The sequence below is a fragment of the Erinaceus europaeus genome, chromosome 15 (genome assembly GCF_950295315.1).
Source record: "Erinaceus europaeus chromosome 15, mEriEur2.1, whole genome shotgun sequence".
Lineage (NCBI taxonomy): Eukaryota > Metazoa > Chordata > Mammalia > Eulipotyphla > Erinaceidae > Erinaceus > Erinaceus europaeus.
In genome coordinates, this window is record NC_080176.1 from 16595109 (window position 1) to 16739287 (window position 144179).

At 44.1% G+C, this 144179-nt stretch overlaps 1 long non-coding RNA gene and 1 pseudogene across 1 annotated transcript; both read left to right on the forward strand.

The window, feature by feature from the left end:
• The first annotated feature begins 6850 nt into the window (after positions 1–6850).
• LOC132532980 (uncharacterized) lies at positions 6851–120483 on the forward strand. Its single transcript, XR_009544877.1, has 3 exons — positions 6851–7172; positions 8542–8655; positions 119971–120483. It is a non-coding gene; the product is annotated as an uncharacterized LOC132532980 (long non-coding RNA).
• LOC132533230 (U6 spliceosomal RNA) lies at positions 62406–62505 on the forward strand (annotated as a pseudogene).
• Positions 120484–144179: the final 23696 nt, after the last annotated feature.

Consider the following 144179-nt stretch of genomic DNA (forward strand, 5'->3'; position numbering starts at 1 on the left):
GGGTGAAACTTAGACTATCTGTGGTCTACTGCAGCAAATCCAAGGTCTCTAAGGTTGGGGGTGGGTAGTGAGGAAATGGGGGACCCAGTGCACAGTGGTGGAGGAAGGCTTCAGTTGGTGGTGGATGTGGTGCATATACATCTATCACGGGGAGATAAGAAACTGCACTTATGTGATGACTGGCTTGTAAATCATAGTTTACCCTAATAAGTGATCTGGACAAAAGAGAGAGGGAGATGGAGACAGAAAAAGACCCTGCATCACTTCAACTGCTCCCAGTGCAGTAGGGGCTGGGTTCAAATCTGGGTTGTGTGCATGACAAAGCAGGTACTACTCAGGTGAGCTATTTCACTGACAGAGAACTTTGTTCTAGTCCAGTCCTCAAAATTTATAAGATTTCATTCACTTCCTTGTCCTCATTCTATATGTCAGAAATCACCTCCAGATTATGAGAGAGAAAGAGAGAGAGAGAGAAAGAGAGAGAGAGAGATGGGGGCTGGGTGGTGGCACACCTGGTTGAGCACACATGTACAAGGACCCAGCTTTGAGTCCCCGGTCCCACCTGCAGGGGGAAAGCTTCATGAGTGGTGAAGCTTTCTCTCTGTCTCTCTTCCTCTTTATCCTCCCCTTCCTCTTGATTTCTGGTGGTCTCTATCCAATAAATAAACAAAGATGAGAGAGAGAGAGAGAGAGAGAGAGAGAGAGAGAGAGAGAGAAAACTAAAAACCTTGAGTATTTGGGCTTTGCACATCAGAGATTACATGGGAATACTCCAGGAAGCCAGGATAGCCTATGTGTGAGGACCTGGGTTAGAGCCTCTGACTCCAGGTGGCAGCACCATGTACAGGGGAAGCTTTAGGAACAACAGAGCAGTTAGGTCATCCCTCCTCCAGCTTTCCCTCTTTTTACTCTTCTCTACCTCTCTCCTATCTGGAATTGAAAAAAAAAAGAATGGTGGAAATGCTTAGACTCATAGTCCCCAGTAAAGGCCATGGACAAACAAACAAACAAACAACCCAGCCATATTAGATTCAAAAGATGGTGAAAATATACCGTTTGGGGAGCACACTGAGTCTGTGGGGTGGAACCATTCACACTGTGTGGCTGGGGAAGGGGGTGCTTTTCTTTCTTCTTTTGTTACACCTTCCAATTAGAACATTTACCTGAATCATTTCGGTTCTTTCTTTCTGGATGAAATGAGTGCTATAGTACCAATAATGATCCTGGGTTTGTTTATCTTTGCGATGAGGAGTGACTCATTCTGGGCTGGAGACAGCCACCAACAAAGGCGACCGGTGTGGGGGAACATGGTTTGAATTGCCCCATAGCCTGTCTGATGACTGCTTCCCAGAAGCAGACTGATTAAATTCAGCAGAAATTTCTTGGTGAAATGCTTTTCTTAAAAAAAGAAAAAGAATTCCCAAACTCAGCCTGCTGATTTATCATCATTTGAAATCGTAGGGAAAATAGGAAGGTTCCCATCATTCCCTTAATTGAGTCAAGGAGACAGGCTTGGAAAGATCCCACTGAATGCTGAACAGACTCCAAGCTCCTAATTAGAGCACTTGCCTGCTGAGTTCCCATTGCAGAAGGGCTCTGAGCTCTGCTTCGCTCCCTACCAGTTTCTGCTCTATTTTTTATATGCTTCCCAGGTCAACACCTGAGCCAACCCAAGGTGTGCTTCTCTAACAGATGGAATACTTATGTGCACTCTTACTGCAGAGCGAGCGAGCGGTGCATCTTCTAAGAATCTTTCCGGCTTTTGGTAAATCTATTGTGATGTTTCCAAGGAGATGGGAGTCCAGTGGAAGGCCAGGGGTGGTGGTGGTGTTGGGAGGCTTGTTTACCGACCTGCTTCAGAGACTCATTTCTTTATTATTTCTCTTCGCTTCCGAGACCAGGTGATGCTTGACTCTAAGGAGGAATCATGTGTCTTTCACATGTCTAAACTCTCAGCTTCATGACCCTACAGGAAGCTATTTTAGCTCAATAAGGAGAAGCAGACTACATTCTGCAGACTCCCGAGTTCGGCAGGCTCACTGTAAGAAAGCCTGGCCTTTTTTTGGGGGGGCTCTCCCTCAAGATTTACTTATTTATTTTGGAGAAAGAGAGCATAAAAAGACAGACCACAGGCTAGTGAAACAGCTCACTTATAGTTGCTTTGTCATGTGTGAGGCCTAGGTTTGAGGCCAGCCCCCTCACATTGAAAGAAGCTTTGGCACTGTGATCTCTTCCCTCTTCCCTCTCCCTCTCCCTCTCTCTCTCTCTCTCTCTCCTTTTTAACTCTGTATTTCTAAAAGGAGAAGACAGGCGAAAGTACTAATGGACTCTAGCATATGGAGTGCTAGGGTGTAGACCCCAGGAACTCTGGAACCTCAGGCATGCAAGTCCTGTGCTCTAGTGATAAGCTATCTCCCCGGCCTAAAATCCTGGCCTCTTAAACCTGGGGTGAAGTTTTGAATCCTAAGCAGGGGGTGGCAGATACATTCAGGGGCTGCTTGGGTGAACTGGTAATGATAGCACAATGTTCTGAAGTGTGTTAACTGTATACCACACGTTGTGTTGGGGTGTGTGAGGGAGACAGCGACCGGCTTTACTTCCATTGTTGACAGAAGAAACACAATGTCAGGTCTCTCCATCTCTGGATTATCAAGAATTTGTGCAGTGGTCCAGGAGGTGGTGCAGAAGTAGAGCACAGGCTTTGTAAGCATGAGGTCTTGAGTTCAATCACCAGCACTGCATATGCCAGAGTGATGCTCTGGTGTTTTCTCTCATTTGTAACTAGACACACAATGTTGAAAAGAGAATCTGCTAAAAAACAGATCTTTTAGGTTTTGTGGGCATGTGGCTGAAGGGCCACTGACAATTCAACTCTGCACTTGTAGAACAGAAAACAGCCACAGAAAGAAACAAAGAGGTGCGACCATTTCAATGAGACTTTATTTACAAAAGGAGGCGGCGCCTCAGCCACAGCTGGTTGTTGACCTGGAAACAGCAGATAATGGGCACTTCATAAAGAGCAGCCTTATAGGTGTGTTCAACAGATTTGTCGGGAAAAAAAAACACAACAACTAAAGTTGGTCATTTAGAGGAAATTAAAGATTGTAAATTCAGGGGTGGGAGAGACCTCACAAAGTAGAGTGCACACTTTACCATGTACAAAGACTCTTGAGCCCTGGGCCACCACAGAGGAAGCTGCATGTGCAGTGGAGTTATCTTGTGATATCTCTCCTCCTTCCCCCGTCTCTCATCCTCTAGGGAAAAAAAAAGATTTAAAGTTTGGAACAGTCAATACATACGTTTGGTTGAGATTCTAGAATAAATAAAGAAGTACATTAAGAGGAGAGGGGGGAAAATCAATCTATGACCAGTTGCTTACAAGAAGCAACAGAATTTGGGACAAATAACTAGAGCTCTTAAACCAAGTCCCCATCCCAACTTTAGCTGAAATGTTCTTTTTTTTAAAAATTTATTTATAATTTTTAAAAAAACTCTTTATTTATTGGATAGAGACAGCAAGAAATCAAGAGGGAAGGGGGTGATTGAGAGGGAGAGAGACAGAGAGACACCTGCAGCACTGCTTCACCAGTCATGAAACTTACCCCCTGTAGGTGGGGTCCAGGGGCTCGAACCCAGGTCCTTGCACATTGTTAATAGGTGTGCTCAACTAGGTGCGCCACCACCCGGCCCCCAGTTGAAATGTTCTAACTTAGTTCATATAAAAATTAACTTAGGGGCTAGAAGATAGCTCACCAGATAGCACACCTGCCTTGTGTCTCAGGTTTAAAACCACATGGGAGATGCCATGGTGCCATGGGAAGCTCTGAGGGGGCCGTCCCCCAAAAAACCCCACCCCCATCCCTGCAATGAAAAGAAGGAAAAAGTTGTCTCTGAGTAATGATATTGTGGATCTGTGAGATCCTGGCTGTGCAGAATGAAAACATAACCCAAACTAATTTCTGTGTACTCTTTCTATTCCAGGCAGACACTTTTTAAAAACACTAATTGCAGGACAATTCCATACCAATGTCTTTGTTCATTGACTGATTTTACAAAGTCTAAAATCCTCTGCTGCTGGCTTGGCAATAGCATGATGGTTATACAGAAAGACGTTCATGCCTGAGGCACCAAGGTTCAAACCAGGTTCAATCCCCAGAACCATCATAATCAAGAGCTGAACAGTGCTCTGAGGAAAAGAACAGAACAGAACAGAAAATAAATCCAATACAGTATTTTCCCAGTGTCCTCAGATGGTGGAAGCATTTTCCTGGAAAGGTGATTTTAGCTGCAGTAAAATCAGAGCAGGTTGAGTGGCTGTCAGGAGACTGTCAGGGCTGCAGAAGGGACAGGAGAGGGTCCCCTGAGGGTCTGGGTGTGTGGGAAGTGCAGGAAGATTATTTTGAAGGGTCTGGCTGGCTCAGGAGTTTGACCTGCTTGCTTTCTGGCAGATGTCTTCAGCTCCTTCCCTCTACTCCCACAGCCTGCTGTTGCCCATGGCTGCACCCAGAAGCCAGCAACTACCCCCACAGCTGAAGCTTGACTTCTTGATCTTCCCTTCTGCATCCTCACTTTCTTTTGTGTTCTCTCTGGGTGCCCTGCAATTTGGCTGAGGGGTCTAGGCCTCCCATCCCTGTCTCTCCTCTTCTTTCCTCTGTCCAACAATGGTCAGTTCCTTTTCCTATTAGTTCCCAGGTTTCTCTGTTAAAAAAGAGACTTACCAGGGGCTGAGCAATAGCTCACTGGGTTGATTGTACATAATGCAAAGCACAGACAGGCACAACGATCCTGGTTCAGGCCCCTGGCTCACCACTGTGTGGGGGGGACACTTTGCAAACCGTGGAACAGGTCTGCAGGTGTCTATCTTTCTCTTCCCTTCTCTATCTTCCCCTCCCCTCTCAATTTCTCTCTGTCCTATCCAACAATAACAGCAACAACAATGGAAAAAGATGGCCGACAAGAGCAGTGGATTTGTAGTGCAGGCACTGAGCCCCAGCAATAACCCTGGAGGCAATAAATAAATAAGAAAGAGAGAGAGAGAGAGAGAGAGAGAGAGAGAGAGAGAGAGGTATTGATTCAACAGTGTCAGGTGCAGGCAGACTTCAGAGGAGGGGGTAGGCAGTGTGGCATTCAGTTAAGCACACACATTACAGTGCAGAATGACCCTGGTTTAAGCCCTCCCCCCCACCTGCAGGGAAGAAAGCTTTACAAGAGGTGAAGCAGTGCTGCAGCATCCCTTGCTCTCTCTCTCTTTAAAACTGTATTTTATTTATTTATTTATTTATTTATTTATTTATTTATTTATTTATTTATATCTGGTAGAACAGAGAAAAGTTGAGAGGGAGCAGGAGATAGATAGATAGATAGACAGACAGAGACAGACCTGCAGCACTGCTTCACCACTAGTGAAGCTTTCCCCCTGCAGGTGGGGGCTGGGGGCTTGAACCTGGGTCCTTGTGCATGGTAATACATGCACTTAACTAGGTGCACCACCACCCGGCCATTCTCTGTCTCTCTCTGTCTCTCTATCTGTCTCTCTCTCTGTCTCTCTCTCCCTATCTTCCCCCCTTCTCTCTTGACTTCTCTATCAAAATAAGTAACCAAAATCTAAAAAAAAAATTTCAAGGGAGTTGAGTTTCCAATTTTTTGAATTTGTTTTAGCATAGACAGATGACTCTACCACATTGACAGAAAAGGAGGAAATATAAGAAGCAGTGCTAAGAAAGTTCCAGGTTAGTAGTCAGTACGTGCTTTCTGCAAAGGGCTAGACAGATATTTTGGCTTTTTAGGAACTAATTATTATATTTTTCCCATTTGAATTTTTTTTTTTTGCATCAGTACTTGAAATTTGTGCAGTTTCACTTTTATTTCTTTAAATTTTTTTTCCCCCTTTTAAATTTTAGATGTGGGGGGAGAGGAGACACAAGAACAACACTGCTCCATTGCTCCTGAAGCTTCCCTTGGTGCCATGCTGGAGGCTTGTGCCCAGGTCCTTGAGCACAGTAAAGTGTGCACTCTACTGGATGAGTTATCTATCACTCAACCACAATTATTATTACTGTTATTATTATTATTACTACTAGGTGACAACAGCTTACAGGGCTGTATATTTTAGTGGGATGCCCATCCAACCTCTTCTCGAAGTATGTCACCCTACCACATCCACCACCAAAGCACCAATAATCCTTCTCCAAAACCTCTTAGGCCCTTTCCACACAAACCTCCCTTCTCTAGTTCAGGGCTTGTTTTGCAGGAACTGATTGTTCCACTCAGTGCAGCAGAGTGAAATCAACTACAGCTGGCAAGTAAACAAATGCATGTGCCTGAGTTCCAATACGACTTTATTTTTTGGATGCTGCAATCCAAATTTCTTTGTACATGTGTCATGAATACCTCATTAAAAAAAAAGACTACTATTGTCAGTCCCCCAACCCATCTGAAGACAACCCATTCTGGGTAGTTGTGCTCTGACAGCAGGCAAGTTTTATCTGCCCTCTGAGCACCGAGCCCCAGGGTTATTGCTGGGGCTTGGTGCCTGCACTACAAATCCACTGCTCCTGGAGACTATTTTTTCCTTTTGTTGCCCTTGCTTATTGTTGTTGTTATTGCTGTCGTTGTTGGATAGGACAGAGAGAAATGGAGAGAGGAGGGGAAGACAGCGAGGAGGAGAGAAAGACAGACACCTGCAGACCTTCTTCACCCCCTGTGAAGCCACGCCCCTGCAGGTGGGGAGCCGGGGGCTCGAACCGGGATCCTTGCAGACTCTCTGGATTCTTTGTTGTGCAGTTAACTCTTTTTGCCCTCTCACCCCCGGTTGAATCGCTTGGTACGGAAAGAAAACATTTGCCCGCAGGGCTCAGTTGGGTTTGCACCAGCTCCGCAGAGACCATGACTTCCGGGTGGCCGAGAAGGCCGCGACTTCCGGTAGACACGAGAGCTAGATTCCGCACGTGTCTGGCAACCTCTTCCGGCAGCTGGACCGCCACTTCCGGCCGATGAAAGATGCGGGGTCCACTGCGTCTGTAGCCGCAATCCTGTAGACTATGCAGCCTGCGGGAGTCCGGAATAACTCGCTGGCGTCTGTGCAGTGAGCTCTCAAGAGCCTCGTGGCGGCAGCGGAGGGCACAGGACTGACTGCTCGGCCTGCAGCAGCTCCATAGCCGATAGCCGCGCAGGTGACTTCCCGTGCCCGCGGGAACCGCCACGAGGCAGCCGGCGCTGCAGCCGGTGCTCTGCGGCGCAGTGCGCGGTGCTAGGTGCGAGATGTGCGGTGCGCGGTGTGAGATGTGCGGTGTGCGGTGCGAGATGTGCGGTGTGCGGTGCGAGATGTGCGGTGTGCGGTGCCAGATGTGCGGTGTGCGGTGTGCGGGGGCAGGTTCAGAGCAGCCCCGCCTGCAACTCCCAGCGAAGCCTTGAGCAGCACCCACAGCAGTTCATCACTGACGTCCCGTGCTGCAAGCTCCAGGGAGGGTGACTTAGTTTAGAAACAGGGTTGTTGCAGACAGAATCAGTGATGTCCGTGGCTGGGTGCCTGCCTCCCACCACCTTTCCAGAAAACCTTTTCGTTCCTTTATTCTATCTATCTATCTATCTATCTAATCTATCTTTGTTTGTGACACCACTCATATTGGACTAGGACCTACTCTAGTGACTTCAGCTTACCTAACTTCACCCCCCTCCAGGCTGACTTTTTCTTTAAACTTCTTTTTTAAAATCCTCTTTATTTATTCGATAGAGACAGTCAAAAATTGAGAGAGGGAAGGGGGTCATGGAGAGGAAGAGAGAGAGAGAGAGGGAGAGAGAGGAAGAGAGAGAGAGAGAGAGAGAGAGACCTGCAGCACTGCTTCACCATTAGCAAAGCTTTCCTCCCTGTAGGTAGGGAGTGGGGGGTTCGAACCTGGTATTTGTGCATTGTAAGAGGTGTGCTCAACCAAATTCGCCACCACTCAGCCCCAGGCTGACTATTTTCCAATAGCAAAAGGAAAAGACATCACAGCAGGGAAGCTTCTTCCTGTGTGGTAGGGACAGGGCTTGAACCTGGGTCGCATGCATGACAAAGTACCTACACTATCCAGATGAGCTGTCTAGTCAGCCCTAGCTGATTGTATTTATTTCCTTAGTCACTTGATGAAATCCCTGGGGTCATATCTGAAAGAGGATTCTTTTTTTTTTTTTTTTTTAACCTCCCGGGTTATTGTTGGGGCTTGGTGCCTTTACTATGAATCCACTGCTCTTGGAGGCTATTTTCTTTTCCTTTTTTGTTGCCCTTGTTGTTGGATAGGACAGAGAGAAATCAAGAGAGGAGGGGAAAACAGAGAGGGGGAGAGAAAGAGAGACAACTGCAGACCTGCTTCACTGCTTGTGAAGTGACTCGCCTGCACGTGGGAATAAGGAGGCTCAATAGGGATCCTTAAGCTGGTCCTTGCGCTTTGTGCCACCTGTTTTTAACATGCTACCGCCTGACCCCTGAAAGAGGATTCTTTATGGCTCATATCTAAAGTTCCATGTACACTGCTCGCTGATTTGATACCCTGTGTTGCTTAGGGCTTGTCATCCAGAGAGGAGGGGAAAGGAAGCAAATGGAGAAGTTCCAAGACTTTCCTGGCTATGTCTCCAGTGACCTGGCTGAGCAAATACCTGGAAACTCTGAGGAGTCAGGTAAGGGAATAGCTTTTTCATAAAAGTTCTCTTTTGGAGAACATTCTCTTCCACTCCCTTATTAAAGAAAAATACACGAGTTGTGAGTCAGGTGTCAATTTATTATTATTTTGCACATGACTGTCCAGTTGTCTCAGTGAAGGCTGTTCATTTTCCATTGAGCTATCTTTGTACCTTTAACAGAAATTAATTGACCATTTTGTGTGGGTTCTTTCTGAACTGTATTTTCTGCTTTGTTGATCAATGTGTCTCTTCCTTTGCTAATATGACACTGTTTGTGATTACTGTACTGTTACAGTAAGTCCAGAGATCAGGTAGTGTGACTTCTGAATTTTGTTTTTTTTCAGAATTATTTGAGCTATTATAATGCATTTTCTGTTGCTATACAAGATGTTAATAAGTTACCTACTTGTGTAAAAGAAAATTTTATTATCTTTATTTATTTATTGGATAGAGACAGCCAGAAGTCAAGAGGGAAGGGGGAAATAGTGAGGGAAAGTGACAGAGAGACACCTGCAGCCCTGCTTTACTACTTGAAAAGATTTCCCCCTGCAGGTGGGGACCGGGGGCTCGAACCTGAGTCCTTCTGCATTGTAACATGTGTGCTCAACCAGGTGGGCCACCACCCGACCCCCAAGTTATCTAATATTTAAAAATACTATTTATTTATTTTAGTTTAATGAGAGAGGTACAGAGAGAAAGACCAGGCCACTGCTCACCTCTGGTTTATGGTGGAGCTAGAGATTGAACCTGGGACCTTGGAGCTTCAGGGAAGAAAAGTCTTTTTGCATAACCATTATGCTGTCACCCCAGCCGTAAATTACTAATTTTTAAAAATACCCTGCTGGAATTTTGACTGGGATTGCATAGTTTATTGGCCAACTTGGGGAGTGTTGCTATCTTAAGAATTTTAAACCTCCCTATCTATGAACTAACAAATTAATAGATGAAAGATTTTTTAATAATTTTCTCATTAGTTTTTTTAATATTAATCATAAAAATATTGCACATATTTTGTTAAATTTACATTAAAGTATTTGCTGACTGATTATAAGTGGTACTGATTTTAGAATTGTAATTCCAATTTATTCATTGTTGCTGTATAGAAAAGTAAGTATCTTGATCTTATTCCCTTGACCGTACTAAATCCATTGATTTTTATTGGAGTTTTGGGTAGGTATTTTGGCATTGTCATTATAAATGAAAGTTTATAATGTCAATACAGTGGTCTGTTATTTCTTTTCCTTGAAATATTGCTTCAGCCAGGATCTTTAGTGTAACGTCAGCCAGAGTTTATGAGAGTGGATACCCTTGCTTTGTTCTTGTCCTAGGGGAAATGCGTTCAGATTGTCATCATGCAGTGTGTTAGAATATTACCTAGGGTCTATGGCCATATCTCCCTGAACACACAAGATCTCTCTGATCTAGAATATTACCTAGAAATCTTTTTTACTACTTATCTGTTAGTGTCCTTTATCAGGCTGAAGAAGTTACTTCAATTTCTACCTTGCTTAAATTTCTTATGAAGTATGACCACTGGATATTCTGTTTGTGAATTTGTTGACCAAGTGGCTTTCCTGCCTTGAGTTGTTGATAAGGTGAAGCACATTGATTGATCTTTTAATGTTGCATTGACTTTGCACTCCTAGGACAAGCCTGATTGGCTCATGATACAAATTATCAGCTCTCCTTTGCTATTTTTAAACTTTATTTATTTATTTTATTTGCTAGGAAATAAATTGAGAGGGAAAAAGGGGTAGAAAAGGAGAGAGTGAGAGAGACAGAGAGACACCTGCAGTACTGCTCTACAGCTCATGGAGGTTTTTGCTTGCAGGTGGGGAACAGGGACTTGAACTCAGGTCCTTGTGCATGGTAACATGTACACTTAAACAGGTGTGACACAGCTTGGTCCTCTCATATCTGCTATTTGAATTAGCATCTGTTCTCATTGAGGACATTGGTTCATTGCCAGTCTGCTGAATCTAGTTGCTCCTCGTATGTGTGTGACAGAAATGTAAGTCTACATACACTAAATTATCCTATAAATTATAAATTTATTTTTAGTTATATTTGATTTGTTATATATATATTCATTTTATTTATAATAAGGAAACACTGACAAAAAACAAAGGATAAGAGGGGTACAACTCCACACAATTCCCACCACCAGAATTCCGTATCCCATCCCCTCCCCTGATAGCTTTCTTATTTTATCCCTCTGAGAGTATGGACCCAGGGTCATTATGGGGTGCAGAAGGTGGAAAGTCTGGCTTCTGTAATTGCTTCCCCGCTGAACATGGGTGTTGACAGGTTGATCCATACTCCCAGCCTGTTTCTCTCTTTCCCTAGTGGGGCAGGGCTCTGGGGAAATGGGGCTCCAGGACACATTGGTGGGGTCATCTGTCCAGGGAAGTTCAGTTGGCATCATGTTAGCATCTGGAACCTGGTGGCTGAAAGAAGAGCTAACATATAAAGGCAAATTGTTGACTAATCATGAATCTAAATGCTGGAATAGTGCAGATGAATATTTGGGGGTCTCCATTTTGTAGATAGCTAGTAGGCCTATTTTAGTTATATTCCAAAGGGCTCATGACTAGTTTTTTTTTTTTTTTCTCCTAAGCCTGACATCTGTTATGCAGGTGGATCCAAGTTATTTATTGTCTAGGGAGATGATGTCATGGTTGGAAAAAGGACCAGAAAGCTGGATCAGGGAAGAGAGTAGCTCCCAAATATGGGAAAGGTATATAAATATTGTTGACTGTAAATCCCATTGATTTGATGTGATCTGGGGCCCATATTCAGTTTAGGAGCCTATGTGATCTCTGCATGCCTGTAGATCTGAGCTCACATTCTGTGGTCATGAGTAGAAACATTCCAAGCTGCCCCAATTTCAGGACCCATCTTCCTCAGGTGGAAGATAGAGTATGTTGTCCAGCCTCCACTCGGAGGATGAAACATTCTCTGCTGTTGTTGATCTATGTTGAGGGCAGGGTCCTATGGGGCCCACAAAGGGGTCTATTGTATTGTTCCTGATAGAGATGATTGGTAACAATGGAGAGAGGGATTTATTTGAGGTCTAGGCCCATTATGTTTGTTTGAGAATCTCTGGACTCCCCTACTAGGGTCCCAGGTGATGGGGTGGTCTGTTAGTGACTAAAGAGTCATCATGGGGGCCAGGTGGTAGTGCAGGGGGTTAAGCGCACATGGCATGAAGCTCAAGGATCCCGGTTCGAGTCCCCAGCTCCCCACCTGCGGGGGGGGGTCACTTCACGAGTGGCAAAACAGGTCTGCAGGTGTCTAGCTTTCTCTCGCCCTCTCTGTCTTCCCCTTCTCTCTCCATTTCTCTCTGTCCTATCCAACAACAATGACATCAATAACAACAATAATAATAACCGCAGCAATGAATGACAAAACAAGGGGAAAAAAAAAGAGTTATCATTAAAGTATGCCAGTCTCTAGCCCTTATTCAGCTTTTGCAGTCCTTACTTTGATAAGGTTAGCTTTGAAGTGACTGAGGGAAGTGTGATAGGAAGTAGATGAGGAGGGTATCTAAGTCTAAGTAGACACTATTTCATTAGGACCTTTATGGTGTCTTTTTAGGTCTTTCTACTTGCTTGCTGCATATACTGACTCACTGCTGACTGTTGTGCACTTTTGCTTTCAGGTATTATTTTGCCCTAATTTATGGATACATGTGAACATATGCCCTACTCATGGATCTCGTCTATATCTAGGTTTTGGGACTTTGTTAGGAAGTGAACCACCTGAAATGGAATTAGAGAATACTATGAGAAAGGAAAGGTTTCACCCAAGTAATGAGGCTGAAGGGTTGACATTCCACGCCTGACGTCTCTGGACACAGTCTGAAGTGAAGCATGCTGAGGTGACACGTGCTGCATTGGTTAGGTTGGGATCAGCAGATGCAGTATCAGTTGGTATGAATTGAGAGAAGCATGCAGGAATGTAAGCCCCACCTTAGAGGTTCCAGGACTGGGGGAAATATAGGCTCTATAGAGGAAGTGGGAGGTTCCTGCTGTTTTAGGGTTTAAGAAGACAATAGATAGTTATTGCTATAATCAGATTATTTGGCAATTGGGTTAACTTTGAAAATCCCATTGTTAGGATTTTCTGTATCATACACAACATCACCATAATTTATGTTCTTTGACATTATTTATATATAGCTGTGTCTTATAGAGTAAGCTGGTTGCTTCTGCTCTCCCCGGTCTTAAGATTTTAGGAGAGTCAACATTTCAAAGACTCAGCCTATGGTCTGTGCATTAAATAGTTTGAGACATTCAATCAATTTTCCCCTCTCATGTTAATTAAATAGTGATTTATATGACTACAAATTAATAGGAGTGTACATAAATACCATTCCCACCAACAAAAGGGTGTGTCCCATCCCATTTCCCCCCGTCCAATGAAGCTGAGCATCCACCCTCACCCTCCACCCAGAGATTTTTACTTTGGTGTCCTACTCCAACATTTGTTATATTTTAAGTGCTTCATAAGTAGCTAGTGGCTGCCGTATTGATTGGCTAGTACAGATATTTCAAGCGTAGCAGAAAATTCTAATGGGTAGTATAATCCTTAATTTTATTTACTTATTTATTTGTTTATGGATAGGACAGAGAGAAATTGAGAGGGAAGGGGGAGGTAGAGAGGGAGAGAGAGGAAATAGACACCTGCAGACCTGCTTTGCCACTTCTGAAGCGTCCCTTCTGCAGATGGTGGGGGGAGCTCAATCCTGGATCCTTGCGCAGGTCCTTGCATTTAGCACTATGCATGCTTCATGGGGTATGCCACCACCAGGCCCCTAATTCTTAATTTTTAAACCTCATTTTAATTTTACTTTTCACCAGGGCTTCACCTTTCTGGGATGGCTCTTTTTCATATAGAAAGAAGTAAAAAGAAGGAGAGAAGGAGTGGTCCGGGAGGTGGCGCAATGGTAAAGCTTTGGACTCTCAAGCATGAGGTCCTGAGTTTGATCCCCGGCAGCACATGTGCTAGAGTGATGTCTGGTTCTTTATCTCTTCTCCTATCTTTCTCATAAATAAATAAAATCTTTAAAAAAAAGAAGGAGAGAAGGAAAGATACCACAGTAGCAAATCTTCCCACAGTGTGTGGGGACCAGACCTGACCCCGGGTCATGTGTAGGACTGAGCAGGCACTTTCCCTGTGAGCTATCTTACTGGTATCTGAGTAGTGTGATTCTTTGTTTTCCTATTTGTATTTTCAGCAATTTCTTTGTCTGATTTGTTATTAGGAACTAAAGGATCATCAGAGAAGCAATTATAGAAGGCAGACCTCCCATCTTCTGTACTCCATAATGACCCTGGGGCCATACTCCCAGAGGGACAAAGAATAGGAAAGCTTTCAAGGGAGGTGGATTGGATATGGAGCTCTGGGGTGGGCAATGTGTGGAAATGTACCCCTCTTATCCTATGGTCTTGTCAATATTTCCATTTTATACATTTAAAAAAATGGAGTGAGTCGAGTCTAGAAGAGGGCTCACCCAGTAGAGCTCTTAAGACCCAGTTTGGAGCTCCTGGCCACACATGGGAGCCGTGGGGGGGGGGTGGGCTCTATGAATGGCAACAAAGTGCTGTGCTGTCTCCTGTTCACTCTTTGCCTCTGCAATTGTAAGGAAAAGACAGTCCACTGGTAGCAGTATAGTCATGCATGTGTGAGGCTCTGGAGCAGAGGGAAAAAAATGAATTGAAAAGCTTTTTTTGCCTATTTCCTGGAAGAGTCTTTGTAGACCTTCCGTAGAAGAACATTGTCTGTCTTGGGGAATGTTCAGTGTTCACTTAGGGGGGAAGATGCATATTTTGTTGTTGGGTGGAAGGCTTGATAATGTCAGCTATCCAGGTTGTTGATAGTATTGCTCAAGTTTTCTAATCACCCTCTTTGTTTTCTTCCTAATGGCAGATCAATTACTGGGGAAAGATGCTTCCCTCTCTACTCGTATCTGCGGATTTATCTGTTTCTCATTTCAGTTTCATTAAGTTCTCCTTTGTGTACATTGAAGCTCTCCTGCTGCTGCCTCATGTACACATTCAGGATTGCTGTGTGCTACCGCTCAGCAGATTCCTTTGTAGTTATGTAACTTGGCACACCCTCTCCAGGGCTTGAGAGTGTTTTTCTGTTTCCCTTTTCTCCTACTGCAGTGGTCTCCTCCTGAGCCCTGGTTTCTACCTGTGCCTTGTGGGAAACTTCCCTGCCCTGCTCTCAGTGTCTTGAAGGATTTATTTCTGTGGGGGAGAAGATCAGGTGAGTGTTTTTGCCTGGGCAGTTCCCCTGCAGCTCAGCAGGGCTGCACCACAGAGAGGCAGGTTCTTCCTAGCACCCAACCCCAGTCCCTTCTTCCTCCCAAACACCCCCAGAGGCCTCTGGAGAAGAACCCAAGAGTGTATGAAACCCTTGTTCCTGTCTTTGACTCTCAGCAGTTCTGTAATCTCCCAGAAGCCTCCACTCGAGCTTTTACAGTTTGTTTACCGGTTGGAGCTGGCTTCCTCTCCCCCACTAGCCTGGTCCTGGCATCTCTTTGTCCCATACACGGCCACAGGTGACCTTGCAAGAGCCTCTCTTCTTTTGCTGTTCATTCTGAGGGTTTCCTGTGACTTGAGCTTCGAGATGTGTTGAGGAAAGTTTCTGACTTTGAAGTTTATTCACCTTTTTCTTACTGTCAGAGTGGGAATCAAGTTCCCTTCAACTGTGTGCGACTAGGTGGAAAAGAAGCACTACATGATAGATACTTCAGTCGCTCCCTTCCCCATGACCCCAGAAGTGTTTTTTTTTTTTTTGCAAATTTCCTCTGTAGAAGAGATCACTTCAGCATTCTGTGAAAATGCTGAAAATACCTTAATTAAAAACAGAAAGGATTTTTAGTCTGGCAAATTCTAGAAAGGATTGATTAGTGCTCTTAAAGGATGCATAATTTAACAACAGCGTTTTGCAAAGCCAGGTTTTATCCCAGAGCAAATTTCTAGAGCTAACTTAATAAGCCACTGGAAAGCAGGTTGATTCAAAAAGTGCTGATATTTCTTTGCCTAGCATGGCACTTTAACAGCAGTTCTGCCGTAATCCCACAGCTCTAGCAAAAGGCATTATCCTGCTAGGTACTATCTGTCTGTCCTCTGCATTGGCAACTCCTCTGAGATCACTTTTTAACACAGCACACCCTTCTCAACGATTAATCCTCTGGTGCACGGTGCTGTAATTCTAAGGGCAGCAAGATCCACAGAATGAAATAATGTTCAGGGGTTTGAGAAGGGTGGGGACACAGGAGTTGCAGGGGATATCGCTTAATAAGGCGAAGACAGAAGCTTCTGTTTTATCCAGATTTGCTAGTTAAGGAGCAACTATGGCACAATGGCGCTTTTTCTAAAAAAGCATTTCTATTTCTGAGATTTCATGCCCACCCAGGTCTCTCTGTGATGGCAGCAATGGCAAGGATTAATGTTTCTGTACGTTAAAAATAAATCCCTTGAGGGTGGGGTTAGTTATTCAAAGAGACTCTCATGCCTGAGTCTCTGAAGTCCCAGGTTCAGTCCCCTGCATCACCAGCCAGAGTTGATCAGTGCTCTGGTTTAAAAAAAAAAAATCGCTGAAGGCATGTTGGCTGCAGGAAAGTATAGCAGGGCAGACAGGGAGAAGCTTTGGGCTACCTCTTGGACCTCAGGGACATTGAGAGTATGGGAGTGATGTTCCTCAGTTTAGAGAAGTCAAGTTTTTAATGGGAATTGCCCTCCCTCTCTCTCTCTCTCTCTTTCTCTTTCTCTCTTTCTTGCCACCAGGGCTTTTGCTGGGACTTGGTGCCAACACTACAAATCCAACAGTCCTGGTAACCATTTTTTTTCTTTCTATTTTATTTGATGGGACAGAGAAAAATTGAGATGAGAAGTGGAGATAGAGAGGGAGAGATAAAGAGAGACACCCGAAGACCTGCTTTATTGCTCTTGAAGCGCCCCCTGCAGGTGGAGACCGGGGGCTCGAATCCAGGTCCTTGCACATGGTAATGTGTGTGTTCACTCAGTGTGCCGTTGCCTGGCCCCCTACCAGTTGGTCTTCTGAGTGACCCAAGGTAAGTCACTACACCTCTCTGGTCCTCAGCTCACTCAACAGTGTTATTTAGTGGCTGAGGTGACCAGTCTTTTGTGCTTGACACCTAGTGAGTGCTGAGTCAGTGTCAGCTGACGTGTCCCTTCTTCCAGAGCTATGGCATGAAGGGGACATGGCGCTCATGAACCACATAAATTTTCCTTAGGATCTTGACTTTATGAAAACACAACATTTTCTGCTTGCCGTTTTAGGGCTCTACTTGTAGCTTTGCTTGGACTTGTTTTTGTACTGATGTGCCCTAAGGTGGGTGTGGTTTGAAATATCTTCAATCATTGTTTCTGTTTCACTTGAGGTCAGAGCTTTTCTTCTTCTGGCCCATTGGCTTGGTTGACTCCATCCCTTGTGAGGGTTATGTGTGACCTAAGTCAGAGCTGACCAAGAAATTGCTTTTTTCTTTCTTTCTTTCTTTCTTTCTTTCTTTCTTTCTTTCTTTCTTTCTTTCTTTCTTTCTTTTTTGTATAAATGGTTGATTGAATTAGTTCAGGTTGTCTGGGTCAGACTGACCTAAGTTTGAGTCATAGCTTTAGGAAGCCTTGGCTGTAGGATCCAATGCCATGTCCTTTCCTTAAGTCTCAGTTATCTTGGTGACAGCACAGGGGACACATTCAGTTGTTAGTTCATAGAGTTGAGCTATGTAATGACATCATTCATAGTATGAACAGTTGAGTATTTACCAGTGACTCGCTTCAGGCTCAGCTGATATATATGGATTATATTAACCTAGATTTGCAGCATGGGTGATATTATTCCCATTTTACAGGGGAGGAGGCTGAGTTCTGGAAAAAATCAACAGAGCTGGCAACGGGCTGAGATTCCAGGTCTATCACCCTGCCTTCTTCTATTTTCTTTGGTTTCTGCTTCTCCCCAAACCACTGTGGGATTCAGAAATAAGCTTTGGTATTTGGTGACATTGTGGTAGATTGATTGCCTGAGTTTTTCAGCTGCTGTCAGACTAACAAAAGCAGTGGAAGAGATTTCAAGCAATGGCCTTCCCTTAACTCCCTGGTGTGTGTGTGTGTGTGTGTGTGTGTGTGTGTGTGTGTGTGTGTGTGTGTGTGTGTGTGTGTGTCCGTAAGCTTGTAAGTTCTGCTCATGCAGGGGACAGACTCTGGGAGCTGAGCTGGCTGCTGTTGGATAGGGGCATCCTGCTTCCATGGACCAGAGATAAGATTGATTCTTCCAGAAGCAGAATGAAGTGTGACCTTCTTAAGAACATATCTGAAGTTCATTCTTTAGTTCAAGCTTGAGAAATTGAGGGGTGTGCCCTGGTTAGCAAATGATGTTTGCTGCCTCTCTGCACTTGGCATACAGAAGACCAAGAAGAGATGACTTTTATCCTCAGTTTTCTTGCCATATCCCACTGGGCCCTAATTAACATGCAGCTGGAGCCATGAAGTGCAAGGGACAAGTAAGCCTTCAGCCACCAAAGGAAACTATCCAAGAGAAGGTACCTTGGGCAGGCTTTTGTGCATGGGAATGAGGCCAGGAGTGTAATCTAGAAATATCTTTCACAGTCTCCACACTTCCCTCCAAATATAAGTTAGTGAACAAGAGTCTGATCTAGCTATTTACATCAACCTGTTGGACGGTGAAAGTAAGAGCATCTGACCCACAGTTAGAAAGAGCATTTCCCCAGGCAGGGTCACTTACAGTCTCTCTTGAGTACTGTTTTGACTTTTGTCACCCAAGCTACATAGCCAAAGTAGCGGTGTAGAGGCAACAGAGAGTTAATCTACCTATCATACCCTTCCTTATTAGAAAACTGAACTGGTGGATAAGGCCATAGCCATATCAAATAATTGATCCACCTTTGAAAGAGAGTTCTTCCAGAAGAAGACACAAGTAGAAACTGGACTGGAATTGGCATATTACATCAAAGTAAACGTACTTGGTGTGTGTGTGGGGGGAGAGTACAGGTCCAAAAGGATGACAGAGGACCTAGTGGGGGTTATATTATGTGGAAAACTGGGAAATATTATGCAGGTACAAACTATTGTATTTACTGTTGAATGTAAAATATTAATTCCCCAATAAAGAAATAAAAAAGAAATATTTAACTGGGACCAGGTGGTGGCGCATCTGGTTAAGCGCTCACATCACAGTGCGTGAGGACTGGGATTCAAGCCCCTGGTCCCCACCTGCAGGGGGAAAACTTCATGAGTGGTGAAGCAGGGCTGCAGGTGTTTATCTGTCTCTTTCTCTAACTTTCCCCTCCCTCCCCTCTCAATTTCTGTCTCTAGCCAACAATAAAAAAAAAAAATCTACCAGAGAACGTCCTCCCATACTGGAGCACTGGTGGCAGCTGTAGTGAGGCTTATATGCATATAGAGGTGTGAAGCTGTGCCCCTAGATTTACAGAGTGTTGTAAACCAATAACTAATCAATAAAATTGTATTTAGGGAGCCAGGCAGTAGTGCAGTGGGTTAGTGCAGTGGGGCAGGTGGCGCAAAGTGCAAGGACTGATATGAGGATCCTGGTTAGAGCCTCTGGCTCCCCACCTGCAGGGGAGTTGCTTCACAAGCGGTGAAGCAGGTCTGCAGATGTCTTTCTCTCCCCCTCTCTGTCTTCCCCCTCCTCTCTCCATTTCTCTCTGTCCTATCCAACAAGACGACATCAACAACAATAGTAACTACAACAACAATAAAGACAAGGGCAACAAAAAAGAAATAAGTTAATATTTTAAAAAATTGTATTAAAAAAAGGAATTGGATGGACCTCATGGAATAAAGGACTTACTGCTTTATTACATACTCTCCTGACTCTTTACAAATTGCTGGTGATAGATGAGCAGAATTTATAAGACCTTTCTACAGCTCTCTCAGATTTGTAGCTATAAATAAGTAACTGCTGTTTATTATTTATCTGTTTTGTAGACTTTGTCCACAAACTACATGCATCCTGTATATCCGCAACTCTGAAGATAGATTTTGCTCATTCCTTCATATAAATTAACAAGAGGAGATTCAGAATTAAATAAACTGTTAGATTTCAGGCACAGGGCTCCAGAGTTTGGGCTTATTTTGAATTGCTGCAGGGCTTCGCCCTCTCTTTACTCTGTAGCCACTAGAGGGGATCATAAAGGAAAAGATCCAGTTTCTTTCGGTGCTTTACACATTGGGAGGGACCTGAGACATAAACTATCATAATAGAAGGCCTCATTCACTAAAGACTTAGTGCTTCAGGGACTGTGCTACAGTCTGTGTAGGTTTATTGCTGTGTGCTCATTTAATTATAGCCCCCAGCCCCAAGGAGTACATAGTCAGCTATTCTGAGTTGAAGGGTAACTTCATATGATGGATCTGAACTGCAAACCCAGGCAGTCTGACTCCAGAATCTGCCCTTGTAACTACTGTTGCTTCCTAAGACTGCTGGTCTGGGACCAGACTGTCCAGAAGATATTTTAGAGGAAGTCAGGCTAAGTGTGGGGTCAGGCCAGGTGAACAGAATTGATTGCAGCAGCAGTTGGGGAGTTAAGGGCCAAAGCAATGGTGGGTGGTAAGCTGTGCAGAACGTTCAGAACCACGGACAGTTACCCAGAGAGGGTTTTGTTTGTTTTGCTTTTGGTTTGCCTAAGTCAAGTGTGAAGTAAAGCAGCTATCCTAAAAAAAAAAAAAAAAAAGTTAGCACTGTCTTTATTATTGACTGACTTCCACTGCTTTCCTACTTGTCTTAGTCCCCCCAGAATCTATGCAGTCGATGTCAGTACCCTCCAGAACTCTTGGTGTCTTCACTTCAGTGGACTTGAAGGTGCCTCAGCCATCAACAGGGTGGCCCAGGGGAGAGTGGTGGGAAGAGAGGCTGGCTGCAGAGAGAGGACAAGTCCTCTACCCTCTCGATCAGCTGGCTTGTCCCCTCACAACCTATTTCCCGCTCATGCAGGGTGAGGTTAAAAGCAGGGCCGGGACCCTGAGGATAAATGTGAGCAGTTGGAACAGTTCAGCTGAAGAATACAGGCAGTGTCACAGTGAAGCACATGATTCATTGCCAGATGGAAAGGACAGTCAGATGCCACTGGAGGATGAAATCACTGCTTGCTGGAGTGGTCTCAGAAGACAATTAAAGGGTGATTTTGGTTAAGTGGAGGAGAGGAGCAGAGGGCTGTTTCTCTCTCTCTCTCTCTTACACACACACACACACACACACACACACACACACACAGACACACACAGACACAAGTAAATGCTGCACAAGAGAACCATGGAGCAGAGAGCTGTAAAAATGTCTCACAGAGGGTGTCAGGTAGTAGCACAGTGGGTTAAGCGCACATGGTGCAAAGCACAAGGACCAGCAAAAGGATCCCGGTTCCAGCCCTTGGCTCCTCACCTGCAGGGAGGTCGCTTCACAGGAGGTGAAGCAGGTCTGCAGGTGTCTGTCTCTCTCTCCCCCTCTCTGTCTGTCCTCCTCTCTCAGTTTATCTCTGTCCTATCCAACAACAACAGCAATGACAATAACAATAACAACAACAACAAATGTAACAACAAGGGCAACAAAATGGGGAAAATGGCTTCCAGGAGCAGTGAATTCATAGTTCAGGCACTGAGCCCCAGCAATAACCCTGGAGGCAAAAAAAAAAAAGTCTCACAGAATAGACAGGCTGATTTTTAAAGTTTTTTTTTACTTATAAAAAGGAAACATTGACTAAACCATAGGATAAGGGGGTACAACTTCACACAGTTCCCACAACCAAAACTCTGTATCCCATCCCCTCCCCTGATAGCTTTCCTGTTCTTTATCCCTCTGGGAGTATGGACCCAAGATCATTGTGGGATGCAGAAGGTGGAAGGTCTGGCTTCTGTAATTGCTTCCCCACTGAACATGGGCATTGACAGGTCGATCCATACTCCCAGCCTGCCTCTCTCTTTCCTTAGTGGGGAAGGGCTTTGGGGAAGTGCACCTCCAGGACACATTGGTGGGTCCATGATGTCTGGTTGGCATTATGCTGACATCTGGGAACCTGGTGGTTGAAAAGAGAGTTAACATACAAAGCCAAACAAATGTGGCTATACTAGTTTTTTCTTTCTTTCTTTTTTTTTTTCCTGAGTCTGAAATCTGATATGCAGGTGGATCCTAATTATTGTCTGGGGAGATGATGTCATGGCTGGAAAAAGGACCAGAAAGTTGAATCAGGGAAGAGAGAAGCTCCCAAATATGGGAAAAGGGTATAAATATTGTTGACTGTAAACCCCATCGATTTGATGTGATCTGGGGCCCATATTCAGCTTAGAAGCCTATGTGACCTCTGCATCCCTGTAGATCTGAGCTCACATTCTGTGGTCATGAGTAGGAACGTTCCAAGCTGCCCCAATTTCAGGACCCATCTTTCTCAGGTGTAGCATAGTTATGTTGTCCATCCTCCCTTTGGATATTTTTTCCCTTCTATAGACCATGATGGTCCCATACTTGTGGTCCAATTTAATTATTTTTATGAGTGATTTAATAATTATTGACAAGATGGTGGGGTAAGAGGGGTACAATGCCATATAATTCCCACCACCAGACTTCTGTTTCCCATGCCCTCCATTCCCTATTCTTTATCCCTCTGGGAGTATGATCCAAAGATCTTTATGAGGTGATTCCTCTTTCTTTCTTTTTTCTTTTTTTATTCTTTTTTAAAAAAGATTTTTAAAAGTATTTATTCCATTTTGTTGCCCTTGTTTTATTGTTGTAATTATTATTGTGTTGTTATTGATGTCATTGTTGTTGAATAGGACAGAGAGAAATGGAGAGAGAAGGGGAAGACAGAGAGGGGGAGAGAAAGAGACACACCTGCAGACCTGCTTCACTGCTTGTGAAGTGACTCCCTTGCAGGTGGGGAGCCAGAGGCTCGTACCAGGATCCTTACACCAGTCCTTCTGCTTTGCACCATGTGCACTTAACCCACTGCGCTACTGCCTGACTCCCTGATTCTTATTTCTGTATATCATCACAATGAATATGTATCGGATCTACTTTGAAGCCATTGATTGGGGAAGCCAGACAACTCTATTAACTGTGCATTTCTGCTACAATTAGAAAACATTACTAGAGCCAAGCTGGATATTAACATTTCTCCCCCAAATCCTGGGGGTCCAAAGAAGTAGGATTGCAAACCTGCAGGAGACAAATGACAATCACTCCTGAGATGTAATGGGCAGAGAAAGTACACTCCTATTCTGAGGCTGTCATTGTCAAGATTTCCTATTGTTCCCAGCTCAGACAGAGGAGGGAGACAAGGCACCATGTTATCAGCAGGGCTGTGATTTCACCCAGAATGCGGGAAGATCAGAATTTAAATGGAAATGCTTTAGGGAAGAATGTTCTGATGTTTACCAGAAGGAAGATGGCATAACAACTAAAGCTCCACTTCTGTTGGACCTGGGGAACCTTAGTGATGTCATTTAGTGTCCACATCCTTTGAAGAGACCACGGCCACTACGGGCCGGGCCATGCAGCCAGCTCCCTCGTGCAATTCTGCCCTTCTTTGTAATGAGGGTAAAGAAAGCGTGTTTTACCTTGGCTTTCTTTTTTTAAAAAATTTTTTACATTTATTTATATCCCCTTTTATTGCCCTTGTTGTTTTTATTGTTGTTGTAGTTATTATTATTGTTGTTATTGGTGTCGTTGTTGTTGGATAGGACAGAGAGAAATGGAGAGAGGAGGGGAGACAGAGAGGGGGAGAGAAAGATAGACACCTGCAGACCTGCTTCACCATCTGTGAAGCAAGCCCCCCCCCACCCCCGCAGGTGGGAAGCCAGGGACTCCAACTGGGATCCTTACGCCAGTCCTTGTGCTTTGCTCTATGTGCACTTAACCCACTGCACTACCACCTGACTCCCTTACTTTGGCTTTCCATGCTGTGGTGGGATCTTGAGGGCTCTGTCCACTCAGCTCATGCCACTGTGAGCACAGGTGAGCCTATCTGGGCTTATGAATACACAGATTCTCTTAACTAAGACATTCACGCTTTACAAAGCTGTCATCTGGATTATAGCATCTCCTGCTCTGCAGAGCACCAGCATGGAATGTAGGGAAGGGCAGGAGCCCAGTGTTGGGGAGGTCTGGGCGCAAGTTCCAGCTGAATCACTTTCTCACAGTGTGGTTTTTGCATGCTCCTTGACCTCTTATGAGTCTGGGTTTTCTGATCTGTGCAGTTGAGATACTGTCTCAGCAAGGCACTTAGAACAGTGCCCAACATCTGTTCAGTGCTGAAGGCATGTCCACTGCGCATTCCTACACTGACTGAAAGTAATGATTTTATTAAGCTTCCTTTGGCGAGGTGGACACTTCTTGTTTTGGTCTTCCAGTGCCATTTTCCTCTTGAGCTGTTAATACCCCACCAAAGGGTTTTCCTTTGGGGAACCTCCCCCCACCCCCAAACACACACATACCATCTCCCTTCTCAGTGCATGTGCTTTGTGTGGAGGGCTTTCTCCATGGGGATGTGGACACAGCTCCACCATCATGGTGTCCCAGGTCTTCTGCCCACACCACGAGTTCAGCGAGGGGCATGTGGCTCGGGGTGAGCCAGTGAGACTCCATCCCAGCACTTTTGGGGAAGGATAAACTGGATTCTACAGGTGCTTGTTAATCTGTAGCAGATAGTTCCTCAAAAAGATGAACAGAATTAACACGTGACACTCTGCTTTCACTTGGATGCATAAAACTCAAATAACTGACCAGCTATTTTAACAGAACCCTGCACATGCTATGCTTATTCCTCACTCACTCTCTGTCGGCCATGCTGGTCTCCTGAGGCTCTTCTGCGAAGTCCTATTAATTAATTAATCAGTTAATTTCACACCAGGTAGATTCAGACGAGAGAGAAAGGGAAAGAGAGAGAAAGTAGAGATAGTGCCAAAATAGAACCTGGAGCCCCAGGCATGCAGGTTGTACACTCTGCCTGCTGAACCATCTCCCCAGGTGCTCCTGATGTTCTCCGAACAGAATATGCCACGAGGCAAAGACAGAAGAAGACGAGAGGGAGAGAATAAACCTCAGAATAAGATGCATTCCCTGAGGGCAGAGCTGAAGCTGCAGCTCAGTGAGCAGGTAGTGCTGTGGAGCGTGTCCGCCTAGATGATTGTCCCCGAGCCTCCAGAGGACAGAGGGCCTGCAGGATGAGCATCTGAGGAGATTGCTCCTGGGGTGCGTGTGCACATGTGCAGTTTTCTACAGATCCAAACAGGACTCAATTTGGGGAAGTTCTGATTTGGTCCCTTCATGAGCCCCAAGAAGGTGGGTGTGAGTGCTCACCCTAACCTCCAGTACATGGAGGGTGACATGACAGACAGCCCACACAGGACAAACCTTGCTTTCTTTTGTAATCCGTCTTCCTGCAGCACCATCCTCTAGGGGACAGGCTCAAACACATAAGCCCACTGTCCTCTAGAAACCATGTGTCTCCAGCCCTGGGGGTCAGTGTAGGTGGAGAACAGTGAGTCCAGCTCAGTGGGTCAAAGTGAGCATGTGCAGATGTGAGGACAGTATCTGCTAGTCTTTCTGAGCCTCTGGCTCAGGGAGGAGTTGAGTGACACGCACAGGCTTCCATGTCAGCACTCACAGCTGGGTTGGGCCAAGCATGGTGCTGATTGAAGCTCACAGCGTGGGGGAGGGGGGGTTTCAGGTATTTCTTTCCCTCTTTGTCACCTGTGGCACATTTGTGATTGCCCTTTCTCCTTGGTGGGTCTGGGCCTGTGGGACAGTTCCAGCTTCTGTCCTGGGCTTCCACATACCCCGCCTCCTCGGTCCCTTGTCTGGATTAGGAAGCTGAGTTATGCAAGTGTGGAGCAGGGCTTTGCTTTTGTTGAATATTTTGATATTTTCTTCAGCACACTCCCCCCCCCCCCCGTGTCAGTCTGGAATGCAGAAATAGCACCATGCTAAACTGTCCCATTTCACATCCTGGCCTCTCATTGCTTGCACAGCAGATTCCTTGCTTGAAAAGCCCATTGTTGGAAATGCTCAGATAGTTTTTCTTCCCTGTCTAGATGCCTCAGACAGAGCCCCAAACAGACGTGCTCACCTGTCTCTCTGAGGCACGGAGGATTCCTTTGACATAGGAGGGAAGGGGCCCCAAACCTTCTGCCACCTGGCCATCATCACCGAGCAAGGATGGGGTAGATAGAGCAGAAATACTTGTTGAACCAGGATCTTTGGGGGCAACAAAAACCTTGCTCTTCACCATTCAGCTCTGCAGTTTCATGAGACATAGCTTGAAAGGACTCAGCTCAGAACAGAAATCCCTTTTGATAAGGAGGAAACCTTTTGATGGTGGATGAGTCTCTTGAAAGGGTCTCTATCTGGGCTCTGTCAAACTTGAAATTGACATGCAGAGGATGTGACTGCATGGGGAGGTGGTATTGGGATGACGCCGGGCTGGCTCTTCTTCTTTCCTGAGCTGATTTGTCTCAGTAAATCCCCAGAAAATAGCACTTGTCTCATTTTCCTTCAATCCTTTTGTCTGAGTTGAGCCGAGAACATTTCCCCCCCTTGTAAATTCTCTTGATTTTGGTTATGTAACAATTGCCTTTGCTGAACAAAAGTCTGAAATGAATGGATATCAATGGTAATACCAGTAATTAACAGTTTCTCTCTGCAGTGCATGTCTGAAACTGCTTTTATTGATTTATTTTGACTCAGTTCCATATAGGACAAAATTTGAGCTCACACAAACATATGCTTATCTCCCTTTGGTTTCCACCATTCTGGGTTCTGTTTAGGGACTGGGCCTCCTCAGGACACCTCCAGCAGGGGAACAGATGGGGTAGGACTCAGGTACGACAGATGAATCGTACCCTAAAAGGACTATCAGTGAGTGTGAGGGAGCAGGGCCTTCCTACACTGGTGCATTGGGTCTCTGTGCTTCTGATTTGACTGAACGGGGAGGTGGAGTTACAGGAAACTGTATGTGGGGAGAGGAAGGCAGTGGTAGGAGAAGACCCATCCTGGCAGATACAGAGGAGCTAGCGAAGAGAAAAGCTGGGACCATGAGGGAGCTCAGCTGGTAGAGTAGCTACCTTGCCATGCATGAGCCCTGGGTTCAAGCCCCAATACCACACAGGAATGACAGGGATGCCACTGGGGGGTGCTCTGTGGATAATAGAGCGCTGCTGTGGCATCTCTCCTTTCACTGTGTCTGTCTCTCACTCTCTCTTTTCTCTGTAAAATAAGAATGAAAACATTGGCTTCAGGGAGGCAGCTCAGTATGCATGCCAGAGGCCTTGGCACAGCATTATAAACAGGAAAGTAGAAAGGGAAGCCAGTCACTAACTCTGCCAGCCTAGGAGCAATGCAAACCGTGCCATTTCCTTTCCCTCAGTCAAGGGAAAAACCACAGGGTCTGAAAGGGCAATGTTTTTGGATGGCTAGGTATGTCAGAGTTAGTATTTTCCCCTAGAATTGAGCCCTTTTGCTGAGTTTGAAGTAGGAAACTTAGTTGACACAGAAACAGAGGGAAGAAGTCAGGAAGGGCTTTAAATATTTCTGAATGTTTTGTGCTTGTACACACACAAGAATTCTCCTTATTCTTTTAATTTCTTTTATACACACGTTACATGCACATGCGCACACACATGTCATTTGAGACAACACTGAATCTACCTGCACTGAATATACTATCCTGTGGCCCTCCTCCGCTCCCTCATGCTTGAGAGTCCAGTGCTGTATTCACTTCACTACCTCCCGGACTGTGACCTGCCTTGCATATGTGATGTGTCACACCCCATTTGCATGTCTACATGGTAGCTACCTAACAGCATTTGTATAGCTGAGTTGTATTCCACTGGATGGTGCCCATAATGGATTTAGCCAACTGTCTGATGTTAACTATTTAATTGGTTATTTTCTCTCCTGGTCTTTTTACTTTCTTCCTCTTCCTCCTCTTCCTTCTCCCTCCCTCTTTCCCATATAACCATTGGAGTCAAATACCCTCCCCTCTTCTGTGCTTAGAACAGATTCTTGGGTGCAGACTGTCAGGTACTGGGTGTGCCCTGCTGCCCATGGGGGACACAACACAGTGGCCCCAGAAACACACCACCTGGGCAGGGCTTCTCTGGAGGCATGCTGTTTGCACTGAGGACCCTGGACTGGGAGGGTGTTAGCATGGCAGGGGTGGTGGTGTTGGCTCCTGGTGGAGGAACCCTCTCATATGAGGATCACTTGCTAAGAGGGGCTCAGTGGCCTTTGAAGAGGCAGACTGAGCATAAAGAATGGGTGTATTATTCAGGGCTCTCCAGAACAAACAGTATCTGTATGTTTCTAAATGTGTCTCGGTAGCAAGATTTCCTATCTGCTATATCCATCTGTACTGTGGTGCATGTTTCATTCTTTGTATCTGTATGATACCATACTTGTTATCTGTATCATCGTCTATTGCATTTATTGATAAATTTATTGACACATATATTTTCCCGCTCCCTTGAGGGGGTGGGGTACCCTTACCTTAATTCTTTCCAGATAGAAACTTCCACTTCCATCCTCATCTCGGGATCTGCTTCTGGGGCATCCGGTCTAAGATGCGATTCCCTCCCTCTCTTCCTGCTTCTGTGCCATTTTCCTCTAAGCACTCAGAACTTGGCAGGCACTCAGGGTCTGTGGTTGGAGGTGTTAGTGGAGACCATGAGGGGCTGGGAGATAGCTAACCCAGCAGAGCACACTGCTAACCATGAGCCCTGGGGCCACATAGGAGCACCATGGATGGTGCCAAAGGAACTCCCTGGATGGTGGAGCAGTGCTGTGGTTGGTGTCTCTCCTCCCTGCAGGTCCCAAATAAAAAGGAGGAGAAGATTGACCTGGAGGCAGTGGTATCCAACAGGCATGAGGTTCTGGTGCTGCATGATACTATCTAGATCTGGATCTAGATCAATGAGAATTAGGAAGCCCAGACTCTATAAACATTTGTGATTCTCTCCTACTCTTGATTACAAAGTCAAGGTCAGGGAAGGACCAAATGGATAGCATGCAGGAACCTTGCCTGGGGTGCATTTCTCCTGTCAGGCAGAGTGTATGACAAAGGGATCCTGCCAGGACGCCAAGCACAGTCTGGGACACCAGGTAGGGGTCTGCAGGGTTCATCGCCAGTCCCTGCCCTTCCCAGGTAAACCTGCCGGCCACCTTCTCACTTCTGGCATCTCGTTGATTCAGATGTGAGCCCCAGCACCAGGACTCAGGCTTGCCTCCCAGCAGCCAAGCAGACCTCGGCTTTTTATTCCTCTCTCCTGGGTCAGGACTGGTGCTCTGATTTTTCTGAACTGCAGGTGGCATCAGGAATAGAATGATCTCCAAGCCGGGCACTCACTGTCACTTCCCCAAGGATGGCAGTACCGGGGATGGGAATTAAAAGCTCCTAATTAGAAGGTGCCTTGCTGCCAGGATTCTTTAGGGAAAATTTCCTCCTTAGTCTCTGATATTCCCATGGAGACGAGGGTGGTGGGAGAGTTCATATCTGGCAGCAGGCAGAGGGATCTGAAATAATGGCTTGAGGCATCAGGAAAGTGTAATCAATATTTACCTGCTGAGAGGTCCCATGACGGGAAGGAAATTGACTCTTTCCCAACACAGAGTTCCCATCTCGCTGGCCTGCTTTCTTCTTTGTCACTTGGCAGAGGGGGAAATACATAATCTTGGCTTTTCAGGGGGAAAAAGACCCTCCGCCACAAAACCATCACATTGGCAGGCTCTACAAGAGAATCCATTCCAGTGTGACGTGGAGTTTAAATGGCCCGAGCTGGCCTCCTGCGTGTCTGCTTGCTTTCTGTTTATTTGTGTCTAAGTGACTGCAGCCTCGGATATAGTTTCCCTCTCTCCCCTCCACCCCTTGCCCGGAACAAAGGATAATTGATGACACTGGTCTCATGAACTGTGTCACCTCTCTGGAGAGGTGTCCTGGAAGGGGGAAAAAAAGATGTGGGTCGATAATGCTTCTCTGGACTGCTTTTTATTCTGGATCTAGGGGTGTGAGTATAGAGCTCTCCCCGACACCAACGCCTGTCACCTGCCTGATGATGCTTGCTTGATCCACCCAGCAGACATAGACCTGCCTCTGGTGGTGGGAAAACCACAGAATGGACGCTAGTGACGTGAAACACAGAGGGAGAGGGATCTGCCATTTGGAACATGAGTGACCAGGGCTTGGTCTCAAGTCCAGCCAGTCTGGGGCATCAGGGCTGGTGTGGTTGCCCATGGATACCTGATTTTCTTTCCAAAGCTGCCCTCAGAAGCATGCTGGCCTTCAGAGAGCTACCTTATAGCTCAGCTTTTTAAAAAGTTATGTTTATTTCACATGAGATCAGAGTGTCTTTTGAGAGAGAAGGAGAATCCTGGCCATCTCTCTGGCACATGCAGTGTCAGGAATTCAACAGTGGGCTTCAGATGTACACATCCTGTGCTCTGTCAGCTGAGAGCTATTTTCTCAACCACCTATTCGTTGATTTCAAGTCCTGATCAGCCACCTAGCTTCTAAAGACCAGGGACAGCCTCCTGCACCCTTCCTTCTGCCTCTGTAGGGGAAGTCTTTAAAGTTTTTTTTTTTTTTAAGGATTTTATTTATTTATTAATGAGAAAGATAGAAGGAGAGGGAGAAAGAACCAGACATCACTTTGTTACATGTACAGCTGGGGATTGAACTCAGGACCTCATGCTTGAGAGACCAGTGCTTTATGCACTGCGCCACCTCCCAGACCACAAGGGGAAGTCTTCATTTTCATCGAGGAAATGGGGCTTTATAAGACTGGTCTCTGGGGCACAATTGTGTGTCTTCCCAAGCTATGAGGTAGCACGCTCCGCTCACCCCCAGAGCACCATCTTCCTCCTCAGGGAGGCACTGGGGTCTCCTCCTCAGTTTCTTTGCCCCTTATTAACTAAGGTCTGCAGATAGAGAGTAAGGACTTACTTGTGTTTCACCTTGTATATTTGCTTTTTTTTTTTTTCTCTTCTCCCTCCTATATCCCATGCAAGAATGCAATCATCCAGCATTTGCTTTTCTCCTCCTGACTTGTCTCTCCTAGCATCACACTCTCTGGCTCCATCCACAGTGGGGCAAAAGGTGAGATCTCATCTTTGCCCGTGGCTGTGTGGTGCTCCGTTTCAGACACACTCCAGATCTTCTTCATCTACTGCTTTGTCCTTGGGCACTTGAGTTGTTTCCCAGTTTGGGCTTTGTAAATAATGCTACATTATCAAAGGAGTGTTTTGATGTTGTCTGGAGGGTGCTGGATTGTGTGGTATATCTATTTTTCCTTTTGGGGGGGCCAGTTTTTGGAGATACTCTGTTTTCCACAGGGGTTGGGCCATCTTACCTCTCACCAACAGTATGGAAGGGGTCTGTAGGGCAAATCTTTGCAAAGGCAGCCTATTCTGTTTTTCACACATTCTCCTCCCTACCATAGCTTTTGTCCCACCCACAAGATTATTTTCTCTTTTTTATTTATTAGTTTATTATTATTATTTTCTTCAGCAGAGCACTGCTCAGCTCTTGCTTATGGTGCTGTGGGTGGTTAAACCTGGAACCTCGGAGCATCAAGCCTGAGAGTTTGTTTGTATAACAACTATACTATATCTTCAGCTCTTAAAAATGTTTTATCTTGGAGTCGGGCAGTAGCGTAGCGGGTTAAGCGCAGGTGGCGCAAAGCGCAAGGACCAGCATAAGGATCCCGGTTCAAGCCTCTGGTTCCCCATCTTCAGGGGAGTCGCTTCACAAGTGGTGAGGCAGGTTTGCAGGTGTCTATCATTCTTTGCCCTTATCTGTCTTCCCCTCCTCTCTCCATTTCTTTCTGTCCTGTCCAACAATGACGACATCAATAACAACAACAGTAAAAACTACAACAATAAAACAACAAGGGCAACAAAAGGGAATAAATAAGTATTTAAAATATGTTTTATCTATAATGAGATAGAGGCACAGAGGAAAAAGTTGAGAGAGAGAGGGAGAGAGAGATGGAGGGAGGGATGGATCTGGAGAGAAAGAAGGAGAAAGAGAGATTCCAGAGCACTGTTTAGCTCTGGTTTATAGTGATTCTGGGATTGAACCTGGAACCTCAGAGCTTCAGACATGAGAGTCTTTTGTATAGCTATTATGCTTTCTCCTCAGCCCAAGTTCAGTATTCTTTAGCTTGATGATATTTGTAGGGCAGAAAGGCAGTCCTGATGCATGAGAAAGCCCTGGACAGGCTTGCGTGGAATTCTATAGGTAGACTAGCCTCTCTTGCCTTCACCAAGAGGGAGAAACTCTGCAGACCTCAGAGTTTGGCCTTCAATTGTACGTTGCACTGGAGATGACATTGACAGTCTCTCTGTGTGTGTTTTCTGCATCCTCCTTCTAGAATTCGGGTTTCACGAGAGTAGGGAAATGGGTCTCTCTTTGTTCATTGCTAAACCCAGAGTTTGCAAAATGATCCCCCAGTGCATGGTTGGTGCTTAAAATAAAATGACAAATGAGTTAATGAATTGGAAGGGATGGCTTGGATGCTGGGCCACTCCAAGGAATAAACACTCATCCCAAGACAATGTGCTCACCTCTTGCCAGACTAGCTTCACGGGCGGGAGAGAGAGACGACCAGGGACTCATGGCTGAGTGATACACAGTTCAGTCTTTATTCATGTGGAACGCAGCACAATCTAAGCTATCTCTAATCACAATCTTGTCCTTATATATCCTGAGGTGGAACTGTCAGGTCGGAAGAGGATGTACGTAGAATAGGGGGTGGGGAGAAGGAAAAAGTGCAAGAACCAGTGAGGATTAAAGCAATGCCCTGGAGGCAGGGTGGTGCTTAGTTAAAAGTGGTTATGTAAATAGAATACAGTGTTAAGCAGGGGGGATTAAACCAATGAGAAACAGAAGGGGTCTTAGAAGCAGAATTTAGATGCAACCTCTGATAGTGGATGTGATCATTCCAGCAAGATAGGTCATGTGAGGGCTGGGTGGTGGCTCACCTGGTGGAGTGCAGACATTACTATGCATAAGAACCTGGGTTCAAGCCCTGGTTTCTGCCTACAGGGGCAGTCTTCAGGATTGGCAGAGCAGTGCTGCAGATATCTCTTCTCTGTCTACTCCTCCCTTCCCCTGTCTTTGTCTCTCACCCTCTACAGACAGAAAACAATGCACTAACGCTGGTGGCAGACAAGTAGCCCACCTGGATACAGGCTAGTGTACCTGACTGAGGTGGAGCCGGTTCTCTGCTGCATGGAGGTGGGGAATATGGGTGCTGTGGTATCTTTTCCTCTGTCCTTTTTTTTTTTAATCTGAAAAGCCCCAGTTATGGTGCTCATTTATTATTTTTTATTTTGATGGAGATCATTTTAAGAAATCAGCTCCTTGTTTTGAGCAAGCCCAGACCGTCAGCACCTGCAGCGCCGCAGAGGGAAATTCTGCCTTGTGACAGTCTGTCCAAAGATTTCCTCCCATGCATAGTTGTCATTTTTAGCCACTACCTGCTGGTCTCTGTCTCGAAAGTGACCACGGTGGTCTTGGCAAGGATCCTGGGACATGGCAGAGTTTCAGGCAGTCTCATATTGTTCCACCTGGGGCAGAGAAGGAAGGGAGAGTGTGGTCCTCTGCTAAAGCCTTGGGAGAAATGGGGTATCACTGAAAGGACATTCACCCTCTCAGGGTACCTTCCCCATCCTGACCCCAGCCTGGGGGCCAGTGCTGAGTGCCGGCTATGTATCACACTCTCTTCTGAAGTCTCTGCATGCTCCGATCATTCAGTCTTGTAGACATCACACTGGAAACTGGGGCGTATGAGGTTGATGGGAACTCCTCCAAGAAGACTCCGCCTTTCACGGAGAGGCACCTGGCTGCAGCACCTAGCCTGCTCAGTCTCTTCAGTGACGTGAGCAAAGTGCCCCCCCAGCCCCTCCCCCCCCGACTTGTTCTGAAGATGTTGCGTGGATAGAGATTAGGCCCAGTGCACTCTCTGGGTTTGATATACAAATCTAAAGTGTACAGAAGGGCCAGTTTGAGAAGATTCTGAACTGCCACTGAGTGCCTTCTAAAGAGATTCCCCCCACCCCTGCCCTTGCCCCTGCATTTATACTTGGATTTGGAATAAGGGAGGCTCTTGAGTTTCAGACCTGCTCCTGTCGCTTCTTTGCCACACAGGAAGCTCAGTGTATGTTGGCTCTTCCTGTCCTTCACATGTGGACTTCTGGGAGATACAGTCCCTCTTCTCTGTGGTTTTAGATTCTGTTTCCATGTATCCATGGTCCGCCTCAGTCTGGAAATAATACATTCAGTAAGATATTTTGAGGGAGAGAGAATGCATTCGCATGGCCTTCAGGGCAGTATATTGTTATAACTATCCTGTTTGTTATTGGTTGTTTTGAATCTCTTACTGTATCCAACTTAAAAATTAATCCTTAGCAAAGGTATGCACGGTTGGGATAAACACAACACATAGAGGACTTGGTACTGTCTGTGGTTCCAAGTACCCCAGGACATAAGGGAAACTGTTAGACAACTTTTTGTTTTTTCCTTAACTCGTGCCTGCACAACTCTGCTACTTCCAGCAGATGCTTTTTGTTCTGTTTTGCTTTGTTTTTCAAGACAGATGGTAAGAGGCAGGGAGAGACCAAGGGAGAAGGAAAGAGAGACACCATGGCACTGCTTCACTTCTAGTGACGCTCCCTCTGTCCAGTTATCTGTGCCCAAGGTGGTGGGGAGGGGTTTGAGTGCATGGCGACTTGTATGCGCCTCTGAGCAAGCTCTTGCCCCCACACGGCATTTTTTTCATGTTGTTAATAGACCAGTGACTTTCTAGTCACTTCACCCAAATGAATGTTAAGTGCTTTTAATTCTGGGACCAGGGATTTACTAGGTGATTATGGGAAATGAAGGATTAACAGACAAGATGCCAGGTTAGTATGTCTTAGGTGACATTTTTGGACACTTGTACCACACAGATGACTCACTGTCCACCTGAAACTTAAGTTTACTTAAGCCCCCTTATTCTAATCTGAGCTAAATCTTACAACCCCCTCCCCCACACCCTAGAACAGAACAGCAGCATTGCTTTGTCTCTGTTTATTCCTGACCTTATAGAAGTAGCCACTTTCTCTCCCTCTCCCCAGTCCTGCTGAAATGTAAAATCAGAAGTCATAAAAGCCCTGACAGAATGACAGGAATTTTAATGGCCTGAGGCATTAATTCATCTTTGACAGGAGACAGAGAGCCAGTCTATTTAGGTTCAGTGATTCGAAACGGCAGCATTTCCCCGTTCCCCATGCTCCCGCCATTCCCCGCCGAGAACAGGGCCAGACAGAGAAGTAATTATATCCATTCTTGGGTGTTCAAGGGAAATTCCTTCTTATGCAGTAGGTGGGGATTTAAGGCAGATGTCGAGGCCCTTTGGGCAGGTGTTAATGTCACCCACCTTGTCCTCTGGTGCGCATTTCTCTAATAGTCAGAAGCATACAGGTGCAGCCAGTGGGGCTGAGGAGAGACACATGTCCAGTCTGGGTGATGCTTTCTCATTTCCACACTGAATTTGAGATCATCTTGATTTTCATTTCTGCTAATCATCAACTAGCAGCGGTACCAAACATTTTAGTGTTTAAAAACCTCTGCTCCGGGTCCCTCCTCCATTTCCCAGACTCTCTCAAGCAATTTGTGGTTTGCAGATATGCACTTGATCATCCAAAAGGCAGCCTCTGTTAGAAGAACCCGGAGGTGAATTCTTACACACAAGGGAGTATTTCTTTTGTAATGCACATGCCCCGTCTTCCCTATTTCACTGGCTTTGTTCACTAATCTTAAAGAAATGGGATGTTCTTTTTCATTGCAGTGAAGTGACTTTCGGGCAGTACTTTAGGTGTACAACATTATAATCCAATATTTGTATATATTGTACAATGATTCCTTCAGCGAGTCTGGATTACAAGAGGACTATTTTATCTATCAGCAGTGTTTATTTTTATGAGCGACAGATAGAGCGAGGTTCTGCCCTACTGTTCATGATATTTTATTTGTGTTTGTCTTTCTTGTTTTCACCCCCTTTTAAAATGTGGCACCAGGGAGTGAACTCGGGTCTTCATGCATGCAAGGCATGTGTCCTACAACGGAGCCATCTTCTCAGTCCCGCTCACTGGTGTCTTGACCTCAGTTCCTCTTTTTCCCTTTCTTCCTCCCCATCCCTTTCTGTGTTAAGTCCAAATGTAGCATTACAAAGCACTGCAGCAAACTTCCACTTACTATTCAACTTATCATCCTCACTTTGCTTAGCACGATCCCCTCCAGCTCCAGGCATGTTAGGACACAGCAAGCTTTCCTGTCGAGGATATCTACCACAACGTCTGAATCCCCACTTGCATGCTGTTTTTGAGTTCTTGGCCTGTTTCCACATCCTGGAATTTTGTAAACAGTGATGCAATAAACGTAGGTGTCCCTATGTCTCCTTGGGTCAGTGTTTTTGTGTTCTTTGGAAAGGTACCTAGGAGTGCAGTTTTGGGACTATCTAGTTGTATTTTTAACGTTTTGAGAACCCTCCATCCTGTTTTCTCTAGGGACTGGACCAATTTACATCCCCACCAGTAGTGCATGGGGCTTCCTTTTTCTCTATTCTCTTACTAGTGCTTGTTTCTGGATTTATTTATGTTTTTACTTGGGTATGAGGTGATGTCTACTTGTTGTGATTCACATCTCCTTATCTCCTTGGTAATAAGAGATGAGGAATATTTTTTATGTGCCTGTTGGGGCTGAGGCTCAAACTTGAGACCTCATCTATGTAAATCTAAGCTCTATCACTAAACTAGTTCATCAGCGCAGTAAATGAGCTTTAAGAGATTACCCCAGATTCAGTTGGATACAGTCAGTTGAAATGAAGCCGTGTATGGGGGTACCCAGAGATGAGAGGTGACGGAAATATAAAGTATCCTTTGGCTTTAGTGTCTCTAGTTCTGCTTATCACTGATAGATCTGATCTTTGATATAAAGTCCATACGGGCCTATGATCCAATATCCTTTTCCTTGATTTCTCCCAAAGTCTTGTGCGTTAGAGTTGGCATATACTTATCTGTCCATACTTTAAGTGTTCTTTTTTTTTTTTTTTTGCCTCCAGGGTTATTGTTGGGGCTCAGTGCCTGCATCATGAATCCATTGCTTCTGGAGGCCATCTCCCCCTTTTGTTGCCCTTGTTTTTCTAGCCTTGTTGTGGTTATTATTGTCGTTGTTGATGTTGATGTCGTTCATTGTTGGATAGGACAGAGAGAAATGGAGAGAGGAGGGGAAGACAGAGAGGAGGAAAGAAAGACACCTGCAGACTTGCTTCACTGCCTGTGAAGCGACTCCCCTGCAGGTGTGGAGCCGGGAGCTCAAACTGGGATCCTTACGCCGGTCCTTGTGCTTTGTGCCATGTGCACTTAACCTGCTGTGCTACTGCCCGACCCTCTTGAGTGTGTTCTTTGATGAGTGAACATTATACTTAACTGTGAAGTCACCACAGTCAAGATGGTGAACATATATATCCAGCACACTCCAAAGTCTCTTGAAGACTTAGACTTCATGTAAGTGGAATTATACAATTTATACTTCTTTTTTTTTTGGGGGGGGGTGTCTGGTTTACTACTTTTAATTTTTTTCATGTTGTAGCATGTAGCAACAGTTCATTCCTTCTCACTGAATATATCAGTGCATATCCATGTTCCTACTGGCAGATGTATTTAATTTTTAGTCTTAACTGTTGGTATGCTTCTAATTCTGCTTCTAAAAACCCCTTCTATATCATTTGGTTTAATCCCCCTGCTTAACACTGTATTTTATTTACATAACCACTGTTAACTAAGAACCACCCTCCCTCCAGGGCATTGTTGGTTCAGTGGTAGAATTCTCGCCTGCTCCGCCCCCCTCCTTGTCACACCCTGATTTTCACCAGTCACTTTTCTCTCCACCCTCTCTACATCACATCCTGTTTACACCCTACTTGGCAAGTATATATAAGGACAGAATTGTGAGTTTTAGTTTAGTTTAGTTTAGCTTAGCTTGGCTTAGATTGCGCTGCGTTCTGCACGAATAGAGAGATACTGTGCACAGCTCAGCCATGAGTCCCTGGTTGTCTGTCTCTGCCCCCGAAGTTAGTCTGGCACTTAACTAGTCATGAATGGTTGTGATATGGATATTTGAGCATAAATCTTGGTGTGTGTGTGGGGGGGAGTATTTTTATTTCTCATGAAAGACACTTAGAAGGGAAAGACCAAGTTGTCTGTGAGCTTGTGAAAGAGCCGCCGGTCACCTCCTTGCATTCGGAAGTGGCGTCACCACTTGAGAGGGTTCCTGGAGTTCCCCATCTCACCATCACCTGTGATTGCCATGCTTCCCATCCCCTCCTTCTGCCCGAGCTTATCTTTCAGTTGAGTGGCTAGGACTTGAAGTTCAACAAAGCAAAGCATGAGAGGAGAGACCTCTGTCAGATCTGTGAAGTTGGATATTGGAAGATATTTACTGAGAACAAAATAACATCTAGCAGAATTGACCCCCCACCAAAATTTAAAACACACACAGCATGACTTAATTGCCTGAGTTCAAGCCTGTGCATGGCTGAGTGATATAGATGCCTCAGACTGGGACAAAATCCAGCCAATCTGTGGTAATAGTTATTGTCCTGATGACTTGACTATTATTTTAGCCACAAATGGAGCCCAGAGACTAGGACAGAGTAATTGTTGATGTTGGTTTAAGCAATAAAATAAAAAAAAATCCCATAAGGAGTTAATAGAAATTTAAGACGATGCTAACAATCATGGCCAGTGTGTCTGTGAGAGGAAGAAATATTCTGTTGATGACACATATTTGAATTGAGGGGTAAAGAAGGTGGAAGTGGTGGCCATGCCAAAATGTGTCCAGGGTTTGTCGAGGGCCCGTTCACACCATGATTGGAGAGCAGATGAGTGCCTAGAAATTTTGGGCCATGGATCCCACTTGCTCTGTGCCTCAGTTTCCCCATCTGTCCACCAGTGACACAGAACATGTCAACTTTCTGAGAATGTAGTGAAGATAGAAATGACTTATTGCAGACCAGGTTCTTACAACGTGGCACTCAGTTATACACAGTGGGTGCTGTTAACTGCACTGTCATGGACATGGATGTTCATTTGCACTGCCTCAGTAGATGTTATCACTGTCAGTATTGTTATTCTGCTGATAACAGACAGGGTTTTTCTCCCTCTACATTCCCGGGGAAGCAAGGTGATTTTTTTTAACTGATTTTTAAAAAAATTTTTTATTTATAAAAAAGAAACACTGACAAAACTATAGAACAAGAGGGGTACAACTCCACACAATTTCCACCACCAGAACTCCATATCCCAGCCCCTCCCCTGATATCTTTCCTATTCTTTTTTTTTTTTATTATTATTTCTTTATTGGGGAATTGATGTTTTACATTCGACAGTAAATACAATGGTTTGTACATGCGTAACATTTCCCAGTTTTAGACATAACAATACAACGCCCACTAGGTCCTCTGTCATCTTTTTTTGACCTGTATTCTTCCCCCCCACTCACCCCAGAGTCTTTTACTTTTGTGAAATACGGCAACTCCAGTTCAGGTTCTACTTGTGTTTGCTCTTCTGATCTTGTTTTTCCAACTTCTTCCTGAGAGTGAGATCATCCCATATTCATCCTTCTGTTTCTGACTTATTTCAATTAACATGATTTCTTCAAGTTCCATCCAAGATGGGCTGAAAACAGTGAAGTCACTGTTTTTAATAGTTGAGTAGTATTCCATTGTATATACATTGTATATATACCACAACTTGCTCAGCCACTCATCTGTTGTTGGACACCTGGGTTGCTTCCAGGTTTTGGCTATTACAAATTGTGCTGCTAAGAACATATGTGTACACAGATCTTTTTGGATAGGTGTGCTGGGTTCAGGATATATTCCCAGGAGAGGAATTGCAGGATCATAGGGTAGGTGCATATCTAGCCTTCAGAGAGTTCTCCAGACTGTTGACCACAGAAGTTGGACCAACTTACATTTCCACCATTAGTGTAGGAGGGTTTCTTTGACCCCACAACCTCTCCAGCATTTGCTGCTGTTACCTTTTCTGATGTATGACATTCTCACAGGAGTGAAGTATCTTATTGTTGTCTTTATTTGCATTTCTATGGCAAAGACTTGGAGCATTTTTTCATGTGTTTCTCGGCCTTTTGGATCTCTTCTGTGGTGAATATTCTGTCCATGTCCTCTCCCCATTTTTGGATGGGGTTATTTGTTTTCTTTTTGTTGAGTTTGGCAAGCTCTTTATATATTTTGGCTATTAGCCTCTTGTCTGATGTATGGCATGTAAATATCTCCTTACCCCATTTAATAATCTGGGCACCTTTATCAAAGATTAGATGTCCATAGGTGTGGGGGCTTACTTCCAGGCTCTCAGTTCTAGTCCACTGCTCAGTGTGTCTATTCATGTTCCGGTACCAAGCAGTTTTGATGACAACGGCCCTATAATACAATTTGAGATCTGAGAGTGTGTTTTGGCAATTCTAGGTCCTTTCTGGTTCCAGATAAACATTTGTAGCATTTGTTCTATTCTCCTAAAAAATGTGGTTGGTATCTTGATGGGGATAGCATTAAATTTGTATATGGCTCTGGGTAGTATATTCATTTTGATGATGTTAATTCTTCCAGTCCATGAACATGGAATATCTCTCTACTTCTTTGTGTCTTTTTCAATTTCCTTGAGTAGTGACGCATAATTTTCAGTATACAAGTCTTTCACTTCTTTGGTTAGGTTTATGCCTAGATATTTTATTGTTTTTGTTGCTATAGTAAAAGGAATTGATTTCTGGATTTCAACTTCTTGTAACTTAGTGTTTGCATAGAGGAATGCCACTGACTTTTGTATGTTAATTTTGTAGCCTGACACCTTACTGTATTACCTGATGATTTCCAAAAGCTTCTTGCTGGATTCCATAGATTTTTCTATGTATACTGTCATGTCATCTGCAAATAGGGAGAGTTTGACTTCTTCTCTTCCAATCTGTATGCCTTTAATTCCTTGCTCCTACCTGATTGCTATGGCAAGAACTTCCAACACTATATTGAATAGTAGTGGTGATAGTGGGCAGCCCTGCAGTACCTGATCTGAGGGGAAATGCTTCCAGTTTTTCACCATTGAGTATGATGTTGGCTGTAGGTTTGCTATATATAGACTCCATTATATTGAGGAATTTTCCATCTATTCCCATTTTTGTACTGCTTTGATCATAAAGGGATGTTGTATTTTGTCAAAGGCTTTCTCTGCATCTATTGATATGACCATGTGTTTTTGGTCTTGCTTTTATTGATGTGGTGGATCACATTTATTGATATATGTATATTAATCCAACCTTGCATCCCTGGGATAAACCCCACTTGGTCATGATGAACAATCTTTTTAATATACTGCTGTATCCGGTTGGCTAGAATTTTGTTCAATATTTTCGCATCTATGTTCATCAGAGATATTGGTCTGTAGATTTCTTTGTTGGTTGTGTCCCTGTCTGCTTTTGGTATCAGAGTGATGTTGGCTTCATAGAAGCTGGAAGGGAGTGTTTCAGTGTCTTCAGTCTTCTGGAAGACTTTTAAAAGTAGAGGTATTAGTTCTTCTTTGAAGGTTTTATAGAATTAATTTGTAAAACCCATCTGGTCCAGGACTTTTGTTTTTGGGAAAGTTTTTGATAACTGTTCTAATTTCATTAGCTGTGATGGGCCTGTTCATGTTATCTAGTTCCTCTTTATTTAATTTTGGAAGTTGGTAGGTATCTAGGAAATCATCCATTTCTTCCAGGTTCTCTGGCTTGGTGGCATATATTTGTTCACAGAAGCCTCGCATGATATGTTGAATTTCTGCGGTGTTTATTGTGATACCTCCTCTTTCATTTAGTATCTGATTTATTTGGGTCTTCTCCCTTTTTTGTTTTGTGAGTCTAGCTAAAGGTTTGTTGATTTTGTTCACTCTTTCGAAGAACCAACATTTACTTTCGTTGATCTTTTGTATGGTTTTCTTATTTTCAATGTTACTGATTTCTGCCCGAACTTTAGTGATTTCTGTCCTTCTGTTTGCTTTAGGGTTCCTTTGTTCTTCTTCTTCTAGGTCTTTAAGATGTGCAATCAGGTTGTTTATTTGTGTTTTTTCTTGTTTCCTAATGTGTGCTTGTATAGCTATGAACTTCCCTCTTAGGACTGCTTTAGTTGTGTCCCAAATATTTTGATAGCTTCATTTTCATTGAACTCTCAAAACATTTTGATTTCTTCCCTTATTTCCTCTTTGACCCAGTGGTTGTTAATAAGTGTACTGTTGAGCTTCCTCATTTGGGACTATTACTAATCTTTTGTTGATTGTTAAATGTTAGTTTAATTCCAGTGTGGTCTGAGAAGATGCCTGGGATGATTTCAATGCTCTTGAATTTGCTGATGCTGTCTTTGTGGCCTAACATATGATCTCTCTTTGAGAATGACCCATGTGGACTTGAGTAAATGTGTATTCCAGTTTCTTGGGGTTAATGAAAATGTCTGAAAATGTCTTAATAGTTCTAGTTCATCTGTCTCCTCACTTAGCTCCCTCATGTCTTTATTAATTTTCTGCCTGGAAGATCTGTCGAGTTGAGAGAGTGGGGTGTTGAAGTCCCCTACTATGATTGTGTTGCTGTTAATATATTGCTGTAGCTCTTTCAGTAGACATTTGATGTATTTAGATGGCTTCTCATTGGGGGCATAAGTGTTAATAATTGTTAAGTCCTCTTGATTGAGTGATCCATTGAGCATTAAGTAGTGGCCCTCCCTATCTTTTTAAATTTTATTTATTTTAAAGTCTGTGTTGTCAGATATGAGAATAGTTGTTCCTGCCCTTTTTTGTGGGCCATTGGCTTGTGTGATAGTTTTCCATCCTTTCACTTTGAGTCTGTGATTGTCTTGTTGACTTAGGTGGGCTTCCTGTAGACAGCATATTGTTGGGTTGTGTTTTTTGATCCATCTTCCTACTCTGTGCCTTTTAATAGGTGAGTTCAGGCCAAGATTGAAGATATTTATATCTCATTCTTGTAGATTTTTAGAGTGTTCTGACATATGGCCTATTTATGGTGGTCTGACTGTTTAATCAGAGACCTTTCAGAACTTATTTCAGAGCAGTCTTGGTGATAGTTGATTCTTTCAAATGTTGCTTTTTTGAAAAGGTTTTTATGCCTCCATCTAGTCTGAATGACAGTCTAGCAGGATACAGTAGTCTTGGTTGAAAGCCTTTCTCATTGAGCACTTAATAGATCTTACCATTCTCTTTTAGCCTGTAGTGTTTGTGTGGAGAAGTCTGCTGCTAATCTTATGGGTTTCCCTCTGTAGATGACTCTTTGTTTTTCTCATGCAGCCTTCAGGATCCTTTCTTTATCCTTATTCCTTTACATTTTAAATATGATGTGTCTTGGTGTCTTTCAGTCTGGGTTAATTCTGTTTGGGACCCTCTGGGCTTCTTGAACCTTTATGTCTTTGATGTTGTCTAGACTAGAGAAGTTCTCAGCTATTATGTCCTGAAGAATGCTTTATTCCCCTTCTTCTCTTTCTTCCTCTGGTAATCCAATAATGCAGATATTATTTCTTTTTAAGTCATCCCATAGGTCTTTGTTGTTGTTTTAAGTATCTCTTAGTCTCTTTTTGAGATCTCTTATTTCTTTTTTAGTTGTCTCTAATTCGTCTTTGTTCTTGCTAATTTTGTCTTCAGCCTCATTGATTCTATTCTCTCTTCCCTCTACTATTCATCTATTTTGTTACCCTTTTCTTATACTGTTTTAGCTTTTCAGCTAGTTGTGTTCTTAGCTCAGCTATTTCAGCTTCCAGCTCTCTATAACCTTGAGATAATTAGTGTTTTCTTCCAGAGTCTCATTTGCTGTTTCTGCATTTCTGATGACAGTTCTTTCAAACTCTTTATTCACTCTTGTTATTATTTTCTTAACTAATGTTTGGATGTTGACCTCATTATTTTGTGCTTCAATCTTTGGGGGACTTTTAGCTGGACTTTTGACCTGGTACATTTCTTCAATATTTCTTCTTGTTGGTTTAACCATTTTATATAATATGTTATGAGGTCCCTGTCTGAGTACTTTTCAAATTTCTGATCACTCTTGCCTGGATTTACTTGTGTCTAAGTAGGTTACCTAAAGGGTTCACAGTTGTGGAAATTGACAGTTGTTTCAATATTATTTTAATCCCCGAGTTGGAGCACAGTGGTTTAAAGCCTCTTTTGTTCTTTTTCTTCCCTGTAGGCTATGAGAGCCTCAGGGCTCTTTAACTATAAGTAGGCTTCTTAGCTTAATCCCTCACTTTGGTGATTTGGTGGGTTCCTGAAGTCATTCTAGTCTTGCCTTCTTGTGGTCCCAGATGATCTCCTTTGGTATTCCTACTTGACCCGGGAGAGGAGAGGAGAGAAACACAGCTGCTGCTGTTCTGTAGCCCCGCCTCTGGAAGTCTCCAGCTTTCCTATTCTTTATCTCTCTGGGAGCAGGAATCCAAGGACATTCTGGGGTGCAGAAGGTGGAAGGTTTGGCTTCTGTAATTGCTTCCCCACTAAACATGGGCATTGACAGTTCAATCCATACTCCCAGTCTGTCTCTCTCTTTCCCTAGTGAGGCAGGACTCTGGGGAAGCAGGGCTCCAGGACACATTAATGGGGTTGTCTGCTCAGGGAGGTCCAGTTGGCATCATGATAGGATCTGGAACCTGATGGTTGAAAGAAGAGTTAACATATAAAGCCAAACAAATTGTTGACTAATTATGAACATGGAGGCTGGAATAGTGCAGATGAAGATTTGGGGTCTCCATTTTGAAGATAGCTAGTAGGCCTATTTTATTTATATTCCAAAAGGCCCACGACTATACTAGTTTTTTCCTGAATAAGAGCAAGAGACTAGCATACTTTAATGATGACTTTTTAGTCACTATTAGGCCATCCCATCATCTGAGGCCCTAGTCGGGGAGTCCTGAGATTCCCACACAGACATGATGGGCCTAGACCTCGAATAGATCCCTCTCTCCATTGTCATTCGTCATCTCCATCAGGAACAACACAATGGCCCCTTTGTGGGACCCTTCCCTCAACATGGATCAACAGCGGTAGAGAGTGTTCCATCCTCCGAAGGGAGGATGAACAACATACTCTATCTTCCACCTGAAGAAGATGAGTCCTGAAATTGGGGCAGCTTGGAATGTTCCTACTCATGACCACAGAATGTGAGCTCAGACTTACAGGTATGCAGTGGTTACATAGGCTCCTAAGCTGAATATGAGCCCTTGATCAGATCAAGTTGATGGGGTTTACAGTCAACAATATTTATACACTTTTCCCATATTTGGGAGCTACTCTCTTGCCTGATCCAGCTTTCTAGTCCCCTTTTCAGCCATGACATCATCTACCAGACAATAACTTGGGTCCATCTGCATATCAGATGTCAGGCTCAGGGAAAAACTAGCAAGGTGATCTTAAGCTCTCATACCTAGCTGCCCCAGGCATTCTCCAAACTTTAACCAGCACAGGCCTCCCCATGAACTCCCAAGGGGTCCCACCAGCTAGAAGGTGGCAGAAGGACTGAAAACATTTTTGGAGCTTTTGGCAGATGCAGCACTGAGTATGGATGGGGCTAGCGTCCCTACTATGAACCCTACCAGGAATTCCTGGGGGCCTTCCCTTACTGTTGTATTTATATTTATTTTCTTTGTGTGTGGTGCAGAGGAATGAATCCAGGGCTCCTTCCAAGGCTGATACTGCTGACTTGCCTCTCAGAATCAATTCATTTTCTATATGTTTGTAGAAGGGAGAAAAAAGAGTCTATGGAGAGAGACAGACAACAAGGGGAGATCCCTCAGCATTGCTCCACCACCCCTGGAGTGCTCCAGCCCTTGTGCTGTCCACAGTGCTTGAGTGTGGTGCTTTGCACATGCCTCAGGATGCGTGTGCTTCACATGCTGAGCCATATTTAGGCCTCCAGACTGATGACCTGGAGAGCTGCCTTCTCTCTTAGACAGTGGCCCTGTCGTTCAGTGGGCAAAGGCATATTTTTCAGCCAGACACTTTGATTCAGTGAAGACAGACACACCAGCAGGAGAAAAGACACTTAGCAATCCCATCTGCATCAAGATAAAGGATGAGCTCTTTGGGGATGCAGGGAGAGAAGTTAAAAGAACAAAGCCAATGAGGAGGGGCAGAAACCCAAATGGAATAAGAAGAAAGACTGCTTTGTTAACAAGGACCAGAGCACATGCCACAAGGACAAAGGCGTGGGGGAAATAGTGTGTCTTTGCAGAGGACCCTGGGTGAGGCTTCTGATGGGGCAGGTTACAGAGATGCAGTAAGGAGAAGCACAGATAAGACCCCAAAGCATCTCACAGCGAGGCTGATGGCTGACTGGAACGGACAGCTGAGGAGGGCTTGGTGGGGGAAGCCCAGGCACAGGGCAGACAAATCCAGAGAGAAGGACAGCATCTCGGCTGCCATGGCTGCCAGCCAGCTTTAACAGAGGAGGTGCAGGTGGACAAAGGAGCTGAGGCTGATGGACAAATCCCTCAGCTCTGTGTCACAACAAGTTAGCAGGATTTGCTTTGTAGTCTGTGACCATGACCACTTGGGGACACACTCAGGAAGCATATTCAGAAGGGAGACTCTGCTTCTTTTGCTGTTTGGGATTAACTCTGAGATGGAAAGTGCTGGGAAGCAGCTGTAAGCTCTCCCCAAACATACTGAATTCACAACCCACAGTCTCCAGAGCGAGAACCATCCACCCAAACACAGAAGCCTATGATGGTTTTCCTTCAAGGCTGTCCCTTGGGCTTTTATCTTTTTATGTGGTATTGAACCTAGGACTTCAGACACACGTGACACCACTGCTGAGTGACCCCCCCCCCGCCCAACTTTAAGTTTTTTACTTGATGGTGAGGGGTGTGAGGGATTTTTAAAAATTTTTATTTATAAAAAAGGAAACACTGACAAAAACCATAGGTTAAGAGGGGTACAGCCGTACACAATTCCCACCACCAGAACTCCATATCCCATCCCCTCCTCTGATAGCTTCCCAGTTCTTTATCCCTTTGGGAGTATGGACCCAGGGTCATTATGGAGGGATATTTAAACAAAAACAGAAAGAAGAGAAGCCCCACAGCATGACAGGCTCTGCTGTTCATGGCGCTTTCCCTGTGAGTCCACACATGCTGCTCCCATTTGGGTCCAGGGCTTCTTTATGCAAAGCACAAGCTTGACCAGTTGATCTCTCTTCCGGCCCTGCCCCTTTGATTTCAAATTATAGTTATTTCTCCTTTTGTCTCAAGACCCCTATTCAGCATAGCTTGGTAGGTAGGATAGATAACACGACTATTATTTATCAAATAGTTGGGCTGGAGTCTTTCCTTCACCACCCACTGGTCCCAGCACTGCCCATAAAGGACGGTTCTTATCAGAGGCTGACAGGAAGGACTGACTGGTTGAATCATGAAGCTTTTCTCTTGTGACATGGGGTTAGCTGGTAGGAGAGGACCATTTGAGGCGCAGGGAAATTCACAGAGGCAGGTATGGCACAGGAAAACAACACAGTGGGTTTGGGAATGAGGCCTGGCTTTGTCACTAAAATGCTTTTTCACAAAAGGCTCATGGGGAGAGAGGAGAAAGAAGGCTTTCTGTGTCTGAATGAAGTCTGGGCATTGCAGACGAAGCAAACCTAGACTTCTCCACAGGGACCCTAGAACACAGTACCCTGCAGATGTCTTTGAGACAGGGAGTTCCTAAAGAGGAACTTCCAATTGTAATATTCGCTTCCTGTTTCCCTGCACCCCTTCCTGAATCATCCTCATCCTCCACCTCCTCCTCCTCATCATCATCCTCATCATCTTTTTGTGAAATGTTTAACCTCAAGAGTGAAGGCTATAAGGGCGATGATCATGGGGGAATTACTTACACTGGGGAAACACTGTTCCGGTGGCCACCAAGATCTATGAGGAAAGCTGTCTCCACTTCTGGGTAGCACTGAGCACAGCAGCATGCCCCTGACCAGTAAGGACAGGTGAGCAGTGCTCTCCTCCACAACCTCATGGGAATGGAAGGGCTGGAGCACAGACCAAGTCGCCAGCAAGTCTTTGCGGTTTTTGTTCTTCTGAAACATGACTCAGGTGCTGTGGGGGAAGGCTCAAGGCAGGAAGAGGAGATTCATAGGTGTAGGAAAAGAATCTTTTTTTTTTTTTTTTCTCCTCCAGGGTTATTGCTGGGCTCGGTGCCTGCACCATGAATCCACCGCTCCTGGAGGCCATTTTTCCCCCTTTTTGTTGCCCTAGGTGTTGCAGCCTCGTTGCAGTTATTATTGCCATTGTTGATGTTGCTTTGTTGTTGGATAGGACAGAGAGAAATGGAGAGAGGAGGGGAAGACAGAGAGAGAGGGGAGAGAAAGATAGACACCTGCAGACCTGCTTCACCGCCCGTGAAGCGACTCCCCTGCAGGTGGGGAGCCGGGGGCTCGAACCGGGATCCTTACGCCGGTCCCTGCGCTTTGCGCCATGTGCGCTTAACCCACTGCGCCACCGCCTGACTCCCAGGAAAAGAATCTTATCTCAGTTAAGAGTGAGTGCCACATGCTCCCAGAGGGATAAAGAGCAGGAAAGCTTTCAAGGGAGGGGATGGGCTAGGGAACTCTGGTAGTGGGAATTGTATCCCTCTCACCCTATGGTCTTACAGATGTTTTTTATTTTATGAATAAATTTAAAAAATTAAAGAAAAAAGAGCAAGTGGGACACCCTCTACCTCCAGACTGTGCCCTTGCTTTGCAACTGGAAGACATCAAGACCCCAGGTAAATGTGCCTGGCTGGCAGGAAAAAGCTGCCCCAAACTCAGTGGTGTAAAACAGCAAACAACATAATGTGAGCGTAGGAGGAGGGAGCAGATCAAGAGAAAAAGGAGTATCAGAGCAAACAAACAGAGACTGAGGGGAATACAGTGATTTCTGTGCACTTAAGGATTATCTTAAGGATTCTAGGAAGCATCTGCTCGATGAAGGAACAGAGGAGTGTTGGAGGTCCATTGCAGTTCTGCTGAAGCAGGGTACAGTACAGATACCTTGGAAAAGGTTTTGTGAAATAACAAACATTCATTCCATCACCATTTCTGTAGGTTGGGAATCTGAGTGAGAATTAAGCACCATCCTTGGGTTTCTGATAAAACTGCATTCAGGTTCATAGCCAGGACCATGGCCATAAATCACCCTGTGTTCCCTCTTAGATTGAGCTTCCCTAAGGATAACTCAGCATGGTACCTGGTTTTATCCAAATTCAAGGGAAGAGAGAGAGAGAGACAGAGAGACAGAGACAGACAGAGACAGACATTGAGAAAGAGAGAAAAGAAAGGAGAAGAGAGACTTGATAGCAAAACAGAAGTCACAGTCCTATAATTGAACCTGAAGTGGCATCCCATCATGTTGGCCTAATACCACTAGATCATTCTATACTCAACGAAAGTGGAATGTGTAAGGTGGGTTCTTGGAGGTAGGGACCACTGGGGACCATGGTAACAGCTGCCTATCACAAAGGATGGCAACCATTATCACAAGAGTTTAATATTAGCTTGAAGGCAGCAGACAGCTAGAGTTAACTGAGGCTAAGATTGATGAGGTTATCACTGGCAGATGAATAGTTGGCCAATCACAGACAATCCCTCTCCTCTCTCTTGCCATCAGATACTAGAATTATAGGTACATGGGAATCTTGGGGCCTGTGCCAAGAATGGCTGGATTGTAAGGGAGCATATTCACAATTTTAATAGATACTGGCAAACTCCTGTTCAAAAAAATGTATCAATTTTTTATATGTAGACTTCACCTTTCTTTGTTATTCTGCTTCCCCCCCCAAAAAAAAATAATGTTATGCTGAACATAGTAGAATAGAGATGATAAGAGTAGAACATTCATGTTCAGTCCAGGCCAATGAAAGATGAATCATAGAGATTCCTGAACAACAGAAGAATACTTCTGATATTAGATTTAGTGCGGCTCAAGGAAAGTGAGAGCAACTTGTCAATCAAAATGAAATTCAGGTTGGGGATGCTGCAGGAGATGGGTCAAAATTGACTGTAGGAAGGACAGCCAGTTCATTATGGAGAAAGATTCTAATTCCGATGCCCCAGCTCTTCCAAACAGCCCAAAGAGTGTCGGGGCATCATTTCTTTATCCAGTCATCCAGCGAGTATTTGCTATGGGAAAGGAGTTAGTTGTGTAAGACATGGAAGTTTACCCACAGTAGCGAAAGGTCATACAGCAATAACCACTGGATTGAATCTGGCCTCCACATGGGTTTTAGAGATGCTTCTGACTACAACACAGCCACACTCATTAGTTAACAAATTGTGTAATGCATGACTGTTTTAACATTGTGGCCACAGAGTTGAGCATTGGTGACAGACTGCATGATTAGCAAAACCTATGATGATTCCTACTTGACCCTTTACAGGAAAGTTTGCCCACTCCTCGGCTCAACACTCATGGTACCCACTCCATAGAAATTGACCTAAAGCCCAGGGGTGCTTTTGTGGCCTTTTCCTGACAAGGGCCATTTAGATATTTATAACATCATCTTCTGGCCAGACAAAATGATCAACTTAAAAATGATCACTTAATGTTGCTATGAAAAAACTGGTTGTCCTGGCAGGGCCAGGCCAAATGACTTTGCTGGCTATATTCGGCCCATTTCCCACCCCTGATCTGTGACAGGACATTGTAGTGACTCTCAGTGTAGAGTGGTCCAGGAATACTTCCTGAGGGCATGCAGAACTTAACAGAACTGAGGAAAAGATTTCCTAATGAGGGAAGAGAATGTGTCAAGAATTGGTGTTGAGGTTCCTCAATGGATTGAAGAGGAGACCATCATAGCTCAAGCATAGAGCTGAAGATGAGATTTATTTTTCAAGATTTCCCCAGACCGTGACTAGTGAATTGGATTTTGTTTGAGGAACAGTGTGAACATATTGATGACATCTTATGATCAGCTTAATGAATCTCAGAGGCTACTCTGCCTTATGTAATTAGCTCATTTGGAGAAGGCTCAGACTAAAGTGTTTATGTCCAGGTCCTCTTCTCTTTCTTGATGCACCCGTTAAAGATGTGTGGACAGAATTAAATGGGCATATCAAGCTAATCAAGAGGCTGTAAGCCCGTGGAATCTTCCAGAGAAGAAGGAGCAGTGTAGTGTAGGTCCTGCAGCAACTTGAAGGAAGTGTGCCAGCTAGTGCAGAAGTCCTGTTGCTTGGTCACAGTTCAGTACTGGTTAGGGTCAGGGCTCAGGTGATGAAGCAAGTGGCTGATGCTTTTTGAACCAGCAGTGCTGTACTCTTTATCATGTGTAAATGAACTAAGAGTTGTAGTTATTTCATAATCTCTACGTCAAACCCGTTTCCCTCCAATTTCTGCACAGCGTTTGCATTGCAGTGATTTCAGAAGCACCAAAGATGTTTCTACTCGATTTTACTGAAATTCTTCTTGGCTTGGAAAGAAACCGTTGAGTAAAACAGCTCCATATGCTTCTCCTTGACATTGAGCAAGGAATTAAATCACCTTTTCCTGGTCTTACCTTATCTTAATGTCTTTTTAATCTTGTAGAAGGAACAGAACAATTTAGTCTTGAGGTTGAAACCTTGAACCAACACATTCTCTCAGTAGAATTCTCTCAGCTGTACAATGGAATAAACTTTCAAGGCATCTCCTGGCTTTATTAAAGCACTAGTATTAAGGTCACTTAAAAGGATGTTTCTTTTTTTAATCTCCCCACTGAACAGTGAAAAAACCACGAGGCAGCTGCCCAAGACAAAGTGTTATTGGCAATAATGCAGCCAGAGTTAATGATTTCAGGTGCACAGCTATGAAAATGGAGACTCTGTGCCCAGATACAAGCATTTTCCTTTCACAGGCTATTATGTTTGATGAAAATACACGAATAGCAACAAATGTCATTAAAATAATTTCCTTACAGCTATTTCATACTCAAGAATAACATAACTTAGCAGCTAATAGCCTATAAAACAACACCATTATCCTTAGAGGAAGCAAATACAAACAAAATGGCCCAAGATGTTAGTGAGCTTCTTAAAAATTTGTCTCTGGCTTAGAGATCGGACTTCATCCTGGGGAGATGGAAAGGGAGAAATAGGACAACCAGGACCTGGACGCTCAGAGGATGAGCTGCAGGGTAGGAGGTGGGAGCGATAAAGTTACAGCGCGACCAGCCACTACTATTGAACTAATGCCAGTAGGGGAAGAAAAGCAGAAAGGGATTCTCCTTCCCAGTCCTTGTTTGGTGTTTCTAGCAGAACTTAACAGGAAGCCAGCTGGCAACAGAATCTGTGAAATTGGGTTTGCAGAGTCCCCTTAGACATGTAGGGTGAGCCTAGGACTGAGAGGAAACAGATAGATATTTGGCAATTATCCTCTTGCATGAATAACACATGCTGGGTCAGCAGGAACCCCTTTGGGATGGTCTTGGAGGCTCTAGACTCGCCCCTTTTTAATATTGATAGGTTCTCTTTGTTCTGACATAAAATATGCCAAATCCATTTTATCAATTTGATTCCTTCAGACCTGAAGTCATATATTTCTGCAGAAAGCACAGGTTCCGTTCAGCAGTGAGTAGTATTTAAGAACGAAGGCTGGGCATTGTGGGCTTTCATCTAAACCCTCACTTAAGTAGATACTTGGCTACCATCCATATTATCTACGTTTGTAGTTGTGACTTGCAGCAGTTGCGTTTGAAAGTTGGATGGGGGAGGCTGTCTTTATTTTTTGCTTTCAGTCAATTACTACTAAAAAAAATACTCTCATATATTGCTCGTTTTCATGTTTAGTCTTTAAGCTTCCGGATTTTCAATCCTAAGGCATAGAGCAAGTTGATAATGTAATTTTAAAATCACTACTGTATAAGAGGACACTTGAAAAGTAAGAAAAAATATAATTTGAAAGTTGGGCTCCCAGAAGGTCACAGTGACAGAAAAGTAGATATGAGTTGAGGAAATAAAACACAAAGCCAAGTGGTGGCAGGACTGTGGTTTGTGTATGTGATTAAATGACAGGGAAGCAAAGCAAAGTGGTGAGAACCTCATTCAAATTGAGGTGTACAGGGATGGATTCTAAGATCCACTCAGGGAAGTTCTTGCTCATGCCTTGGACTCCCCCCAGGGCGTGTTGGAAGGCAGTTTGAGGGACTGTGACATTATTATACTCTGCTGCTCTATAGACTCCCCTCCCCCCGTCTTTTGCCTCCAGGGCTACATCTGGGACTAGGTGCCTACACTACGAGTCCACTGCTCGTGCAGCCATGTTTTCCATTGTTGTTATTGCTGCTATTGTTGGATAGGACAGAGAGAAATTGAGAGAGATGGGGAAGACCGGGGGGGGGGGGAGAAAGGTAGACCCCTGCAGACTTGTGAAGTGTCCCCCTGTGCAGGTGGGGAGCTGGGGACTCGAACTGGGATCCTTGTGTGGGTCCTTGAGCTTCTCACTATATGCGCTTATGCCGGTATGCCACTGCCTGGCCCCCCTAGAGACCCTTTTAATGTTAATGCATCTTCACATCAGACCCTAATAACTGAAAGCACCAATTGTTTCTCTGCACTTAAAAGCTATGTGCTTCATAATTTTAAATATGAAGAACTCCATAAGATTGATCAATCTGGAAAAATGATATTTTGACCATTGTGCTTGGGTGTGTGTGTGGCAGAATATCCAAGCCCTCAATAGTTGGAAATTATACTTCCCAAATTTTTGAGTGAATTCGCAGGAACTAAACCATATACATAATGTTTTTTAAAAAATTTTATTCATAAAAAGGAAACACTGACAAAACCATAGAATAAGAGGGGTATAACTCCACACAATTCCCACCACCAGATCTCTGTATCCCACCCCCTCCCCTGATAACTCTCCTATTCTTTATTCTTCTGGGAGTATGGACCCAGGGTCATTATGGGGTGCAGAAGGTGGAAGGTCTGGCTTCTGTAATTGCTTCCCTGCTGAACATGGGTGTTAGCAGGTCGATCCACACTCCCAGCCTGTCTCTCTCCTTAGTGGGGTGGGGTTCTGGGGAAGCAGAGCTTCAGGACACATTGGTGGAGTTGTCTGTCTAGGGAAGTCTGTTTGGCGTCATGGTAGCATCTGGAACCTGGTGGTGGAGTAATGAGGCTGAAGGGTTGACATTCCACACCTGACGTTTCTGGACACAGTCCGAAGTGAAGCTTGCTGAGGTGATACGTGCTGCATTGATTAGGTTGGGATCAGCAGATGCAGTATCAGTTAGTATGAATTGAGAGAAGCATGCAGGAAAGTGAGCCCCACCTTAGAGGTTCTAGGACTGGGGGAAATATGGGTTTTATAGATGAAGCTGGAGGTTCCTGCTGTCCTAGGGTTTAAGAAGGCAATAGATAGTTATTTCTATAATCAAATTATTTGGAAACTGGGTTAACTTTGAAGATTCCATTTTGGGATTTTCTGTATCATACATGACATCACCATAATTTATGTTCTTTGACATTACTTATATATAGCTGTGTCTTATAAAGTAACACCACCGGTTGCTTCTTTTCTCCCTGGTGTAAGCTTTTAGAAAAGTTAACATTTCAAAGAACAAGTCATTATTAGGAATGTAGTAACAATTTGAGACCACTGTTAAAATTCAGTCTGGTTACATGTTTGAAATCTTAAGTGCTTGGATTGAAGGAACATATACTTAGCCTATGGTCTGTGCATTAAAGGGTTTGAGACATTCAATCACCCCCCCTCATATTAATTAAATAGTGATTTATGAGAGGACAAGTTAATAGGAGTGTACATCAACACCCTTCCCACCACCAAAAGGACTGTTTCCTGACACCCCACCCCCCACCCCGTGAAGGTGAACATCTACTCTCACCCTCCACTCAGAGATTTTTTTACTTTGGTGCCCTACTCCAAACATAAATAGTTTAAAGTGGAGGCGCACTTAACCAGCGCACACAAGTAGGAAGCACAAGGACCTGTGCAAGGATCCCCGTTCAAATCCCCAGCTCCCTACCAGCGGTGTGTGTGTGGGGTCACTTCACAAGCAGTGAAGCAGGTCTGCAGGTGTCTTTCTCTCCCCCTCTCTGTCTTCTCCTCCCCTCTCCATATCTGTCTGTCCTATCTGAAAAAGATGGCCACAGGAGTAGTGGATTCATGGTGCAGCCCCAGCAATAACCCTGGAGGCAGGAAAAAAAAAAAAAAGACAATCCTCACTGTGGTTTCTGTTTGGAGATTATTTGGAGAGTAGGGATTCTGATTACTGCCCTCTTCTCTGCAACTTCCGGCATCTAACCAGAAAAGAACATTCTCAAGGAGTTAGACAAAACATGAAGGATCATAGTAATTACTGATATGCCAAGTCCTCAAGTAGGGGTTTCCCTGGCACCTGACTGAAGAATGTAGTTGGGGCGTGATGCCTTCGGCTAACCATCCACAGGCAGCACTGGGTGTTGGAGCAGCTTCAGCTCAGTAGAGGCTTAACTTACTGAACGTATTTTGTTGGCATCTTAAGGTCTTAGGAAGGGGTCAAAGGAGATGATGGGGCTGAATCTGGGGACTGGAAACAGAGAGGAAACCTCCTTTTCTCCCCTCAGATCTATGTATCTGGAAGATAGGTCTCTTGGCTTGTGGATTCTTTTATTTTCTTAGGATAGATTTTTGTTTGTTTGACTACCAGAGTTATTGCTGAGACTCGGTGCCACCATGTTGGCCCCACCACTCCAGGTTCTTTTATTTATTTTCTTTTCTTTTACAGAGAGTGAGAGATTGGGGGGGCACAGAGGAGAAACACTTGCTGCACTGCTGCACTGCTCCACTGCTTGTGAAGCCCTACACCCCTTGCAGGTAGAGACCTGGGAACTTGAGACGGGTCCTTGTGCGTGGAACACATACGTGCTCCTAGGTGTGCCACCACCCAGCCCCCATGTAGATTATTCCTGTCTGTGTTCATTTGGGCCTCTGCAGGCTCAGGAGAAACTTGTACCACCCCCTGAATCACCTAGAAGAAGGGGGTGTTTCCAAGAATTACATTTTTGTCCAAAATAATGTTTTTTTGTTTTTTTTTTTGAAAAGCCAATCTAGATGGCAGGATAAACATCTGGTTACAGAGTATCTGGTATTTGTCTTATGAGGCCCCCCTCTGTTCACCATGTGAACTCCCTCCTCTTTCATTCAAGTCTTGAGATCCTAGGCCCTTCCGCCACCCCTTAGCTCAGACACGTACCCTTTTCTCTTCATGATCTTGGAACTCACATCTATATAAATTCCCCATATAGCTATAGTTAAATCTGTGATTTTCTTCTGCCAGTCTGACTGATGCTAACTTGATTGCTCCACCAGCTCCAGAGGACCCCAGAAGTGTGGGCTCTCTTTCCCACCTGGACATTGAATAAGGGGGTAAACTGAGTCTGCCCACAGGCAGGGCAGTCTCAGGCATCTCCCCATGTGGTTAACAGAGCTCATTCTGTTGACAATAAGAAAAGAGTAGCTTTGAAGTTTGAACTGTCTTTGTGCACATGGGTGCCATTTTGGTAGACTTTCTTCTTTGGAGTCTCCTCCTCCTTCTCTTCCCCTTCCCCTTCCCCTTCCCCTTCCCCTTCCCCTTCCCCTTCCCCTTCCCCTCCCCCTCCTCCTCCTCCTCCTCCTTCTCCCTCTCCTTCTCCTTCTCCTCCTCCTTCTCCTTATCCTCCTTCTTATTCTTCTCCCTCTTCCTCCTCTTCTTCCTTATTCTTCTTGCTCCTCTTCTTCCTCCTCCTCCTCCTCCTCTTCTTCTCCTCCTCCTCCTTCTCTCTCTCTCTCTCTCTCTCTCTCTCTCTCTCTCTCTCTCTCTCTCTCTCCCTCCCCCCTGTGGGGAGCTATTTCATTTAGAAGCAGGATCACAAACCACAAATGAAAATGCCTGCAGAGTCCAGGTGTCCCAGATGCAAGAAGGAAGAGGCCCTTGTGTCCTGCCTGCCTGCCAGCCAGACTCAGCTGGTGGGGATTGAGGTTTTGTTTTGCTGAACCTTCTATTATATTGTCAAGAGAAGATGGGAATTCTTCTTTTTTAAACTAGAGCACTGTTCAGCTCTGGCTCATGGTGGTACAGGGGATTGAACCTGGGACTCTGGAGCCTCAGGCATGAGAGTCTGTTTGCTTAACCATTATGCTATCTACCCTCTGCCTGGAATTATTCTTTTTAATTTTTAATTTGTTTAGTTAAAATTTGGGGGGAGTGATTCAGCTTTTCCAAACATGCCACGCAGGCCGGGCAGGACACATGTGTACTGGATGCTGTGGGAGTCACGCAAGGGCTGTCTGGTTTACAGCAACACCTGCTGAGAAGTGGACACCTCTTCCCTCCCTCCATCCCTTCCTCCCTTCTCTCTTCTCTCTCTTCCTTCCTTCCTAGCCTGGGCTGGTGCAATGAACCCCACTGCCAAGGAGTAGAATTAGAAAAGGAAAAGCCTGAGTGTGTGTGTGTGTGTGTGTGTGTGGGGGGGGGTGATGGCTATTCTGGGGCCCCTCTCTCCCTGTCCTCCTTTCAACTCCAGACAGACAGACAGACAGCCTTGGCCTCTTGCTCGGCTGCTTCTCTGGCAGCTTCTTCATCTTTCAGCCCCATGGCCCTGGCACTGCTGTGCTATCATGCTGATGTGGCTGATGTTTGCTGTCAGCCCGATTAGCAAGCAAAGGAAGCAGGAATTGCTCCTCTTGACAGAGGAGGCAGAGAACCCCATTTTCAGACCTGAAAGGCCGAGCTTTCACCCTGTGTCAGTGCAGATGCCGTTCTGTTCTGCAGTGTCCGAGCTGGTGCACAGGGGGGCCCTGGGCAGAGCTCTTTCGTCCCATGGTCCCATGTCAGATCCTCTGGGAGCCTGGTGATGACCTGGAAGTGCTCAGTGAAGTGAAAGGCAGCTGGCAGCTGACTCAGAGTACTTTCTGTGCAGAGAAATGTCCCTCATTCACTCCCCATTTGTCTCACATCTTATTGAGTTCCTGCAGTGAGCAGGGAACTGGTCATGCCTGGTGCTGAGTGGCTGGGTGTCAAACAAGGAGAAACTGCCGTCCATCTTCACAGTTTATTCTCTGTTCAGGGGAGATGGCCTGCAAGATGACTCAGCCGGGGAAAATGTCATGAAGGAACGTACAGAAGCTGAGTACTGGTCAAGGGTAGGGTCTCCTTTGGCTTGTCGGGGGTGTGTGTGTGGAGGAGAGTAAACTCTTCTAGGAAGATGACACTTCCAGTGAGGTTGAAGCATGTCTTGCCACATTTTTTCTTTCTCTTCAGAATGAGGGGATTGCACACATGTCATTTCACAGGTTCTGGGCCTATGTTTTCATTCAGCTATAGAGAGATACACATCAGCTATAGGGAGACAGCACAGTATCAGAGCCTCCCCTGGTGCCACACATCTCCTGGGTGGGACTGGAACTGGTACCTGGGCCACACACAGCAAGGTATGCCCTTTACCTGGTGAGCCACTTCTCTGGTCCCCACATTTACTTTTTTTTTAAATCCCTGGACCTTTTTTCACTGGATCTTTAGTCTTAGAGTTAATGAAGAAATGAGGTTATTAAAATTAAATTTAATAAAGGCCTCAAAATGACATACACCAAAGTTTTAACAGTGATTACTTCCTAACCATGGATTCATTATTCTTTTAACTTGAGTGTTTAAGATGCACCTAATGCTACTTGAGTATTTAGTGCTAGAAAAGCAGAGGTGAGGGGCTGGGCCATGGCACACCCAGTTAAGCGCACGTAGCGTGAAGTACAAGGACCTGTTAAAGGACTCCTGTTCAAGCCCCTGGCTCCTCACCTGTGGGGGGAGGGGTGCTTGCTTCATAAGGAGTGAAGCAAGTTTGTAGGTGTCTATTTTTTCTCTCCCTCTCTGTCTTCCCTCCCCTTTCAATTTCTCTCTGTCCTAGCCAAAAGAAAAAAAAATTGAAAGAATGCTCATGGGGCAGTACATGTAGGCGCTGAGGCAAAAAAAAAAAAAAATCAGAGGTGATATTCTTTGGTGAAAATGGACCAAGCATTGTGAGGGAGATGAGGTGCTATAATAAAGAATACTGAAGGGAGGCACCTAATTTGTAAACATGGGTCAGGTCACCTTGAACCAAGACTAAGAAATGAGAGTCATATTGAAGGTGGGTATTAGGAATATTCCAGGTAATGAGAATAGCATATATGAAGGCTCTGGGACAGGATGGAAGAACAGTGAGAAGCTATTAAGGGGGTTTCAGATGCAAAGTGTTATGGTTGATGTACATTTAAAAAAACCAACCTATCTGACCCTTAGGTTAGAGAAGCAGCAGAAAGACCAGTCAGGAATTGTTGCATTCATTCTAGGAGCTGAGCCTGCTGTTGGTGTCCTGTAAGTGACCATTGCACTCCTCCAGGGGTGCCATCCATCTGCCCAGCAGCAAGATGTTACTTTCTGGGATTACACAGTAAACAGACTGGGAATAGTAGCACAGTAGAGAGATAGAGAAATGGATTTGGCATGGCTGGTAGGTTAGGCTGGGAGGAAGGGAAGAGTGAGGACACTTCAGGGTGTGTCTAGGTTTCTGATATAAACAACTTCAGGATGTTGATGGTGTTTCCTTAACTAGGGAAGATTGGGGGTGAAATAATGGGACAGGGAGGAAAGATATGAAATTATTTAAGATTAAGATCTACTAAGTGTAACGTGTCAGGACCCATGGAGGGAAGATGACAGTGGATAGTTGGGGTACGTGAGTGGAGTCGGTGGACATCTGGGCCAGGTGCAGAGTTTGGGAGTCATCAGGTTAAAGGTCATGTGAGAAGCCATGGGTGTGGAGAGACAGAGGTGAGGTCTTGAGTCTGTGACTCGAGGAATTTGATGGTGTGGGATAGAAGAAGAGGAAAAGTTGGAAGACAGAGAGCTAGGAGGGTGGAGGAGTCACTGTGAACTGGAAGGGACACCAGAGCATCAGAAAAGGAACGTGGGTGATTTTTTTTTTAATGCTTGGCCAATGCCTTTAACTTAACACAGTCCTTGCAAATGTATGCATCAGTGCTCTTAGTGACTTAGTTGCATGTACACAGTTTTCCTATATGGGGTGAGGACTGAGCTAGTTTTGTTCTATAAGGCGACCAGTTGCCCCTGTGAAAGTTTGTGGGCTGTGATTCAAGGCTCTATGGAACCTAACACTCTAATTTCACTGTCATGTGAATCAGTGCTCCAAAGTCTGTATCTGTTGTACAGGGCAGGTCTTCCCATGGTAATTTTGGAGCTTGGGATTTGGCAATGCCTATGGATATTTTCCTGTATCATAGCAGAGTGGTAGGGAACAAAGAGATGGAGATAGCACTTGATAACCCAAAGGATTTGTGAGCAAAAGGTCTCAGGATTCATGCCAGGTGCTACCTATAGCTAGAGCTGAGTGGTGCTCTGGTTAAAACAACCAACCAAACAAACAAACAAGCAAACAAGGAAACAAGCAAACGGGGCTGGGGGGTAGTGCACCAGGTTAAGCACACATAGTATGAAACACAAGGATCCTGGTTTGAGCCTCCGGCTCCCCACCTGTGGGTGGGGGTCGGTTCACAATTGGTCAAGCAGGTCTGCAGGTATCTAGCTTTCTCTCCCCTTCTCTACCCCTCTTCTCTCAATTTCTCTCTGTTCTATCCAGCAGCAACAACAGCAGCAAAAACAAGAATAATAACAACAATAATGGAAAAAATATGGCCTCCAGGAGCAGTAGATTTGTACTGTAGGCACCAGCCCTGGAAGTAACCCTGGAGTCAAAACACACACACACACACACACACACACACACACACACACCAGTGCCTGGGGTGGGGTTGCTACTGATACCTGTTGGGTAGAAGTCAAGGACTCTGTTAAACACCCTACAGTACAGGGGACAGAGGCCACAACAAATAATTCTTTAGCTCCAACCTGTCTATAGTGCCAAAGTCAAGGAGCTGAGTTCAGTGACTTACTGAGATTTCACTGTTCAGTCCTGATAATCTGCTGGCCAAAGGGCTAACTGCTTGGCAACAACTATGCCCAGGCACACTGAAATGATTACCTGGCTGGTGCTTCATACACAGGCATCTGCAGGCTGCCAGAGATTTTATTCACAGAAGACTTTCTGTGACTCGGTTGTGCTGTTTTATTTTTTTCTGGAGAGGGAGAGAGAGGAGAGGAGAGGAGAGGAGAGGAGAGGAGAGGAGAGGAGAGGAGAGGAGAGGAGAGGAGAGGAAGAGGAAGAGGAAGAGGAAGAGGAAGAGGAAGAGGAAGAGGGAGCAACAAAGAGGTGGAATCTTTGAGGAGAGAAATAGAAAGACAGAAGTGCCCACGTTGCCTTGACTCTGAATTACTAATCATTCCAGACTCCCCCAAACTGCTCCTCTCTGCCACTCTTAGAAATGGCATTTATCTTCTTCTCTCTTGGGAGTTGATTGAATTCTTTCTCTACTTATGTAAAAAAGGGGCTTGGTGCCAGCAGGAAAGTCAAATGACCAAAATAATCTTGGCTTCTCATATGGATGGAAAAGCAAGGTGGCATTTCTATATTGGCTCATATTTTCCCTTAATGAGAAGTGTGTTAGTGGGTGGAGGGCAGCTGGAAAAGAGAAAGAATTGGGTGGAATCGGAACATTATATCCTTGAGGAACTTTGAAATAATTTAGTCTGACCCCTTTATAACCAGATATGTTAAACTTTAAAGGAGTCATAACTATTGATAGCTTCTTTCCCTAACTTTGAGGAAATATGAAAGATGACAAGAAATTCTTGAGCAGTAATATAAAACTGACCTGAACTTTCCAGGGTTGAAGGACACCAGTTAATATGGATTTATAATGAAGGAATAAGGAGAAAATGATTCCAGAGTAGATTATTAAAGATGAACATTTGGACCCCTTAAGAATGAAGAAGGGAGTCGGGCGGTAGCGCAGCGGGTTAAGCGCAGGTGGTGCAAAGCGCAGGGTCCGGCGTAAGGATCCCCAGCTCCCCACCTGTAGGGAAGTCACTTCACAAGCAGTGAAGCAGGTCTGCAGGTGTCTCTCTTTCTCTTCCCCTCTCTGTCTTCCCCTCCTCTCTCCATTTCTCTCTGTCCTATCCAACACGATGACATCAATAACAACAATAATAACTACAACAATAGAAAAACAAGGGCAACAAAAGGGAATAAATAAATAAATAAACATTAAAAAAGAATGAAGAATGCCCTGGGGAGTTTTGTTCATCCCTGCAGACTGACAAGGTCCTGCTGAATGTTGTGGCAACAAGGAAGTTGGTGCAAATGCCAGGTTTATTGATTTATGGGAGAGGGCAGAGAGTGGTGCGTACACTGAGGAAGATTACATCAGCTTTCCTACTCTCTGCTTAGTAAAATGGTCTAGAGAAATGGAAGCTCTGGCCAGGGAGATACTCACTGGCAGAGCACTGAAATTGCATGCCTAAGAGACTCCAGATATTCAGAGAGGTGGGGGGGAGAGAGAGAGAGAGAAGGAGAGAGAGAGAGAGAGAGAGAGAGAGAGAGAGAGAGAGAGACTCTATACCACACACCAAAGCTCCCTTCAGTGGGGTCCAGGATTGAACTTGGGTCATGCATATAGCACAGTAGTGCAACGCACTATCCAAATGAGCTATTTTGTAATAAATCTTAAAAAATTAGATGATCTGTTGTTCACTTCAGCAGCACATGCACTAAAACAGGAATGATACAGAGAAGATAAGCATGGCCCCTGAACATGGATGACATGCTATTTCATGAGGTATTTATTTAACTGAAATGGGAGCGGGGACATACAGTGGCATGCTTGGTTAAGTGCACGTATTGCCATGCACAGGACCTGGGTTCAAGCCCTTGCTCTCCACCTGCAGGAGGTCTGCTTCATGAGTGGTGAAGCAGATCTGCAGGTGTCTATTTTTCTCTCCCTCTCCTCATCTCCCTGTCCTCTCTCAGTTTCTCTCTGTGCTATCTAGTTAAAAAAAATGGCTGCCAGGAGCAGTGGATTTGTAGGGTACTGAGTCCCAGTGATAACCCTGGAGGCAATAACAAAGAAACAGAGGAGGACCTAGTGGGAATTAAATTGTTTTGTGGAAAACTGAGAAATGTTACCCATGTACAGACTATTGTATTTTACCATCAACTGTAAACCATTAATCCCCCAGTAAAGAAATTAAGACCAACAAACAACAACAAAAAGCCCAGAAAGTGGCCTATCGGGATAGCAGTCATAACTATCAGAAAAGATGCACATTCAGCTTCATGAAACAGTGCCTGAAAACCAGCTGTTTCAAACATGGTAAAGCTGTGTTTTCCCTTTTTGTCATGAAAGCTGGCAGATATTCAGGGAGTCTGGTGCTGATACAGTGACCCAGATAGGTTGGGCACCTTCTTTTAGTATCCTTTGATTTCATCACTATCAAAATGGACACAAAATGTCTGGTCTTACATGGGTCTGTGGCCCTCTTCCTAGTTGGAGAGAGAGGTGGGGAGGGGAAGGAGCTGGCAGAAAGTTCACCCGGTAGAGTGCACACTTTACCGTATTAGAGGACCTGGATTCAACCCCCAGCCACTGGATGGCAATACCTACACAGAGGAAGACTCACAAGTGGTGGAGCAGGGCTCTGTGGTGTCTCTTCACCTCATTCTGTCTTTTCCTTTCTGAATCTCTCTTCCCGCATGTCTCTTCCCACCTCTGCCATCAGCTACCTTAACAAGAAAGAGTCGGCAGGGAATGATGGAACCATGCAAGCATGGAACCCCAGTGAAAACCCTGATGACAGGAAAGGAAAAAAAAAAAGGAAGGGCAAGAGTTTTAAAATTTACTTCCTTTTAAAAAAAATGAGTGAGGGGTCCAGGAGGTTTTGCAGTGGTTTAAGTGTTGGACTCTCAAGCTATGAGGTCCCCAGTTTAATCCCCGGCAGCACATGTACCGGAATGATGTCTGGTTCTTTCTCTCTCTCCTCCTATCACTCTCATTAATAAATAAAAAAATATTTAAAAAATGAGTGAATGAGAGAAATAGAGAGATCTGAACACCCCTCTGCCATTTTACGAGATTCTGGGTATGGGACCCCGTGGCTTCACTATATATTCGAGGCATGTGATCCTCTGTTGAGTCACCTGCCCAGCCTGAATTGATTGCAATTTTATGAGAACAGCAATGACTTCCCTTCAGACTCTGCTCAGTCAGTACTTGTCTCTTTGTCCAGAATTGGGTCACACACTTCGCTGCCTAGAAGTCTGGGCAGGATGTCTGTCAGGTAGCATGAGCTGGAATATGGATTCAGTTAGTAAAGCAGAGGCTCTGTAAGAAAAGGAGGTCAGGGCACACATCCTTGATTCCAGAGTTAAAGCTGTGAGGTCCACGCTGTGGAACTGGCCTACCTGGTGCTTCCTGGTAAATGTGCATCAAGGTGAAAACTTTGTGCCAGGACGTCTAACTTAGCCTGGGGTCAGGATGCAGAGCAGTGCGGCACTGCAGTAAAACAGCATCTGTGTGTTGCCACCTGGGCCCTGGGCTTTGGTCCTGCTAAGAGTCACGTGGTGGGGACCAGTAAGCACACAGGAGTCTGGGAAGTATTAGTGCCAAGTGAGGCAGAATGAATCCACTAGTGGCTGTTGCTGCTTTTTGTCCAGCTGGGTCCAGTACTGAGAGAAAACACTACATGTAGTCTAAAGAAAATGTCCTGAGCATCAGGTTAAGCCTCACTGAACAGTTCCAGATTTGACGATTTTTCTCAGTTCAAAAAGACAGCCAACCAAGTGGGAAGCATACCAGGCACTCAGTAAATGACAACTGTGGTTATTACTGGTTAATAGATAATATTAACCAGAAGAGAACTCCCCCCTTTTCACTGATTAATAGTGGGCTACAGGTGGGTAAGATTACAGTGTGTAGCTCTATACCTCACCCACCACCAGAGTTCTGTGTCCTCACCCTCCCACCTCTCAGAGATAAACATTACAGTTCTCACAAGTCTTAGAAACAGTTTGCTTGCTTCTGGGGTTTCCCCCAAACACACCAAAAAAGGGAACTTTGTTGCATTGAAGGATGGAATTACAGTAGGGTAGCTAAGAAGAGTATAAAATGTTTGTGGTTATGAGTTAGGTTAAAAAATAATATGACTTTTTCATCAAAGTAGAGAGAACAGAAGTTGGAGAGAGATAAGATTCTTTTTTTTTTTTTTTTTCTAGTATGGGGAGCCCTTGTGGCACAAGTGCTGACGAGCAATCTACTCTAGGGCGCATTTTTTTTATATAGCAACAGAGAGGCAGAGAATGTGAGGAGACCACAGCACTGAAAATTCCTTCAGTGTAGTGGGGGCCAGGCTTGAACCTGGCTCGTGAGCTGCTCAAGTGAGCAACTTCACCAGTCCTGTAATACATTTAGAACAGAGAGGGGGCAAGAAGATGTGTTTTATGTGGGAGGTGAGAGAATGAGTGTTGTTTTCACCGGGCTGGCTTCATGGGCGGGTAACAGACGACCCGGGACTCATGGCTGGGTTGTACGCAATATCTCTTTATTCATGCAGGACGCAGCGCAATCTATACCAAGCTAAGCTAAACTACCTACTACAAACAATCTTGTCCTTATAAATATACTAGCCCAGTAGGGTGGGAACAGGATGCGACGCAGAGAGGGTGGAGAGAAAAGTGACTGGTGAAAATCAGGGTATGACAAGGAGAGGGGGTGGAGCAGGTGAGAATTCTACCACTAAACCACCAATGCCCTGGAGGGAAGGTGGTGCTTATTAACAGAGGTTATGTAAATAGAATACAGTGTTATGTAAATAGAATAGTGTTAAGCAGGGGGGATTAAACTAATGAAACAGAAGGGGTTTTTAAAAGCATACCAACAAATGAGAAGGCAAAAGGAGGAACATATTTTGGCAATAAGTGTTAGGATCAATAATCTCTGGCCATGTTTGATTTCACTTGCATGTTTGACTCCCCAGTAGGTAATGCTAAACCCGATCATTTGTTACTTGAGTCTTAATTTCAGAGCTGAAGTTATTGAGATGTTAAAATCATTTTATTTATTTATTTTTTGACATTTTTCCCTTTTGTTGCCCTTGTTTTATTGTTGTTGTAGTTATTATTGTTGTTGTTATTGCTGTTGTCATTGTTGGATAGGACAGAAAGAAATGGAGAGAGGAGGGGAAGACAGAGAGGGGGAGAGAAAGAGAGGCACCTGCAGACCTGCTTCACTGCCTGTGATGCGACTCCGCTGCAAGTGGGGAGCCGGGGGAACTGGGATCCTTACGCTGCTGGTCCTTGTGCTCCATGCCATGTGCACTTAACTTGCTGCGCTACCGCCCAACCCCCTTAAAGTCATTTTATAGAATGGAATTTAAAGCTATGAAGCCGAATGGGGTCATTGAGGAAATAAGTATAGTGCGATGAGAAGAGAATAAAGACGTGAATCCTGGTGACAAGGATAACACAGTGAGGAAGTAGGAAATCAGAGGGTGGGATTAGGGGCTAGGGACATGAAACAATGGTTTGTGCATACAAAGTGGTTTTGAGCAACCAAAGTGGAGAAAAAGCCCAAGAAGGAGAGGGAGATCAACTGTGGCACAGGAGTCTGAAAGTATGAGTAAGAAGGCCTAATGGTGGATCTTGGACTTGGCACTGTAGGATCATTGTGGGTGTTCAGAAGAGCACATTGATGTGCAGAGGATGTGGGTCTGATTGCCCAATGGTGATCCTTTGTCTTCTCCAAGGTTTTCTGTGGTGGGTCATGACATGATTTGCTTACTGTGGGAAGGAGTTTAGACTTCACCATCAGGTCAAGGGTCCTTTATCAGGGGAGTGATGTGGTCACATTTGCACTATAAAAAGATCACCCTGAATGTAAGATGGTAGAGAGGAGGTCAGCGTGCGTGCAGTGATTTAATGATGGTGGCCAGAGCCAGGTGACTTTGGAGTCAATAAAAGCAAAACCAAAAACTCCATGGTTCTATCAATAAATGCAGTGAAAACCTTTGGCAAAATCCAACATCCATTCATGATCAAAACACTACAAAAAATGGGAATAGATGGAAAATTCCTTATGATAGTGGAGTCCATATACAGCAAACCTACAGCCAACATCATACTCAGTGGGGAGAAGCTGAAAGCATTCCCTCTCAGATCAGGGACTAGATAGGGCTGCCCACTATCACCATTACTCTTCAACATAATATTGGGAGTTTTTGCCATAGCCATAGACTATTCTAGGCATGTAAGGCACGTCTAGTGATTAGTACAGTGCCAGGTATGCTTTAACTATTGAGAATCATAAAGAGAAGGTGCAAATACTTTTTTATGTGTTTTTATGTGGTATTGGGGAATGAACCAAGGATCTTGTACATATGCAGTACTTCTTAGCACTTGCCTAGACCCAGTTTTTTTGTTTGTTTTGTTTTTATTTGTGATTCATAGTAGGCTACAAGATTTTAAGATGACAGGGTATAGTTCCACACCTTATCAACCACCAAAGTTCCGTGTTCCTACCCTCCCATATCCAAGATGACCACCATAATTCTCACAAAGTCCTAGGAACAGTTTGTCCCCTCTCTTCCTCCCTCTCCCCTTCCCTCCCTCTATCCCTCCCTCCCTCTTCTTTTTCCAAGTTCATGTGTATCAGTTCTCTAGATTCCATATGAGTGAAACCATCCAGTCATTGACTTTCATCTCTTTACTTATTTTGCTAAGCATAATCATCTCCAGTCCCATCCATGTTGATTGCAGACTAGTATTCTGTGAGTATATAGCTTGTAGCTTCTCTAGCCAGTCATCGGCTGATGGGCATTTAGGTTGCTTCCACTCTTAGGTTACTGTGAATATTGCAGCAATGAACATAGTGTTTACATGTCCTTTGGCTAAATACACAAGAGTGGTATTGCTGGATCATAAGCTACTTCCATTTTTTGTTTGAAGACTCTACATAGAGTTTTTTTTTAATATTTATTTTATTTATTTATTCCCTTTTGTTGCCCTTGTTGTTTTATTGTTGTAGTTATTATTGTTGTTGTCGTTGTTGGATAGGACAGAGAGAAAAGGACAGAGGAGGGGAAGACAGAGAGGAGGAGAGAAAGATAGACACCTGCAGACCTGCTTCACCGCCTGTGAAGCGACTCCCCTGCAGGTGGGGAGCCGGGGTTCGAACCGGGATCCTTATGCCGGTCCTTGTGCTTTGTGCCACCTGCGCTTAACCTGCTGCGCTACAGCCCGGCTCCCTCTACATAGAGTTTTACAAAGGGGCCACACCAGGTTGTATTCTTCCCAGTAGTGCAGAAGAGTTTCTTTTCCTGTACAACCTCGCCAGCAGCTGTCAATTCCTATTTTGCTGGTGTAGACTATTCTCGTGGGTGTAAGATGGAATCTCAGTGTACTTTAATGTGCATTTCTCTAATGATAAGTCAAGTGGAACATTTCTTCATAAGTCTGAAGGTCAGGTATAGCCTTTGTTTAGAAAACTATCTATTTAGTTCCTTGGCCCATTTTTTATTTTTATTTTTTTTTCTCTTGTTGAGCAGTACCTGTTCTTTGTAGATGTTTGATAATTTCTTGTTGGATGCGTGATGTGCAAATTTCTTCTGTTTACTGGATTGCCTGGTTATCCTTGGTGAGTTTGCTTTTGAGTTGCAGAAGCCTTTTAGCTTAATTGTGGTCCCACTTATTTGTTGTTTTCATTTCCTATGCCCATGTGGTTGAGCTTCAAATACAACTGTGATGTGAAGATCCTGCTGTTTCACTCATGCTTTCTTCTATATATTTTAGAGTTCCTCTGGTCTGGTCTAGTATCCATGTCTTTGATCCATTTTGATTTTATATTGGCATATGCTGTTCAATGGTGTAGATCCAGTTTTAAAGATTCTATAGATTTAGAGAGGGAAGTAGGAGAAAGAGAGGGAAACACACCACAGCCCTGTTAAATCGCCCGTGGTACTGCCATGTGGGGGTGCTGTGCCTCAGGCACAGTGAGTTGTGTGTTCTACCCGTTGAGCTATCTCCAATCCACCAGCAGATTTTTTTTAACTCCTTGCTAAGGCTTCTTTCCTTGGTGACTGACACCTCCCTAACAGCATAGGTTGGCTTAGCCCTCCCCACTCTGAGGAAGGCACCATCAACCATCTGCCAGAATCCTCCATTCAGGCAATTCTCTCTCTCTTTTTTTTTTGGCCAGGAAGATGACATGATTCATATATTTAATAATAGGTATCATCTAAGCTATATATTATTATTTTTATCATTAGTAAGGATCACATATCTAAAATCACTTTTGCTAAAAGAATTCACTAGGGAAAAGGTGGATATGACTCGCTGTCCCTATGATTGACATGCCGTGATAGTTCAGTTTAATAGGACAAGAGCCGTATCTGCAGATTGATTTGCATATATCATGCCATCAATTCTCCCACACAAATTGGGCACTTACGTACACAGTTACCCACTTAGTGGATGCCATTTCCTAATTGCGGGGGCAAATGTGATAATTGAGCCCTCAAATGCCTGAACACTCACAATTGGCTTCCTTTTAGAAAAGGTGTTGCTTTTGAGTTTTGTGGTAAAATTGAAAGCCTCTGACTGTAAGGATTCCTCTCCTAAGAGGATGATGGTGTCATTTCAGCCTAGGTTGTACGTGGTAGTTAAGAAAGTTAAGTTGTATTAGATCTGGAATTCCGTTGAATCACTAGACAACACAGTGAAATTCCCTGCTTTGGGATGAGCTTGAAGAAATGTTGGCAGCTATATCTCCCTTCTTTGGTGACCTCTGGGTGGAGGTAATATCCTCTAATTTCTCTTTCTCTAATACCTGCTTCCCTCTTGCCTTCTTCTCTTTGGTCTTTCACATCTGGCATCCCTAGATAAATACAGGGAGGTCTCTTGTTCCTCTTTCGTATGCAAGATCAGAATTTAGTATTGAATTTGCAAGTTTGAACTTGGTGTAGATCTCAGTTTAATTGTAAAGTTATTTAATGAGGATACCATTCCTTTCTACATTCCTTCCTGCCACTTTTTCTCCTCTCCCTTTCCTCCTTCCTTCATGCCTCTTGTTTATCAAAAGAACCCTGATAAGATTGAGCACAAAAGCTAACAGATACTACACACATAGGAGAAGTCTCTGAGTATCACTGCCAGGTAAATTTAAATCAAAATCACAGGGAAATAACAAACACCCTCTAGAACGACCAAGAACCCCAAATATTGTTGGCATGAGTGTAATAAGGTACCACAGTGGGGCAGTTTCTTTAAAAAGTTACACTTAACACCTACACTATGATCTGGCAACTTCATTTCTAGATTTTCCCCCAAATAAACGAAAATACATGTCCCCTCAAAAGGGCATTTTTTTCCTTGGGGAATTAATGGTTTACAATCGACAGTAAAATACAATAGTTTGGGGGTCAGGCAGTAGCTCAGTGGGTTAAGCACACATGATGACAGATAGAAAGGTGAACAAAGCCTAGAGCTAGTTCTGCCTTCATTTAGACGAGTTAGAATGATGGTAACATGTCTAAGTAAGACCCTCAAACTTTCATGGCAAATCCTAGTTAGAAAAATCTAGCAATACGTAAACTAGTAAGGTAACGCTGGGCAGGATCTCACTTTGGTTCATCAGAAAAGGCTTTACTGGTAAAATGAAGGGAAGAATGAAGCCTGGCTCCTCCAGTCTTCCCGCCACGCTAGGGTCTACTGAGGTTCAAACTCTCAGGTTCATTTTGGTAAACCATGGCTGTATCAAAGAGCCAGCCCTTTTTATGCTGAACAGAAATAAGACACCTCTCTAGGTCTATGTGCTTGTCAGAGGCAGCGGGATTATAGCAACGGGTAGGGGGATGAATAAAGGACTCACCTTTGAGGGAAGTTGAAGGTGATCTGAAGACGGTTAGGATCATGCTATGGGTGAAGGGACATGCAGTTCAGCAGAGAGTTTGAAGGCACTCATGAAAGCAGTAGCGGATGAGGTGGAGATACAATAACAAGATGTAAGGAGCCATAAAATAGTATCCTGAAAAGAAGAAAGGAGAGGAACTGATGCTTTGTAAAGTATGAAAGGTCAGTTTTGTCCTGAAGTCCCCATGTCCAAACTAGAATCACTATCCTTTTTTTGTCCCCTTTTCTACCACAATGCTTTGAAGTGTGTACCAGTCACGGGAATATGGTGGTGGATGCAGTGTGGCACTGTGCCCTGTAACCTTACAGTCTTGTAATCCACTATTAACCACAAATAAAAATGGAAAAAAAAAGATATTAGTAACTGATATTCACTGAAAAACTTATTGACTCCACTCACTACAAAATGATGTCTCATCATGAAAAACAAAGGTTGTGGTCCAGGAGATGGCACAGTGATAAAGCTTTGAACAAGCATGAGGTCCCAAGTTCGATCCCCAGCAGCACATTTACCAGAGTTACGTCTGGTTCTTTCTCTCTCCTCCTGTCTTTCTCATAAATAAATAAAATCTTAAAGAAAAATAAAAAGAAAAAGAAAACAAAGGTCTTTGTAAATGGAGAGCTGTCCATGAAATCACACAGGCATCCATCTTGTAATTCTGCCTCCTAAGTGGGCCTCAGAATCATCCTCTCTGTTCTTTTGGCTGCTGGGGAGAAACTGCGGGAGATCTCCTCACCCATTGTGGCAATCACTTCAATTAACACTTCAATTGGTGAGAATAAGTCACATGACATATAGCTGCAAGGAATGCTGGCCTTTGTAGTCCTGGATGGACAGGTACTTGCTAACAGTACTTCTGCACTCTGCAAGGGACAAGACCTTTTTTGGCGGTCACTTAGCTAGCATCTTTCACTGAGCATCACCCTCTCCACTCCGTCTCCTATTCCCACAGAGCTCACTTTATTGTGCTGTATCCAATGGCTTGTGTGCCTAGAAGAAACTTTGCCAACTGCAATGAAAGTGCTGAGTTCTCCAGCCAGACAGGCTCACCAGAGGGACCCTGGGTTCATAAATCACAATGCAGAGGCAATTAATCAACAAGGAGGAAGGACTGTCAGAGCCCAGCTCATAAAACAGATGTTCTTAACCAGCCACCCTCTCTGAAATAATAAAGTACATCACCCCAAAAGTAATTCACTTATCCCTCTTCTTCCCCTACCTTCTGGGGGAAAAAGCTAGTTTTTCCTGTTTACCTATGTTCCATTTTAAGCTTACAGAAGAGCTGTTGTTTCCTGCTTTCACACCCAGAAGGCATGGGCATTCATTTTTTCCCAAGTGCATGACAAATAGAATGAAGCCGCAGCCAGGACCGCAGGTAGGATGCGTTTCGTGATGCATGCTGCTGTGCCGTCCTTATCACCAAGCCCCACTCAGGGTAAATAAGCCTTATTTCCACCATCACCATTTGTTCTTGTTAGGGAGCCGCTGGGATGGCATGAAATATTAAATGACAAGGGTTAATTCTGTTCTCGGCAAAGAGCTCCTGTCTAATTTCCCATAAGATTGGATGATAGGTCAGTGTGTCAGGAGTGAAATACTATCCTGTACCGGCCTTCCCCAGGAAGGCTGTGTACCGTGGCTGTGCTGATGAGTCTGGGTTTTGTGGGGGTGGGGGGGAGGACACAGAAGATTCCAGCTGTCACCAGGAGGAATGGGGGTTGGGGGGGGAGCATGGATGTTCCCAGGCTGTGCAGCAGTGACCCTGGGAATGTGCTTCAAGGGACCAGTGCTTTGTCACTTTCTGCTGGCTCCCTAGTGGCTCATGGGGATGTCTGGGGATTCCACATTTCTGGATAGTGTTCTAATTTGCATCCTTTCCTCTCTCTGTCCACATACAGAGCAAACTGAAAGGGTTGTTGCTTTAAATCACCTTGTTGCTTTATTAATGTTAAAGGATCATTCTCAAACCATAGTCACTTACTACAATGCATTATGCAATGCATTAGTAATGAATGGAAGCACTTTACTTAAAGATCTGCCTCTGCATCAGGGGGACATGGGGGAAAGAGTTATTGTTTATTTATGAGATCTGGGAAGGCAGTCAGAGAGAGCAAACCCTACGTATCCTGCTATTCTGAAAACATTCTGAAACATTGATTATATGTTTGCCATGAAATCCATGCTCCTGTGCCTCTGTGTTCCTGATATATTATTCATCTTTCTGAAGAATAAAACCCTGGAACCCTGCTTTAGACAGAAGAGCGGAGAGCTTCAGATCCAGGCAGGAATTTGCCAGCTCAGGTTTGCCTGGGCAGGAACTGGGTGTTCTTTCTCTCGCTGTGGTAGAGGTGCCCAGGAAGCGCCTTCAGGATGAGCTGGGCACACCACGGGAGGCCACTAAAGGTCTATTTCTCAGAGAGTGAAAATGAACACACATTCCCTGAGTGTCTGGTTTTAGAGCTGATCGGACCGAGGTGCTGATAGAACACATAAAAATTTAAAGGCATTGTGACCTGGCATTCTAGGGACGTCTTCTTTTCACCCTAACAGTCCCTTAACAACTGATTTCTGGAGTGAAATGCTTTCGTGTGGTTTGGCTAAGGTTCTGTGGGGAGCTATTATTTTAAAATTGGCTTGGTAAAGTGGGCTGAGATGTCCATATCTCCTAACTTCCGAAACTTTGTTGACTTCTAAACCCAGAAGCCCTACTCTAGCAATCAGAGGAATTAGTGAACTATCTTAGGATGTGTCTCAGGTAGAAAGACAAGAGCTTAAGGGGACCCGACCTGCTGCTCTCTGGGGCTTAACTGCTGGAATGGACTAGGCAGAGGAAACTTGTCTGCCATGACCCAAACATGTCCTGGAACAACTAGAATCAGGAGGGTAAGGAAGGAAGGATTGAATACAAAGGTTTCCTGAATTCTGTTTTTGCTGAACCTAGTCTGCTGGACATACAGAAGTAAAATATAAGGCCATACAGAAGTAAAAATATTATCAGTCCGGAGTTGGTGTATTGCACCAAAGCAAAAGACTCTGGGGTGGGTGGGGGCAGAATACAGGTCCAAAAAGGATGACAGAGGACCTAGTGGGGATTGTATTGTTATGTGGAAAATTGGGAAATGTTATGCATGTACAAACTATTGTATTTACTGTTGAATGTAAAACATTAATTCCCCGATAAAGAAATAAAAAAAAAAGACTCTGGGGTTGAGGAGGAGGGTTCAGGTCCTGGAACATGATGACAGAGGAGGATTTAGAGGGGGCTGAATTCTTATGTGGAAAACTGAGAAATGTTACACATGTACAAACTACTGCAGTTTACTGTTGACTGTAAATCTTTAATTCCCTCCAATAAAGAAAAAAATATCACCAGTCCCCGCTTTTAAAATGCTCACGGACTTGTAGTAGAGGTGGACTTATAACCAAGTAAGTTCCAATACTACAACAAAATAGTGCTGAGAATATTAATGACTATTGGAAATGAACGTGAGGGGGTGGGGAAGACTCAAGGATGACTTCCTGCTTTGCGTATGAGGTGGCAGCTCCAGAATGAAGGGGTGGAGTCAAAAGCAGGTGGCATATTTGATGTCAGTGTCTACCAGCTCAAGGTATTTGGTTGAAATCAAAACCAGTTTTTCTTGATTTTTTAAAAAAAAAAATGTTGCCAAATGGACAACATACTTTATGCTACACCTGAGGAAGATGGGTCAATATTGGGGCAGCTTGGAATGTTCCTACTCATGACCACAGAATGTGAGCTCAGATCTACAGGGATGCAGAGGTCACATAGGCTCCTAAACTGAATATGGGCCCCAGATCACATCAAATCGACGGGGTTTACAGTCAACAATATTTATACACCTTTCCCATATTTGGGAGCTTCTCTCTTCCCTGATTCAACTTTCTGGTCTGTTTTCCAGCCATGATATTATCTCCTCAGACAGTAACTTGGATCCACCTGCATATCATATTTTAGGCTCAGGGAAAAAAAAAAACAAGAAAAAAAAACCTAGTATAGTCACAGTTCCTTTGGAATATAACTAAAATATGCCTACTAGCTATCTACAAAATGGAGGACCCCCCCAACTCTTCATCTGCATTATTCCAGCCTTTAGGCTCATGATCAACAATTTGTTTGGCTTTGTGTGTTAACTCTCTTTTCAACCACCAGGTTCCAGGTGCTAGCATGATGCCAACCAGACTTCCCTGAGCTGACAACCCCACCAATGTGTCCTGGAGCTCTACTTCCCCTGAGCCCCGCCCCACTAGGGAAAGAGAGAGGCAGGCTGAGAGTATGGATTGACCTGTCAATGCCCATGTTCAGTGGGGAAGCAATTACAGAAGCCAGACCTTCCACCGTCTGCATCCCACAATGACCTTGGGTCCATACTCCCAGAGAGTTAAAGAATAGGAAAGCTATCAGGGGAGGGGATCAGATATGGAGATCTGGTGGTGGGAATTGTATAGAGTTGAACCCCTCTTATCCTATGGTTTTGTCAGTGTCTCCTTTTTATAAATAAAAAAATGAATAAAATATAATAGAATATATAATTTTTAGTCAAAAAACAAGAAAATGTTGCCAAAATATTTCTAACATGAAATTGATGCCCTTAGCCATCTTGTGTAAACTGTTTGGCAATATTAATACATGTCATTTCTCCTTGCCCATTACACAATAGTTCTTCATCCTGTACCCTACATCCTGCACCTGTTTCTGTTGTTACTTGATCTAAGTACTGATATAAGAAGATTCATGCCTTGCTTTTTTTGTGACTGGCTCATTTCACTTAGCATAATACCCTCGTGGTTCTTCCATGGTGTAGCATGCACTGGAGTTCCACCCCCTTCTTTGTATGGTGGTGCGAGGAATTGAACCAAGGACCTCTGGTGCCTCTGACATGAAGTCTGTTGAACTGCTGGTGATCCTGTCTTGCTAGCTCTGCTTTTCCTTCCTGTTAAAGTTCAAATGTTCTGTTGTAAGTACATGCTACGTTCTGTCTGTTCAGGCCTTGATGGACACTTGGGTGATTTCCATGTTTTCACTGTCGTAGATATGGCTGTGCTACTATGAATGTGGTGAACAAACAGTCTGTTTGAGATTTTGCTCTCAGTTCCCTTTGAGTGTCATGTTCTGAAGTAGAATTGCTAGATGATAAGGTACTTCGCCTTTGAGATTTGAGGATCCATCATTACTGTTTTCCACAGTACCAAAAACGGAGTGTAAACATGTCACTTTCTCCACATCTTTATCTCCTCTTGGTGGGTGTGGGCTAAGTCTTGTTTTTTCATTCCTCCTTTCACTGTATTCTCTTAGGAGACCTTCCATTTGGGGTTTTTGAGAAGCTGCCTGTCTTCCCCTTTCAGCACACCCGTGCCACCAGATTGAATCTCAGCTTTTCCTCCCCTTAGATAACACCGAACTTTTGACTCACTAGTAGAATGCAGGACATGCAAGCCTAAAGCTCCAGGTTCATACCCCAGCACCACATGTGCTGAAGTGCTGCCATGTCTGTCTGTCTATCTCTGATGTAATACTTTTTCATGACTTAAATAACAAAGTAAATATTTATGCAACAATAGTGTGCTTCTAGGGGCCAGGGAGTTAACTCTGCTAGAGTTCATGCCTTGCCCAAGCAGGGTTCTGGGATCATTCCCTGGTATTACATAAAGTGTCTGATTGGTGCTCTGGTTTCTCTCTTTCTCACAATTCCATATATGTGTATATGCACGCCGGCGCGCACGCGCGCGCACACACATACACACACATGGATATAATAGTGGGATATTTTTAAGATTCATTAAAAATAATCAGTTCTCAGCTGTTGTAGTTTTAAGGGTGTTCTCTGGATCTGAGATTTTAGGTGGTTCCTATTGTCTGTATATCCTGTACGTCACCACTGAATCGCTCCCTGGTGGTTCTGATGTCCTGCTTTACACTGGCCACATGCTGATTATATGACAGTGATTTTAGTCTGCGTCATGATAACAAAAACTGTGTGGTTTGATGTGCAGCATACTGTGTGACACCATAGACATAGGTGTCTTAGCCAACAAATATCTTCCTCCAGTTCAGTGTGCTGGCAGATTCACTGTCTGGTGATGGCCCACTTCCTAGTTCATTGTGACTTCTGGCTGAGTGAGTGCTGGGTTTCTCATCCCCTTCTAAGGCTGCCAGTCACACCACGTGGTCCATGACCTTGTCTAAGTCTGATTACCTCCCAGAGGTGTCCCCTCCAGCCACCATCACATTTAGGAGTAGACTTCAGCACATGAATTCTGGGAATGGCACACAAACACCCCGCTCATAACTGACGGTTTCATTGCCCTGACGTCATCTCTTCTTTCTCTGAGCCTTCTACCAGAGCAAGTGTGACTCCTGATTGTGTCCGCAGTAAACACAGTTGACCTGTGGCTTTGCCTCACCTTGTGGTCAGGAGTTTTCATACAGGATAATTTATAGTTGGTTGTAAGATGGGGAGATTTGGTTGCAGTTGAAGAGGCTGTGACAGGAACAATTCACCTGAACTCCGGGTCAGAAGCATGTGGAGAAAGAGAAAAATCAGCCTTGTGCTGGTAGTGATTCCTCTTGTGAGACACGTGCGAAGTCTGTAATGACGCGATACAGCAGGCACTGTCCAGTTCCCCAGAAAGAGGAGAAAGTCTTCACAGTGCCGAGATTTTCATTTACTTCCAGGTAAGGGGGAACGATACAGGTTCACTTCGTGAGTTTTTGCCTTCTCACCTCATAGAGGATTGTGCTCAGAATACAAATCAGGAAGTCTGAACAGTTCCCATTTTTAATGTAATTCTAGGGGGAGATGTTACAGCGATCTGTCAGAAATACCCTGAACATTGAACAAAGGTATAAGTGCTGTGTTTCTCTGCGTGGCCGAGCAGCTTACCTCTGGAAATTGGTTGGGTGGCTCCATGACATGATTTTCATTACCTGTGTACTCCAACAGTAGTACTTACTCCAATGCTATCTCACACCAAAAATCCCTATGATCTTGAGTAGTGAGGGGAAGGTCATGGTTTGGTCTCTAGTAGTCTTTCTTCCTTTTTCTTTTTGATAAGAAGTGCCCAGTGGTAACTGCAGTAACGCAAGGGTTGTTGGATGGGTAATAACCATTAATTTTCCTTTATCTTTTTCTAATTGACTTGGGCTTTTATGCAAGCAAGTTGTAAACCTATGTCCAGGCTAGAATCTGTATTAGGCCTCAGTTTCCTGACTCCTGCAGTAAGTTCCCTTGTGTCCTTTTCCTGTCTCCTTCACCAGAAGTTAGCCCTCTCCTGGGGACAGTCACTACAGGCTGGTTGACACCTGAACTTTATATACATAGCGTGGAGGGCAAGCACTTTGTCTCAGGCTTCTGTTATTGCTCAGCAGAGTCCCTTCAAAATCATCTACTTTGTTGCCTGTGTCAGTAATTGATCTTTTTTTTTTTGCTACTGAATGGTATTCCAATTGTTCACTTGCTTATTTTTTTAAATATTTATTTATTACTTTTTGTTGCCCTTGTTGCTTTATTGTTGTTGTAGTTATTATTGTTGTTGTTGTTGATGGATAGGACAGAGAGAAATGGAGAGAGGAGGGGAAGACAGAGAGGGGGAGAGAAAGACAGACACCTGCAGACCTGCTTCACCGCCTGTGAAGCCACACTGCTGTAGGTGGGGAGCCGGGGACTCGAACCGAGATCCTTATGCCAGTCCTTGCACTTTGCATCATGTATGTTTAACCCACTGTGCTACTGCCCGACTCCCTCATTTGCTTATTTTTACTTGCACACCCTGAATGCTACCAGTATGCCATCTTACCTGCTGTATATTCACTGTATATTCTAATATCCTCTGAATCCAGAGGAACCCTGGTTTAGATCCAGGATCTGCCCTTTAGTAGACTTGTAATCTTGACAGTAATTTAATCTAGCTCATTTCTTCTTTCACTTATAAAATGGGCAAATAACTACCCTTTGCAGTGTGTGAAGCCTGGGGATATAAATACTAGGTCCCTATAGTAAGTACTCTGATATATGGTAACTACTTTTACCGTTGTCAACATATTATCGTCTGGCCCAGTTACTTCAAGGCAGTGCTTTTCCAAGTTGTGCATTCTGGTGGTCCTGAATGCTTATGTCAGCTACCACACAGGCACAGCTTCATCAAGTACTGAATCACACTGTGAAATTTTACTTCTGTTCCAGTTCTCTTTAATCCCAAGGGTATCAAATGAGTGTGACGTTACCCTGACTTACCTCTCAGTCAGTACTTGCTCAATATTCCTTTCTGGTAAAGAGAACAGGACCCAGGCGTATAGCCTTGAACAGCTAGCTGACCTAGACATGTTGCTTTGTCGCCACTGATTTTGAAATTCTTATTGTTAATGGAATCAATGACAATTGATACCAGCAGTATTTGTGGTGGTGATTCATTATTTTAGGAAAGTGTTTAAAACTTGAAAGTGAGCTTTCTTCCAACTTCTTTTTAGGTTGACTTCATTTATTTTATGAGAGAGGGGAAGAGAGAGGTGAGAGCACCATTCTGGTGTATATGGTGCTGGGGATCAAACTCTGGACCTCACATGTACAAGGCTTGCGCTTTTCGTGCTGAGCCATTTTTTTTCCTGGACATTAAAAATCAAGTTTTCTGAAAGAAAAAGGAATATTAAGAAAGTATCATGAGAAGAGGAACTCAGATGTGACAAAAATGATGGGGATAGTTTATATAACTGATGTTTGGAAAACTGCTTTATAAGAGAGATTTTGCAGACTCTTAAAACCCTTATTTTTAAATTAATTTTTAAAATTATCTTTATTTATTTATTGTATAGAGACAGCCAGAAATTGAGAGGAAGGGGGAGATAGGGAGAGAGACAGAGAGACACCTGCAGCACTACTACACCACTTGTGAAGCTTTCCCCCTACAGGTGGGGACTGGGGACTCAAACCCAGGCCCTTATACCTTGTAACATGTGTGATCAACCAGATGTGCCACCACCTGCCCCTAAAATCTTTCTTTTCAAGTGACAGAATTAAGATGGCTGTGTAATATTAACTGATCACTCATATGCCAGGATTTGATACCAACATCTAAGTTACTCTGGTATAGCCTTAATTTAGTGACACATTAAACCTCAGATTCCTGGCTTCTCTGCTTTTTTTTTTTTTATTAGTGATTTACAAAATTACAAGGTAACAGGGGTACAACTCCACACTGCTCTCACCACCAGAGTTCTGTATCTCTAATCCCTCCACTTTAAGCTGCAGCAGTTCTCCCAATGTTGCAGATAAGGGTCAACTATTATTTCTACAACCATCTGTCTATAGTTGTATATATTTGGCCTTTTTTTTTAAGGTCCCATCTTCTTTTCCTTTTCAAATCACACATACACTTATTATTACATCTAAATGCCCCTCCTTTTTTTACTTCTCTCTCTCTGGTTTTTGGTGGAGTTGGAGTTCAGAGCCTTCTGGTCATCTTTGCCCTATGAATTCTCCCACACTGGAAATATGGACAAAATTATTTTTGTGGTGTAGAAAGTGGGAGTTCTGGCTTCTGTAACTGCTTCTCTGCTGGACATGGGTGTTGGCAGGTCATTCCATTACCCCCAGCCTGTTTCTGTCTTTCCCTAGTGGGGCAGAGTTCTGGGGTGAGGTTCCAAGACATATTGGTGAGGTTGTCTGCCCAGGGAAGTCAGGACAGAATTATGATAGCATCTGCAGCCTGGTGGCTGAAAGGCAGCAAGATACACAGCAGGACAAAATGATTAATGGACAGGAAACAAAAAGTAGGAATAGAGCAGATGAGAACAGGGATTTTAGGGTGGAAAGAAGCTAGGAAGTCAGTCCATTCTAGACATGTTCCTAGGGGCCTGTGACTATCGTAGTTTTTTGCTTGAGTTTGATAGCTAACATGGAGATGGACAAAAATATTGTGTGAGAAGATGGTATCTGAGTAAAGAGCTAGAAAGTTGGGTTAGGGCTGAGACTAGCTCGCTCCCATTCTTGAAAAAAAAAATCTCCAGATAAAATTAACTGCTTACCCCACCCACCTGATATATATATTAAATTAAATTAAATTAAATCTCCAGATAAAATTAACTGTTTACCCCACCCACCTGACACACCAAGGCATATATACTTAGTACAGGAGCCTGTGTAGTCTTTAAGTCCCTGTTGGTCTGAGCTCAAAGTTCATGGCCACAACTGGGAACTTTACAGGCTGCCCTCATTTCAGGACCATTCTTCCTCGAGTGGCAGGACAGGATGACCCAGCCCCCCTTTGGAGACTGGGGCAGCCCCTACCATTGCTGCTTTATGGTGAGGGCAAGGTCCTGGGAAGGCCCACAAGAGGACTTAGGATGATGTTCCTGATGGAAGTGATCACTGATGGTGATGGTGGAGAGAGGGATCCATTAAGTTTTCTTTCTTTCTTTTTAATTTTATTTTTATCAGAGCACTGCTTAGCTCTGGCTTATGGTGGTATGGGGAATTGAACCTGGGATTGTGAAGCGTCAGGCATGAGAATCTCTTTGCGTAACCATTATGCTGTCTCTGCTTTTCAAGATGTCCTTTTGCTGGGGATATGCAGAAACTAGAAGAGGGTTGTAGGATCCATTTGAGCTGAGTTCAGATTGTGATTTTTTCCCCCCAAGTCACTAGCTATGCAACAAATAACCTTTCATGGCCTCAAGGTCCTTATTGGTAAAATAGGGGTTCTGAAGTCAGCCCATCTGAGTTGTAGAGATTCAGTGCGGTCGCACATGGGAATAGGCTTAATGAATGTGTTCTGTTGTCTAGGAGATCTGGTTATGAAGTTCAGGCTAGTATAGCATCTGCATTTGCCTTCTGTTCAGTAAGGAATAAAGTTTAACAGCCTCTTCCCCCCTGTTTTTATTGGGAGAGGTTAATGGTTTACAGTAAGTATAGCTGTTGAACTCATGGGTGAGATTTCTCACCTCACCATGGTAGGTGTCTGCAAAACACTCGCACACCCAGACTAGGTCCCCCTCCACCATTGTGCACCAAGGACCTGAAATCCACTGCCCTCCACGAGTCCTTCACTTTGGTGCAGTACACCAAACCCAGTCCAAATTCTGCTTTGTGTTTCCCCTTTCTGTTCTTGTTTCTCAATTTTGGCCCAATTTGTAGTAGCCCAAACTTGGAAGCAACCTAGGTATCCTCCAACAGAAGAGTGACAGCCCCTACTTATGTGATTAGGATCTGCTGTGTGAAAGCTTCTAGTAAACCCTAGTCTGCCACAACGCTCCACCGACCCCCCAATTTACAGTCAAAGCCTGTGGGAACTATGTCCTATCCCCCTCTGACCTCTCTCTGCTTCTAGAGTTATGGATTGTCTCTTGTAAATGGAATGAACAGCATAACAAAGTCCAGGGTCTGAAGTAGATACCTCTGTTTGGGCCCTGGCAGCTACTTCAGTTTGTCCTGGCCCCCATGACACCTCAGAGAGTTCAGCTCAACTAGGCGTAAGTGCCTGGGAGTTAGGGACTGTGTCTTGTCAGTCTCTGAACCTGGAGCACCTAGCACTGTACAGGCGCTCACTAAACCTTGTCGAGTGATGCCCTGTGGCTTCATTTATTTCTTCAGTAGGAAGCAAGGCCATCGGAGGCAGGACCATGTCTGCCTGATGTTTCAGCTCTGATGTTTCCAGACTCTCAGTCACTTCAGGTTTTAGATGAGCGAATGAGACAGGATGAGAGAGGGGTTCACTCTTCAGTGTCTGAGAACACGCACCAGGCAGCACGGCCACGCGAAGGAGCTGCTCACAGATCCGATCCGCAGCAGCCAGTCCGACCTGCACTCCTTGCCGGCAGACACTGCAGCAGAACCCTGCTCGCCTGCTCCTGCCGTGATTGATTATCTTCTTTGTGATAAACAGGAAGGAAAATCATTACGGCACGAGGCCTTGTCATTGCACATGCCTCTGCCCGTGATGGATGGTCTCCATTTATGGAGTCACCAGTGGAAACCTAGAGGAAATGATTGCTAGCCAGGCTTAACCTGGAGTAAGTTCATCATTAAACAACTCAGGTAATTTCCACTGCTCGACATTCGTCTTGTGCTCAGAAGAGGACAGGCTTTGGGCTGGTAGACAGGGAAAGCTGCCACTTGACTGCTCTTTTTGTCATCTGGATGTCGTTAAACACAGGTAGACATAAAGGCATTTCCATCGATCAGAAAGGCTCTGGGTACTCCTGGAGCTTTGAAATGCTTTCAGTGGGATCCTCTAGCATGTCCTGCAGAATGGGTATAACTCACTCAGTGGTCGGAGCCCTGGTGCGTATTCCTGGAGAGCCGAGAGCATTTGTGCAAGAGGAGAGGTCAGAACAGTATTGTCTGCAGTCACCTCAGCTGTGAATCAGCTTCAATACCCAGAAGCACAATGGCATGCATTTTACCAGGTGATGTACTTATACATTAGAATAGTATACAGAAGCGAAAAGGAGTTAGTCACAGTGTGAGTGATTCTTACGGGAATACTGAAGGGAGAAATAAGACACAAGAGGGAAGACAGTATGATCTCCCTCACATAAAGTAAAAATGAGACGATAGTGGCTGTCTCAGTTAGGCCTGTGTGCAGAGGAGGGATGGATGCTTTACAACCCAACAGCAACCATCACGAGCTGTCAGAGAGTGATTACTCCTGACTGGAGGGGCCTGTTGTTGAGACTGGAGAGACACCAGGGTGGCCTTGGGTGTGCTGTCTGTGGTCTCTTTGTTCACCTGGGTGGTTTCATAAGAATCTCCACTCTGTGAGGGTTTACTCAGCTTCCTGTATACATGTTCTGTTTCCCAATGAGATGAATTAAAAAGTCAGTTCCTAAACACAATGCCTAGGTGCTGAGCTGTAACTTCCCCCGGAGTTTGGGGCAGTGCTTCTCAAACTTGCAAGGTCTTAAACATGATCTCGCACTGCTCTAAGTATTCAGATTTTTCGGTGCCCAGCAGTGCTGACGTCCTAGGTATAAGACTGGTGTGATTGTTCCATATTGGAGTTTTTAAAGGTCACTCTATTTGGTAAGGGGAGTGATGGCTTGTAAGACAACTGTTGCCTCGTGTGTTCTGTACTGGGTCCCCCAACTCCCTTTTGATTCTCTCCTGCCTCCCCCCCTGAAGTCCTTGGTTCTGCTGCATAGACCACAGCTTGCCGAAGTTTTACCCCATGTGTGCTTTTATTTATTTATTTATTTCACCTCCAGGGTTATTGCTGGGTCTTGGTGCCTGCACTATGAGTCCACTGCTCCTAGAGGCTATTGCTTCCTTTTTTGTAGCCCTTGTTGTTTATCGTTTTATTACTATTATTGTTATTGCTGTCATTGATGTTGGATAGGACAGAGAGAAACTGAGAGAGGATTGGAAGACAGAGAGGGGAAGAGAAAGATAGACGTCTGCAGATCTGCTTCACCACCTATGAAGTGACCCCCTGCAGGTGGGGAGCCGGGGCTTGAACTGGGATCCTTGAGCCGGTCTCTGTGCTTTGCACCATGTGCACTTGTTGCCCCACTGCCTGGCCCCCCGATTGTCTTTTTTTTCTTCAGTCCCACCCATGAGCCAGCAGGTGTACATCCTGCTCCTGGCGCATTGATAGAGGAATTTAAAAAAAATGGTTTTGAGCTGTCAACTCTGGCATAAAAATCACCTTGAGAGGGAGTTCGGCCGTAGCACAGCAGGTTAAGCGCTGGTGGTGCAAAGCCCAAGGACCGGCGGAAGAATCCCGGTTTGAGCCCCCGGCTCCCCACCTGCAGGGGAGTCGCTTCACAGACGGTGAAGCAGGTCTGCAGGTGTCTATCTTTCTCCCCCCCTCTGTCTTTCCCTCCTTTCTCCATTTCTCTCTGTCCTATCCAATAACAATGACATTAATAACAACAATAATAACAATAACAATAAAACAACAAAGGCAACACAAGAGAATAAATAAATAAATATTTTTAAAAATTACCTTGAGGACGTGGGTAGATAGTATAATGATTATGCAAACATACTGTCATGACTGAGGCTCCGAAGTCCCAGGTTCAATCCTGCACACCACCATAAGCCAGAGCTGATCAGTACACTGATTAAAAAAAAAAAAAAAACCCTCAAAAGGATCACATTAGGAGTTTAAAACAGTGAATGTCTAGATTCTGCCTATTACTGAACTAGTCTGGCTCATTGGATCTCTGGGTGCAGCCTGGGTACCTGGTTTTAAAGGCTCTCCAGGTGCTTTGTACATTCAGCCCAGTAGAGATGAGTCAGTTCTGTTGAAACTACAGTGCATGAGGATACCTGCAGGCTCTACTCAAGTTCAGTGGGTCCAGGTTGGGGCTGAGACTTTTCTGGGTTCCTGGGGGATACAGACATCACAAGTGGGTAGATTACACTTGGGGTGCAAAGCTTTAGAACCTTTGCGATCAGACAGTGTTTGACACTCATTGCTGTGTGACCTTGAGCAGGGCTGAGCTGCACCTTAAGAGCTGCCTCACTGTGTTCTTCCAGGACTGGGGGTGGGGATGGAGGGTTGGACAAAGCATCTGCCCATCTAATCTTCACCATCCTGCTCTGCTCCCTAAAGTCTTCCTGGAGGGAGGGAGGGAGGGAGGGAGGGAAGTGGGGGGGAGAGAAAGAGAAATGGGGGGCTACACAGACAGAACTAGGGTGAAGATGAGACTTAGACCAAGTTTGCTGGGGATAGAGGAGAACAGGGAAAAGCCCCACGGGGGAGATGCTCTGCAGAAGATGCTGTGATTACAGGAGGGAGGGAGGGAGGGAGGGAGGGAGAGAAACAGAAGAAGATTGAGAAGAGGGGAGAGAGGAGGAGCAGAGGGGAGGGGAGGGGGAAGGAGAGGAGGAGAGGGGAGGAGAAGGGGAAGAGGTCAGCCTTTCCTCCAGGTTTGAGGAACTTGGGGGACCAGTCAGGAAGGTACAACAGTCATTTTCTACTGGGAAGGGGTGGTGGCTTTGGCCAGGATAGGAGCAGTGGGAGTGTCTCAGGCCTGCCATGTGCAGCTGAGCAAGTTGGGCACCCCATGCAGCCCGGAGACCTTTCTACCCTGAGTTCTGCAGTGTACTGGGGTGTGCAGCAGGCCTGTGAGAGGCGGCAGCTTCATGATGTTGACCTTCAGCAAGTAACTGTGTGTTGATCCCTCTACAGCCTTTCCTGGAAACTGGCTGCAGTGCAGGCTGAGGCATGTATTGGCACCCCCCCCCCCCCCCCCGCCTGTGATGGCACTTTGAGTGAGTGCCCTGCACTACAGAGCACTCTCATCTCGTGTTTTCCAGTGCAAACCAGTTCTTGAGAGCATTATCTGCAGGGAAGAAGAAAAAAAGTAAACTTTATTATCTTTTGTCACCCCCTCCCCCCATGCCAGCATCACATCTGACTCACCTCCACTCACTGATCTGTTCTAACTGCAATTAAAGTTAAATCGCCTCTGGGACCATAACAATCTCGTCTTTATTTACAGCACCTGCAAATCAAGCATTTCCTCCTAATTTTAACAGCTCCTTCTGTGGCAAAAAAAAAAAAATAAAAAAAAAAATAAAAAATCTCTTTCCAACGGAGCAGGTGGAGAAGGAAGAAAGGACAGTTTCTGGACCTTTTTATCCAGGGATGGAAGGAGACGTGGCTGGGGGAGAGGGGTCAGACGGTACTGTAAGGTTGGATGACCCCCATACTCTGGGTTCAAGTATAGGAACTGACTTTTATTAGTCAGCTGGACGACCTTGAACAGGTCAGGGGAATCTGCTGAACCCCAGTCAGCTTACCCTTGAGATGAGGGAAGACAGTGTCTGACCATCTATTGCTGAGGACTGGAAGGACCTTGGGAGATCTTATGTGTTTTCAGTAGCAAAGAGAGCAGGAAAGGTGGGAGGTGGGGGTGTAACCGGACTGTTGTTTTAGTGGTTGTGCTAACAGCAGGCTTATTTTGAAAGTCCTATGATATATTGTTGTACTCAAATGCCTTTACTTTCATGCCTGTCTCTGTCTGCCTTTTCTCCCCTTCCTATTTCTACCAGACATATCCAGCAGCTGTTTATGAAACACCTACCATGTGATAGGGTCTGAATTTTAGTATGTACATTTAGTATGTACTGGGCACGGAGCTACTAACAGAGAAGAAACTGGCAGGGAGACAGGGCACCTGCAGCACACCTGGCTTGCATAGGGGGCCCAGGTTCAATCACTGGCAGTGCCAGAGCTGAGCAGTGTTAGAGCTGAGTAGTGCTCTGGTCTCAATTGTAATTGCATGATTTTCTCCACCCTGTTACAGGAAGGGGAAATACTGGGAGTTGTTTAATGGAGAAACTAATGTGGACTAAGGGTCAGGCAGAACTCCCTGGGTTAGTTATGCAAAGACACAAGAATGCAGGCTGGGAGTTAGTCAGATGGAAGGTGGGAACAGTGTTCTGAGCAGAGTGAAGAGTATGTGCAGACATCTGTAAATGGGGCGGGCCAGAAGGCTGGTGCCATGAGCGAAAGGAAAGGTGAGTGACGGAGGTGAGAAGATGGCCCAGAAGAGATGAGGTAGGCACGTTAGCTGGCTTAAGCATGGCTGCATTCACGTTAGAGAGGCTGGTGCAGCATCCTAGCAGTGAGGACACACTGCCAAACTAAAAGGAAACAAGCAAACAAACAAAAACCATGAGCACAGTTATACCCCTAGTTCTGCTTCACTGGGATCACTCGAAACTTTCTCTCTAAAAATGTGTAGGGTGGTGTCTTTCTTTCTTTCTAATTTTTTAATTATTTATTTATTTTCCCTTTTGTTGCCCTTGTTTTTTTATTGTTGTTGTAGTTATTATTGTTGTTGTTATTGATGCCATCATTGTTGGATAGGACAGAGAGAAATGTAGAGAGGAGGGGAAGACAGAGGGGGGAGAGAAAAATAGACATCTGCAGACCTCCCTCACCGCCTGTGAAGAGACTCCCCTGTAGGTGGGGAGCCGGGGGCTCAAACTGGGATCATTATGCTGGTCCTTTCACTTTGCGCTATGTGCACTTAACCCGCTGTGCTACCACCCGACTCCTGGTGTATTTCTTAAATCAGATCAAGAAACCCCTCCACAGGGATTAGAGAAGGGAGTGATTCCTTCTTTCCAAGTGTGTTGAACTCTTCATCATTTTTTTATATTTATTTTATTTATTTATTCCCTTTTGTTGCCCTTGTTGTTTTTATTGTTGTAGTTATTATTGTTGTTGTCGTTGTTGGATAGGACAGAGAGAAATGGAGAGAGGAGGGGAAGACAGAGAGGAGGAGAGAAAGATAGACACCTGCAGACCTGCTTCACCGCCTGTGAAGCAACTCCCCTGCAGGTGGGGAGCCGGGGTTCGAACCGGGATCCTTATGCCAGTCCTTGTGCTTTGCGCCACCTGCGCTTAACCCGCTGCGCTACAGCCCAACTCCTGTGTGTTGAACTCTTGATGTGTCTCTGTAACACTCCTGGGTACAGAAAGCTGACCCTGTTGTTCATCTATTCAATGAGATTCTTTGCATGAGTAAGGGAAAAACAATAATATCTCCTCTACTGTTCGTTGATCTTCAACAAGAAAAATAGTGGGTCGTTTCACTCACAAAATGGCTTTATTTAGAAACAACAGCAAGAAAACAGTTTGGAAAGTACAGCCTCCCAGTCCCATGGTGGGACCTGCATGTGCTTCTCTAGAACAAGAGCCTGGACCAAGTTATATAGCTTTTAGAAGCCATTATAACCAGAGAGTTCATTGGAGGAAATGGGGGATTCTGATGTGTGTTGGTTGTTCATTTGTTGGTAAATGCCACTCTCTCAGTGACTGAACTGTTAGCTGGTAAAGAGGAACTTCCTTCTTTCTTCTACTGCCACTAGGAAGCAACATCACTTCCTGCCAGGGAAGCTAGGCCTGTTGGGTTCTGTAGTTTGATGTTTACGTGTGCATGAGGCCTCATTTAAATAAAGTTTTTGTACACTAGCCTTCCCACCTTAGAGCGTCTTGATTCACACCTCCCATGATAAAAAAAAAATTAAGAGAAGAAAAACAAGTTTTAGTAACATCTGTACCCCCTGTGTACATGAGAGATACTCAGAAAAGCTGGGTTACTTCTTAAAATAGCTCAGACTGTCATTTCAAATACCATCTCCAGCTAAAGAGAAGAGAAAGATGTTGGGGAGTCAGAGGAAGATCGTTATGGGAGGTTGCCAGGGAGGGCCCAGTAAACAAGAGTATGGTTGACATACAGCCCCAAGTCCTGCCTTCTCCACTGATGAATTTCTGGAGATTCAGAGTCATCTTCTTCTTGGTACAGAGAGGAGGATACCTTCACAGAAGAAACTTTGCTTTATAAACACAGAAGTCAGTAAAGGATAACTTCCACTGAGGCTTCAGAACTCTTCCTATGCCCACACTTTTTAAAAATTTTATTTTTGACTTTATTAGTGATCTAAGAATGATTGACAAGATTGAGGGATGAGGGTTACAATTCCATACAATTCCTGCCACCAGAATTCCATATACCCTCCCTTCCACTGGAAGGGTCCCAAGCCTTTATCCCTTTGGGAGTATGGACAAAAGTTTTTTTTTTTTTTTTTTGTCTCCAGGGTTATTGCTGGGGCTCGGTGCCTGCACTACAAATCCACTGCTCCTGGAGGCTATTTTTCCCATTTTGTTGCCCTTGTTGTGCTTGTTATAGTTGTTATTGTTGTCATAGCTGTTGTTGTTGGATAGGACAGAGAGAAATGGAGAGAGGAGGGGAAGACGGAGAGGAGGAGAGAAAGATAGACACCTGCAGACCTGCTTCACCTCTTGCAAAGTGACCTCCTGCAGGTGGGGATCAGGGGGCACGAACCGGCATCCTTATGCCGGCCCTTGTGCTTTGTGCCATGTGAGCTCAACCTGCTGTGCTACCCCCCACTCCCGGACCAAAGATTTTTATGGGGTGCAGAAGGTGGGATGTTTGGCTTCCATAATTGCTTCTCTGCTGGACCTGGGTATTGACTGGTTGATCCACACCCTCAGCCCGTTTATATCTTTCCCAACTGGCTCTTGGGAGGTGGGGTTCCTGGACACATTGAGGAGCCCAGGGAAGTCAGGTTGGCATCATGGTAGCATCTGTATCTTGATGGCTGAAAAGTAGTAAGATATAAAGCAGAACAAATTGTTTAACAATCAGGAATCCAAAGGTAAAAATATAGTACATGAGATTTGGGGTCTTTATGTGGGAAGAGATTATTAAGTCTATTTATATTATTATTATAAGTCTAGGTATATTCTGAGGGGCCCATGACTTTACTAATTTTTGTCTGAGCCCCACAAATATCATGCAGATGGACTAAAAATATTGTTTGGAAAGGTAGTGTAAGAGTTGGGAATAGGACCAGAAAGCTAGATCAAGGCAGAGAGTAGCTCCCAAATGTGGGGAAATTATATAAATACCCTTAACAGTAAATCCCATCAATCTGAACTAGGGCCCATATCTATTTATATTTAGCACAGGAGCCTCTGTAATCTCTGCATCCCTGTTGGTCTGAGGTCACTTTCCATGATCATAGCTAGGAACATTCTAGGCTGCACTCAGTGCAGGACCAGTCTTCCTCAAGTGGCAGAGTATGTTGACCCAGCCTCTCTTTGGAGAGTGGGGCAGTTTCTACCATTGTTGTTCTACATTGAGGGAAAGGTCCTATAGAGGCCTACAAGAGGGTTTATGATGTTGTTCCTGATGTAGATGACCAGTGATGGTGGAGACAGGGATCTGTTAGAAGTCTAGGTCCATCATGTATGTGTGGGAATCCCAGGATTCCCTGACTAGGGCCCCTTGTGATGGGGTATCCTGATAGTGACCAAAAAGGCCATCATTGAAGTATGCCATTCTCTTGCCCTTATTCAGCTTTTGTATTCCTTATTTTATCTGACAAGGCTAGAGTTAGAGTGATTGAGGAAAGTGAAGTAGGAAGTAGGTGAGGAGGATCTCTAGGTCTTATTAGAAAATGTCTGATTAAGTACTTTCTGGTGTCTTTTTTAGTCTTTCTATTTGCTTGCTGTACTTTTTGAGTCACTGTAGACCATTGCACACTTTTACTTTAGGGTATATATTTTCCCTTATCTTATAGATGTATGTGCACATGTGCTCTGTCTCATGGGCCCTGGCCTCTATCTAGGTTCTGTAATTTTGTCAGGAAGTGCACCACCCTTGGAGTTCCAGTGGTGCAATAGGTTAGTGCGCGGTACTTATACAGGAAGTGCACCCCTTTAAATGGAATTCAGAAGTCCTGTGAGCTAGGAAAGGTCTCACCCGAGTAGTGGAACTGAAAGACTGACATTGTAGACCTAGTATCTCTGGATGCAGCCTCAGTGAAACATATCAGGTGGTATTGGTTGCCGTGATTTGGTTGAGCTCAGCAGATGCAGTCTCAAATGGGGGAATCAAGACAAGCATGAAGGAAAATGAACACGCCCCAGAGGTTCCGGGACTGGGAGAAATACGGGTTTATAGAGAATGAGGAAGGTTCCTTGCTATCTTAGGGTTTAAAAAGGTAAAAGATAATTATTATTATAGTAAAGTTATTTGGGAACTTAGTTTACTTTGAAAATCTCATAGTTAGGATTTACTGTACCATACAGGACCTTACCATGATTTATGTCATTTAATCATTTAATGCTATTTTAAAAACAACTATATCTTATATACTGACAAGACCGGTTGCTTCTGGTCTCCCTGGTCTAAGGATATAGGTGATTTAATATTTTGGGAAAAAAGTCATTATTAGAAATGAATTAACAATTAAAGCCAGTGTTAAATTCAGTCATTTTACTGATTTGAAACCTTAAGTGCTTAGACTGGGGGGGGGGGAATATATAGTCCTGTGCATTAAAAGTCTGTGCATTAAGAAGCTTGAGAATTCAGTCTACTTTTCCCCCTCTCATATTGATTACACAGTGATTTATAAGACTGTAAGTTAATAAGAGTGTCTATTAACACCATTCCCACCACCAAAGGTCTGTGTCTCTACCACCACCCTCCTATAGTGAAGCTGAAAGTCTGCCCCAATCCCCGAGTTTATTTCACTTTGGTGCAATACTCCAAACTCAGCCAAATTCTGTTTATGAGTGGGATCATCCCATACTCATATTTCTGGCTTATCTCACTCAATGTAATTCCTTCTAGCTCCATGTAAGATGGGTTGAAGAAGGTGGATTCATTATTCTTAATAGCTGAGTAGTATTCCATTGTGTATATAGACCACAACTTACTCAGCCACTCATCTATTTTTGGACACCTGGGTTGTTTCCAGGGTTTGGCCATTATGAATTCTGTTGCTGTGAACATAGGTGCACACATATCTTTTTGGATAGGTGTGTTTGACTCCTTAGGATATATCCTTAGGAGCAGAATTGCAGGGTCATAGGGCAGGTCCATTTCTAGCCTTCGGAGAGTTCTCTGGACTGCTCTCTGTAGGGGTTGGACCAATTGACATTCCTACCAGCAGTGCAAGAGGCACCCTTTGTCCCCACAACCTCTCCAGCATTAGTTATTACTTTCATTTCTGATGTCTAACATACTCACAGGAGTGAAGTGGTATCTCATTGTTGTCTTTATTTACATTTCTTTGACAATCAGTGACTTGGAACTTTTTTTTCATATGTCTGTTGGCCTTTTGTATTTCTTCTGTAGTGAATATTCTGTTCATATCCTCTCCACACTTGAATTGGGTCATTTGCTTTTTTTGTTGTTAAGTTTGGTGAGCTCTTTGTATATTTTGGTTATTAGCCTCTTTCTGATGTATGGCATATAAAAATCCTCTCCCATTGTGAGGAGTCTCTTTGTTTGAAATATGCCCACACTTTTAGTAACCATCTCTAGGACCATTGAAAAATGAGGAAATACACACATACACACACATACATATACACACACAAACACACGCAGGTATAGATAGATAGTTATAGAATCAGCCCATATTCCTGACTTTGGGAGAGCTACTGCAGCTTCCAGTGAAGGGGATGGGACACAGAAGTCTGTGGTAGGAACTGTACGAAATAATACCCCTATTATCTTACAATTTTGTAAATCAGTATTAAATGCTAATTAATTCTCATATTAAAGGAGCAGTTTTGGAGGTAGTATATTCTGCTCCCCTTTGGCTGATATCCCATTTTGGAAGTGCCTGTCAGTCACCCTATGACAATGTTCTAGTAAACATCACCCCTGCAAATCGCCTTGTCAACTTCTTTGGCCTAGTCTATCTGATCTAAACATCCATCCCTTTCACAGTTGTTGGGGGAGGAGAAGTTCCTTCTTTCCTCCCTCTAAGTTCTTCTCAGCCTGGTTGAACAGTCAAACAACATTAGACATAAAAGAGTTAGTAAGAGGGGTAGAAACAAATTTAAGGTTAAGGAGATAGCATAATGGTTGTGACTTTCATGTCTGGTGCTCTGAGGTCCCAGGTTCAATCCCTGACTCTACCACAAGCCCGAGCCATGCAGTGCTCTGGTTCAAAAGCAAAACAAAACAGACCAAATTTAACTGCATATATTTGGGGGACCTACATAGATGTGAATTCCCAAGACACTGAAACAAAAGTAAGGGTCTGTATCCTGAGCTAAGTAAGGATTGGGTGGTAACCTGGGGCTTCAAGGCTAGAAGAGACTCAAATGGCAAAGAGGTGGTGACTCATATGACGTAGACCAGGGGCTCTGCAATAAGATGTTTGCACTGTCAGACAGAACTATGCAAGAGAAAATGCCCTAATTCTGACAAAGAATCTCTGTTTTCCTCCTCCTAAGTAGTTTAGGGAGTGGTAAAGTGTCCTCAGGAGCCTGCAGGGCTTAGGTCTTGACCTTAGATCAAAATAGTCTGTAGAACAAAGTGACAGTGGAACAGACAGGAAGTTGACATTCTTAGGGAGGAGAGGAACTGGAGCTGGTGAGGAGACCTGCCCATCACTCAGCTCTGCCCACCTCCCTTTGGGCAGGTAGGAGGAGGGTCGTGCGATTCAGGAGCACTGCAGCCTGAGGTGGACATGGCATCTCCCATCCTGCCTCCCAACCTGGAGCACCTGGCTGGCTGTCATGGGGCAGGAAGTGGGGGGCTGACTTGAGGGCCATACGCTGTCCCCCCAGAGCTGTGCTGTTCCTTTATCAGCCTCTTCCCTTTGCAGAGCCAGGCAGAGTGCAGGGCCCTGTCTACCTCTGCACTGTCAGCCAGATGAGCCCGTCTGGTGGGGGCCAGAACCAGCATCAGAATGCCTTTCCAAAACATTTCTTTTATGTGTTGGGCTTAAGTTCTGCATGTTTAAATGCTAGTTCTTATCTACGTATACATTCAATGGATTCTGACAAATCTACATACCCATATAAACGCCATCCCAATGGAAGTATGGGAGACTTCTGTCTTTATATCCCTGATGCTTAAAAAAATGCTTAAGTTTGAAAACCGCAGGGGTTAAAGACAGCATTTATTCTCACTTTCTCAGAGGGAATAACATGTCCTATTTTCCAGTTCCTCAATCCCATGGGAGGGGCGGGCCCGAGGGCCCAGTAGATTCCCAAATGAGGCAGCAGCAGCAGGAATGATTCCGGATGGAGGGCAATGAAGGTCAACAACCCCAAGAGGAGCCCAGGAGGGAGGCCGCACCTCTCTTGGCTGGGTCAGCCTCTGGCAGAACCCCGCTGGCCAGCCATCCAGACTGGAGCTCCCCAGGAGCCTGGCACTCTGTGAGCCTGCCAGCAAAACAAACGCAGCCGGAGACAGCCAGCATATTTCTGAAAAGTCAACTTGATCTACCTCCTGGAGGGCAGGCTGCATGTCCGTGTGCCAATCACATTAGAGTAGTCAATTTCCTGCCAGCAGTGGGTGGGGACGGGAAGCTGGTGGGCCAGGAGGGCTCCCCACCCGCCTCCACACAAGGGGGAAAGCTTGCTACCCAGAGTGCACAATGCGTGGAGCCCCAGTCCTCCTGGCAGATAAGCCCTCTCTCTTGCCCGGGGCAGACATGAAGTTAGAACGAGGTTCTTTTCTGTCTACCTGGTGGGGGATGGTGGTGGTAATACACGTGTGATTGTGTGTGTGTGTGGGGTGGGGGACTGGGGGCTGGGAGAGCTCTGAGATTCATAGCCGGTCTGCTGTGTCTCACCCAGTTTGGAGACTAATTGTTGCCCCTGGAAACCACTGTCAGGTTGAGAATAGTAAGTGGTGAACATTCTCAATCCCTCTTTCATGCTGGAGTTCATGGAAACTCTTATTTGCCTTTAACACCGACAGAGAATTCACGCCTGTTTGAATGCAGGGCAGTCACAAAACCCTGCGACTCAGCTCCCGAGTGGCAGGAAGGCAGCGAGGATACAGTGCTTGCCAGCCGCACACGTAAAGGAAGCTTCCGTAGATCGAGTCCTGGCTGCCTGTCAGAGGCTATACTGGCCTCTGGGATCACTGGGAGGTGGCTCTTCTCTCTGCCCCAGTTTACCACCAGACGCTCCTTGGGGACGAGCTCTCCAGTGTTGGCACTTTGTCTTCTGCCGTGGCTGCCGTGGAACAGAAAGCCTCTTTCTCTTTGAACTCTTCTACGGGCTTCATCACCCTGTCCATCTGCAGCCTTTACACTCTTGCCTCTTCTATACAGAATTTAAAATAAGTTTCTGGCAGTGTTAGAACACAGGATTTGCATGCCTGAGGCTCCAGAAGCTCTGGGTTCAATCCCTGGCAAAAGCTAGAGCTCAGCATTGTTTTGGTCTCTCTTTGTCTCTCCCCCTGCCCCCTGCGCTTCTTATGTAAACAACTGAACCTTTATTAAAAAATAAAATAAGGTGTCAGGGGCTGGGAGATAGTTCAGTGGGTAGAGCACATGCCTTGCTGTGCATGAAACCCAGGGTTTAATCCCCAGTGCCAGAGGGAGCAGCATGGACAACGTCAACAATGTCCCTGGATGGTGGAGCAGTACTTCGATGTCTTCTTGTCTCTCCTCTCTTGGTCTCTGCTTTCTCCTCACACCCTCCCCCATTTAAATATGTACAATAGGAAAATTGAGGGGGGGCATTTAGCAGTGCCACACATGTGTGAGGTGCAGTTTATTCCCCCAGTGCTGTGTAAAATGAAAAGGAAATGGCCAGGGAGGTGGCACAGCAGATAGAGCACCAGACTTGCATGCACGAGGTCCTGAGTTCAATCTCTAGCACCACAGATGCCAGGCTGATGCTCTGGTTCACTCTTACCCTCTCCCTAATTCTCTCTCAACAAATAAAATAAATCTTGGGGGAAAAAAAGGTGTCAATGACTTAGTCACATCTGCTTCCACTGAGGATAAGTCCAGGTTGGGAGTTTGGGATTAAAGGGAGATGATGACTTTGAACCTTGTGGGCAGATCGTCCTCAGAGCTGGGCATTGAAACCGCCACTATGGTTGTCTTCTTCACTCCTGTGCTTGGCATCATTATGCTAAAAGGACTTTTATCTCCCCTCTACCTTGAGTAACATTGCCAAGTGTATCCTAACTCCATTCCTTAAACTATCTTTGAAATGTACAGACCCCAGGAGAGGAGGCAAAGAAAGGAAAAGCCAGTGTGTCCTGGAGCCCTGCTTTCCCAGAGCCCAGCCCCACCAGGGAAAGAGAGAGACAGGCTGGGAGTATGGATCGACCTGTCAATGCCCATGTTTAGCAGGGAAGCAATTACAGAAGCCAGACTGTCAATCTTCTTCACCCCATAATGTCCCTTGGTCCATGCTCCCAGAGGAATAAAGAATAGGAAAGCTATCAGGGGAGGGGATGGGATGTGGAGTTCTGGTGGCAATTGTGTGGAGTTGTACCCCTCTTATCCTATGGTTTTTGTCAGTATTTCCCCCTTTTTATAAATAAAAATTATAAAAAATAAAAAAAGAAAGGAAAAGCCTACCCATGATGGCAAACTATAGTAATAGTAAAAAAACAGGAGATAAACTTTATGTCATTTTTAAACTCCTTTAAAAAATACCTAAAATACAAGGAGTTTTAATTGGCAAATTAGTCTTTTAAGGGACTTGGGGTGCCCTCATTCTGCAACTTTGGGCTTTCTGGCAGCAAGCCCAGGGTTCTTCATGTACCGTTAACTCAGCCAGGTGATTCCTGCAGGACTCAGTAACCACAGTTTTAGAGAGCACACCTCCTTCTCACTTGGAAAGAGGAAAACAAACAGTTTCACCCAAGGAATGGGTGAGCAGGAAGGCAGTGAGTGAGAGTCAGACTCTGTCCCTCAGAGACTCGGTCTGCAGAGAAGCTGACTACAGTGGGTAAAATGCAGGCTAGAGCAATAGTGACACAATGTGGATAATTAATTAGTTCTTTAAGGAAATTGGATTGCTTAATGTTGGAGTAAGAATTTTTCAAGGCAAGGAAAGTCACATTTGGTTTACAAAATGAAAAGCCAAGGAAATAGTATTCAATGCATTGAAGATTTCCCAAGGGGGCAAAAATAACAGGAAAGCATGCTTTAGTGAGCTGAGGCAGAACACAGTATATACCGTTCCTATAACAGGGACACATTTCTGTTGATATGTGTCCTTACTTCTTTCAAACTTTGACCTCTTTGCAGACCGAAATCCTAGTACTGTTGCAAGGTAGGGATTTATAGTATTGTTTTGGCACAGTAGAAGGGAATGCTCCTCTTGTTCAAAGGTGGGGCATGATCAGTCAACCTGGCACACATTCATGTTGTATTTATTACGTGTCCACATGCTAAATACCATGCTGGCCCCTAGCGATGATTGGCTGATGGACCATTCTAGCTATTTTGAAAACAAACCTTCCTACTGCTTTGTGTAAATGTTTCTGTGCAACAGATCACCCCCAAACTTAGTTGGACATTGTTCCTTGGACCAGTCAGAATAGCTATTATATTTAAAAAAAAAAAAAGGTAAGAATTGAAAACTGTTTTGAGACTGTGGAGCCAATATGGAAAGAAGTATGGAGATTGATCAGATAATTAGGAACAGGAATATTATATGATCCAGCTCTTCCTCTACTAGGTTTGTATCTGAAAAACATGAAAACATTGGGGCCGAGTGGTAGCGCAGCAGATTAAGCACACATGGCACAAAGTGCAAGGACTAGTGTTAAGGATCCCGGTTTGAGCCCCTGGTTCCCCACCTGCAGGGGAGTCACTTCACAGGTGGTGAAACAGGTCTATAGGTGTCTATCTTTCTCTCCCCCTCTCTGTCTTCCCCTCCTTTCTCCATTTCTCTATGTCCTATCCAACAACAACAGCAATGGCAACAATAACAATGATAAAAAATGACAACAAAAAAGTAGCCTCCAGGAGCAGTGGATGCATTGTGCGGGCATTGAGACCCAGCAATAACCCTGGAGGCAAATAAGGAAAAGAAAAAAAGAATATGAAAACATTAAAAAGATGCATGTTCATTGCAGTATCCTAAATATGGAATTAACCCAACTGCCCAGTGGTAGATGAATGAGGTAAAAAAAAATATGGTGTAATATACACCATGGAAAACTACTAGGATAAAAATAGATGCAATCTTGCTATTTACTACAACATAGATAGACCCAGAGGGGACTATGCTAAGTGAGATAAATCAGATGGAACAAGACAAATACCATATGAAGTTCACTCTTGTGGAGGAAGCAGAGCAAATGAATGAGCTTAATAAAAACAAATCACTGGGTTATGACAGCAGAATAGTGTGGCTACCAGAGCTGAAGGTGGGCTGGGGCTGAGTAAAGGTGGGGGACAGAAGCTTGATCTTTGGAGGTGATTATACTGTAGTATATACAGATGTTAAAATATGAATCTGTATGACTGGAACTTGTGTTATGAACTAATAGTACCAAAGTTTAAAAGCTGAACATTTACCTCACAGTTCTTTGAATCAAGACCATTTTAGCTGGGTAGTGGTAATTTAGAGGTTTTTTAAAAAAATTTTTTTTAAATGAGATTGAAGTCATTGCCTGAGGATGTAGTCATCTGAAGACTTGAGCCGTGATTGGGGTTGACAGCCACTTTCAACATGGATGGCATTTGGCAAGGGACTCAGATTCTAGCTCGAGCGTCCTTACAGTGTGGCAGCTGGTTTCCTCAAGAGTGAATGATCCCAGGGAGTACAAGGAGGGAACCACAGTATCTTTGTGATTTAGCCTTGGAATTTACACATTGTCACTTCTAGAACATTCTGTTCCTTTAGAAATCACTGAGTCTAGCCTTGACCCTAGAGAAGGGAGTTTCCCCCAACCTTGAAATGGAGGAGTACCGCAGAACTTGTGCACACTTTTCTATATACCACACCACTCTTTAAGTAAAGGATTTTGTTGCTTATGTTATGACTAGGTTTAAAAAAAAATTTATTTTAATTTATTGGGTAAAGACAGCCAGAGATCGAGAGGGGTAGAGGAGATAGGGAGAGAGTCTGAGAGACACCTGCAGCCCTGCTTCACCACTTGTGAAGCTTTCCCCCCCTAAAGGTGGGGACCAGGGCTCGAACCTGGGACCTTGCACAGTGTAATGTGTGTTAACCAGGTGCGCCACCACCTGGCCCCTATGACTAGGTTTTGATGCAGACTTGAAGCTGGTATCTGAACAAGCTGACCTAACCATTGAAACACCCTTACCTATTAGCTGTGCAGTAGCTAACCATGGTCACATATTAGAATAAGGGAGGAGTGCTGATTTTCAAAAACATTGAGACCTATGTATCTATTATCTAAAGAATCTCTGACTCAGATTGTGTCAGGGAGTCTAGATTTTGGTAATTAAAAAAAAAGTGATAAACTACTGCTACAATAAATTGAGCCAATATTTTTCATCAGTCTTTACACAACTATTAGCTATTGGGTTTCATCTTAATATTTATTTAGCTGTATGATTTGAAAAGTTCCCCAAATGATCTAGTGGTCTTTGTCACCATGTTTTGTCCACTTGAATTCATTTTATATGTGCCCTGGTTTATTTTCTTATTTATTTTGGAACCATTTTCTTAACTATATTAGTGTCTGACATAAGGCATTTTCTTTACAACTTCACCATGCATTCACACATCTGAAGAAATAATCTTAACTCCAGCAAAATTGGCTTGAAGCATGTGTGTGCTATGTAAAAATGTCAGGAATGCTATAATTATATTTCATCAGGTGAAGCTTAACATTTTAATAGGCAGTGTCTAAGACTGATCTGACAGGGTGTTTTTGGATGGTGAAATGGATGCTCAAAATAAGAAAACACCACTCAGAAACTAAATGAATCACTTCTGCCAGACAAGTAGGACTGGAGTTGATTCTGAAGGGTCTGCAAATTTTTTTGACATGCTGTCCTCTTTTAATGTATCTTCAATTAGATGTGATTTGGAAGGTTGGCAGAATAACCTTTCTGATACTTGTTAATCATTAAAGAAGACTGAACATTGGCAAAGCTCCAGAGAAAGCCTTTAGCTGTGTGTTTATTTAATCTTACCATGAGACCAATTCACCAAAATACGAGTTTAAGCGACTTCATCAGCCACACAGCCCCATTATCCATTTCTTGGCATGTCAAGATGTGATAGCAGTCAGACTGAACGAATGGGCTCATTATAGCTATGCTACTTAGGGCATTATTCACTCCTGGGATGGGACTTAATTCACTTGGATTTCTCTGCTGAGGTGTGTTATCTTTGTTTTATTTATAAACACAACAGTCATAAGTCCATTACCTTGAATTTGGTCCCCTGATCGGAAGCATAAATTTATACATTAACTGGAAAATAGATGAGCTTTGGATTTTGCATCCGAGCAGAGCACTGCCAGCTCTTCTATGAAATGCTGATTTTTCTTCCGCCCTAAGAAAAGTTGCTCTTTTCCCTGGAGTGCTAAAAAGATCTCCGTTTGGATAGGTGGGTGATTAGGCTGAAGCAAGCATCTGCCATCCCGGTACCGCCACCTCCCTTCCTTCTGCGTGAAGCTTTCTGTGAGGGAAGACTGGAGACAGGGCCTGGGATCAGGAATGAGACCTGCATCTGAGTTCCCGCAAGACAGCTTGTTCTATGACCTTGGGCAAACTATTTCTCCTCTCCGACAGAAAGTTGTCATGAGGATTTAATTGGCACATAAAAAATTGTTGGATCTCTTTGCCTTGTGTATTTTGCCCTAACTCTTCAACTATTTAGAGCTCATGTTTCCTTTGGGAAAGGTTTATTCCACAGTGCCTAGCCCTCCACATAGTTGGGAATTTGGTCAAAGACGCTCTAACAATTTTACCAATGGAAACTTGTTTGAAAGGTTTTATTCCATTGTCTTACAACTTCCACTGCTACAGGTGAGAAGTCATCTATAATTCTTCTTACTGCTGTTGTCAAGGTAACATCTTTCCCTTCTGGCTTCTTTAATAACTTTTTCACTGCCATTGAACTTCAGAAGTCTGACTGTTTGGAATATGAGAGTGCTATTATTTTGCAGCGTCACCATGCATTCACACACCTAAAGGTGTAATTTAGGCTTTTTAAAAAAAATACTATTACCATAATTGTGACATCTTTTTGGAGGTGCGTAGAATTAGTTGAAACTGTGGTTTCATATCAAGTTATTCTTTGAAAAGTCCCTACAAACTTTGCTCTCTCATCTTCCACCGATTTTTCCCTCTTCTTTTATTTGATATCCAGTTACATGAATGTTAGAGCTTTTCAAGAAGTTTTAAGTGTCCGGTTTTTAAAGTTGTTTATTTACTTTATTTATTTTATTGAGAGATACTGAAAGAAAGGTAGGCAGGTAGATATATAGAGAGAGATACCAAAGCACTGCTCAGCTGTGGCTTATGGTGGTACTGGGGATTGAACCTGGGACCTCAGAGCCTCAGGCATGAAAGGTGTTTGCATAAACATTATGCTATCTCCCTAACCCCTTAAGTGTCTGTTTCTGTTAGATTTATTAGATGTGTTTACTATTACTTTTTGTTATTCATTTATTTATAAGGTAAAAGATATCAACTAGACCATAGGATTAAAGGGGTATAATTCTACACAATTTCTACCACTTGTGCTCTTAATATGTCTCATCCTCAGATAGATGAAGTCTATGTTATTGATAGTTTGAGTCTAATTTGATATGAAAGTACATCTTAAATTATTAATTTTAGGGTGACTTAAAGATTCTTTTTCAGGGACCAGGTGGTGGCGCACCCAGTGGAGCACACATGTCACAATGTACATGATGGATCTGGGCTCGATCCCTGGTCCCCGCCTGTAGGGGGAAACTTCATAAGTGGTTAAGCAGTGCTGCAGGTGTCTCTGTTTCTCTCTCTCTTCCCCTACCCTCTTGATTTCTCTCTGTCTCTATCCAATCAATAAAGAAAATATTAAAACATTTTCCAACTCTAGAATTTTCTTTTGCGTCATGTAAATCATAGTTTTCTGCATGAAATCTCCATCTTGCTTTCATTTGTCTTGAATATATTAAAGCAATTTTAAAATTCTCAGTTAACCAAATATCTCCTGTTGTTTAGCTGCCTCGTCTCTTGATGTGCCTGGTATAACCTTTTTATTCAGTGACAAAAATGTGTGTAACACTGGGTGATATCATCATCTAGCACTGGCATTTCCATTTTGGAATGCAGCTAAAGTAGAGGCACAGTGCACTGTTCCTAGTGAGAGAACACCTGGTACGAAGCAGGGTTCGTCTTGATAAGGGTTGGCCTATGTTCAGTGAGCCCTTAGTTCCAGCGTGGCGCTCTTCAGGACTGAAGTCAAAACTTCAGAATACTTACCAGTGCCTCTTGTTTTGGCTCATGCTGAACTCCAGTGCTGATCCTCCATCACTGTGAAATAACCGTAAGCTCTGCTTAGCTCCCAATAACCACGGGCCACCAAACATAATTTTTTGTATGCCTTCTGTCTCCTTGCTTTGTCTCCAGAATCCCATATGTGAGACCAGCCAGTATTTGTCCTCCCTCTGCTCCAACCCCTTTCACTTAGCATGATGTCCTACAGTGTCGTCTAGATTGTAGCAAAAGGCAAGCTTTTATCTTTTCTTAAAGCCGAGTAGTATTCCATGTTGTTTGTATACCACAAAAGCATGGAATGTGTCACAAATGTGCATGTTCATCCTTGTGTCCAGGCCATGCAAATAATCTCTTTATTGCTCTAGGTTTACTATATGTACTGGCAGAAGGAGAATTGTGTTTATTCTTATTGGAGGTGTTGGTCCTGATACAAATATGAAAGCATTGTATCTGGAAGCAGTACTGTCTCTTAGAGATTTTAATTCTGGTCTGAATGCAGAGATGGAGAGGCCAGTGATAGCTTCTAGGGAACTGACTCTGGGACTGTCACTGCTCATGTATCACAGGATGCTCTGGTTATGGCATTTCTCTACATCTGAATGCTTCTCCCTTTCTTGATTTTTTTTCTTCTTTTGCCTCCAGTCACTGGAGCTCAGTGCCTGCACTATGAATCCACTGCTTCTGGTGGCTTTCCCCCCCCTTTTTCATTTGATAGGACAGAGAGAAATTGAAAGGGAGATAGAGAGAAGGAGAGAAAGATAGATACCAGCAGACCTGCTTCACCACTTATCAAACTGACATCTCTGCAGTTGGGGAGTGGGGGCTTGTACCTGGGTCCTTGTGCTTAGTACTATGTGAATTTAACCAGGTGTGCCACCACCTGGTCCCTTAAAAGACAAATATGGGGGGGAGACAGAGAGTAGGGTGGGAGGGAGACTGAGACCTCAGCTCTGATGCTTCCTTCAGTGCGGTGGGAGCCAAACTTAAACCAGGGTAGAACACATGACAAAACTGGACACTATCTAAGTAAGCTGTTTTGTTGATCCCCTCCTTTGAATATATGACTCATCTGGAATATTTCCAATAAAAACTCTTTTCCTGGGCCGGGCGGTAGCATAGTGGGTTAAGTGCACATGGCGCAAAGCACAAGGACCAGCTAAAGTATCTCGGTTCGGGCCCCAGTTCCCCACCTGCAGGGGAGTCACTTCAAAAGCGGTGAAGCAGGTCTGTAGGTGTCTATCTTTCTCTCCCCCTCTGTCTTCCCCTCCTCTCTCCATTTCTCTCTGTCCTATCCAATGACAGCAATAACAACAACAACAATAACAACAACTATTAACAACAAGGGCAACAAAAGGGAAAAAAATAGCCTCCAATAGCAGTGTATTCGTAGTGCAGGCAACGAGTCCCAGCAATAACTGTGGAGGAAATAAAAAAAGAAGAAAAAAAAATCTTTTCCTGAACCTAATCAGAGTTTTGATATTTTCAGATAAGCCACGCCTGTTTAGGCCTTATATAGCACATACTTGAGTTGGCTGTTAGATGAGACTGAACGTGTTCAGGGTGCCATGGCAGGAGGCTAGTTGGCAACTAAGAAGAGTACCAGTCTGCATACATGCAGGAGTAGAGCTATGAAGTGCTTCTGTTTTTTCCGGGTGGAGAAAGAGAGCTCAGTGGCTACTTTTAGTAGGTTTCAAAAGCACTGTAATGGGGGAGTTGGGCAGTAGCGCAGTGGGTTAAGCGCATGTGGCATGAAGCGCAGGGACCAGCATAAGGATCCCAGTGCGAGCCCCTGGCTCCACACCTGCAGGAGAGTCGCTTCACAGGCGGTGAAGCAGGTCTGCAGATGTCTATCTTTCTCTCCCCCGTCTGTCTTCCCCTCCTCTCTCCATTTCTCTCTGTCCTATCCAACAACGACATGACAACAATAACTACAACAACAACGAGGGCAACAAAAGGGAAAAATTAATTTAAAAAAATTTTTTTAAAGCACTGTAAGGCTTGGAGACCTTGGAGAATCTATCCCCTTGGCTCTGAGCTTCTTCATCTATAAAATTTAATGTTTGTACAAGATTACCATTGAAATTCTTTCAAGCTGAAAATCCTATGATTCTGATTTGAAGCTCATTGGCCCACACAGGAATTGAATCCACAAACTTGCCTTTTAAAAACCCTTGGTCTTACCAGTTGACCAGGCTGGTAGCCCTTACACAGTGTTCCCTGCCACAATATAATGCTAGCTCTGACATCTCCTCCCCATATAAAGTGGTGTCCCACTTTAAGAGAAAGAGAGAGAGGGGGGGAGGGAGAGAGGGGGAGAGAGAGGGAGGGAGAGAGAGAGAGAGAAAAGAATTGGGCAGGTCTAGCTTCACATTTTGGAATGACTATGTATAATCATTTATGATTAACTTAAGCATAGATATAACTGACACTTGGGTGCATATGCTTTGTATGTTGGAATGTCACCAGAGGGCATTAATTACTGTGCTTCCAGCTCATGCATGCCACCATCGGCTTTGTGGGTCTCAGCTCTGGGTCGTTTAAACTTGAATACGGGGTCGCCTCAAAAGCTCAGTTATGAGACACAGCAGTGAAGTATTACCAGCCTGGTTTCCAGATTGTTTCCCTTTCCTAAAGCCAAGTTATCAGAGTTGCCCACCAGCATCACCTTCTTTGTCTCATGTATTCTCTCTTGGGAAACTTGTTAAAGTATCCTGACCTTATCTGGGGAACAATGAAAAATATCATTAAAGATTGTGAAAGTTTGGGGGTAATTTTACTTTCTTTTTCTTTTTTTTGCCTCCAGGGTTATTGGTGGGGCTCAGTGCCTGGACCATGAATCCACTGCTCCTGGAGGCCTATCCCCCCCCCCCCTTGATGCCCTTTTTGTAGCCTTGTTGTGGTTATTGTTGTTGTTGTTGATGCCGTTCGTTGTTGGATAAGACAGAGATAATGGAGAGAAAAGGGGAAGACAGAGATGGGGAGAGAAAGACACCTGCAGACCTGCTTCACTGCTGTGAAGCGATTCCCCTGCAGGTGGGGAGCCAGAGGCTCAAACTGGGATGCATACACCGGTTCTTGCGCTTCATACCATGTGCACTTAACCCTCTGCGCTACCACCCAACTCCCAGTTTCATAGTTTCTAAGCAACCCATTATGCCTACATCCCAAGCATACCAAACTTTAGTTCAGACTTTCCTTTATTGGTGGAATAAAAGGCCTACTAACACTCTACAGCTGTAAAATAAGCCAGACTGAACTGAGTTTGGGTTCCAGGACCATAGTGATGGTGTCATTTCTTTGTGGAGATTTAATTATGTCATCTAACATGTCGCTTAATGGAGCCCAAGGTCTGATCTGAAACTGATTTTGCCTGGTTGTGTTTGCAGAGTGAACAGCTGACATTCTTACAAAATGAAGAGCTGCTTTGAAAGCTCTTCTCTAGAGACAGAATCTTGGCTTCTCCCCGGAGACAGGCTGTATGGCCGTGATTCACACACACCAGGCACCAACATTGGGTCGCCTTAGGGTAGGGATCCTGGTGTTTCCCCAAGCAGAGCCTCCCAGGTTCCTTTTCTCATCACTTTCTCCACGGCCAGATGGCACTAATAGAACACTTGTTTGGCCCCAGATTTAATGCAACTCAATAATTTCTTGTTTGATTCTGTATGAAACCATGTGGGTAGAGCTTAGATATCTGATTTTTCAGATAAACATGTTTTTATCAAGAGACCAAGCATTGCACTGAAAATTAGCAACCTGTTATGTATTTCATACTGGCCAGTGACTGTCTGATGATCAGTAGGTTGAGTTCAGATGTTTGACCCAGTTACCAAACTCAGGTATTTCCTTCCTTCCTTCCTTCCTTCCTTCCTTCCTTCCTTCCTTCCTTCCTTCCTTCCTTCCTTTCCTTCCTCCCTCCCTCCCTTTTTTCCTTCCTTCCTTCTTTGCTTCCTTTTCTCTCCCCCTCTTTCTCCCTCTCCCTCCCCCCCTTCTTTTTCTTTGGAGGAGACAGAAGTGATGAGAACAATGCCAACTTCTTTCTCCAAAACCACTCTTGAAAGTGTCCAATAAGATAGTCATTGTTAGAAAAAGGGAGTGTTTAAGTTTACAGAGTCACTCTCAAAGGTTCTATGTGTAGATAGTCATTTCTTCATTTAGCTTATTGACAGCTGCTTGAATCTAAGACATAAGACTTCACTGAAATCCAGAATTCTTGTCTACAAAATAATCCTGAAATTTTGATAAGATAGTGCATGTAAAGTCCGTAGCACAGTGCTGCAGATATAATAATACTCATTCAGTACATTTTCAGTAAGTATTTTTTTTTCCTCCAGGGTTATCCCTGGGGCTGGGTACCTGTACTAGGAATTTACTGCTCCTTGAGGCCATCTTTTTTCCATTGCTGTTGTTGTTGGATAGGACAGAGAGAAATCGAGAGAAGAGGGGAAGATAGAGAGGGGGAGAGAAAGATAGACACCTGCAGACCTGCTTCACCGTCTGTGAAGCGACTCCCCTGCAGGTAGGGAGCTGGGGGCTCAGTCCTTGTGCTTAGCACTATGTGCGCTTAACCCTCTGTGCTCCCACCTGGCACTGGAGACATAAGTACCAACAAGGAACTTGATCTTCACATTTGGGTTGAGGGAGATGAATAAACAAGTATAGGTAGTAACAAACATTATTTAAACAATTAAAGATAATATATTGATAGAATTGAGTGGGAGAGGCAAGATAGTAAGATGAAGTAGGTGGTATACTGGTCTCGGGCTATATTTCTCATACTCAGCTTTTCTAGTCTACCATTGTGGTCTGTATAGACGGAGGCTGGGGGACTATTTCCCAAGCTCCTATGTCACCTTCCTGCCTGATGAGATCAGTCATTGGAGGGGCCAGTGGGAGGTCACAGGGTTTAACAAGGAAGAAGTCAGGGCATGTCTCCCTTTTTTTTCCTGTTCTGACCTGGCCCCTAGAAGTGGTTGCATTTCTTCAGCGGCTCTAGTTTTCTTCTGAGCCGATCTAAAGCTTCTTCTAGTTTTCACTTGGTGATCCAGGTTCATTGTATCCATCGATAGTACTTTGCCATTGGTGCTCTAGTCTTGGTTTTTCTGCTGTTGTAAATTGTTGGACTTATTCCTGGTTGATGAGCTTACTATTAACTGCCTTATCTGAAACTTCCTCTGGTCATATATTTGAAGAGGCTTTGCTTTCCTGGTTGGATCCTGACTTGCACGGGGAGTTAAAGAAAGTCCTTCTTGGAAGATGTCACTTGAAATGAAATCTGAAAGGGCAAGGAAGACAGCATAATAGTTATGCAAAAAGACTTTTATGCCTGAGGTTCCATTGTCACAGGTTCAGTCCCCTGCACCACTGTAAGCCAGAGCTGGGCAGTGCTCAAATTAAAAACAAACAAGCAACACAACAAAAAGAAATGAAATCTGAAAGATAGGAAACCATTCATGTTATCAGAGGAAAACCTTCTAGTCAGTAGGGACAGCAAGGAGAGAAGGGTGAGTTTAGAGTGAGAAGCACAGAGAAAGTAAATGTCTTTGGGGCACATTGAGTGAGTAGGAGAGGGTGGGAAATAAGGATCAAGAGGAAAGTGAGGGCTAGCTTATGGAAGATCTGACAGATGAGAGTATGGGGTTTGGACGTTATACTGCCCCTGAATTGATTCAAGGGGAGAGAAAGGGCATATCAGCACTGTGACTTCTGCTTGAAGGGGATTTTTTAAAAAAATTTCTTTATTGGGGAATTAATGTTTTACATTCGACAGTAAATACAATAGATTGTACATGCGTAACATTTCCCAGTTTTCCGTATAACAATACAATCCCCACTAGGTCCTCTGTCATCCTTCATGGACCTGTATTCTCCCCCCACACCCACCCCAGCGTCTTTTACTTTGGTGCAATAGGCCAATTCCAGTTCAGGTTCTACTTGTGTTTGATCTTCTTCTGATCTTGTTTTTCAACTTCTGCCTGAGAGTGAGATCATCCCATATTCATCTTTCTGTTCCTGACTTATTTCACTTAACATGAATTTTTCAAGGTCCATCCAAGATCAGCTGAAAACGGTGAAGTCACCATTTTTTATAGCTGAGTCGTATTCCATTGTGTATATATACCACAACTTGCTTAGCCACTCATCTATTGTTGGACACCTGGGTTGCTTCCAGGTTTTGGCTATCACAAATTGTGCTGCTAAGAACATATGTGTACACAGATCTTCTTGGATGGGTGTGTTGGGTTCCTTAGGATATATCCCCAGGAGAGGAATTGCAGGATCATAGGAATTATAGGTCCATTTCTAGCCTTCTGAGAGTTCTCCAGACTGTTCTCCACAGAGGTTGGACCAATTGACATTCCCACCAGCAGTGCAGGAGGGTTCCTTTGACCCCACACCCTCTCCAGCATTTGCTGCTGTTACCTTTTCTGATGTATGACATTGTCACAGGAGTGAAGTGATATCTCATTGTTGTCTTTATTTGCATTTCTCTGACAATCAAAGACATGGAGCATTTTTTCATGTGTTTCTCAGCCTTTTGGATCTCTTCTGTGGTGAATATTCTGTCCATGTCCTCTCCTCATTTTTGGATGGGGTTACTGAAGGGCATTTTTATGACCAGTCCTTAAAGAATGCCTGGGGCCTGGATTGGTGAATGGGAGTAGTGGATTTTGAAGCATGACCAAGTTTCCCCCACAGCAACACATGTGTCAGAGTTATGTTCTGGTTTTGTTTTCTATTTTTTTAGAAAGATGGGAAGGAGAAACAGAAAAGGAAAGAATGAGAAAGGGGGTAGAGAGATATGGACGGAGAGGTTGAGAGAGTGGTGTGTGTGTGTGTATGTGTGTGTGTATCCACCTGGGTGTTGCTTTGTGATGTAGGGGATCAAACTCTGGACCTCAAGCTTGAAATTTCAATGCTTTATCCACTGCACCAACTTCCAGGCCAAATAAATACTTCTTTAAACAATTAAAAAAATAGAATCTAGGCGGTGGTACACCTGGTTAGGCACGTACATCATGGTGGGTGCTCAAGCACCCAGGTTCACACCCCTGGTTTCCACCTGCAGGGGGAAAGCTTCATGAGTGATGAAGCAGGGCTGCAGGAGTCTGTCTCTGTCCCTGTCTGTCTCTTCCTCTTCTCTCCATTTTTCTCTCTGTCTCTATCCAATAATAATTTTTGAAAAAAATAATTAAAAAATAAAATATAAAAAAGAATGCATAAGGCCATAGAGTAGGACAAAGCCTGGCTAATTGCCTGTAACTAATGATGTCACAAGAAATGATGTCAACTTAGGCCAGAATGGAAGCTAAGGAAATAGAACAGGAAGGATTCCCTATTAATATCACCTTTCAGAGGATGAGTCCACAGAACTTACTAGTGAGGAGGTGGGGAAAAGTCAAACCAACAGTGACACTTAGACTTCTGACCTTGAAGATTCATGTTGCTAGTATAATGTACCCAGACAGAGAGGACCAAAGGAACCACAGCTTTTCAGGAAAAATTCTTTGACTTCGAGTATGTTCAAGATGCCTGTTTAGCATCTAAGTAGATTTATTACATAGGGAGCAGTAGATCATGTCTCGGCTCAAGGGAGAAATCATGGTTAGAAACATAATAAGGACATCAGCCATCTAAATCCACCAGGATGGATAAATCACCAAGGGCAGAATATGGAAATATCACAACAATATTGTTGTTTACTGCTATGGCAGGGTTTAACACTTCCTCAAGGTTAACATTTCTGACTAGAATTTGAGACCTGTTAATAGAAGAGAATGATGGAAATGTGTCTTTTGAGTAGCCAAAGGACCACTTTGCCTCGAGACTAGATTTGCTAGGCTCTTCTTATCTTCTCTCTGTAGACCGGATGGCTAGCTGCGAGACTAGTGTGTGTGTGATGGATGGTCTGGGCTATGAGCGTCACATTCATTGCAGGTCTTCTGGACAGAGGCCCAGGCCAGTTCATTACAGAGCAGTGGATACATTTACTCCATATTTGGAATGAATAATTGAATCATTCATACTGAATTCCCTCATATTTGGAGTTGTGAGCTGTTCATTTGGGAGTCTAAAGACTTTTCCTATTTTATTTTAACAAAGAAATCTGAAACAATTGTTTTTGAGACCAGTTCACCTCTCCAGAAAATTCTTCAGGAACACACACACACGGAAACACACACACACGGAGACACAGACACATGTGCGTGCGCCACAGGAAATGCTCATTTACTTCATATCAAAAGCAACAGGCAAGGTGGTACAATGAGCTCATATGTGCCCACCGGATGCTTAGGGACTCATGCTAGTGAGTCCCCAGGAACCTCATTTACCTGCTGCTGTTATTATACAAGGCCTCTTAGGGGTGCAGGGGGAACTTTGATAAGAGAAATTTTTCAGAATATTCATAGAAGGGGGAATTAAGAGTGACCTTGGAAGGTCACTTGGAGCGACCATATGGAAGGCGAATATACTGAAGATAACACCCACAGCAGAGTCTATGGGATGTTATTTGCTCATTCGTCATTCAAGCCTTATTTTAGGGCAACTTTGAGGTGAGTGGGCAAGTTTAGAAAACAGCTTCCTTGGCTGTCCATTTCTTAAACAGACCATTGCTGGCTCTGTTAATTAGACATAGGGGCACACAGCACCTTCTGATGAATAGCAACAAGAAGATGATACAGGGTGATATTTTATCTTCTCCAGTGCCAAACTCAGAGCCTGCCAGCCTTGGAGGAGGTTTGGCAGTCTCCTTAGTATTGGTGATAAACTAATTTTTTCATATGCCTAAATTAGGCTAATGAAGCCTATCGGAATTCTAAACCTCAGGACGCTAATTCTGTGAGGGATGTCCTTTTTGCATTGGCCAGTATCAGAAGCTCTGATAGTACCTGTGCTCTATTATTCCAGCACGAATGCATTTATCTTCAGTTCTCTCGTGTTCGTGTTCTTCCTGTTTCCTACCCCATTGTGCTAGATCAGTCTGTGAGTCCATGAAAGTCATCTAGTTCCTGAAGGAGGAATCGGGCAAATGGGAAAGACAACAGATAAACACCAGAAAAAGCAACTCTTAAGGACACAGCACAACAGCTACCAGCTTTGCTTTTGTTTTGATACAGCAGATTCCAGAGTGAATTCTTTCTAGTCATTTCTTTTCAGGCATATCTTAAATCTTGTTATAAATCTACGCTAGCTCAGTTTGAATGGTACTGGCATAGATATATACAAAGAGACCAGTACAACAAACTATAGAGATCCCATCTGGTACAAGTGGTTTCACTTGTCAGTGGAGACAAGTAGATATTTTAAGGGTCTGGGTAGCAGCACATGTGGTTGAGCACACATGTGATAATGCACTAGGACCTGGGTTCAAGCCCCTAGTCCCCAGCTTCAGGGTAGGGGGGCTTCACAAGTGGTGAAGCAGTGATGGAAGCTCCCCCTTCCAACTCTCTAAATCTCTTTGTCCAAATACTTAATTTAAGAATTACATATTTGGGGGGTGCTGAGCGATAGCACACTGGGTTAAGTGCACATAGTACTAAGTGTACAGACTCTCTTGAGGATGCCAGTTCAAGCCCCTAGCACCCCAACTGCAGGGGGTCACTTCACAAGAAGTGAAGCAAGTCTGAAGGTGTTTAACTTTTTCTCTCCCTATCTTCCCCTCCCCCCCATTTCTCTTTTCCTTTAAAAAATATAGAAAAAAATGGATGCTGGAGCAGCCAATTCATACTACAGGCACCAAGCCCCAGCAATAACCCTAGAAGCAAAAAGAAAGAAAGAAAGAAAGAAAGAAAGAAAGAAAGAAAGAAAGAAAGAAAGAAAGAAAGAAAAGTAGACATTTTAAGTAATGATACTGAGACATGTTATGTGTTATGTATATGGAAGACATACACTCAGACCTCTACACCATTCACAAGAATGAGTCCAAATGTACTGACCTAAATATACTAGGGAAAAGTATAAAGCATTTGTTTGTTTATTGTTGTTACTGGGACTTTATTGCTCTGAGATGACTTTTGAAAGAAAGAAAGAGACAGGGAGTCAGGCGGTAGCTCAGTGGGTTAAGTGTAGGTGTGCAGGTGGCGCAAAGCGCAAGGACGGGTGTTAAGGATCCCGGTTCGAGCCCCTAGTTCCCCACCTCAGGGGAGTCGCTTCACAGGTGGTGAAGCAGGTCTGCAGGTGTCTGTCTTTCTCTCCCCCTCTCTGTCTTCCCCTCCTCTCTCCATTTCTCTCTGTCCTATCCAACAACGACAACATCAGTAGCTACAACAATAAAAAAAACAAGGGCAACAAAAAAGGAAATAAATAAATAAATAAATAAATAAAAGAGACCTAGAGACAAAGGAAAGATAGAAGTAAAGTCCCCTGCAGTACTGTCTGTGGGGGCGGGCGCACTCATTCTTCATCTGAACTTTCCTGCTGGTCCAAATTCAGTTTTTTTTAAGGTGGATGTTTGCAATAACTGAAGACATGGAAGAGTTTCTTAAACTAGACACAAAAACTCAAATAAGAACATAATTGATAAGATCGGCCACATGAAAAATGAGCATATACTTTCAAGGGTGGAAATGAAAACTTTCAAGTACTGCTTCCTTTGATCCTGTGTGGGGATCTTGGCATAGCAAGACCATCCCCAGCTAGGAACCTGCAGAAGGATGCTCCGACGTGACAGCTAGTGCTGATGTCATCTCTCCTCCACGACCCTGGGCGACTCTCACAGCAGCCGGAAGGATAAATTTAGCATAATCACTCTGCCTGGCTTGCTCCGCAGAGTGCTGATGAACTTTTGAACTACTGTGGGTAGAAATATGCCAGAAACATACAATCACTTCAGAGAACTCGGGGTTGGCCTCAGAAACATTGTGCGTATATGTGATCTGCGGGAAGATCAAGAAACCCTGAAAATGGGCTCCCCCACCCCCCAGAATTTAAGTGTAATTCTTGTTTAACACAGAGAAGTATTTCAATACAGAAAAACAAAAAAGAAAACTTAGGTCACTCATGGGATTAGCATTCTCTGTCTCTTTTTAATTTTTTTTTTTGGTATTACCTTTATTTGTTTATTGGATGGAGACAGCCAGAAATTGAGAGGGAAGAAGATAATAGAGAGGGAGAAAGACAGAGAGACACCTGCAACACCACTTTACTATTCACAAAGCTTTTCCCCTATAGTGGTGACTTGAATCCAGGTCCTTGTTTATTGTAATGTGTGCTCAACCAAGCGCGTCACTACCGAGCCCGGGATTAGCATTCTCCAGGGTCTGTCCCCTCATTGCTATTATTATTATCCATGATCAGGTATTACTGCTACGATTGTTACTGCTATTACTATATTGTGGCACCAGCCATGGACCTCGGGCCTTGCCCTTGTGTCATGCCACCACTAAGTGGGCAACATGTGTGTATTTTTTTTTTTCGTTCTTTCCTCTTAGAGAGAGGGAGAGACACAACAGTGCTGCCTCCCTACCCTGGAGCTTGCCCTGTGCTGTGCACGATGTTCTCATGTGGCGTCGGGTCAGGCACAGGTCCTTGTGCTTGGCGAGGCTCACACTCCTCTGAGTGAGCTGTCTTCCAGCTGCCTCAGTCAACTGTTTACCTTTTGTTGTCTATTTTGTCCTATGCATTTCACATTGTAGATACAGTCTTGAATTCTGATTAGTTCACCGAAGACAGTAGCACAGATTTCCTCTGTGTTGTTGCAAACTTGACAGAAATATCGTCTTTAATGGCAGTCCAGGGGATCTAGCAGGATCACAGCGATAACCCTGGGCTGTCCTGCCTAGATTTGAATCTGGAATTTGCCATGTACTACTTGTGTGATCATAGACAAGCTGCTGAGTATCAGTTGCCTCAGTTTCCCCCTTTGTAAGTGGGCTCATGGCAGTCTCTACTCCAGAGGCAGGATTCTTGTGGAGTTGGGATAGGATACTTGACAAATTAAATCTGTGCTTGGTAGCTGTGATTATCACTTCACTTGGAGGGATGGGTGGGTTTGGCCCCACTTCAGACTCACTGCAGTGTCCTGCCAGAACTTCCTGTGGTGTCTTCCCAAGGCTTTCTGGACGTAGAAGACTCTACAGTTAGGTTTGGGGTCTGCTGAGCCATTGACCCACAGAGGATAGTTTGAAGTCTTGGTCACCCTTTGCCAGAGGTTCAGGGGCATATGCAGGTGGCTTTTGCTGGAAGGGCTTCATTGGCATTGGAAAGAGTGCTCCTGGGGTTTCTGCATTGGTCCCCAGATGGGCTTTCTCTAAGGAAGATGCTTCACTTGTCCACTTGGCTCCCACATTCATGCCCCATTCTTTAGTCCTCAGGAGGTAAGACCATGTCCTACTTCTCCAGCCAGTTGGACCAGAGATGGGAGATAGTGACTGTCTTTCTCTCCATGGCCAGTTGTTCTTACATAAACTCCACCAGTTCGCTTTCTCCAAAGGCCATTCCTTATGATTATCAAGGCTCATTTGGAGAGATAAAAATACTGGAGGTGGATTGTTTCCATTCTTACCATAACAATCCCAATTTCCTTTGAATGTCTCTGATTAACTAGGAGAAGGGTCATGTATAATGGAGTACAGAGAGAAAAGCACAAAGGTTAATATTTGAAGATATTAACTCATCATGAATGAATGTATCATAATTTACTTAATCACTCCCCAATTGCTGGACTTTTCGATTATTTTCAATTTTTAGCTATTAAAATGACACTGTGATTAACACTGCTAAAAAATCCTTTTATATTTTGGATGACTTAGAATGAATTACCAGAAGTGGAAATTCTGGGACAAATAATACAGAAAATAAAATACAAACTTGGAAGAATGTCCTCTCATGTGATAGGGATAACTTGCATTGCTTTATCAATGCAAGTGGTAGAAGTGAAGCATAAGAACAGGACCAGAAGATAGAAACAGGCTGGGGATGTAGGTCAACCTTTCAACACCCATGCCCAGTGGAGAAGCAATTACAGAAGCCTGACTGTCATCCTTCTGCACCCCATAAAGAACTTTGGTCTGTACTCGCAAAAGAATAAAAAATAGGCAGCCTTCCAATTGAGAGGATGGAATATGGAACTCTGGTGGTGGGAATTGTCTGGAATTATACGCCCTGTTATCTATCCTACAGTCTTGTTAATCATTATTAAAATCACTAAAAAAACAAGCCAGGGGTGTATATGTATATATCCATGTAACTGCCTAGATGCCTGCAACATCCATGTGTTAACTAAGAAGACCCAGCACAGCTTCATATGTTTTTGAGTCTCTTTGGCTAATGGCTTTATTCTTTTGTTAAGCCATTTGTATCTTTGAGAATAGTAACAATTCAAAAGTAGGCACTAACAGAAAGAGTCTACATTTGCTAGATCATTAACTAAGAATTGGCTGCTGGTGGTGGGGCAGTGTTGCTGGCACAGGGATGGGTGGCTGGAAGTTCCACAAGTCACCGTTACAAGGAAGTAAACAGGGACACCAAGATATTACTTCCACCCCATTTCCACTGTGATATTTTCACACAGACGACGGCAGATCAAAACAGACGTCAGAGGAAGGCTCTCTCACATGTGCTTTTGCAGTAGAAAGAGACTAATGCTCACTCTCAAAGCTGGGCTGAGCTTTGTGCAGGGAAGTATTCTGTACAGGGGGACTAGCAGCTGGAGTCCACAGATACCAGCATCTTGAATGAGACGGTGTTCTACGCAGCTGTAAGACAAAATTCTCAATAGTCAAAAAAAAAAAAAAAAAAACGCTCACTGAGAATAAATGGGTGATTTTGTTCTTTACAGTTCTATTTTACATATGACACAAGCATACTTATAGCAAAGTAAAAATGCCGTGCAACAGGGTTTGTGAAGTTTGAGCTGCTCTTCCCTAGGAATGTGGATAGCATTAGCTGGTGGCTTCCCATTTGATTTGGAGTTTTTTTTTTTCTTTCTTCTGTAATGACTCTTCAGATCTGCAAGTTGTTTTCTGCATATTTCATGGTCTTCTGGCCCCATGAAGATCTCTGCTGAAATTACTTGCTTCCCTGAACTAGAGAACTTCTTACCCCAAGGAAGAGGCAATCCTTGGTCTCTGAAAGTGGAAAGGCTCAACATCTAGTTTAAATATGGAGCCGTCATCAACTGTGTTGCCATGGAGATCCTTCCTCCCATGTGCTCTGCAACATGTCTGGTGCCAATTATCCAGAAATAACTTCTCTATTTCTATGGAATCTTCTGTGTCTCACCTACTGCTGTTTCTGTATTCTGTTCGAACTGTGGTGAAAGCAGGGGGGCTTTCATTTTCATTCCTCGGAGGCAGGAACAGTAATTTTTACTGTGTCCAAGTGAAAAGGGTCCCCCACCGTGTCACTTCCTGTGTAACACTATTGAACATTCCTCCTAGCTGCCACAGATGTAGTTAAAGTTTTGTTATCTATTTCACATTCACAATAGAATAGAATAGACAGGCCAGCTTGGTGGCACTGATGGAAAAGGTGGTTGTGTGTCAGTTCTGTTTTAGAGTCTCAGATCTTCTTTTCCTTCCTAGTAGCTTGATGGTTCATATTATTTTCCCATATGAACTTCCATTCAGAAGCACAGTGAGCAGTTGGGAGTCAAGAATAAGATTAATTTACTTCTCTCTCTTGACCTGGATTACCCAGGCTTGGGAACTAGTCTTCCTTGAACTGATTCAGCACAACATGGATAGATTTGAAAGCACTCAGTCTCCACCCCCTCAGCAAATCCAGTCGGTAGCTTTACACAGCACAGGAGTTCAGTGGTGCAAATTCTGACCTTGATTCTCTCTGTAGGGCAGCAGCTTCTATTGGTGTTGGAGGACACTGCAACTGCTGCTTCAAGCTAATGTCATTTTCTTGGTTGACCATATCTTATCGGCTCGACCAACTAGAATCTGGGTCACATAGTAGTTTTTCAGAAAGACCTCCTTTGAGTCTTATAGATCCACTTACAGAGAGAGGGGTAATGAACTCAGATCATGCTGAGATTCTTGTATTTGCAACAGGGATGGGGAGTTGCGGGCATGTTTTGAACACTTTGTCCAAATTGGGAGCCTGTGCATGAAAGGAAATCAAAGGCTTCATGTCCCTGCCCTCTGGCTTTTTTTCACTGAGAGACCATAAAGAGGATGTAGTTTTTTTTTTTTTTTTTTGGTTTGTTTTTTTTTTTTACCCTCCAGCGTTATTGCTGGGGCTCAGGCTACAGACAGACTGTGACCACATAGTCAACGACTGCCACCTCTCCAGATTCAAAGGAGGTCTCGAAACTTTACATCAGGCTCAACCTGACGCTGTTGACTGGCTACGGAATAAGGGCAAACGCTAGAAGAAGAAGTGCCTGCACCATGAATCCATTGATCTTGGAGACCATTTTCCCCCCTTTTGTTGCCCTTGTTGTTGTAGCCTTGTTGTGGTTATTATTGTTGTTGTTGATGTTGTTCATTGTTGGGTAGGACAGAGAGAAATGGAGAGAGGAGGGGAAGACAGAGAGGAGCAGAGAAAGATAGACACCTGCAGACCTGCTACACTGCCTGTGAAGTAACTCCCCTGCAGGTGGGGATCCAGGGCCTTGAACCGGGATCCTTACGCGGGTCCTTGCACTTTGCGCTACATGCACTTAACCCGCTGCGCTACCGCCCGACCCCCAGTTTTAAAGGTCTGCTGAGCACTACGGGGTAGATCCAAAAGTGTTGCTGACTGGCTTTGAGATAGAGATTGGGATAGCAAAGGAGAGGCAGTGAGAGAGTGAAGTGTCTCATACTAGCTCTAGGTCTGCTTCTGACTTCGGTCAGGTCGTAGCTTCCAAGTCTTTCAGACTGTGAAGGCTTTCCTACAGAATCCCCAGACAAGCTGAACTGAATAGGCTGGTAAATATGCTTGTTGAGCTCTGAGTGTCTATCTTGGGTAGGTAATCGGACTGCCCATCTAACACAAGAAAAATCCCCATACCCCCTAATAGCATCACCTAAACGTTTCCTTAATCCTCTCTAGAGCTTTGTACTTAAACCTCTTATGGAAGAATAGGAATTGTCAGGAGGGAGTGCTGGATGGTGCCAAAGAGGTGACAGACTGCTGCAGTAGCCCCAAAAGTGGCATTGCAAGGTTGAAAGGGAGGTACATTTCCAATTCTAACACTGCCAACTGGCATTTTAAGGACTTTGTCCTCCCTAACCATATTAGTGCACAGAGCTGAGATGCACATATAAGCATGCTACTGAGGTATCGTTTGTTTTCATGAAAAAATGTGGACAGGACTAAGGAAATAGTGCAGTGCTTGAATCCAAGGACTTGCACATCTTAGGTCTCAGGTTTGACCCTTTGAACTGGCATATGTCAGAGCTGAGCTACTCTGATAGCTAGTGCTCTTTCTCTTTCTCTCAAGTGGAAGCCAGCAAGCCTAAAAATGTAAGCAGCCCAAGTTTGAATTAGTTGAATAAATGGCAGCCACCCCACTCCAGTGAAGGGCTGTGGCTGTGTTGTGTAGAGTAGGCAGGTGGTGGAGGGTAGATAGCATAATGGTTATGCAAAGAGTCTCTCAATGCCTGAGACTCCAAAGCCCCAGGATCAGTCTCCCTTACCACCATAAGCCAGAGCTGAACAGTGCTGTGGTGAAGAAGGAGGAGGGGAGGGGAGGGGGCAGGGGAGGGGGAGGGGGAGGAGGAGGAGAAGGGAGGAGGAGGGAGGAGGAGAAAGAAGAAGAAGAAAGAGGAAGGAGAAGAAGAAGATTCAGAATAGGCAGGTGTGTTAGAGGACTTGACTCCACATTTTCCTATAAGAGAAGAAATCTGTAAGGCTGTGAATGAATCTGCTAATAGTGTAAGTTGTGGACAGTTAAGAGGAGAATTTCTACCATTTTGTTTATATTACTTTGGCAAAAAAAAATAGGTTTTAAACATGTGTTGAAAAACACTCCCATCATATTTGTCCTTTTATTTATTGATTGACTTTGATTATTCAGTCAGGCTTGTACAGTCTTTGCAGACTGCCATGATGTCCGATGGTTACCTCCTCCCCCATTCCAGTGGGCTGTCAAAGTGGCTCAGTCAGGGCAATATAACTAGATCACATGTACTACTTAGAGTGATAATGTGTGCATACACAATATGAAGTTCATATGCTGCATCATGCAGTGTTATAAAATTCGTGGTTGTTATGATGCAGTTACATTATAATTTACATTTATAGTAAAGGCACCCCCAAATCAGGCATGGATTTATATAACAAGTTATATATAAGACAAAATGTGTAGGCACAACAAGCTTAAGGAACCACTGTTACCGCTGGGTACTCCTTGCACTCACGTGCGATCATGGGATGTGCAGGGTTATGGGTAAGACCCACAAGGTCAGAGCACCACCTTTGCCTCCACGGTGCTTAAAGTCAAGGAGGAGGAAGGAAGTGTACACAACACACCAGCTCAGGATGAGCCCCTGCCCTGATTCAAGTGCCTTTGCATTCTGAGGCCCACTCCCAACAGAAGATGGGGGCAGATGTCCCCACAAGCGGTTTGGTGCAAAGATCTGGAGGCATGTGTAGGTAGTGGAGTTCCAGAGGATGTGATTGTCTTTGGAGAACATGGCAATCTCTTGGAAGACAAGGCTCTTGTTTCATTTCTCTCTCTCTCTCTCTCTCTCTCTCTCTCTCTCTCTCTCTCATATTTACAGCTGCCATAAAACCTGCATCAGCCATGCCAGTTAGCCAAGTCTGGAAGACCACCCGTGAATCCCAGAGGCCTGCTCTACCTGGTGTGCCCATCCCTGACAGGGCTGACAGAACAAGTCCTTCGACTCAGGCCTGAAGATGAATTATTTCTTGGGTCCATAGCTCTTTGCTGACTGCTGAGCCCAAAACAAAGGGGCAACATCTAGGCCAGCAAATGGTTTCCAATTTCTCTGTGTGACCAGCTTTTAAAACGTTCCCATTTGCATCGCTCCAGACCCTTCTCTCTGTGTCCCCATGACCCTCTCACTAGTTCTGAATGGTGATGGATTGCTTGAGTTACTGTGCTCCTTTCATTCTCCTGGGATCCAGAAAGGACATGATTGTGCTACTGGTCTCACAGCCCAGAGACTGCAGAAGCAGAGAAGAAACCAGCATCTCCCCGCCTCTGTTTTCTCTCACACTGGCTGGGACCCCACTGGCTGCTGCCAACCACTTGCTGAGTCCCTGGAGGCAGTGCTTTCACATTTTCACTCTGCTGGTGAAGAGGAAGAAAACCAAAGGAAACCAAAACCCCAGAGGCTGTTCTGCTCAGTGCCTTCACTGGAGGTTTTCTCTGTACACCCAGACATGCAGGAGGTAAGGTTTCTACTTCCTTGAATTTCTGGAAATACCATAAAAATTTATATATATATATATATTTGCCCTTGACGGGAATTTCAGTGAGTTTCTTTTAGTTACCTTTGAGTACAGCCCTCATTTGTTTAAACCAGATCTACTGCCCCAGTACTTCCTTATTTCAATGGTTCCAGATGCATAGTCAAAGAAGGCGCGCATTATAAATGCTGGGGGTCTAAAGACAGGATTCATCCTTGGAATAATCAAGTATTTATTCATATTGGACTTCTTCCTTTCCTTTTTCATTCTCCCTTCCAAATTCTCGTTTCCCTTATTTTTTTTTTTAAAGTAATCCAGTTTTATGTTTTTTATAAGTGGGTAAGAGAGACCAGAGTATTGCTTAGTTCTCGTATGTCCAGTGCTGAGGATCAAACCTGGGGCCTCAGGCATATAAGTTCTGTACTCAGTGCTGAGCAGCATCCCTGGATAATGTGGGATTTTTATTTTTCTCTCTTTATTTCTCTTTTTTCTTTTTTTTTTTCTTTTTTTTTTTTTGCCTCCAGGGTTATCGCTGGGGCTCAGTACTGGCACTATGAATCCACTGCTCTGGCAGCCATTTTTGTAAAAATTGGATAGGACAGAGGGAAAATGAGAGTGGGAGGGGAGGGAGGGAGGGAGGGAGAGAGAGAGAGAGAGAGAAGAGAGAGAGAGAGAGAGAGAGAGGCGGAGAGACACCTGCAGACCTGCTTCACCACTTGTGAAGCGTTCCCCCTGCAGATCGGGAGCAGGGGCTCAAACCCATAGCTTTGTGTGGGTCCTTGTGCTTCATACTATGTGCCACCACCCACCCCCATTTTTTATTCTTTTTCCACATCTAAGCACATCATTAAATTTCAGGAGAGCCTTTGAAAACATGAGTGGATAGTCATTCATCAGACATGTTCCTTGCAGGCCTGCTAGATACGTGCACTCTGCCCTTTGCCTCCGTTTTGTACGGTTGCATAAGGACTCTCCATGGACTCTGTTCCCACCCACTTGTTGGGGACAAGGAATCCAGGCAGCCCTGCCGGGTTCTCCACTGAGCACCTCAGTGGGCTGAGGTCTCTGCGTCAACAGGGCTACAGTCTCAACCAATAATGGTGGTGTTTTCCAGACTCACAGGCTGATGGCGTAATTTTATTTGTTGTGGTTGTGCGACCAACCGAGGTTCCCGTGTGGTGAGGGTGGGTGGTGTTGAGGTTGTTAAGGAGCCAAGTAAAGACAGCATTTGGAAAGGGGCAAAGGGGGTCTTATTGGAATACACTGTAGACAGGTAATATGGAGGACAGAAGGCAGAGAGAAGGCAACTATAAAGAGACAAAGGAACTCGGGGTTTGTATAACCCATATGGTAGTTTACAGTGGGACCTTTCATCTATGTTTGTTTGCTTCTGATTTATTTTGCAAGTCACCTGTCCCATGATTGGAGGTCCAATCTTTAGAAGATAGTGATGTGTGTCTTTGGCATTGTGCCCAGTTAGGACACACACACACACACACACACACACACACACACACACACACACACACACACAAAATGGACATGAATATACAAGAAGAGTAAGCGAAGATGTGTTGGAAAATGTCTGGTCAGTCTTACATGTTGCACCACAGAGCTCTCTGGGAGTTGTTGTTAACTAAAGTGAACCAGTGACGCTGTTTGCAGTTATTGGGAATGGAGCTGACGCAGTGCCCGGGAATCTGTCTCCAGCCCTTGCCATGTCCCTCTTCTCAGACTGCAGGAGCTGTACCTGGCAGGCTCAGTTGCTGCTGTTGGGCTCCCTGACTTTGGGTAAGGGCTTGTCTTATTAGACTGCCCACCTAGCATGACGGCTCTTTGAATCAACTCAAAACCTACCATCTAGGAACCTTGATGACACTGGCCAAATGCTTCCTAGCCTGGAGTTGAGGTGTTACTGGACCCCTAACTCCTGCCTGCACTCAGTTGGAGGGATTATATAGGACCTCTTCCCAGGGGAACAGGAATTTCAAAGACTGCCTTCAATCCTGTCTACTAAAGCTGTGCAGTGGAGAAATCGTTGTGAAGCAAGCGTGACTATCTCTGGTCTCCGAACACGTAGAGTGAGAGAACCAGGGAACAGCAAACAGCCATTTTACATTTGTGATAAATTCTGTGGAAGAAATAAACAGATTGATAGAGATAAAAAGAATTATTCTTAGGTAATAGCCAGACGGGATAGCATTTATTTAGGGTGTGTGAAGAATTAAAAAAGTCACTTAGAGGGACACAGGGCAAAAGCAGTCCCTATAATTGGAGAAATTCAAAAACATGAGGATCAAAAGTGCCCATCTAATTTTGGTGTGTGGGGGACAGAGGGAAGGAAGAAATGGGTCTGAGTCTCAGGGGCCAGAGTGTAAGGGGAGACTCAGAAACCATTACTTGGAGATACCATTGTGAGGGAGTTGGATCATAGATTTCTTTTTTTTATTATTATTGTATTTTATTTATTGGAGAGAGACAGAGAGAAATTGAGAGAGAAGGGAGAGAGAGACTGAGAAAGAGGGAGAGAGAGACCTGCAGCACTGTGTCACCACTTACAAAGCTTCTCCCCTGCAAGGTGGGGACTGAGGGCTTAAACCCAGGCTCTTGCATATGATAACATTTGTGCCAACTGGGTGTGGGGAGGCTGTCAGAGAGCGGCAGTGGAGCTGGGAATCAGGACATGGAGTGGAGATGCACTTTGGAGCTAGGAAGGGCAGGGGCTGCGGATGCATGTGGTGTGGAAATTTGCCAGGAAGGGGGAGCCCTTCCCTGAGGGTCACACAGTTGGTGAGCACCAACAAGCAGGTTCCAGACGCAGGTGGTCGGGCTCCATGTCAGCTGTTCTCTCTCCAGCCCTGACGCTTCCTGGAAGAGCAGTGTAATACAGAGAGGAGAGGCTATTAATTGTGACTACCAGGAATAGGCTGCAAAGTCACACACATTTTATCTTTTCAAATGCAGGTAGAAGCAGTGCCAGGTGGCTTAATAAATCTGGTGTGTCTGTTTCTTTCTTTAAAGATTTAAAGTGTAGAAGTGTACCCCTATGACAGCAACAGTGCTGCAAACACAAATTTTTCTCAACAAAGTTATTTGAGATAAAAACAGTATTTGTAATATGACACGAGAGAGAGAGAGAGAGAGAGAGAGAGAGAGAGAGAGAAACTAGAGCACCTCTCCAGTATATGTGACTTCAGGAATCAAACCCAGGACCCCAGACATGTAAGTCCTGTGCTTCATCAGCTGAGCAGGACGCCCTGCCTGACAGCTCCATTTCTTATTCCACACCAGAGCCTGGCGGTACTGTGCGGTGGAACCGTCAGCTGGTGACTGGGCTGCCAAGAAGAGTCCAGCTTCTTCTGGAAGGCAGAATGCCATCCATTGTGGGGTTGTGCGTTCCGTTTGGCTTTTGCTGTGTTGTCAGAACGTCTCTGTATAATGAGCATAGGAAGAAGCGAAGAGGAAATGACATCACTCAATTTGGAGGGTGTGTGATTTTAACATATTTTTTATAACTGCAGCTCAGTGACCTCTGGACTCACTGGAATTACCAGTAAAGCCACTGTCCCTCACCATCGGTCCTCCTGAGCACCCTGTCCAGAAGAAGACAAGAGCATTTGCTTAAGCGCCAGACTAAATGACTGGGTGCCTATTCATCTACTTGCTAGAGATCATAGTCTTATTTTTCAAAGGGCTGTAAATTGTATTAATGCAGACAGGGCTGGTGAGAAATGGTCTTTGCTGGCACTAAATCAACAAACTCCAGTGACTACTCCTGATGACTTTTGTCTCAGTATTTATCCAGTGGGAAACAATGAGCTAGGCTTCTGCAAAGGAAGTTTCTAGGGAGATGCCCTGTGCTTTCTGAGCAATTTCAGGAAGAGGCCATACAGTGTCACTGAAAACATGTCCCCAAATCCCCCAGCTTCCTAGAGGAACGGACAATCAGTGAGGCTCAGAAGAGCTGGTGTAGGGCCTGTATTCCAGAGATTGTATTAGAAGTCTGTCAAATTCAGTGGGGTAGTGGAGCCGAAGTTCAACAGTGGGCCACAAGGACAATTGTCCTAGAAAGTTTATTACTCACAGGCCCTGGCAGAGGTACCTGTCATGAAGGGCAGCCTGGGAGGTCAAGGCTGAGTGCAGAGAGGAAGATAGGACTAGAGGATATGCCTTTGTTAGGGTCCATGGGCGGAGGGCTGTGGGGCACCTAGGCTAAGGCTGGATGAATCAATTCACACCAAAATACCACAGAGTGGGGGTTCTGGAAAGGCTGGGGGCGGCCAAGGGGGGTCTTATGTAAGAGAAGACTGTTAGTGAATAGGGTTATGGAGGTGGGATGCGAGGGCTCATGGGAGGGAGCTGCTAGTGTTAGTTTGAGGTTTCTGCAATATGCTTGGCCAGACAAGATGGCACAGCCATACCATGCAGCTGCTTGGCTAAATCTCTTCAACCGTCAGGACTTTCCTCTACTTCTGTTGATTCTAGAGCTCTTCATTAGCACAATATAGAGAGCTATAATGTGTAACATGCATATACATGCACATGTCATTATCTATGACTATATATGTATATACAGTAACTGAAGACTAATCATGGACTAGACATTATGTGAATCATCATATATTATCTCACTTTATTCTAGAACTGTGATTTTTTTCCTTTAATGGAAATAAAGACTTAGATTAAGTGACTTTTCTAGCTCCTGGATATCAAATAACTGAGTATTCTAATCCAAATGTATCTTACTGTGGACTTAGTGCTTTCAAAAAGAAAATATAAAAGTAAGGGATGGGAGATAGCTCAGTGGGGCGAGTGCACTCCTTCCTTTGTTTGAGGCCCTGTGTTTTTGTTTTTGTTTTTGAAAATCACCTTTAATGTTCCTCCCTGAGAAAATTTCTATCTTTTTACTGAAAGTAAATATTTTCCTTAGTCTTCACATTATTTTCTGATCAGCATCAGCAGTTGAATTTCTTGGGAGGTTTTCCCTGTTTTGTCAAAGCAACTTTATTTTTCCCGTAACTCACAGGAATCACTGAATCATTGATGATCAATGCACAACAGTGTTTGGTGTCCATCGAGGTCTACCCTCTGGTCACAGAGTCACAAAGGTACAGTCATTTGAATAGTTATTTTTTTCCCAAGCATAGATGGGCCATTTTAAATCATACATGTTCAGAACCACAAATCCATTGTTCAAACCAAGAGAAACAATTGTCAGCAGTTATTTGTAAAAGGAAATGTTATTCACTTTAATCAATATCATCTTTAAACATTACAAAAAAAAGTTTATGGGGGCCAGTTGGTGTTGCATCTGGTTAAGTGCTCACATTACAATGCACAAGGACCGGGGTTCAAGCCCCTGTTCTTCAACTACAGGGGGGGAAAGCTTCACGAGTGGGGACGTAGTGCTACAGATGTCTCTTCCTCTCTATCCCCCCATCCCTCTCAATTTCTCTCTGTCTCTAGCTGATAATAAATAAATAATATCTCTAAAAAGTTTATGTATTTTGTGAAAAAAAAAAGAGAGGGCAACCATAGCAGTTCCCCGGCCTGTGCAGTGCGAGGGTGGAATCCAAAATCTCCTGCGTGGAAATCCTACACTCTGCCTCCAAGCTATTTTCCCAGCCACTGTACAGCTTTTAAATTAAAACCACAGTTGAAGGGCAAGATCATCTTGGTAGCTTAAATAATTATGAGCATAGACAGCTTTTATTTTAGAGTATGTAATTGTAAGCCGTTTCCCATCTTTCTTTATTATATCAGGAAACAGCTGCTGACCAAGTTCTGCAAAAGAAGCAGCTCAGAGCTATCTGGTCTTACAAATCTACACATATTACTCTCCAGACTTCTGTGATGGTTGTTGATGACTAAGTATGCAGATTACTTAACTGCTGCCCCCTGACCAACCTCCCCCACCCGTCATATTCTCATTCGGCAGAACTGGATTGGTCTGTAGTGTTCAGCAGATACTCCAAGCTGTCTTTATCATTAAGGACATTTTGGAAGTACTATCTAGTGAGAAGAAACACCATTCTCTGCTCAAGTTGTAATGGTTTGTTTGTTTTATTTTATTTTTGCCTCCAGGGTTATCGCTGGGGCTCAGTCCCTGCACTACGAATCCACTGCTCCTGGAGGATATTTTTTTTCTTTTGTTGCCCTTGCTGTTTACCATTGTTATTATTATTATTGCTGTTGTTATAGCTGTCATTGTTGTTGGATAGGGCAGAGAGAAATTGAGAGAGGTGGGGAAGGGGATAGAGAAAGATAGACACCTGCAGACCTGCTTCATTGCCCATGAAGTGACCCCCCTGCTGGTGGGGAGCTGGGGGCTCAAACACTGGTCCTTATGCTGTGCACCGTGTATGCTTAACTAGCTGTGCTACCACCCAGACCCCTATTTATTTATTTTTATTGCCACCAGTGTTATTGCTGGGGCTCAGTGTCGGCACTATGAATCCATGACTCCCAGTGACCTATTTTTCATTATTTTTCCTTTCTGTTTATTTGATAGGACAGAGAGACATTGACAGGCTGGGGGATGTAGAGAGGCAGAAAGAAAGAGGTACCTGAAGCTCCTTCACTGCTTGTGAAGTGTCCCCCCTGCAAGTGGGGAACAGGGACTCAAGCCCCTGTCCTTGTGCATGATAACAGGTGTGCTCAACCGGGCACACCACTGCCTGTACCCGAAGGTGTAATGGTTTCAGTAGGAGAAAGGTGCCAGCAGAAACCCTAAAGAGCCTTAAAAAGGTCATCCTTGGAGGTGTTTCCTCAGTGGTAATTGATTGCTTTGCTTCTATTGTATTCTGTATAAATAGTACTTCCTCCCATGTTTACTAGAGACCAAGAATACATATATATATGTGTATATACATATATATATATGTATATATATATATATATATATCAAATTAAGCCTCTTAAATACTTTACCATTTCCTATGGAAAATATATTTCCAGATGTTTACAGTAGATGAGATGTGGCAGAAGGAACAGGATAGTGAATGCAGATGTAGTAATAGAAGCTCTCTGAAATGAAATGTACATGGAAAAAAATAAAGAAAAGAAGCATGAGTCAGTTGTAAAACTTCAAGGGGCCTGATATATTTGTAATTACAATTTAGTAGAGTGAGTAGGCAGGAAAATATTTGGGATACTCATGACTGAAAAAAATTCAAATTAAATGAAAAGCATAAACCCAGAGATCTAAGAAGCTTAACACACTACAGACATAAGAAAGATAAAGAAAACTTATCCATGGCCTATCATATCAAATTGCCTGAAAACAGTGTTGAAAAGGAAATCTTAACACAGCCAGTGAACACACACCCACCATGTAGAGCAGAACAGTAACAAGGGTGACCACAGCCAATTGGTGAGACACAATGCAAAAAGACAGTGGGGCAACTTCAAAGGATTGAAAGGAAAATGTCAACCTTGAGTTCTATACCTGGTGAAAATATCATTCAGACTATGGCAGTGAAATACTTCTGTGTCGTTTTTAACAGCTGATTTCCTTTTCATGATGAATCAATGAGTGATCCCCCCCCCCCCAGTTTTCTCCCCCAGTGGAGAAACTAGTCTGTATCAAGAGGATTTTTGGTTTTCCTTTTTAGGATGGTGCTTTGGCATTTCTCTTTTGTAAAGAGAGGGAGAAGAAGTATTTTGATAGTTAAAAGAAAGAGATGCAAGACAAAGGATACATCAAACATCTAATAATACATCTAAGACAAAGAATACATCAAACCATACACAGTTCCCACAAGCTTTAGTAAGCAGCAGCAGTTACTATGTTAGGCATTCAGTTTACAAAAGCTCAGTACAGATTACCTTTTCAGACATTTCAGCCAATGTACACAGTCGGTCTGGGACACGATATAACAGAGTGAGTTTATTACCGGTACTCATTCTTATGTTAGTTGAGCACCAACTGTAATCTCTACCAGGATCTGCATTAAGCAATGGAGGACTAGGGAAAAGTACAGCTTAGCTTATGAACTTCTATGGTAGTAGAAAGAGAGGGGTTTATTTTATTTTTTTCCTTGGCATTTTGAACCATCATAATTTACTTGGTGTGTATGACTTCTAGTATTTATTGGATAAAATATACATTACTTCTGGATTTCTTCTCTTGAGAAGGAATCTTTTAGGTGGCCTCAAACAGTCATGATTCTTTTAAAAAAAACCTTGTATTTGTTTTTTTTTTTTAATGAGAGAGATAGAGATGGAATGATACAGGGAGAGGAGAAATGAGAGAGAGAGAGCAGAATACTGCTCAGATCTGGGTTATTGAAGAGAGGGGATTGAACCTGGGACTTTGGAGCCTCAGACATGAAAGTCTTCTTGCATAACCACTATACCCCAGAGTCATGTTTCTTATAACAAGATATATACATATATATATAACTTATTTGATATTTAATTATATTTAATTATATATAAGATATATATATAACTTATTTGATATTTAATTCACTATTGTAGTGGAAGCTCATTTATTTAAGTGGTAAAAGCACATATACTTGTCTATGCTACAGACCTTGCAAGTTAACTTTCCTCATCCTCCACCCCAGGATAAAGATGAGGAAAGCAGAAGCCCAAACGTCTCCAACCATTAAGTGAATGGCAGAGTTTAGGGCCCCCTGACATAATGTTAGGATCACCTGTCTCTTCCTATAGTACGCCCCACCCCCAGCAAACTCCGCTAATGTAGGTATGAAGTAGAGGGGGAGAGAAATAAGTGTGGAAAGCACCAGGACCATAGACGTGAATCCTACAGTTCTGGTGCTAGATCAGAAAAAGTGATCAGAACCACGGAGAATATCAGTGAGAGTCCTGGCGGGTGAGTGAGGGAAATGCTTTACTTCCATGGTATATACATGCAATGGGATAGTATTCAGCCTTTTAAAAAATTAGAAAGCCCTATCATTTGTGACCATGCTACTAGAACTTGAAGACATTGTGTTAAGTTAAATAAGACAAATGCAGAAGGATATATATATATATATATATATATATATATATATATATATATAGTCTGAAATCGCTTATGTGAAGAATCTGAATAGTTAAGTCTCGTAGGAGCAGAGAACAAACTAGTGGTTGCCAAGATCTGGGAGAGGGAAAGTGGGGAGGTGAAAGTGTTCCACATTTCTGTTTTGGGAGATAAGTATCCCGAATGTAACTCATCATACTATATTGCAAACATAAAATCTGTGAAGAGGATCATTTCCGTATTATGTCTTACATGGTGCCATCATCTTTCTTGTCATTTCTAGGAGGGAGGGAGGCAAGTGTGGCAGATAATGGGCGTGGTTATGCCCTTAATAGTGGTGATGGGTTCATGCCTATCTACTGCTGTAAACACAGTGTATACATTAGATACATGCAGGTGTTCACATGCCGGTTACTCCTCTCAATTAGAAGAAAAAGAAGCACGTAGAGCTCAGGAAAGCAGCTCTGAATTAGAAAGGCAAAGGGTATTTCCAGGTTAGAGCAAATGATTTCCAGGATCCTTGAGACCTGAGCATCAGGCCTTGACGGCTCTAGACTGAACTCCAGAAAGGACTCCTGGAGAGTTGTCTTCAGTAGAAATAATACAATAGTCTCTTCCTTATTCTCTCCCAAACTCCAGTTGTTCTGACTCAGTTTTTGCAGTTATACAGGAAGAGTGAAGTTGGCTAATGTATCAGCCCCTATTTATAGATTAGGCAACTCAGGCATCTGGGGCTGAAAAAAAAACCCACATATTATTTCCGACAGCTTGATCCATAGACTTCAGGTGAACTATATACTCCTGAGATCTACAATTAAGATGTTCTATTACAATAACTCTTCACTGCTAAATGTGCAGGAATTAGAAACATCTTGTATTCATTTAAAGATATTATAGAAGATCAAGAAGTCATAGCCTTGAGAACAAAATGAGTAGACTTTGGATTATCTTGGATTTAAATCTAAACATGTATCTCTAACCCTGTTTTAAAAATGTATTGAATGAATGTCACTAATATTGAGGACTGAGGAAGGACAAAGCTAAAACATACTGGTTATACACTATGTATCAAGTCTCAGTAAGTAGACTGCACATCTGCATGAGGGTGTTTTGTGAAAGTCATGAAAAGATTTAGTCGAACTCCTCTTTCCTAAATGTGGGTCTTGTGCGAGGTTGAGCATGGATGGTTGACCCCCTGGAAGCCTGTCTGTTAGTCTCCCACTGGCTTGTCAGCTGTTGTGGTTGAGCAAGACTGGCCGGAGTAGGCGGGGAAATTCCGACCAGCCTCTCCGTCTCACCACAACACCTCACCCCTCCTCCCTCTGGTGGGTTTCACCTTCTTTAAGTTTCTATTTCCCTGTTCCAGTGTCACCCTTTATAACTTCCCCTTGCCTTGCTCTCTCTTTCCTTATAAGGAGATATTAGTCTCATTGACTACTTCCCCTGCACAGCTACCCCTTTATAAACTTGTAACTGAAACAATAAAGTGCTCCATCCACTGCCACGATGCCCTGGGTGGTTTGTTGCCCCATCCGCTGCCACGGTGCGCTGGAAGACCACTCAGCGAGCTCACCCTGCCATTGCTGGCCCGAGATTCCCTGCCCCGCTCTCCATCTGTCTCGGGTGGCCGATGGACCAGGCGGTGACGTGGGAACCAGGCTGGCCTGTTCCTCTGGGAACCCAACACCTAAACACTCATGTTAACCTGGTTTTCCCAACTAAAAGGATACCCACTGACTCTTAGTTAAGAGAGCTAAAGTGTGGAAAGAAAGAGGAAGTGGCAAGAGAAGGGATGTGGTCAAGGGGAAGCACACAATTTGAGAGAGATGGTCAGCTGGCAGATCAGACCTCTCCCTAGGAAGCTGAGGGAGGCTAAAGGGGGAGCACTGGGTTTCCCCTTCAACCCTGGTGTTCCTGTGTTCACTCCTGAATTACGATCATGCTTCTGCCTCCTCATCTTCCTCCTTTATCTTCTTTCATATAGCCAAGAAAAACAGAAACATTGTGTCACTTGCTCAGGTTCATGCCTGTAGTAAGCGCTGGTGTCTGGGCTTAATCCAGTTTGACTAAAGAGTTTGTGCTTTGCTTATTGTAGCTTATAATTGCACAGTTCTTACAACTTCTTTTTTCATTTTTGCCTGGGAAATTATTTTTTTATTAGTGACTTAATAATAATCAACAAGATTGTGGGATAAGAGGGATACAATCCTACCACTAAGTTCCACATCATACCCCCTCTGCTGGACATGGGCATTGGCCGGTTGATCCAATACCCACAGCCTGTTTCTATCTTTCCCTGGTGGGGCAGGGCTCTGGGGAGGAGTGATAGGCTGGGGAACAAGAGGCTCTTCCTCTGTGAGCTTTTTGATGAGTGCAGCAGCTTCTGCTTCTAGGCCATCTTTGGTCTTATTGCACTCACACCTGTAATTGTTACTTTTATGTACTTCCCCTGTAAAGTTCTTATGATGACAGTAGCCAATACATTCCCAAATTATCAATGTGATCATAAGCAAAAGGATGAGTAGCTTCGGTTTTGTCCAGGACTTTCTGCTTTTCAGGCATCCCCAGTCTTTGTCAGACAGCAGACTTGACTTTGCCTCCACCAGAGGGACAGTGTGGGAGTAAGAGAAAGGACAACAAAAGGAGATTTCACTATTGGAGACCCTTGAACGTGGCTGGCGGTGGTGGTGCGGGATGAATAGAGGCTAGAAGTCTACCTCAGGGTTGGTTAGTATCGTTGATGAAGACAGACTACTTCCTTCCTAGTCTTGCCTCTGTGTTGGGGTCCCTGGCATGTGTCCAGTCTTGAGTGTTGACCAAGCTCTTCCATCCCACCTGGGCACCATCACCTTTCTTTCTTTTAGCCCATCTGATAATTTAGGAAAGAAGAAAAGGCTCTTGACTTAGTGCTTCTTGGCTAACCGCCCTGTTAAGTGATTCTGGGAAGGCTTGGAGTGCTTGTATTTGACTGCTAAATAGGTGAGCTACTCTAGGCTTTAAAATAACTCCCTACCACCTGGGTCACTTCCGAAGATGTCCTCAGTCACAAACTGCCATTCATCCATGAGAAGAAAAAAAAAATTTGTAAGGCTGTTGAGTAGCCCAGGAATAAAGGCAGATAGAAAGAGAGATAAAGAGCTCAAACTCCAGCATCTCCATCCCAAATTATCTACTGTCAGGATATTGTTTGGATAATCATAACCTTAAGAAGGGAAGGGAATAGAGTCAGAAGGAAAGGGCAAAGGTGGGTCCGATGAGAACTCGGATCCTCATATTCTCCTGGAAGAGGAAGTTCATTCAGCATTCGTCCCTCCTCCAGGAGTTTCTTGAGCACCTTTTATGGTCCCTGCCCGTGCTAGTTATTGGAAGACAGTAACTTATAGTGTGATTGAATAGTCAAAGCTTTCTGCACCTTTGTCCTTCTGTCCATCGATAAATTGAGATGGATTCTGGGACTAAGAAAAGCCAAAACCAGGCCTGAGGAGAGAAGGCTGGGAGGAATAGCATCAGACCTTTACACTCGGGATCCTTTACATCAGACCTTTACACTCGGGTTGAAGGTTCAATCCCCAGCACCACCACATGTCAGAATTGAGCAGTGCTGTGGTCATTTGTGGTCTCACTCATGAAAATCAAAGAAATAATAATAATAATAAAAACCTTAAAGAGAAAGCGAACTGGCATGAGATATGTAGTCTGGAGTGTGTGCCAACCTCTCCGTATGATTGGTGTTATATTCTCTCTTATGATCTGTTTATTTCATCTGGAATAAAGTTTCACATGAGAGACAGAGGGAAGGCAGAGCACCACTCTGGGACACGCAGCACCACAGATGGGAATGGGGCCCTGAGGCGGACAAGCCGATGCTCCCACCCATTTTCCTGGCTGCACATTGTTTACTTGGTGAGATAAGACAGGACCGTACTGATAGAAACTCTAGATTCCTGGCTGAGCAGGACTGGACAGTAGAAGGTGTTTGGGGAACCTCTAGCTCAAGCCCCTGATGGCAGTCCTCTGTCTTTTTCTGTACATGTGCTTGTGTGTTCCTCTCGTGAGCACACCTACTGCTCTTCCTCATCAATACACTTGCTTTCTGCAGGAGACTCCGAAATAAATAGAGACTGTCATGCCACCCTAGCCCTGGGTGGAATAAGAACTGAGCCTCACATCCTCTTCTTTGAAGCCTGTGATTATAGGCTGTGATGCAAATTTCCCAACTGATAAGTTGCCTGTTTGCCACTGGCCCCAATCTTGTCCATTCAGCTGTTCCTGTAATTTTTGATGACAAAGGTTGGCCCCTGCCCCCTTGGTCCTCACAGACAAGCAGAACATGAGCAGAAATGGGAAGACAGTCAAACAGGGTACATTTCAGAGCCTGTTCCTGCTTTCAGTCAGTTTCCACAAAAACTATGAAAGGTGTTATCACTCTCTTTCCACTGCTGAGAAGATGACTAGGGACCAGAAAGTTTAGGTAATTACTCCAAATTGTTTGCTAGTTAGTAAGACACAGAGACAGAATTGTAACCTGGGTCAACCTGACTCCATTACTGAAGTGATTAGTGGTCGGCAGACTAGCCTTTGTCCTGCCCTGGCTTGTCACAGGGAAGATCTACCTGGGCTGGCTTCCCTCCAATGCTCAGTATAAACAGGAGCCCCACATGTGTTCGTGCAGAACCAGGAGTTATATGAATATAAACTACAGTGAATATTACCAAGAGGAAATGTGCCATTCTCTGTTAAAACCTTAAATGCTCAAGTCAACTAGAAATGGTATCTGGAATGTTTGTGACGTTCTCTTGGGAGTTTAATTTAGCTTCCTTTTCTAGCCATGGCTTTGGATTTGGCAAATCCTGCTAAAACCTTTACTCTTCCCAAGGTGTAATTATTATATATTTTACAAAGCAATGTAATGGAGTCAGCAGTTCAAATCAGGCATATCCAAAGTACTAGCTAAAACCAGCATATTTGATTCTAGTCACTATTCTTTTCTTAGACATTTTATTGGTTGGGAACAGTGGTTCAAAGTATAGTTAGTAACACATGGGTACAACCTCTCATCTCCTATGGAATAAAAAAAGATATATTGCTAATATATCTTTAAAGAGGATAAATTTTACATTAATATTTTATGAAAAAGCCATTAAGAATTAAAATATATGTATATATTTTCCTCAGGTCATCGCTGGGGCTCAGTGCCTACACTATGAATCCACGGCTCCTGGCAGCCATTTTTTTTCATTTTTGTTGTTATTGTTGTTACTATTGCTACTGTTGTTGGATAGGACAGAGAGAAATTGAGAGAGGAGGGGAATATAGAGAGGGGGAAAGAAAGATAGACACTTGCAGATCTGCTTCACCTTTTGTGAAGAGACTCCTCTGCAGGTGGAGAGCTGGGGGCTCAAACTGGGATCCTTTCACCAGTCCTTGTGCTTTCAACCATGGGTGCTTAACCTGGTGCACTACTGCCCAGCCCCCATTAAGAATTTTCTACCATAAATCTTAATGGGATTTGTACTCTGCTATCCACCCATGACCCACCCATGTTCAGTGTCGTACACTTAGATGGGAATGCCTCCATCCAGCTGTGGCTGTGTCCCTTTCAGGATATTTCAGTGCCTCTTAGCTTGGGTATAAACCCTGCTCTCGGATCAGTAGAGCTGAGTCTATTCTTTTAAAAATTAGACATCTACTGGTACCACCATTAGTTGTATGAGGCATTTCACTTCATCTGAGTCTCCCCTCAGCATAATTCCCTCCTGGTCCTCAAAAATACCTCAGGCCAAGCTCCTCCTGCCCCATGGTGGTCTGTTTATAGGTGAGGAATAAAACTTCCCAAGCTCAAACACAGGCTGTCGCTGGCTGGTTCAGATTTGCCTGGGCGAGGACCTGACTGCTATTGGATATTTCCTGGAGGAAGATAAAGAGAATGAATGTGGTCTAAGAGAAGAATGAGAGGAGCCACAGCTGGGCACAGGCTTTTATTTCTGATCCCAGGTACCGAGGACACAAAGAAAAAGCCTGACCCTTTCCAGGCATTGAGTAAGAAATGGGAGCTTTTTGCAGACAGACAGACAGAGAGAGAGAGAGAGAGAGAGAGAGAGAGGTGTCTTTGTAGTTTGCTAAGAATATGTCTGGGAAAGATATAGAAAGAACAAAATGAGAGGGAAATGAAGATGATGGAGGGTTTAAGTGGACAGACTATAAATGTGAGTGAAAATGAGAAAGCCAGGCTGTGTAGAAAGTCCCAGGAGCAGTTCTTTGATCTTCCTCCTCTTTCCTTCCTGGGGGGAGGGGCGTGGGGCATTCACACCAGTGTCCCCTCCAAACTGTCCTGCTTGGTCAGCCGTCTGACACAGGTAAACTGATTTAAATTCCAGTTTGCTGTATTTGGACTGTGTGTATTGATTGGGGAAGCCAACTCCTCTTGCTGGGACTCAGTTTCCCCATCAGTAAAATGAAGTGGTGGGATGAAGGTGTATCCCTGTTTCTCACTGTTAGATTCTCAAGTGCCATTAGAGCTCCATAGAATTCCTACTGGTGTGTTTGCCTGTAGGCTCAGGCGAACACGCCCCCATTTTCCTCACTTCTTCAAGCGACAGAACCACCTGTCATGCTTTTATTATTATTTTTTTAAATTTTTATTTATAAAATGGAAATATTAACAAGACTGTAGGATAAGAGGGGTACAATTCCACACAGTTCCCACCACCAGAACTCTGTATCCCCTCCTCTCCCCTGATAGCTTTCCTATTCTTCATCCTTCTGGGAGTATGGACCCAGGGTCATTATGGGGTGCAGAAGGTGGAAGGTCTGGCTTCTCTAATAGCTTCTCCACCGAACATGGGCATTGGCAGGTTAATCCATACTCCAGCCTCTCTCTCTCTCTTTACCTAGTGGGACAGTTTTATTGCCACCAGGGTTTGTCTACTGGGGCTTGGTGGCAGCACTACAAATCCACTGGTCTTGGTGGCCATTTTTTCTTTCCTTTCTTTCTAATTAAAAAATATAGTCTCCAGGGTTATCTCTGGGGCTTGGTGCTTCCCTACGAATGCACTGCTCCTGGAGGCCATTTTCCCCCATTTTGTTGCCCTTTTGCTGTTGTTATTGCTGTTTTTGTTGTTGGATAGGACAGAGAGAAACTGAGAGAAGAGGGGAAGATAGAGAGGGGAGAGAAAGACAGACACCTGTAGACCTGCTTTACTGCTTGCAAAGTCACCCCCCTACAGGTGGGGAGCCAGGGGCTCGAACCGGGGTCCTTAAGCCAGTCTTTGTGCTTCATGCCATGTGTGCTGAACCCGCTGCACTACCACCCAGTGCCCATCTTTCTAATTTTTAATTAGCTATGACAGAGAGAAATTGAGAGAGGATGAGGAGATAGGAGAGAAAGATGCTGGCAGACTTGCTTCTTTGTTTGTGAAGCAGACCTCTTGTAGGTATTGAGCAGGGGCTCAGACCTTGGTCCTTGCATTTAATAATAATACGTGTGCCTAACTAGGTGTGCCACTGCCTAGCCCTGAACCTGTCATGCTTTTTAAAAACAAAAACTCCCAGTGGCCTGGGAGGTAGCACAGTGGTAGAGTGCAGAACTTGTATTCATGTTGGACTTTCTTACAGGTAGAATGCAGGACTCCCATTCATGAAGTTGGAAGTTTAATCCCAAGTGCCACAGTGTTGCTCTGGTTCCCTCAAACTCTCTCTCTCTCTCTCTGTCTGTCTCTCTCTCTTTCATTAATAAGGTATATATTTAAAGGCATTGACTAAGTCACTGGGGAAGTGGAGTAGTGGTTAGTTAAGATGTTGGACTCTCAAAAATGAGGTTCCAAATTTGCTCCCCTGCATCTTGTGTGCCAGAGTGAAGCTCTGCTTCTTTCTCTTCCTCTTCTCTCTCAAAAATAAATATTTAAAAGATATTGAATAAAAATTTCTCCAGTCCCTGTCCCTATCCACTGCTGCTAATCATCCCTGGGGCAGGGTCTTGGGAAGTGGGGCAAGACATTTAGAGTCTCAAGTGCATTTTGACTTCAGGAAAGTTTGGAAAACAAGATGCTAAACAAATTGGATTTCATGGCTGATATGGTTTGATGTGCTAATTGTCCTAGTTAAAATATTTACATTTCAAAGGGGTCTCAATTGCTTAAGCCCACAGCTTATTAGTGTTCCTGTGAATAACTTAAAGGGAAAAGACCTTGATAGAGTTTAGCTGGTGCTTGGAAACAGCTAAAAGGCATAACTTTTGTTTCACTAGCTTTGTGAACTTGGCCAGCAAGTTACTTTGTTTATGACTCAGTTTCCCTCTCAGTCATACAGGGTGAAATAGCATTTCTGTTCTGCTGATTCTGAAAGTTCTCTAAGCTTAGCACAGAGTCTGGCACAGAACAAGCCCTCAACACTGAACTCTTTCTAATGGAGCCAAGGAGAAATAGATTATCATCTCTTTTTCCCGATCTGGAAAGCAAAGGCGCGGGGTCAAATCTGTTTCTAGCTGAATACTTGATGGGTAGTCTTATGAGTGATCTAGAAGCAATCTGGACCTAGTTCTAGGCAAACCCTAAAACTTGTCTTTCTTGGTCTGTACCACATACCTGTCCATTGTAACAGAGTGGGAAGCCAGTCCTGGTTTGGCCAGAAACTGGCCAGTTTAGAAATCTAAAACAGTGGTTCAAAATAGTAGCTGAACTGAGCTGCGAGATTCACTCATAGAAGCAGTAGCCTCTCCTTCTCCAGGCTCTCCGGTGGTGAAGGTTCTTCTTTCTTTGTCACAGTTTAACTTCAGAGAGTTGTACAAACTCTTCCCTTCTCTTGGATGATTTATAATTTACCGTATTCCCTTCCTGGCAGGCCCAGTTCGGGCTGCATAGGTTTGATATGCATTTCTGGTTTGATCTCTTATTTATGAGAGGCAGTTTTCACAAACAAATTGAGAAGCCCAGTTTCCCTTTTGCAGATGCAAATGTGTGATTTACTTTCAGGACCTGAAATGGGTGGTGAGTGGTGGGTGGTGGATGGCGGCTTGGCTTCCCTGGATCTGTCTCTGTGTTCAGATGCAGAATTTGCATACTGTGCGGGCATTTTGCTAGTCCCAGTATTTCACACTGATGTGGAGAGGACTGAATCCCTGCCAGGCTCAGCTTTGACTTGACATCTTACATTTGCTGAGTGCTATGGAGCAATTAATTCCCTGTCTTCTATAGCCTTCATCCCCAGTACGTATTATGTCTGAGGAGATCATTAAGGTTAACTGAGATTGTAAGGATGGAGCCCTGAGTCCTCATACAGATTCTTGCCTTTATAAGCAGATGAAAAGAAGCACTTTGCCTCTATCTTTTAATGTCTCTCTTTTTACACACTGGCAATTCCATCTCATGGAAAACAGTTAGCTGGATGTTCTACCCACTAGCTAAAATTTTGGGTCCTAGAGCTCTTTTTAGCTGGGAAAAAAAACCTAGAAAAGTTTTGTGAAGGTCATTTGGCAGCAGTTTGGAGTAGGGTAGAGAGAGGTCTCTCTCCAGCTGGGAGCTATGACACTGCTCACCTACAGATGTGTGATTGGGCCTGCATTAAAATTTCCTTTTCATTAAGAACAAAGCAAACCCTCAACACTGTCTGACCTTGGGTAATGTCCTGGCTCTCCTTTCTTATGTGTGAGAACACACTTGAGCACCAAAACAAGGTCACATATAAACCGTGCAAAGAGGCCCATGTGTCTGGGAAATGGTAGCTTTTGCACTGATGGAAGCAAGTCCTCCCCCATGGCGAGGGCCAGAGGTCTCATTGGCTGATTCATCTTTTACTTTGGCCAGTGGAGAAGTGTTGTTGATGGCCTCTTAGTTGTCGAATGCCAGCCCAGTATACCTGCTTACTGGCTGCTACTAAGCCTAACTACTCTACACACATCACTTGGAGACATTGCCCCTTCAGTGTGTGACAGCCCAGAAATGATGGTTGGTCCTCGCTAGGGGTTGTTAGCCTGCCACCACTCGTATCTTCATCCATATTTGACTTCTAAGACTTGTCTGACTGAGGATTTCGGATGAGATTGGGCTTGTTTAGGGTGGCATGGCTGTAGATTTCAAAAGTTTTTTTTGTTTGTTTGTTTGGTTTAGTATTAATGTGAGAGAGAGCAGAATGAGGGATAAGCAGAGCATCACCCTGGAAGTGTGATGCTGAGGATCAAACCTGCCACCTCATGTGTGCTAGTCTAGTGCTGTATCCACTGTGCCACCTCCTGGGCAGTCTATTTTTGAATTTCAGAGAGTAGTAGAAACAGTGGCTGAATTTTGACCATCAGGAGTGCACAGCTCACCAAAGTCTGCCCCTGTGTAGTTATCACCTCTGCACTCTTTATAGTCCCGTGCTTGGTGATGTTCTTGTGATTAGAATCCCGGATTCACTCATCTTTGTGTCTCTGAGTCTAGCGTTGCACCTGGTGTAGGCACAAGAACCCCCGTGAGTTGGTTTTTGTACCTTTGGGAAATTGTTACTCTTCAGTTGTTTTCAGTTTATGAGGGAAAAAATTGGAAAGTACATCTTTAAAAACTGCCTATCTGCACAAAGACAGAGCCATTTATAGTGAACCTCCAGATACTAATCCCTCAGCTCTATCAGTCATTGGCGTTTACCCCAGTAGGTTCACGTCTTTTTCCCACCTGCTTCTTTGGGGTAGTTTAACACAAGCCAGCTACCAGCGATTTCACCTGTTAACACTTGAGCTCGAACCAGCAGCAGATAAAGAATCTTTTAAAAGTCTCAATACCACACTATTGTTATCACGCTGGAGAAATTTAACAGTCGCTCCCATCAGGCTGCCAGCTACCTGCTCAGCATTCCATACTCCGTAGTGGGCTTTTAAATGCCTTTTCATCCTGATGTTCTTGAGATCAGCACCCAAGTCTTTACATTTGAACTGCAGTTGTTATATAGAAGCTACAACTGTGATCCTTAACTCCCTTTTTTATTTACCCATGTCATTTATTCATGGGAAAAGCAGTGTCACTGTCCTATACAATCCCCACCCCACTTGCTGGATTTGGACAGTTATAATCCTACTTAGTTCCTTCAGCATATTCTTCCATGTCCTTCATTTAGTTATCTGTTCATTTATTTTTAATAAGTCGGCAGGGTCAGAAGCCTTATTATACTCATACTCAGTGTTACGGGGCGGGGTGGGTACCTCCAGATAATTCTGTGGGTTCCCTACTGTACATAGATCTTCTAGGGCCTCGGGTTGCCCACCTTGTAGTCACAGGAAAACAGTGATCTTAAGATCAAATATTTCTCTGTAATTACTAACTGGAATTCTCTTATTAAAAAAAAAAGATCTGCATGGAATGCAGTCTATTTTGAAAATCAGGGTAGCTCTTGATTTTTCTTTTCATTGTCAATTGAGAATAATGAACTGGGACCTAAGTAACGGCTAAATGTGGCTACTTAACTTTTTAGAATTCATGTAATTGTGAACTGGAGAGTGTTGGTACGCTGAACACATTTCAGTTCTTGATGATTGTCTAAGTGCTACTTTAGAGTGCTTTTTGTGTAACTCCACTACCAACACTTAGTTTTGAGTTTCCTTGCTTTCAGCCACAACAGGTGCCCTGGACCAAACATGCTTGTTTCTGTCTTAGACCTGGAATTGACCAGTTATCCTCTTTTTAAAATTAAATTTAATTAATTTATTATTTGATAGAGAGAAATTTAGAGAGCAGAGGAGATAGAGAGGGAAAGAAACAGAGAGATGGGGGTGCTGGTGGTGGCACACCTGGTTGAGAGCATATGTTACAATGCTTAAGAACCTGGGTTTGAGTCCCCGCTCTCCACCTGCTGGGAAAAAGCTTTGCGAGTGGTGAAGCAGTGTTGCAGGTGTCTCTCTATCTCTCTCCCCCATTGTCCCTTCTCTCTCAATTTCTGGCTGGCCCTATCCAATAGTTAAAGGTAATGAAAACTTTAAAAAAGAAGAAGAAAGAAACAGAGAGATACACCTGCACCTCTGCTTCACCACTTGTGAATTTTCCCCCTGCAGATGGGGACTAGGGACTTGAACCTGGGTCCTTGCATACTTGCTTAACTAGGTGCACCACTGCCTGGCCCCCTTGACCAGCTATTCTCAGTCTTTCACAGGAGTTGATGTTTAGAGACCATAGTCTAAGCCTAAAGGCTGGAATTAATGACTGGATTGGAAATTTCTCCTGGCCCCATTAGTGTTCAGAGTTAAGAATGTACTCTCAGAGGGATAAAGAACAGTGAGGCTTAGGGGGCCAGGCAGTAGTGCACCAGGTTAAGTGCAAAGATTCTGGTTTGAGCCCTTGGCTCCTCACCTACAGGGTGTAGTTTCACAAGTGTTGAAGCAGGTCTGCAGGTGTCTATCTTTCTTTCCCCTCTCTGTCTTTCTCTTCTCTCTCAATTTCTTTCTGTCCTATCCAACAACAATAACAATAACAGCACTAACAACAACAACAATGGAAAAGAGATGGCCACCATGAGCAGTGGATTCATAGTGCAGGCACAGAGCCCCAGGAATAACCCTGGAGGCAAAAAACAAAAAAGTAAGAATAAGGAGGCTTTCAGTGGAGGGGATGGGGCATAGAACTCTGGTGGTGGGAACTATACAGAATTGTACTCCTGTTATCTTGCAGTCTTGTTAATTATTAAACCACTAATAAAAATTTAAAAAGAAATATGGATTTTTTTGTGAGAAAAGGAATTCTTGGCATATATCTTATGTTCTAAATTCAAATGTATTGTTTTTTCACTTAATCATTTTGGTTTTATATTTGTGTTCATTTTCTCAGATGCTAAAAATCTAGGTGTAAAATAACATTCATTACACACACATATATTATTCTTTATATATTCATATACATAAAGTAAGAATAGCATCATTAATGCCAAGCCTACTGGAAGCAGGCTAAGTTCTTTTTTTTTTTTAAGTTCTTTTCAAGATGTTTACCACCTGGAATGTAAAGTCAGAAGTAAACTTAAAGTCACTGTGTGTGATCACGCCAATAACCTGGGACATAGTTAGGTTCCGTTTGTTTCTGTTAGTGTCCTGTTGCCACTTCTCCATCTTCAGTGGGGGGGTGGGGCGGGGGGGCTCGAGGTGCTACAGTTCTATTCAATTCAGACACAAACTACTCAGATTAAATGACAGATCTCATGAGTTGAAGGCCCAATTCCCCAGCCACAGTGTCTCCACTCAGCTGCTGGGGAGTCCGCAAAGCTACCTTCACTTTTGTTCTACCAGTAATGATTTCTGGGTCTCCTATAATTTACCATGTCCAGCGATTCACTTGTTGATCTTGTTATCTAATTCCTTTATTAGAGAGAATCAAGGTACAACTCCAGCTTGTGCAGTGCTGGGGACTGAACTCAGGTCTTCCTCCTTGCAAGTCCTGTACTATAACCCTCAGCTACCTCCCAGGCTGCAACCGTCAGGGTCTTTTTAATATAAAGGATGGCAGTGGGAGGGTAGATGAAGACAGAGGTGAGGTGTCAGGATAGAAGGTCCTCAGTGTGGAGGTTCTTGTCCTGTGTTGTCAGGGCAGTCCCCTGCCTGGGACATTGATGTTCTACTACTAGGAAACCCCCTGGATGTTATGTGTTACTGGTTTGCATCACGACACTGGCACGGCTAATCCATCATTGATACTGGCTTGAGCTGAACGCTCCTGACCTCTCATCCCCAGAGACATCAGGCAGTTGAATGCTTCAAGGTCCTTCTGGTTGGTTTCTGTGGCGACCAGTCTTCATCCTGAAGATCTCCTCCTCCCCACTGAAAACATCTCATTATCACACACAGACATTCCTATTACCAGAGAAATTTCCAAAGTTTCAGGTCAAGAATGAGCAACAAAGACCAGGGATTTTTCCTTTATACCACTCACTGTAGTATCCACTTACTTTTTACTAGTTGGGGCCTGTGTGGGGTAGAAAGCAAGGAGATTTCCCGCCACTTATGAGTTCTTTTTGTTTTGTCTCTTTTTTGTCCCCCCTCTTTTCCTTTGCCTCCAGGGTTATCTCTGGGGCTCAGTGCCCACACCAGGAATCTACTGCTCCTGGCAGCCATTTTTTTCATTTTGTTGCCTTGTTGTTATTGCTGTTATTGCTGCTGTTGTTGGATAGAACAGAGAGAAATATAGAGAGGAGGGGAAGACAGAGGGGGAGAGAAAGATAGACACCTGCAGGCAGACCTGCTTCCCCGCCTGTGAAGTGACCCCCCTGCAGCTAGGGGCTCGAACTGGGATCCTTACAGCAGTCTTTGCACTTTGTTTCGTGTGCAGTTAACCCACTGCACTACCTCCCAGCCCCCTGTTTTGTCTTTTTTATTTGCTTTTCTGTAGTGCCAGACATCGAGCCCAGGGCCTCGTGTGCAGGCCTTGTGTTCTACTGTTGAGCCATCTCCTCAACCTCATCGATTTTCTGTTGTTTTTAATGGTAAATATTCATGTTAAGATGCTCTCGCATCAGAAACACTCCGGCATCTGTGGCCAGGTTCTTCTCATTTGTCGTGGACTATGAAAACAATGTCCTTTGTGTCTTTTATTTATGAATTTATTTATTTTTTATTGAGAC